The sequence below is a fragment of the Oryctolagus cuniculus genome, chromosome 20, assembly GCF_051225735.1.
Source record: "Oryctolagus cuniculus isolate XC-2025 breed Fujian yellow rabbit chromosome 20, ASM5122573v1, whole genome shotgun sequence".
NCBI classification, from domain to species: Eukaryota; Metazoa; Chordata; class Mammalia; order Lagomorpha; family Leporidae; genus Oryctolagus; species Oryctolagus cuniculus.
Genome location: NC_142886.1, coordinates 17,835,547 through 17,976,116, shown reverse-complemented (window position 1 = coordinate 17,976,116; position 140,570 = coordinate 17,835,547). Strand labels below are relative to the sequence as shown.

The 140,570-nt window shown below is 49.4% G+C and overlaps 4 protein-coding genes and 1 long non-coding RNA gene across 13 annotated transcripts; 3 read left to right on the top strand and 2 right to left on the bottom strand.

Annotated features, from left to right (window-relative positions):
* Positions 1–5,476: 5,476 nt before the first annotated feature.
* Positions 5,477–19,788, bottom strand: RDH12 (retinol dehydrogenase 12). 2 transcript variants are annotated; one of them, XM_002719510.6, is made up of 7 exons: positions 19,550–19,778; positions 17,339–17,457; positions 16,203–16,358; positions 14,691–14,795; positions 13,417–13,626; positions 9,725–9,914; positions 5,477–6,150 (listed from the first exon to the last, which is right to left on the bottom strand). In XM_002719510.6, exons 1-7 carry the CDS (start codon positions 19,615–19,617, stop codon positions 6,048–6,050), a joined length of 951 nt encoding a protein of 316 aa, XP_002719556.1. In that variant the 5' UTR covers positions 19,618–19,778; the 3' UTR covers positions 5,477–6,047. The 2 variants fall into 2 exon arrangements, with proteins under 2 accessions (XP_002719556.1, XP_089178267.1); XM_089322141.1 differs by lacking the exon at positions 17,339–17,457 and having other exon boundaries at positions 19,550–19,788.
* A 19,200-nt stretch (positions 19,789–38,988) lies between these two features.
* On the top strand, positions 38,989–59,322 carry RDH11 (retinol dehydrogenase 11). Of its 6 annotated transcripts, XM_008271832.5 has the most exons (8): positions 39,392–39,549; positions 43,633–43,751; positions 44,447–44,602; positions 46,395–46,499; positions 47,361–47,570; positions 51,223–51,412; positions 57,381–57,486; positions 57,561–59,322. In XM_008271832.5, the coding sequence occupies exons 1-7, from the start codon at positions 39,482–39,484 to the stop codon at positions 57,481–57,483; spliced, it is 951 nt and encodes a 316-aa protein (XP_008270054.3). In that variant the 5' UTR covers positions 39,392–39,481; the 3' UTR covers positions 57,484–57,486; positions 57,561–59,322. The 6 variants fall into 6 exon arrangements, with proteins under 6 accessions (XP_008270055.1, XP_089178265.1, XP_008270054.3 ...); XM_008271833.5 differs by lacking the exon at positions 39,392–39,549 and adding an exon at positions 38,989–39,130 and having other exon boundaries at positions 57,381–59,322; XM_002719562.6 differs by having other exon boundaries at positions 57,381–59,322.
* A 1,228-nt stretch (positions 59,323–60,550) lies between these two features.
* Positions 60,551–81,998, top strand: VTI1B (vesicle transport through interaction with t-SNAREs 1B). Of its 3 annotated transcripts, XM_002719563.6 has the most exons (6): positions 60,551–60,789; positions 69,985–70,043; positions 73,254–73,445; positions 78,504–78,677; positions 80,296–80,357; positions 81,738–81,998. In XM_002719563.6, the coding sequence occupies exons 1-6, from the start codon at positions 60,675–60,677 to the stop codon at positions 81,832–81,834; spliced, it is 699 nt and encodes a 232-aa protein (XP_002719609.1). In that variant the 5' UTR covers positions 60,551–60,674; the 3' UTR covers positions 81,835–81,998. The 3 variants fall into 3 exon arrangements, with proteins under 3 accessions (XP_002719609.1, XP_089178266.1, XP_051682311.1); XM_089322140.1 differs by lacking the exon at positions 69,985–70,043; XM_051826351.3 differs by lacking the exon at positions 80,296–80,357.
* A 162-nt stretch (positions 81,999–82,160) lies between these two features.
* ARG2 (arginase 2) lies at positions 82,161–126,348 on the bottom strand. Its single transcript, NM_001082181.1, is given in 10 exon segments — positions 82,161–82,425; positions 86,309–86,339; positions 86,341–86,368; positions 86,371–86,445; positions 87,389–87,493; positions 88,003–88,097; positions 88,856–89,015; positions 95,061–95,238; positions 125,493–125,565; positions 126,238–126,348. Coding segments are annotated over 10 exon segments (1,062 nt in total). The 3' UTR covers positions 82,161–82,219.
* On the top strand, positions 100,097–100,862 carry LOC149120075 (uncharacterized). The gene is made up of 2 exons (XR_016226488.1): positions 100,097–100,360; positions 100,637–100,862. It is a non-coding gene; the product is annotated as an uncharacterized LOC149120075 (long non-coding RNA).
* Positions 126,349–140,570: the final 14,222 nt, after the last annotated feature.

Genomic DNA, 140,570 nt, shown 5'->3' with positions numbered 1-140,570 from the left:
ACATGCACATAAATTCTTTTTAAGATTCATTCATTTATTTGAAATGCAGATTTGAGAGAGGGAGAGAGAGAGACCTTCCACCTACTTGTTCATTTCCCAAATGGCCACAACTGCCAGGGCTTGGCCAGGCTGAAGCTAGGAGCCAGGAGATTCTTATGGGTCTCCCACACAGGTGCAGGGGTCCAAGCACTTGGGTCATCTTCCACTGCTTTCCCAGGTGCATTAGCAGGGAGCTGTATCGAAAGTGGAGCAGCCATGACTTGAACCAGCACCCATATGGGATGCCAGCATTGCAGGTATTGGCTTAACCCACTGCACCACAACACTGGTCCCTCACATAAATTCTATTGCAGTACATTATTATAATTGTTCTATTTATAAGGATTTATCTGAAAAGCAGAGCAAGAGAGAGAGAAAGAGAGAGAGGAAGAGACAGAAATCTTCTATCCACTGGTTCACTCCACAAATATCCTCAACAGCCAGGTCTGGGCCAACCCGAAGCCAGGAGCCTGGAACTCTGTTGGGGTCTCCCATGTGTGTAGTAGGTGACCAAGCACTCGTTCCTTCTTCTGTTGCCTTCCCAGGTGCAATGGAAGGAAGTTGAAGTCAGGAGCCCAAACTGGGAATCAAACTTAGGCACTCTGATATGGAATGGGGGTTCTCAACTGGCATTGTATTCAGTAGGCCAAATGCCTGCCCCTTGTTATTATTATTATTGACAGAGTGTGTGTGTGTGTTTATGTGTGTGTTCCTATCCATTGGTTCACTCCCCAAATGCCTGCAATGGCCAAAGCAGAGATGAGATAAAGCTGGGAGCCAGAAACTCAATCCAGGTCTCCCACATGTGTGGCAGGAACCTAGACTTGAAATGTCACCTGCTACCTCGAAGGGTCTGCAACAGCAGGAAGCAGGCGTCAGGAACGGAGCTGGGAATTGAAGCCAGACCCTGCAGTACACGACCTATGTGTCTAACCAGCATCTTAAATGCTGGGTCAAATTCCCAGCACTTACTAAGTTTTTTTTTTTCTTTTTTTTTTTAATAAAGGAGTGATCTGATGGTGGCCCCCAGGAAATCTACAATTTTTAAAAGATTTATTCATTTATTTGAAAGGCAGAGTTTATAGAGAGGCAGAGGCAGTGAGAGAGAGGTCTTCCATCTGCTGGTTCACTCCCTAAATTGTTGCAATGGCTGGAGCTGCGCTGATCCGAAGCCAGGAGCTTCATCCGGGTCTCCCATGTGGGTGCAGGGGCTCAAGCATTTGGACCATCTTCTACTGCTTTCCCAGGCCACAGTAGAGAGCTGGATAAGAAGTGGAGCAGCCAGGACACGAATGGTGCCCATATGGGATGCCAGCACTGCAGGTGCTGGCCCCAAAATCTACAATTTAAGAGACAGGCAGAGGAAGAAGAACCTGAAGGGAGGTCCCAGGGGGAGGAGGAGAATCAGGAGAACAGAGGCCCTGGAAGCCAACTGAGAAAGTGTTGACTGGTTTCCATACGGCTCCTTTCACTCTTAAAAACCAGCGAGGCCAACAAATATCAACAGAAACAGAAAGTCCATCTTTGCTGACAGCAGGAGACAATTGGTAAGGAAGATTCACAATAGAAGACTAAAAAGTGGATGGTGGCCGGCGCCGCGGCTCACTAGGCTAATCCTCCGCCTTGCGGCGCCGGCACACCAGGTTCTAGTCCCGGTCGGGGCGCTGGATTCTCTCCCGGTTGCCCCTCTTCCAGGCCAGCTCTCTGCTGTGGCCAGGGAGTGCAGTGGAGGATGGTCCAAGTGCTTGGGCCCTGCACCCCATGGGAGACCAGGAGAAGCACCTGGCTCCTGGCTTCGGATCAGCGTGGTGCGCCGGCCACGGCGGCCATTGGAGGGTGAACCAACGGCAAAAGGAAGACCTTTCTCTCTGTCTCTCTCTCTCACTGTCCACTCTGGATGGTGTGGCCCTTCTGCTGTGAGATATGGAAAGGAGGACGTGATGAGTGGACCCAGCTAACTGTGTGGGTTTGGTGATAAAAGGTTGAAGGAGTTTACATCTGCTGACTTCTATGAAGGTACTTCCAAACATTTATGGAAAACCAGTATTCAAGGATAAGTTTAGGGGTGAGCATTTGGCCCGGTGGCTAAGTCACCACTTGGGAATCTTGCATTTCATATCAGAGTGCCTGGGTTTGAGTCCAAGCTCTTTTTTCAAGTCCGACCTCCTGCTGATGCACACCCTGGGTGGCAGCAGATGATGGCTCAAGTACTTGGGTTCTTGCCACCCATATGGGATGGAGTTCTGGGTTCTTGTTTTCTGCCTGGCCCATCCCTGGCTTTTGCAGACATTTGGAGAGTGAACTGGTATATGGAAGAACTCTGTCTCTGTCTCTCTGTTCCTCTCTTTCTCTCTCTCTGTTTCTCTCTCTCTCTCTCTCTCTGCCTTTCAAATAAAATAAAAATAAATAATTTTTAATAAGTCTTTTAAGTTAATTTTGGTTCAAAAATTATAAATTCATGCATATGAGGGGTCTTTAAGAAATTCATAGAGAAATGCTTCTCATGGGAAAACTATGCATGGATTTCAAAGTTTTGGCATCAAAATAAGCTTATCTTTTTATTCCAGTTTCCCACAGACTTTCTGACATACTCTCATGTATTCCTCATGAAGTCAGAGAAGAAACCACCTGCTAGCAGTTTAAGGGGAACTGGTGAGCTGAGTGGCCTGAGCAGATGAAGAGGCTATGAACAAGGAGACCTGGAAGAAGCTCCTGGCTCCTGGCTTCAGATCAGCCAAGCTCTGGCCAATGTGGCCTTCTGGGGAGTGAACCAGCAGATGGAGGACCCCCCACCTCTGCCTCTGCCTCTGCCTCTCTGTAACCGTGCCTTTAAAATAAATAAATCTTTAAAAATTTCTTAAAAGATTATCTGTACTGGGATATAAGGGCAGTTATTCCAGTGGATGCTGAAATCAAGTGAAGACGAAAGGTCTTGTGGGTGGAGGAAAAACAAAACAAAGCAGATGTCAACATTTCTCTGGGCAGAGGAGGAAATGAGGGTGATGAAAGTAGGCCAGGACAAAATCTGCCTTAGACAAGCATTAAAGGTGAATAAAATGGGTCCAAAGTGGTTGAGAGCAGTGTTAGATGATCGCACTGTATAAAGGGTCCACATAATGCTATTGTATCAGTTAGGGCATAGCTATAAGCACCAGAGGACAATTTATTATGTCATTTAACGTGATGGCTCAAGGGAAGGTAGCTCCAGTCTTGGTTAATGCAGCGACTCACTCTTGCATCATCAGTAGGCCAGGTTCCTGCTAACTTTCCCTCCACCATCCTCAGCATGTGAGCTTAGTCTCTGGGCTAGTTCAGCTTCCTGCTTGTGGATGCAAGATGATTGTGCCAGCGTAGGGTGTCACATTCAACCTTGACAGCTTCCAACAGAAGGCAAAAATTTCCTCCTATGCATCATTTTTTAATCAATGAAGAAACCTCTTCTGGAAACTACCAGGGACACTTTCCACATCCATTGACTGTGCCTCCATCCCATCTCTTCTGTGACCAGTCACTTGCAAGGGCAATACGATCATTCAGGTTACCTTGGACCCAGCAGCATGTCAGAATCTCCTGACCTTCAAAAACACTGTTCCAGGACCAGCACTGAAGCACAGCAGGTTAAAGCCCTGGCCTGGGCTGGCGCTGTGGCGTAGCAAGTTAAGCCCCCACTGCAGGGCTGGCATCCCATATGGGCCCTGGGTTGAGTCCCGGCTGCTCCTCTTCCAATCCATCTCCCTGCTTTGGCCTGGAAAAGCAAGTTCTTAGGTCCCTGCTCCCACGTGGGAGACCCAGAAGAAGCTCCTGGCTCCTGGCTTCAGATCGGCCCAGCTACAGACATTGTGGCCATTTAGGGAGTGAACCAGCGGATAGAAGACCTATCTCTCTGCCTCTCTGTAACTCTGCCTTTAAAATAAAATAAATAAGGCCGGCGCCGTGGCTCATTAGACTAATCCTCTGCCTGTGGCGCCGGCACCCCAGGTTCTAGTCTCGGTCAGGGTGCCGGATTCTGTCCCGGTTGCCCCTCTTCCAGGCCAGCTCTCTGCTGTGGCCCAAGTCCTTGGGCCCTGCACCCCATGGGAGACCAGGAGAAGCACCTGGCTCCTGGCTTCAGATCAGCGCGGTGCGCCGGCCACAGGGGCCATTGGAGGATGAACCAACGGCAAAGGAGGACCTTTCTCTCTGTCTCTCTCTCTCACTGTCCACTCTGCCTGTCAAAAAATAAAATAAAATAAATCTTTTTTAAAAATATTAAAGTCCTAGCCTGAAGCACCAGCATCCAATATGGGCGCTGGTTCAAGTCCCAGCTGCTCCACTTCTGATCCACCTCCCTGCTGATGCGCCTGGGAAAGCAGCGGAGGATGGTCCAAGTGCACGGACCCCTGCACCCACATGGGAAATCTGGAGAAATCTCCTGGCTCCTGGCTTTGGGAGAGCTCAGCTCAAACCATTGTTGGCCATTTGGGAAGTGAATCAGTGAATTGAAGACTTCTCTCTGTCTCTTTCTCTGTAATTGTGTCTTTCAAATAAATAAAATAATCTTTGTTTTTAAAAAATAAGTTAATATATTAAGTTGGTAAAGTAACCTCCAATATTTAAAAAAAAAAACTTTCCCAAGACGAACCATTAAATATGAGTCTGTGGTAAGGCCTGGGACTACCATTGTAAATATTTTAAAATAAGCAGAAGGCAGGCACTCGGTGCAGGGGTTAAGATACTGCTGGGATGACCGCATCCTGTACGGGAGCGCAGGAGTTCTAGTTCTGGCTCCACTTCTGACTCCAGCTTTCAAATATATATTTATGAAATAATAATGTTGAAGCCGGATGATGAGTACATGGGGATTCATGACACTATTTGCTCCGGGTTTATCTATTTGAAAATTTCCAAAATAAAAGAGTTTTTTTTTAGTCTGTTTACTGTTGAAGAAAGGAGCACAGGAGCATTTTAGTCACCTTTGCCCGCTGAGTGGCTTAGCACTGGGTCGGTTCACTTGGTTGAAAGGTTAGGCGTCCTCCCCACCTCTTTCTGGTGCCCTTCCCGCTTGTGGCAAGAAGCAGGTTGCCTGGGCCACAGCCTCGGAGGTCAGGGAGGCCAGAAGGGAGAAGAGTGATGAATTTCTGCAGAGAGATGATCAGGATCTGAATTTTCTGCCTTTATGTATCAAATCAAAGTCATACCTCTGGCCTTAATCCATGGTGGAGCTCAGAGTCTCTGTAAGTTGAGCCCCTCCTGTCACTTCTCTGACAACAAAAGGCTAGCACTAGAAGAAATTTGAAAAAGTAGGCAACCAGACAATGTATTTTGTACCCAGTTGCTGTGTTCCAAGAAGGCCATGGGTGGGTAGGATGAGATACTACTCACTAAACCAGGAGGCTGGCTTCTCCTCTTTGCTTCATTGTCCCTTTGCTTCCCAAAGAAAACAAATAAGGCAAGGAGATGAATGCAAATCTTTATCTTAACAGCCGAGTTAGAGGGAACTAGAGAAAGAAACCATTTGCATGACCAGATCCAGCTTCACACAGTGGCTCCAAGAACCACTTGTGGCCAGGGCTAGCCAAGATCTTCCCGCCTTGGTCCAGACTCCAGGGTTGTGTCTGGCATTCAAAAGGAAGCGATCCATCGAGAGCTGGGGTCCATGGTCCCTAAAATATTAATACTGATGCTCCTGTTGCCTCGGCTGAACATTCAGGCTGGTCTGATGTGTGATAGGAAGTCGACCCCATCTCCCGGGTTCTTCTGCCACCCCCGTGCCCAGCCTGGACTCTTCCCAGTCCTGCTGCCCACAGAGGGTTGCCAACTCTCCAAGTCCTGGCAAAGAATGCTCTGTAAGTGTGAACATCTCATGCCGTAAGTCAGCCTCATGAGAGCATTGGGCGCACAAAGGTTTCCAGAAAGGTGAGGAGGATCAGAGCGGGCAGGACCCACAGCAGCAGCCGGCCAGTTGGCCCTCTCGGCCCCTCTCGTTAGGACGCAGATTGGGCCTGATAGAGACGTGGCCCTTCCACCAGCTACTCCCACTGGATCCCTAGGAGCTCGCAGCTGACATTCCACAGGCGCTGGGCTGTTTTGTTATTTCGAGCCCTCGGAGACACCCAGGTCCTCTTGCAGTCACTGCAGGGCAGAGAAAGAGGTGAGTACCAGAGTGAGAATCGGCAGCCTAGAGACATGTATGGTCTCTTTTGTTCATATGTTTCTAAATGTACATATAATATGCTGCATTTAAAGAAATGAAATATCTTGAAATTCAGTTTAAAAAAAATTTTTTTTTATTTACTAGAAAGGCAGAGCAACAGAGGGGGGAAAAGTGGGATAGATGATAAACAGGTAGATGATAGAATTTCTATCTGCTGGTTCACATCCCAGTGCCTACAACAGCCAGGGCTGCTGGCCCAGGCCTAAGTCAGGATCCTGGAACGCATTCCGGGTCTCCCATGCTCAAGTAATGGAGCCTTCATTGGCTGCCTCCCAGCATGCAAATTAGCAGGAAGCTGGATTGGAAGCAGAACAGCTGGCTCTCTGATGTGGGATGCAGGCTTCCCAAGCAGCAGTGCAGCGCCACCACACTCACCTAGTTTATAAATATTTTAAGGGTAGGAGATGACGCGTGGCATAGTAGGCTAAGCCTCTGCCTGTGTATGGCACCAACATCCCATATAGGCGCCGGCTTGTGTCCTGGCTTTTTTTGCTCCTCTTATGATCCAGCTCTCTGCGTATGGCCTGGGAGAGCAGCAGAAGATGGCCCAAGTCCTTGGGCACCTGCACCCATGTGGGAGACTCAGAAGAGGCTCCTGGCTCCTGGCTTCAAATCGCCTACCTCTGGCCATTGCAGACATTTGGGGAGGGAACCAGCAGATAGAAGATATTTTTCTCTGTCTCTCTGTCTGTAACTCTCTCAAATAAATAAATGAAATATTTTTAAAAATAAGGAGCTGGTATTGTGGAGTAGCGGGTAAAGGTAAAGTGGCTGCATTAGCAGGGAAAGCGCCTGATACAGCCGCAGAGGAAGGCCCAAGTATGTGGGCCCCTGCACCCCAGAAGCTCTTGGCTCCTGGCTTCAGCCTGGCACAGCCCTAGCCATCACAGCCATTTGAAGAGTGAACCAGCAGACAGAAGATCTCTCTCCCTTTCTGCCTCTCCCTCTCTCTCTGAAACTCTGCCTTTCAAATAAATAAAATAAACCTTAAAAATATTTTAAGAACAGATTTGTGAAACAGCAATACATAGACTTATTTATGAATATATTCTGTAATAAGATCCACCACCAGGACTAACCATATTCAAAGTAGTGGCGAGTAGAAGATGCAGTTTGAAATGTCTGCAACAACAGCGGTGTGATACGAAAACATTTAAATTTTACTGTGACAAAGTTACAGGAATCACTACTACTACTGCAGTTCATTGCCTACATTCATAAGTGAAGAAAATGCTTTCAGTTGGACATGTGAGAAACTAAAGGCGGTATTATTTTCCCATCCAAGTTCACAGACCCCTTGAATATTCTATGCACAGAGCTGCTTGTGTGCCATGAACCTCAGACCAAGTACCCCTGCCTTGTTTTGCAATGAGCACAGGGATGGGGGGGAACTGGGGACTGGGGGGGTAATGCAGTGGAGAGAGAACACAGTTCTAATGGCGGGGCTTGTTAATCATATTTTTAAAAATTATTGAAATCCTGTATAACATTTGGAGAATGCCAGTAAGAGAAGATGAGCCTGTGATTCAGCTGCTTTCTTAACAGTCTTTTTCTTTTAAAGACTTATTTCTATTTATTTTAAAAACAGAGGTACCAAGCAAGGGGGAGAGACAGGGAAGGGGAGAGAGAGAAACACCTTCCATCCGCTGGTTCACTCCCTAAAGGACTGGCAGAACTGGGCTTGGCCAGGCCAAAGCCAAGAGCCCAGAACTTCATCTGGGTCTCCCACAGCGTGGCAAGGGTCCAAGCAGTTGGCTCATTCTCTGCTGCATTCCCAGGCACATTATCAGAGAGATCACAAGTGGAGCAGCCAGGACTCAAACTGGTACTCAGGGGATGCCAGCGCTGCAAGCTGCCGCAAATGCCGGCCCCTCCTTGTAGTCTTGTTTGCTTATATACTAATAGATATGTAGTCTGTCCTTTATATAAAATTGGCATCATACTGTCTCTAGTAGGGTGAGGATATCTTTCTCTTTTTAAAAATATTTGGGGTGGCAGACATTTAGCCTACTGGCAGACGTCCTCGCTTCCCCTATCAGATTTCCTGGATTCAATGCCTGGCTCTGGCTCCTGACTCCAGCTTCCTGCTAATGCACACCCTGGGTCGCAGTGCCAATGGCTCAAGGAGTTGGGTCTCTGCCACCCACATGGGACACCTGGAATGAGTTTCCAGTTCTTGGCTTCAGCCTTGGCCCGGACCTGGCTGTATGGCCATTTGGAGAGGAAATCAGTGGATGGGAGCTCTCTCTCTCTGCCTCTCAAATAGACAAATAATTTTAAAATATTTTAATAAGTATATATATATATATTCAGCACTGAAATTTCTATTCCTGTATTCTAACAGACAATAGCAATCTTTTTTTTTTTTTTTTTTTTTTTTTTTGCCAGGCAGAGTGGACAGTGAGAGAGACAGAGAGAAAGGTCTTCCTTTGCCATTGGTTCACCCTCCAATGGCCGCTGTGGCCAGCGTGCTGCAGCCGGTGCACTGCACCAATCCAAAGATAGGAGCCAGGTGCTTCTCCTGGTCTCCCATGGGGTGCAGGGCCCAAGCACTTGCGCCATCCTCCACTGCACTCTCTGGCCACAGCAGAGAGCTGGCCTGGAAGAGGGGCAACCGGGATAGAATCCGGCGCCCTGACTGGGACTAGAACCCGGTATGCCAGCACCGCAAGGCGGGGGATTAACCTATTGAGCCGAGGCACCGGCTGACAATGGCAATCTTGACAGCACTGGGAGACAGTGCACACTGGGAGACCTCCCACAGCACTTTGTGCTAGGTGGTATTAAAGAATTCATGACTTGGGACTGGTGCTATGGCTCAGCAGGTTATTGCCATGGTCTGCAGCACCGGCATTCCATATGGGCACCAGCTCAAATCCTGGCTGCTCCACTTCTGATCCAGTTCCCTGTTTATGTGCCTGGGAGAGCAGCAGAGGATGGCCCACATGCTTGGGGCCCTGAACCCACATGGTAGACCTGGAGGAAGTTCCTGGCTCCTGCAGACATTTGGGGAGTGAACAAGTGGATAGACGATTCTCTCTCTCTCTCTCTCTCTCTCTCTCTCTCTCTCCCCTCCCCTCTCTCTGTTTCTCCTGTTTCTCTCTGTAACTCTACCTCTCAAAAAGATAAATCTTTTTTTTTTTTTTTAATTCATGGCTCAAGTCAGCCAGAAGCTTGAAGAAGGAGAAAACATATCCAGAGGGCGTGCTGATGATCTTTGCACACAGCATGCTGCCGCCGGCGGTCTGAACAGCTCTCAGAAAACTGTCAGTTATAGGGAAACCGGCACACGAACATGAAACAACCATAAAACCACTCTTTCTAACATGAGTTGCCAACGTAAGTTTACTTGGAAAAGTAACCGCATTTGGATTATGGGCCCAGGCCAAACCTGAATTCCGCCAGCAGGCACAGAGTTGCTGGGGATTGAGGCCCCGTGTGTCCCGTGGAAGTGCACAGGTGGTGCAGAGAACGCGCGCTGCCCCCACGCACCTGAAGTACTTGCCGCTCAGGGGCTCCAGGCCCTCAGCCAGGGCGCAGTGCAGGCTGGTCTGCGCCCCCTCCCGCGCCGACTTGACGAAGACGGAGAAGAGCCGCCAGAGCAGGCACAGCAGGAAGGAGTGGCGCACCAGCTCAGAGCTGACGATGCCTGGGTGCACCGCGTACGTGGTGACCCCCGTGCCTAGGGCAAAGAGGGCACAGTGAGACCAGGAATCCACTTGGAGCCTGGGAAAACAGCTCTGCGGCAAACACACGAGGGAGAAGAAGGGAGCCAGGAAAGCTAACCCCGGGGCGTAGGAGGTCCCAGAACCTGCCTTTCTAGGCTCCTATGCTCCAGAAAGAGTGTCATGTTCAAGGTCCTTCTACTTCAATGTCATCTTTGGACTGTGGCTTAAGTACTAATAAAGCAACAGGTCCAAGGCCGGTGCTGTGGCATGGTGGGTTAAGCCGCAGACTGCAATGTTGATGTCCCATACAGATGCTGGTTTGAGTCCTGGCTGCTCCACTTCCCATCTAGCTGCCTGCAGATGGAAGACCTCTCTCTCTGTCTCCGTAACCAGGCTATAGGTAGCATTATCAAGTGCTGACAGTGATGTCGCTGCTTTTTCTATAGAAGAGGCTTAGAGGTAGCAACCTGGTTGGAAAGTGCAGGTCTAGGACTTGGTTTTGAGCTGCATTTGCCTTGCAGGCACATCTAATGAAGTAGATTGAGGGGCATTGACGGAGACTTTGAGAGGTTAATGTGCCGCCCCACCACCCCACCCCACCCCAAGACACCTGTTTTCAGTTCTTATTCTGTGCAAGGGCTATGCTACCTCTTTGACAGGCACTGTCTCATTTAATTCTTAAAGAAGTTTGTGATGTAGGTGAGGAACCTGGGTCACAAAGAGGTTAAATAGGGGCTGGTGCTGTGGCGTAGCTGATAAAGCTTCTGCCTGCAGTGCCAGCATCCCATATGGGGGCCGGTTCAAGCCTCGGCTGCTCCACTTCTGATCCAGCTCGCTGCTATGGCCTGGGAAAGCAGCAGAATGTGGCCCAAGTTCTTGGGCCTTGCACCCGCATGGGAGACCCGGAAGAAGCTCCTGGCTCCCGCCTTTGGATTGGCACAGCTCCGGCCATTGCAGCCATCTGGGGAATGAACCAGCGGAAGGAAGACTTCTCTCTCTCTCTCTCTGCCTCTGCTTATTGGTAACTCTGCTTTTAAAATAAATAAATAAAGCTTTAAAAAACAAAACAGAGAGGTTAAATAAATTGCCTAGGGTCAGACCTAGCAGGCTGCAGGGCCAACCCTGATATAGAGTAAAGGGAACAGATTCCTGAAGCAGGCATTGGGCCTAGTTGAGAAGACATGGGCCAAAACACTCACATCCTACATTACACTGCCTGGGTTCAATTCCCGGCTCCAGCTCCTGATTCCAGCTTCCTCCCAGTGCAGACACTGGGATGTGATGGCTCAAGGAATTGGGTTCCTGCCATCCATGTAGGAGACCCAAATTGATTTCCGAGCTTCTGGCTCCAGCCCCTGGCCCAGCCCCAGTCACAGGAGCTGTGTGTGTGTGTGTCAAATTAAAAAAAAAAAATTAGAAAAAAGTCTGAATACTCTGGAGCTGGATGGTCTAGATTTGAATCCTGGCCCAGGTAGGAAATTACTTGAACTTATTTCTTTATATCTGGGCCTGTATCTTCATTATAAAGTGTGGGAAAATAATAGCTCCTACCACACAGCAATGCTACGAGCATTAAATGAGTGAAGATGCATATTTCATGGCACGCACAAAACTCCTGGTTATTGTTACAAGTATTATTTCTTTTTATGATTACCTTATTCTTCTAACTTTGGCATTCTGATAGTAAAAATCACTATTCCCAAACTCTGGCTTATTTATGGTAGCAAATGATCCCCCAGATTTGGAGTTATCACAGAGCCAGTCGCTCCCCCAAAACCGCAGAGGACCACAGAATCATAAAAGATTAAGAGTCGGCCTCATGGAGCGAGCATTTGGTACAGCAGTTAAGACACCTGGTGGGGGATGTGTGGGATGCCTGCATTCCATATCAAAATGTCAGAGGTTCAAGTCCTGGGTCTACTTCTTATTTATTTTTTTTTAAGATGTATTCATGGGGCCAGCGCTGTGGTGTAGCAGGTAAAGCTGCCGCCTGCAGTGCCAGCATCCCATATGGGTGCTGGTTCAAGTCTTGGCTGCTTCACTTCCAGTCTAGCTCTCTGCTATGACCTGGAAAAGCAGTGGAAGATGGCCCAAGTCCTTGGGCCCCTGCACCCATGTGGGAGACCTGGATGAAGCTCCTGGCTCCTGGCTTCACATCAGCACAGCTCTGATCGTTGCGGTCAATTGGAGAGTGAACCAGTGGATGGAAGATCTCTCTCTCTCTCTCTCTCTCTCTCTCTCTCTCTCTCTGCCTCTCCTTCTCTCTCTGTGTAACTCTGACTTCTAAATAAGTAAATAAATCTTTAAAAAAAAGAGTGATGGGGAGGAGCAAGGGAGAAGGGAGAGAGAACACACACACACTCAGAGAGAGAGAGAGAGAGATCTTCTATCTGCTGTTTGACTTCCCAAATGGCTGCAACATCTGAGGCTGGTCCAGGCTGAAGCCAGGAGCCCAGAACTTCTACATGGGTGGCAGGGGCCCACGTACCTAGGCCATACTCTGCTGCTTTCCCAGGTGCATTAGCAAGACACTAGATTGGAAACAGAGCCTCTGGGACTCAAACCAGCACTCCAATATGGGATGCCAACGTCGCAAGTAGTAGTTTAATCTGCTGTGCCGTCACACCAGCCCCGTGGTTCCACTTCTGACTCCAGCTTCCTGCTAATGTGCACCCTGGGAGGTGGCAGGTGATGGTCCAGGTATTAGGAATTGAAGTCAGGCACTGGCGGTTCTGTAGCTCAGCTCACTACGTGGAGCTCAGCATAGGGAACAGAGAAGGCTGCATGCGCCATGACTGGAAGCAGAGCACCCACATTTCAGTTCTTGCCGTATAACCCGGAGCTATTTCCATGCACCTCAGTACTGACCTACTATACAGGAATAAAAATACCCACTTTAGGGGCAGCATTTGGCATAGCAGTTAAGCCACTGCTTGGGACATCCATATCCCACACCAGAGTGCCTGAGTTCAAGTCCCAGCTCTGCTTCCAATCCCAGCTTCCTGCTAATGTGCACTCTGAGAGGCAGCAGGCGATGGCTCCAGTAGTTGGGTCCCTGCCGCCCACGTGGGAGACCTGGATCAAGTTCCAGGATCCTGGTTTCAGCTCTAGCTGTTGTGAGCATTTAGGGAATGAAACAGTGGCTAGAAAATCTCTGTTTCTTTCCCTCCTCTCTCTCTCTCTCTCCTCCTTTCAAATAAATAAATAGCAATTTAAAAATAATACCCTCTCTACTCATTGCTAAGACTGTGAAAATTAAATGAGGTAAAAGTTATGAGATAAGATGTGCCATAAATCCGTAAATGTAAGGTAACAATGAGATTGCTAACTCCCATTCAGTATCAGGTTTCCTAGAAAGCAAGGACTCCATTGTTTTATTCTGTTTATAACCTCATTCTCCATAGAGTGCACAGGGATGAGTGTTTGACAGTGTGTTCAGAAGTGTCTATGAACCTTTCGTGCAGTCAGGGAACCCAGTTTTTACTACTTTAACCCTGGCCCTTTCCTCAAGCTTACCTTGGAGCCTCTTGGCCAGCTCACGAGTGAAAAGCACATTGGCCAGCTTGCTTTGGCAATAGGCAAAACTGCTGCAATAATACTTCTCACCCTGAAGGTCATGGAATCGAATCTTGCCAACATAGTGGGCCACCGATGCCAGGTTCACCACCCGTGCGGGAGCAGACTCCTTCAGCCGCTCCAGGAGCAGGTATGTGAGAAGGAAGTGGCCTACAAGGAGAAGCAGAGGGGGAGATGGCAGCCTGGGCTCAGGGTGTGGGAGCTCACGACAGGACTTCAGTGTTAGCTCACTATCTTCTGGGTGTGAACAAATTTTGCTGCCACAAGTAACAGAGTGCTAACGGTCAGTTAGTGTTAGATTCCCCAAGATGAGGGACAGATCTAGACTACAAGGAAGGCAACAATACCTAATCTAGGCTGGCGCCGTGGCTCAATAGGCTAATCCTCCGCCTGCGGCACCGGCATACCGGGTTCTAGTCCCAGTCAGGGTGCCGGATTCTGTCCCGGTTGCCCCTCTTCCAGGCCAGCTCTCTGATGTGGCCCGGGTGTGCAGTGGAGGATGGCCCAAGTGCTTGGGCCCTGCACCCCATGGGAGACCAGGAGAAGCACCTGGCTCCTGCCTTCGGATCAACGCAGTGCGCCGGCTGCAGCACGCCGGCCACGGCGGCCATTGGAAGGTGAACCAACGGCAAAGGAAGACCTTTCTCTCTGTCTCTCTCTCTCTCATTGTCCACTCTGCCTGTCAAAAAAAAAAATACCTAATCTATACTTATTTGCCCTTGTCCCAGTCAGGAGAAACACCCACCTGCTGGCTTCCAGCTCCCCCGTAGGGCCATGATCGCGCAACCGTGGGACCAGGCACACTCACACCCAGGGAGTGGAACATGTGCCGTGCTCTCCTCTCTGAACCCTAGCATGTTCTCAAGGTTTGTCTACCTTTACAGACCAACCCTGGGCTTCTTTGGCCCTCATCTGGATGTGACCCCATCCAGCCAAGCCCAGATTCCTGCATGCCCCTGGGTCTGGCCCAGAATATAACATGTTGCACTGCCGCTGCCCCAAGCAAGAACAACACTCTCCTCCCTGGCATCCCCTGAGATTTGGGATTTCTTAATGGCATGGGTAGGCTGTCATTATTTTTGACTGCTCATGGGAGGGACAGTGAATGCCAAGCCCTCTGAGGACCCCTGGAGATTCTCCACACGGATACGGGGATCTCCTCCAAAGACTGAGGTGGGGTCTGTCTCACATTTCAGTCACCCAGAGCTACTTACCCAGGTGGTTGACGCCCAGGTGGGTTTCGAAGCCATCGGCCGTCTTGGACTGCGGACACAGCATCACCCCCGCATTGTTGATTAGAATATGGAGCTGCTTTTCCTCTATGGAGCACAACCAAGGAGACCCCGTGGTCAGCAAGGAGCCTGCCAGCTGCCTGTCACAGTGCTGAGTGTCTACCCCTTGCCTTTGTGGGTGAGCTCTCTGTTGGGGTGATAGGTATCACCACTGTCGGTCCCCCTCTTCGCAGAGGAACGACACAGGACCCCGCGCTGTTCTTTTGTTTGCTCAGCCCTCCCCGGGTTTGCTGCTGGTTCTTCCCGGGTTGGCTACCGACCCTTCCACCTCCGTGGAAGGGCGGTTCCCCCTGCCACATTCCCCACTTCCGCGGGGGAGCGGCACACCGCCGGCCGGCTCTCTCGGGGGCTGCACAGGTGTTCCCTTTAGATGTTCCTGGTGCATGTTGTCTCTCTCCTTCTTTATAGTCCTCTTCCACCAATCCCAACTCTGCTACCCACACGCCGAGTATGCTGCTCTCCTCCAATCAGGAGCAGGTCCTGCTGTTTATTGATTGAACTGGAGGCAGCTGTGTAGAAGCTGTTTCCTCCTCTCCCAGCGCCATATTGTGGAAGAGCAGATGCATAGAATAAGTCTTAATTCGAGTAACAGTCTAGTCTGAGTTGCTCCCCACAGATAGTGAGAGAGAGAGACAGAGAGAAAGGTCTTCCTTTGCCGTTGGTTCACCCTCCAACGGCCGCCACGGCTGGTGTGCTGCGGCCAGAGCACCACGCTGATCCGATGGCAGGAGCCAGGTGCTTCTCCTGGTCTCCCATGCGGGTGCAGGGCCCAAGCATTTGGGCCATCCTCCACTGCACTCCCGGGCCACAGCAGAGAGCTGGCCTGGAAGAGGGGCAACCGGGACAGAATCCGGCGCCCCTACCGGGACTAGAACCTGGTGTGCTGGCGCCGCAGGCGGAGGATTAGCCTATTGAGCCACGGCACTGGCCCAGCAAATACATTCTTATTACTGACTCTGGACCAGACCACGCTGTTGGGGCACTGGGAACCCCGTGCTAAAGCAAGGCAGACATGGTCCCTGTGCTGTATGGATTTCATAGTTCCTGGTAGAAGCTGGTCATTTTCTAAGAGCCAGAAAATTCTTGGGAGCAGCACAACCTCGTCTAGTGCCTGTGGCCGCAGAAGGTTGATTCTGAGAATGAAAATAAAAGTGAGTGGCACCAGGGCCACACCTTGATGCCAAGGAGGCAAGCCCAGACAGGGAGCTGACACCTCCGACATTCCCACTGCAGAGGCAAAAAGAGGCGATAAGGATCCTGCCCAGCTCGTCTACCCACCCTGCCCTTGCCAGTCCTCTGTCCTGAGGGTTCATGTGGCAGAACCTGTCCAGTGGGATCCACAGCGGTTCTGATGATGGCTGCAGATAGTCCAGGGTGGGGTGGCCACTCCCCTGCCCAGTTTCCTGCTTTTCCAGCTATCCACCAGGGCCTCACCTGCCAAGAAGCCCTCAGCAAAGGCTCTGATGGATTTGGTGTCAGAGAGGTCCAATTTCCGCACCAGCACCTGGGAGTTCTTGGTATCCGCTCGGATTTCACTGGCAGCAGACTCCCCCTTCAGTATGTCTCGACAGGCGATGTACACTCGAGCTCCTGCGGCCAAACAAAGAGAGGACAATGCGCTCGGATCCTAGGCTAAGAAAGACTGGGTGCGTGTGAGTCAGCTTGGGACTGGCGCTCAGCGCATTCTAACAGCCATCCCTAGAGCTGTGGAGTAGCCAAATTCTCAGTGCAGGATTCTCATGGAAGGACTGCTCAGTATTCTAGGTTTTTAAGAATGTTTATCTATTTTCGACTACTTGAAAGGCAGAGAGAGAGAGAGAGATCTTCTACCCACTGGTCCACTCTGCCCAAATGCCTACAACAGCCAGGGATGGGCTAGGCCAAAGCCAAAAACCCAGAACCCCATCTGGGTCTCCCATAGGGGTGGCAGGACACCAAGCACTTGAGTCATTACCAGCTGCCTCCCAGAGTGCAATAGCATAAAGCTGGATTGGAAACAGAGAAGCCGGGACTCAAACCAGCGCTCGGCTATGGGATGTGGGCAGTGCAGGCAGCAGCTTAACCTGCTGTGCCCCCACGCCTGCCCGGCTCAGTATTCTTGCTGGCAGCTTAATGTCATGCTGGCAACCTAGTTTTATACTCCAATATCTCACATTGCTTAGTGTCTCCTTTTAGAATAACTGACTTGACCAATATTACAAGGGATCTTCAAAAGTTTATGGAAAATGCACATGGGAAATAAAACTCTGATATGCATGGATTTCAAAATCTTTTTGCTCCAAAAATAAATTTGCCTTTAATTCCGATTTCTACAAACTTTTTGAAATGTCACTGCATACGCACGCGTCCCTGGTTTCCTGACTTTATCGAGTAGTGAAGGAGCAAGGAAGAAGGAAGCTCTGTTGAAGGCCACAGAGTGAACTGGTGTCAGCTTCGAGCCTGAATTCCCAGGGTCCTTGAATTCCTGATCAGAACCTCCAAGTCCAGGAGGGAAGACAGGGAGATGTGGTAGAGGCCGCAGGGAGAAGGGTGAGAGGCACCACCCCACAGAGACGGGAGAGGAGACTTGCCTCGGCGAGCGAGCTCCCTGGCTGTCTCCTTGCCGATGCCTGTGTTAGCGCCAGTGATCACCACCACCTTCCCGGGAAGCTGTATGTTTGTTTGGCAGACTCCACCGGCAAAGAACTTCCTAGCAGCAAGGGAAACAAGAGCATCACGTATCTCCCTTCCCAGCGGCACACTGAGACACATAAAATAAAGCCATCCAGGCTCAAAGAGTGATATCTTCAAGGTAGATCAAGGAGGCCCAAAAAAGCTAATCTTCATGGGACAAAGGCTTTTTTTATGTATGTGTTTATTTTCACTTTATTTGAAAGGCAACAAGAAGGGGAAGGGGAGAGGAAAGAGAGAGAGAGACAGACAGACAGACAGAGATATCTTTGATCCACTGGTTCACTTCCCAAATGCCCACAACAGCCAGACATGGGCCAGGCCAAAACTAGAAGCCAGGACCTTATTCCAGCTCTCCCACATGGGTGTCAAGGACCCAACCACCTAAGCTGCCATCCGCTGCCTCCCAGGAAGCAGGAAGCTGGACTGGAAGTGGAGGAACTGGGACTGGAACCAGGTACTCCAAAAAGATGTAGACGTCTCATAAGCGACAACTTGACCACTGGACCAAACACCAGCCCCTGGGACAAGGATTTCCACTGGACAAGGTTGTCACTAGCTCTTCAGCACAAGTTAGACGGTCATGTGCCCAGAAGCTACAAACAACCATCTAGGCAAATTAGTAAGTGCTCTTGAGCCAAGGCCAACAGAGACCTCCCTTGTTAGGTGCCCGACATATCGAGCCCTTCTCTCCAGAGGTCTTTGGAGGTCAGCCTCCTCCTCCAGCCGACATCCAGGACATATGTGTGACCAACATTGGTGGCTTCAATGGTCTGGAGTCCTAGGTCTTTTATTTTATTTTATTTTATTTGACAGATAGAGTTAGACAGTGAGAGAGAGAGAAAGGTCTTCCTTCCATTGGTTCACCCCCGAGATGGCCACCATGGCTGGAGCTATGCCAATCTGAAACCAGGAGCCAGGCGCTTTTTCCTGGTCTCCCACACGGGTGCAGGAGCCCAAGCACCTGGGCTATCCTCCACTGCCTTCCTGGGTCACAGCAGAGAGCTGGACTGGAAGAGGAGCAACTGGGACTAGAACCCGGCACCCATATGGGATGCTGGCACTGCAGGCAGAGGATTAACCAAGTGAGCACGGCACTGGCCCCCCCAGTCCTAAGTCTTCAAAAAGCATCCTTGGGAGTACCTGATCAACAGCACTTGGGGGATTGGAGGGGGTCGACATCCACCCTGGGCTGCCTCTCCAGTTTTAGACGATGGGGCATCCTCTGAGACCCTGTGCCATCATACCAGAGATTTTATTCTGGCCATCAGCACACAGAGAAAAACCTCCCTCGTTTAGACCTCTGTGCATGCGGCATTCCTTTACATGAGGTTGGCATCACAGGTTCCAAAAAAGAAGACCAGAGGGGAGCAGAACTGACATTTCTGAACCGTCTGCCAAGCACTGGGCTAGGCACCTGCCAGTATTGTCTCCACATGAGAGTGGAGAAGACCGAAAAGAAGTTCGAGTCACTTCTATTAGTGATAGAACTGGGATTTGAACCTAGGTCTCTATGCCAGGACCTAGGGAACCCCCTGCCCCTCATGTGTCCCTTTAGCTTCCTTTATCATCAGCCATTTTTAAAAATTCTCCATGCAGAATACATGTGGTTTCAGCACCTCCACAAATCCCACAGGAAAAGAGCCATCTCAGGACATCAGTTGAGGGTCGTCACAAGGGGAACACAGTGTGTCTGTTTCCTTCCCAAAGTGCCTGGTACTGTGGTTCAAGCTGAGTCCCTCAACAAAGGCCACCCATGACAACCCAACAGAGTCACCTCCTCGGTCAGGGACAGAAGAGAGCTCATCAGAGAACCCAAGGCAAAGGAGTGAAAGAGCCAGGGCTCCACCTAAGTTGCCTGGTGAGTTACTTTGAGCAAAGCCAACCACTCAGCCAGCCGCCAGCACCAGAATTCAAATCAGCCTCACCCCTCTCAGCCCCAGGTGCCTCCTTCTTATCTTCCCCCACGGTGTCCATTACCCCTCCTTCCTTCCTGTTCTCCTCTCCCTGACTTTCTCTCCCTTCCCTTTCTCCTCCCACAGCAGCCGAGAACAGGCTCCCTGCGCAGGACTCTGCAAGCAATGGTTAGGAGCTGTTGAATTAAGACAAACCTGATGGACGGAGCTGTCACGTACAAAACAGAAAGGAAGCAGGTGAGCAGTCCCAAGACAACCAACATCTTTTCAACTTCTTCAGTTGCTGCTGCTCCAGCCTCCACCCCAACTCCGGCTCAGGCTCCTGGTCTGGCTCCAACTCTTGGCTGCTTCTTCGTCCTCTCGCTGCCTGCCTGCCTGCCTGGTGCTGAGCAACAGCCTGGCCCCACGCAGCGCCCAGAATCCTATTTAAATCCGAAGGCTGTCAGAGCACAGCCTCCTGGGAGATGTAGTCCTGGCGGGAAGGGGCTGAAGGCAAGATTAGAACCTGACACTCGCGGACCGAGAGAAGGTGGGGGAAACCGGAATGCCTGCCTCCTAATTCTCACACCATCAACGATTTCCCCGCCTCTACTCCTGCAGGTAGAACATTTTTAACTTTAGCAACAGACTCCGTGATGCTTGAAATACAAGCGTGATTCAAGCAGGATGAGGAAGAATGTCGCAGAGGAATGGTGGGAGAAGTCAGGAGAGAGGTCTGCCTTAGGGAAGCTGGCAGAGTGATTAGGCGGGGGCGTGGCTGGAGCGCCTGGGGCACAGGCCATGTCCTGATCCTTAAGCTGGGTGCTAGCATACCCTCCTGTACTTATTTTGGGGGGAAAAAATCTGTTGAGTCACAAATCTGTCGGTTTGTGCACTTTTCTGCATTTTTATCTTGCACTTCGGTGAAACTAACACACACTTGCACGTGCCAAGGAAAGAGTTCAGAGTGCAGGTACCCTGGCCTCTAGAGCCAGACTTGCTGGTTCAAATTCCAGGTCATCTACTTGTAGCTCTGTGACCCCGGGCAACTTACTAAAGCGCATTTCCCTCCCTTGTACAATGGGCATGATAGGAAAAAACATATGCCCACTTGTTTCAAGCATACCGTAATTAAACAGGAGATCTGAGACAGATACTAGCGTGTACTGAGCATGTAAGACAGCTGTTCGGGTCAGCCGTACTGACGTCTGTTTCCCTGCCGTCCCACTTGCTTTCCCCAACAGTGTGGTGTAGAAAGAGGAGAGGTGATGAAGGAGGGTGAGGTTTCAGTTGAATGTTGTGAAAGATGAGGGGAAACACAAGAAAAAAGTCGCAGAAGCTCTGAGCCTCTGGCTGCCTGTTAGGGGATGGGAGAAGGAGAAGTGGGGTTCGTTGCTCTCCGGGAAAGGAGCTGGGAAATGGGCCCAGGAATCCTGCCCCATTCGTGTGCTCTGCTGTGAAGCCAGAGGAGCCTGCAGACGACTCACGCATGACAGAAGGCTCCCGGGGCAGCAGGTGTTCCCTCCTGTGCTCACCGATCCACCCGTCCAGCAACATGTGAGCACGTCTCAGCGCCAGGCATCGCACCAAGTCCGAGGAAGGCACAGTGCCTGTCCCTTGCACCCGATCAACTGAACAAGGAGCCATCAGATAATTCCCAGGGGGAACTTCTCCTGACTCAGATCCAAGATGCCCTGCCCTCAACTTGTCTTGAGTTTGTCTGGGAGGCAGAGAGCTCTAAAGAGTCTCATGCAGCCCTTTGAAGAGAAGATATTAGAAGGAACATAAGGCATCTAGAATTATAGAAATACACAAATAGTTTTCTAGAAACAAATGTTAAATATTATAATCCCAAAGATCAGCATCAGATCATTGACTAAAGCTACCAAAATGTTAATCTATGAGTATTACGAAGTTTTACTAATTTGTTTTTAATTTACTTATTTTATTGATTTGAAAAAGAAGAAAGAGGGGGAGAGGGAGAACGAGAGAGCGTTCCTATTCTCTGGATTACTTCCCAAGTGCCCGCAACAGCTGGGGCTTGGCCAGACTGAATCCAGGAGCTGGAAACTCAATCCAGGCCTCCCAGGTAGGTACTAGGGACACAGCTACCTAATCCATCACCTGCTGCCTTCCAGGGTGTGCGTTAGCAGAAGCAGGAATGGAGAGTGAAACCAAGACTTGAGCCCAGGCACTCCAATATAGGATGCAGGCATCCCAGGCAGTACCTTAACCACCACACCAAATCTGCCTAAGGCTGTAATGACTTGAAACAATGAGGTGCAGGTAGGTGAATAGATATACAAGTCAGCAGAACAGAATGGAAAGGCAAGAAATAGATCCTCATATATAAGGGCATTTAGATATGAAAAATGTCATTTCAGATCAGTGGGGAAAAGATGGATTATTTAATAAAGTATTCTAACACCTTGGTGTCCAGTTAGGAAAAAACAAACTTATACTTACTGTACTCTTTTCATCAAAATTCCAACAGATCAAAGTTATAAATATGAAAAATGAAACCATTAAATGACCATTGGACAAATTTTAAAATAATTTTAGAATGGTAAGAACTTGCTAGTAAGATGGAAAACCCAGAAACCAAGAAAAAAAAACTCTTCCTGAAAAAGCCTACCATCTACAGCAAGGCAAGGAACAAGAAACTGGGGGAACATTCAGAACACATATCACAAACAAGAGTCTAATTTACTTGGTATGCAAGCAACTCTTAGAAATCAAAAAGAAAAGGAACAACCCTACTGAAGTAATGATTTTCAGAAAAGGAAATATAGTATCTCTGGGACCGGCACGGTGGCGTAGTGGGTAAAGCCATATGGGCGCTGGTTCGAGTCCCGGATGCTCTACTTCTGATCCAGCTCTCTGCTTTGGCTTGGGAAGGCAGCGAAAGATGGCCCAAGTGCTTGGGCCCCTGCATCCGCGTGGGAGACCCAGAAGAAGCTCCTGATTCTTGGCTTCAGATCGGCACAGCTCCAGCTGTTTTGGCCAATTGGGGCGTGAACCAGCGGATGAAAGACCTCTCTTTCTCTCTCTCTGCCTCTCCTTCTCTCTGTGTAAATCTGACTTTCAAATAAATAAATCTTAAGAAATACGGTGGCTCTGCAACCTCACTTGCAGGTAGGGCCTGGAGTCTCCTTGCTCCTTATTGGTTTGGAGCTGGGGGAGGGGGCACATGGTGCTACTCAGTCTGGTAGGGAGGTGCTTGATTTTGTGAGTGCTGTTTCTATCCTGTCTCGAAGTACACACATCACCTTTCTGAAAATGCAACAAGCTGGCTGCCAGTGTGTCACTCGCATTGATCTTTTTCCCCCCAGAGGTCAGCGACCCTCACCTTTAACCTACAGGAGCACTACTGACCTTCTGGGCCAGATGGTTCTTAGTTGTGTGTTGGAGGATGGCTGGCAGCCTCCCTGGCCTCCACCCACTGAGATGCCTGTAGCAATCCTACCTCGGATTGTCCTACTTTCAGACAACCCAAGATAGCTCCAGACATTGCCACTCTCCACTGTGGGACCACGTCATCCCCATTTGGAAACCACTGCCCACCAGGAATGCGGCCTGCAGGGTAAGTCAGGCGTGTGTGGTGTTGAAAAGGATTACTACACAGCAATGTTTCACTCGGTGCTCCACGCCTTTGACACAGCTCCAGCCAAGCTAATCTGCTTACTGTCCACAGTAAATTGTGAGTACCTTCTCAGGGCCTCTGGCCATCTGTTAACCTTCTTGACCTTCAAAATCTCACCTTCCTTATCTAAGCTTAATTCTTTTTTCCTCTGGTGACTCTGTTAGTTTACTATGGCTGGGATCTGTGCACATATATACTTCAGAAACATAGCTCACATGAGTGACTTCCTGGGGTGTGGGAATGCTCCATGTCTTGGTGAGGGTCTGGGTTACATGGGGCTACGCATTTGTCAAAACAGCAATTACACTCATAATACCCGTGCATTTCCCTGTGTGTACTTTTACACCAAAAGGAAACCACTGTAAATAAATATTAAATTCTAGTTAATGATTTATATGCTGAAGTTTTTAGAGGGAAAGTGTACTGATGGCAACGATGTACTTTGAAGGATATTAATAAGATGGAATTACAGAGAAAATGCAATGGGCATTATATGTGAAATAAAACAAATATAGCAAAATGTACAGTTCTAGAATCTAAGTGATGGATATATGGATGTTTACTGTCAAATTCTTCGAAGTTTCATGAAAGTTTGAAAATTTTTGGATTAACACAATGGAAATATGTATGCATACACACAAACCCACGTGCACATCTCTGTCATGGACAAGCAAGATCATTACATTTCAGAATGAAAAGCTGGGGTGGGGTGTTGGCACAATGGTTAATGTACCACTTGAAATGCCTGCATCCCGAATTGGAGTGCCTGGATTCCAGTCCTGGCTCTGCTTCTGAGTCCAGCTTCCTCCCGCTGCTCACCCTGGGAGACAGCTGAGATGGCTCAAGTAGTCGGTCCCTGCCATCCTCGCTGGGGACCTGGCTTCAGTCTGAGCTCTTCTCGGAAGCTGTCACCCATCCAAATCAACCGTCGCCTTCTCTTGCTCCCATGTGCTGTATGTCCCTCTTGTAAGAAAGTCACCACAGTTTGACTTGCAGCTTATTTATGCAAATTATTACCTCGACCACTCAGGGGGAGAAGCTGGAGCTGCATGTTGGTGTACTCGTGGTGCTGAGAGGATGTACAGCTGACGTGCAGTAGACAGTGACCAGCATGGCTCAGTTCGCAGTAAGCACCCTGTGATCATGACACTCTGGAATACTGTAATTTCATTTTTGCAGTTGTAAAAGTTGTTGGAATCAGAATGGGATCACCTGTGTCAACCCCAACAAAAAACATTTTTTTAAGAATTATTTTGGCCGGCGCCGTGGCTCACTAGGCTAATCCTCCGCCTGCAGCACCTGCACACCGGGTTCTAGTCCCGGTCAGGGCGCCGGATTCTGTCCCGATTGTTCCTTTTCCAGTCCAGCTCTCTGCTGTGGCCTGGGAATGCAGTGGAGGATGGCCCAAGTGCTTGGACCCTGCACCCCATGGGAGACCAGGGGAAGCACCTGGCTCCTGCCTTCGGATCAGCGCGATGCGCTGGCCACAGCACACCGGCCGCAGCGGCCATTGGAGGGTGAACCAAGGGCAAAGGAAGACCTTTCTCTCTGTCTCTCTCTCTCACTGTCCACTCTGAAAAAAAAAAAAGAATTATTTTATTTATTTTGAAAGACAGAGGAGTTACAGAGAGAAGCAGAGCCAGAGAGAGAGAGAGAGAGAGAGAGGTCTTCTGTTCCACTGGTTCACTCCCTGAATGACCGAAGGGCCAGAGCTGAGCTGATCTGAAGCCAGGAGCCAGGAGCTTCTTCCAGGTCTCCCACGTGGGTGCAGGGGCCCAAAGAGTTGGGCCATCTTCTACTGCTTTCCCAGGCCATAGCAGAGAGCTGGATCAGAAGAGGAGCAGCCGGGACTAGAACCAGCGCCCATATGGGATGCTGGCACTGCAGGCTGGGGCCTTAAGCTGCTGCGCCACAGTGCCGCCACCCCCACCCCCAACAAAAACATTAACAAAATGGAAGGCTATGAAGGAGAGGAACTCACGCACGTGTGTCTGATAACAAGAGCTATTCACAAAGGCCACTGCCACTTGACAAAAATACTCTGCAAGGATATCTGGCCAGCAACTGTCTGTTCAGCCTCAGACTGGCATCAGCCGTGTACTGAATCCTGTAGCCAAGGATTACTGTTTCAAAATATCTTTTGTAATCCTCTTTATCTCCCCTTTAAAAACTTTCCCTTGCCTTAACCTCCTTGAACAGTTCACAGTTCACTATGGCAAGTGTATTCCCATTACAATGCAATTCTATTCTCGAATAAACTTAATTCCTCTTTGGAGAAAATCTTTCTGATTGTTATTTCAGTTGACACAGTTTAGTGAGCACTGCAAAATCTTGGTTCCAATAGAAATGAATTATGACTCACTCCTACAGAGGATAATTAAAAAAAAAAAAAGAACAGACTAGGTACTAGGAGTTTTTGCTATGAATGTTGGGATTTTTTTTTTTTTTTTTAAAAAGAGCCAATAAGCCCATAGCTTAGACCTACACTGAAATGAAGTATCAAGTTTAAATGGGCAAAACCGCCCAAAGCTTCTGTCGACCTGGGTGCCCATGGGAATCAACAAAGTCAAGGAAATAGATGTAAGGATGAGGACTGATAAAGAAAACAAATGCTTCCTGGACTACTTAAAAATGTCTGGGGCCAGTGCTGTGGTATAGCCAGTAAAGTGACCATGTGCAGTGCCGGCATCCCATATGGGTGCTGGTTCAAGTCCCAGCTGTTCCACTTTTGATCCAGCTCTTTGCTATGGCCTGGGAAAGCAGTAGAAGATGGCCCAAGGCCTTGGGCCCCTGCACCCACATGAAGACCCAGAAGAAGCTCCTGGCTCCTGGCTTCGGATCAGCGCAGCTCCAGCCATTGCAGCCATCTGGGGAGTGAACCAGCGGATGGAAGACCTCTCTCTCTGCCTTTGCCTCTCTGTAACTCTACTTTTCAAATAAATAAATAAAATATTAAAAAAAAGAAGTTGATTTAGATATTGTGCAGCCCAAAGTCTATTAAATTTAAGGGACTATTTTAAAGAAAAAGTAAATATAAATATAAATCAATTACAAGTAAAAAAAGCCAATACATTCTACACATTTGAAATATCTAACAATTGCCACAAATACCAGAAAATGACATTATAGTTTTTATTAATCAAGTACTAGGTGCTCTTTTTTTTTTTTAAGATTTGTTTATTTATTTGAAAAGTAGAATTACAGAGAGGCAAAGGCAGAGAGAGAGGTCTTCCATCCGCTGGTTCACTCCCCAAATGACCGTAATGGCCAGAGTTGTGCCCATCTGAAGCTAGGAGCCAGGAACTTCTTCCAGGTCTCCCACATGGGTGCAGGGTCCCACGCACTTGGGCCATCTTCACTGCTTTCCCAGGCCATAGCAGAGAGCTAGTTGGGAAGAGAAGCAGCCAGGGCTCAAATTGGCACCCATGTGGCAGGCAGTGGCTTTACCCACTATGACTATGCCACAGCGCCAGCCCCTAGGCATTCTTATTGATATCTGTTTCTTGTATTTTGGTTGCATAATTTTAAAAATCCATTTTATTTGAAAGGCCAAGAGTCAGGGAGATAGATCTTCCATTCCCAAATATCTGCTGGACTAAGCTGAAGCTAAGAGCCAGGAGCTAGGAACTCACACTGGGTCTCCCACATGGGTGGCAGGGACCCGAGTACTTGAGCTACCACCTGCTGCCTCCCAGGGTGTGCATCAGCAGGAAACTGGGTGGGAAGCAGAGCTGGGACTGGAGCCAAGCACTCTGATAGCAGATGTGGGCATCCCAAGTGGTGACCCATTAGCTTGTTGAGTACCCTTACATGTATCTGCAGCTCAGAGAAGTCTGGGCAGTCAGATTGCTTTATTCATCACTTTGATTTGATTGGGAGATGAAGCAGGGCATAAAGCTGTCTCATTCTGCTTTAGAACTTTCCACTGGCTTGATGTGGACTCCAGCTTTTCATAATCCAAACACTGTGTTTCTTTTTATTAATTAATTAATTTATTTATTTATTTTGAGAGGCGGAGAGACAAAATGCCCATCAGCCTGATGACTCCCCCAAATGACTGCGATGGCTGGGGCTGGGCCAGGCTGAAGCTGGGAGGTGGGAACTCAATCCAGGTGCAGGAACCCAACTACTTGGGCCATCACCTCCTGCCTCCAGGGATCTACAGGGGCTGGAAGTCTGAGTCAGGGGCCAGAGTTGGGGTTGAACCCAGGCATCCAATGTGGCACAAAGGCGTCTTTGCTCGTTTCTTCACCACTGAGCTTGAACGCCCGCCCTGGCCTGTGCCTCTGACCTTGTCTACCGACCCTCACCCATTCCTACCCGCGTCCAAGTTCTCAGTCGGAGTCCTGCCCCTCGCCATGCCTTGCGTCTGTGCCTGAAATGCTTGGGTTCCCCCTCCACCTCATCTGCCGGCTAACTGGGGTCAACTCTCCCTCCTCCTGACTCCTTGCCTGGCCCTTTCCTGCGTCACTTGGAGCCGTGTGCCCCTCCCCAGGGGTGCTCAGCTTCTCTCTGGCCCCCAAATGCCCTGTGCTGTCTGAACTGTAGCCGCTACCACAATGCATTAACACCGCCAGTCAGAGCAAACACACCACTGCTCTCAGGGCTGCTATGTGAACCAGCGGATGCCTGTTTGTCTTCTCTCCAACTAAGCCTACAGTCCTCTCCCAGACTTCTCACTGGAATCCCCATTGTGTGAATAGTAAATTCCAGCACATCTTCACCTTTGTGTCTAACATCCCGGGCACTTCCTGGCCTCGGCTGAAACTTACTTAGATCTGAGGACACCGCTTTGTTTGCAGCTTCTGAAATGGGGGCTGCTTGTTGCCACGCCCGGCACGCCTCAGCCTCCAGCAGCTGGCTCCCTGTTCTCTCCACAGCGCGCTTCTGCTTCTGGGCCCTGACTCCAACCTTGTATGAAACCACTGCTTCTTTTCAAAATAGTGTTTTAGGGGCCAGGGCTGTGGCATAGTGGGTAAAGCAACCACCTGCAGCGCCGGCATCCCATATGGGTGTTGGTTCAAGTCCCGGCTGCTCTACTTCTGATCCAGCTCTCTGCTATGGCCTGGGAAAGCAGCACAGATGACCCAAGTGCTTGGGCCCCTGCACCCACATGGGAGACCCAGAGGAGGCTCCTGGCTCCTGGCTTCAGATAGGTGCAACTTTGGCCGTTGCAGCCAAGTGGACAGTGAACCAGCAGATGAATGCCCTCTCTCTCTCTCTCTCTCTCTCTCTCTGCCTCTCTTTCTCTCTGTGTATAACTCTGACTTTCAAATAAATAAATAAATAAAATTTAAAAAGAGAGAGAAAGATCATCCATCTGTTAATTCAGTCCCCAAATTTCCTAGGTGGCCAGAGCTGGGCACCTGAAGCCAGGAGACAGAAATTCCATCCACGTTTCCCAGGTAAGTGGCAGGGACCCCAGTTCCTGAGCCGTCACCTGCTGCTGTCTCCCAGATGCAGGTCTTCTAGGCAGCATCTTCAACCCCAGTGCAAGAGTCCACCCCACCCCGCTCCTTGGAGGCCCAAGTCCTGCGGCCAGCGCTCCCCTGCCCAGCTCCTGTGTTCACTTCCCTCTCACGTTCTTTGACTGCAGGTTCTGGTGCCCAGCTCAGTCTTCTCATCCAAGACCTGCAGCAACAGGTGACTTTATTGCCTTCATGAACAAGCCAGAAGCTCACTGGAGCCCCAGGTCCAGGAACATTCTCCTCTAAGTCCTGCCCTCATCCCTGCCCCCCAGTCTGTCGGCGTCTGGAGCCAGCATCCCACACTGGGACCACACACCCTGCTCTTGGGATGAGAATCCAACACGGCACTACCTTAGCCGCAGGGGCACTCAGAACCACTTTAAGCCCCTCTTACCATCACTTCCTTTTCTTTTTTGAATGATTATATTTTTTGTATTCACTAAGTTGCTGTGGGTTATTTTCCATTTTATTTGAAAGGCAGAGAGAGAGAAAGAGAGAGAGAGAGAGACCAAGAGATCTGTCATCCACTGGTTCCCTCCCCAGATACCTGCAACAGCTGAGGCTAGGCCAAGCTAAAGCCAGGAGCCCAATAATCGATCCAGGTCTCCCATGTCGGTGGCAGGAACCATTACCTGCTGCCTCCCAGAGTGTGCATCCGCAGGAAGCCGGAATTGGAATCAGAGCTGGGACTGGAAGCCAGGCACTTGGATATGGACTGTGGGCATTCCAATCAGTACCCTAACCCCTGTGCTGGCTGCCAGCCTGCCCTACCTTCACCAGTTTTGCAAATTTATTTTTTCACGACAACAATTAATATTAGATGTTTAAGAGCTTTATTGAAGTATAGAATTGATGTGTAATATTTTTCACGTTTAAAGAGCACAATGGTATAAGCTTTGACATTTATATACACTAATGAAAATATCACCACAGGCAAGACAATAAACAAATTCATTACTTCCAGGAGTTTCCTCATTCTCCTTGGTAATCCCCACCATCTCAACTCTCTTCACTTCTGTCCTGGAGAAGATTCTGATCTGCTTTCTGTCACCACAATCTACACCCTACAATTTGCACTTTTAAAAGTGTATTTAAATGGAATCATACACTATGTGCTCCCTTTTGTCTGTCTGCTTGCACTCAGCATAACGGTGGTGACTGGGAATTCATTCAGGCTGTTACGTATTTACAGACACCCCCTTCCTGTAAGGGTGTTGCTTGAGACGCATGCCTGGGTTGGAGGCTCAGGGCTGCTCCTGACTCTGGCTTCCTGTTAGCTTATGTACATCTTGGAAGGCAGCTGCTGATGGCTCAAGACATGGGTTCCTGCCAGCCACGTGGGAGACTTGGATGGAGTTCCCTGGTTTAGCCTGGCACAGCCCTGCCTGTTGTAGGCATTCAGGGAGTGAAACAGTTGGGTGGAAGATATCTAGTTCCTTCTATTTCTCTGCCTTTCAAATAAAACTTTTTAAAACATCTACTCCTTTTTTTTTTAAAGGATTTTGTTGTTGTTTGCATTTTTATTTGAGAGGCATAGAGACAGGGAGAGACAGACAGACAGACAGCAAAGAGCTGCCGTTCGATCTACTGGCTCACTTCCCCAAATACCTGCAATGGCCAGAGCTAGGAGCTGGAAACCCAGTCCAGGCCTCCTACATGGATGCAGGGACGCAGCCACTCGAGCTATCACCACTGTCTCCCAGGATGTGTATCAGCAGGAAGCCAGAACTGGAGTTGGAGCCAGGACTCACACAAGAGGAACTCTGACATGGTATGCAGTTATCGAAACTGCTAGGCCAAATGCTAACCCCACAACTGCTAAGTAGCATTTAATTGTATGTATATATCATGATTTGTTTATTTGCTGGTGATGGACATTAGGGTTTTTTGTTTATTTGTTTGTTTGTTTGACAAGCAGAGTGGACAGTGAGAGAGAGAGGGACAGAGAGAAAGGTCTTCCGTTGCCGTTGGTTCACCCTCCAATGGTTGCCACGGCCGGTGTGCTGCGGCCGGCGCATCGCGCTGATCCGAAGGCAGGAGCCAGGTGCTTCTCCTGGTCTCCCATGGGGTGCAGGGCCCAAGCACCTGGGCCATCCTCTACTGCACTCTTGGGCCAGAGCAGAGAGCTGGACTGGAAGAGGAGCAACTGGGACAGAATCCGGTGCCCCAACCAGGACTAGAACCCGCGGTGCCGGCACCACAGGTGGAGGATTAGCCTATTGAGCCGCGGCGCCGGCATTAGGGTTGTTTTTTTGTTTGTTTGGTTGGTTGGTTTTTTTTTTTTTTTTTTTTTGACAGGCAGAGTGGACAGTGAGAGAGTGAGAGAGACAGAGAGAAAGGTCTTCCTTTTGCCGTTGGTTCACCCCCCAATGGCCGCCACGGCCGGCGCACTGCGCTGATCCGATGGCAGGAGCCAGGTGCTTCTCCTGGTCTCCCATGGGGTGCAGGGCCCAAGCACTTGGGCCATCCTCCACTGCACTCCCTGGTCACAGCAGAGAGCTGGCCTGGAAGAGAGGCAACCGGGAAAATACCTGGAATCATATTATAGGTGTATATTTAATTTAGGCTTAACTTTTCAAGAAATTGCTAGACTGCTTTCCACACTGGTTGTACCATCTACTCGCTCAGAAGCAGTGCTGGCAGTTCCAGTTGCTCTACACCTGGGCGGGGAACATCCAGTCCAGGGGCTGAATAAGGCCAGTGAAATCATTTGGTCTGGTCCTGCCAAGGCAACCGTAGATGAGACTTGAAACCCAATACATCTATAGCAGGCTAATTTTTGAAAGATTTATTTGAGGCCGGCCCCGTGGCTCAATAAGCTAATCTTCCGCCTGCAGCGCCGGCACACCAGGTTCTAGTCCCGATTGGGGCACCGGATTCTGTCCCAGTTGCCCCTCTTCCAGCCCAGCTCTCTGCTGTGGCCCGGGAGTGCAGTGGAGGATGGCCCAAGTGCTTGGGCCCTGCACCCCATGGGAGACCAGGAGAAGCACCTGATTCCTGACTTTGGATCAGTGCAGTGCGCCTGCCGCAGCGGCCATTGCGGGGTGAACCAACTGCAAAGGAAGACCTTTCTCTCTGTCTCTCTCACTGTCCACTCTGCCTGTCAAAAAATAAAATAAAAAAAAAATAAAAGATTTATTTGAGAGTCAGAGTTAGAGAGAGAGAGAGAGAGATCTTCCATCCATGGGATCATTCCCCTGATGGCTCGCAAGGAGCTTCAGCCAGGTCTCCCACGTGGGTAGCAGGAGCCCAGGCACTTGGGCCATCTTCTGCTGTTTTTCCCAGGCCATTTGCTGAGAGCTGGATTAGAATTGGAGCAGACAGGATATGAACCAGTGCCCACAGGGGATGCAGGCATTGCAGGTGGTGGTTTAACCTTGCTACACCACAATGCCAGCAAGCTAATTGTTAAGTTGATGGTTTTGTTTGGCCTGCAAATTACATTATAAACATCCAAATGGCCCTTGGCAGAAAAAATGTTGCCCAACCTTGCCATTCTTGTCAATCAATACATGATGTGGTCAGTCTTTTTCATTTTGGCAGTTCTTGTGGGTGTGCAGGGATATCTTCCTGTGGTTTTAATTTGAATTTTTCTAATGACTGATGGTATTGATCATAATTGTTTTCATATACCTATTCATCATCCATCTAGCATGCGCAAGACATCCGTTCAAATCACTTGACCAATTAAAAAATTGGGTTGTTTAAATCTCAGTGATGACTGGGGCTGGCACTGTGGCGTAGTGGGCTAAGTCACTACCTGCAGTGTGTCAGCATTCCACGTGGGCACCTGTTTGAGTTCCAGCTGCTCTACTTCCAATCCAGCTTCCCGCTAATGTGCCTGGGAAAGCAGCAGAAGATGGCCCAAGGCCATGGGCCCCTGCACCCATATGGGAGACCCGGAAGAAGCTCCTGGCTCCTGGCTTCGGATCCGTGCAGCTCCAGCCATTGTGACCATCTGGGGAGTGAACCATCGGATGGAAAACCTCTGTCTCTACCTCTCTTCTCTCTGTGTAACTCTTTCAAATAAATAAATAAATATTTTTAAAAAATAAAACCAGATTATTTATTTTCTTAACCCCAAGTTTGGAGAGTTTTTAACATATATTTTGAGTACAAGCTCTTCTCAGATACATGATTTTCAAATATTTTCTACTAGTCCGGTTTCTTTCCACTACATTCTGAAGAGCAGAACTTACTAATTTTACACTCTAGCTTATTGATATTCTCCTCTGCAGGCTCTTATTTTTGCATTGTAAGTACCTACTTTCTTGAGATAGTTTTTAAATGCACTGTATTGCATCACATTCTCCAGTTTGCCTAATGTGCCTCTCAATTCCAAGTCGTCTTTCTTGTCCGTAGATGGACACCTGGCGCAATGCTAAACTTTGTCAATAGATGGCGCTGGAGAGACACGACAGGAGAGTCTGCTCCATTCGGTTCTATTCCGGATTCTGCTCACCAGCGGAGCAGGCTACCGCGGATCCTCAGCTTCCGCTGCAAGCTGGGCTTCCCCACCACTAGGTTCCTGCAGTGCACAGAGCTTCTCCAATGCCTGGCTCCGTTCGCGAGCAGCTTCCCCGATACTGATTTTCAAAGGCAGGGTCTCTAGTGAGACGGCCTCTCCCTGTAGCAGCCTCCTCTGCCACCCTAACCATGGGTTTCCAGCAAGTTCCACCGAGGCAGGTCACAACTACTTCACAACTGACGCTGAGGGCCTCATCCTTGTGCCCTCTCCAGCAAGAGCTGGGCCTCAGCAAGACGTGCAAGGAGTCTTCCTTGGGAGCTCTGCCAAGTTCCAGATGGAGGTTCATATATATATATATATACACACATATACATATATAATTCTATTCTGTTCTGTTCTATTCTATTCTATTAATAGGCTATTGTGTTGTTCTTTTGTTTGTTTTTTTTTTTTTTTTACAGGCAGAGTGGATAGTGAGAGAGAGAGACAGAGAGAAAGGTCTTCCTTTGCCGTTGGTTCACCTTCCAATGGCCGCCTTGGCTGGTGTGCCGCGCTGATCCGATGGCAGGAGCCAGGTGCTTCTCCTGGTCTCCCATGGGGTGCAGGGCCCAAGCACTTGGGCCATCCTCCACTGCACTCCCTGGCCACAGCAGAGAGCTGGACTGGAAGAGGGGCAACCGGGACAGAATCCGGCGCCCCGACCGGGACTAGAACCTGGTGTGCCAGCGCCGCAAGGCGGAGGATTAGCCTAGTGAGCTGCGGCGCCAGCTGGTTGTTCTTTTTAAAAACCTGTTGCTGTCATCTTTCCTTATTTGTTTTTATTTGAAAAGCAGAGAGAGAGAGAGAGAGAGAGAGAGAGAGATCTTCCATCTCCTAGTTCATTCCCCAAATGGCCACAACAACAACCCAGGTTGGGCTAGGCCAAATCTGGAAGTGAGGAACCCCATCTGGGTCTCCCACATGGGTACAGGGAGCCAGGTACTTGAACTGTCACTGCTACCTCCCAGGATGTGCATAAACAGGAAGCTGGAACAGCCAGGACTTGAACCAGGCACTCTGATATAGGATCAGGCGTCTCGAGAGGCATGTTAATCATACCCCAAGCACTCCACCTCTGTCTGCTCCTTTATCTTCTTTAGCGTTCTCTTTTCTCTTTCCTAGCCCACAGGTTGATAAACCGTGGCCCACGGGCCAGATCCTGCCCTCTGCCTGTTTTCCTAAATAAAGTTTTATTGGAACCCAACCACACTCATTTGCTTATATTTCACCTCTGGAGGCTTCCATGCTATGAGCGCAGAGCTGAGTCATTGTAACAGAAGCATATGACCCCCACAGCCAAAGATACTTATTATTCTTTACAGAAGAAGTTTAGCAATTCCTGTGTGAGCGGCCCCTCATGAGGACAACACCCCGTGTTAATTAGTAGTTCTTTATATTAAATCTTCCCTATTCAGATTACTGTGAGGTCTCTCTCCTGAGGTGAACAGAGTCAGGTTCATCCCAACCCCCTATGGCCCCTTTTTCGCAGTCCATTTTCAGGTCCTCCTTCTTCTATTTTTTTTTTTTTTTTTTTTTGACAGGCAGAGTGGACAGTGAGAGAGAGAGAGAGAGAGAGAGAAAGGTCTTCCTTTGCCGTTGGTTCACCCTCCAATGGCCCCTGCAGCTGGCGCACTGTGGCCGGCGCACCGCGCTGATCCGAAGGCAGGAGCCAGGTGCTTCTCCTGGTCTCCCATGGGGTGCAGGGCCCAAGCACTTGGGCCATCCTCCACTGCACTCCCGGGCCACATCAGAGAGCTGGCCTGGAAGAGGGGCAACCGGGACAGAATCCGGTGCCCCGACCGGGACTAGAACCTGGTGTGCTGGCGCCGCTAGGCGGAGGATTAGCCTAGTGAGCCACAGCGCCGGCCTCTTCTGCCTATTTTACAGCATCAGTCCTCCTCAGACTCTTCCCTTTGCTTTCTGGAATGGTCTCTCTAAGCATCTACTTATCAGTGTTCAACTACTGGGCTTAACCAATGGCTTTTTGTTCTGTGGATAACTCCAATGTGTCAATAAACCACCTGAAGTTACATACAAAGTTCCTGTAGAGAAGCAAATGTGCATGTTTTGGAATAAGGTATTTTGCTTCATTGTTTTAACGATTTTTATTTATTTGAAAGTCAGAGTTACAAAGAGAGAGACAGAGATCTTCCATCCACTGGTTCACACTCCCCAAATGGCTGCAACAGTCTGGGCGGGAAACCAGGAGCCAAGAGTTTCATCTGGGTCTCCCCCACAGGTGCAGAGGCCCAAGCACTTGGGTCATCTTCAGCTGCTTTCCCAGGCACATTAGCAGGGAGCTGGATTGGAAATGGAAAAATTGGGGGCTGGCACCGCGGCTCACAAGGCTAATCCCCCCGCCTTGCAGCGCCAGCATACCTTCTGCATACCCTAACCCTAACCCTAACCCTAACCCTAACCCTAACCCTAATCCTAACCCTAACCCTAACCCTAGGGACAGCATCGGGGCGCCGGATGCTGTCCCGGTTGCCCCTCTTCCAGGCCAGCTCTCTGCTGTGGCCCGGGAGTGCAGTGGAGGATGGCCCAGGTGCTTGGGCCCTGCACCCCATGGGAGACCAGGATAAGTACCTGGCTCCTGCCATCGGATCAGCGCGGTGCACCAGCCGCAGCACGCCAGCCGTGGCAGCCATTGGAGGGTGAACCAACGGCAAAGGAAGACCTTTCTCTCTGTCTCTCTCTCTCACTGTCCACTCTGCCTGTCAAAAATAAAAATAAAAATAAAAAAAAAATTGGGATTTGAAGCAACGCCCATATGGGATGCCACGTCAGAGGTGGGTCCCTGCTTCATCTCTCTCTCTCTCTCTCTCTCTCTCTCTCTCTTTTTTAAGAATCATTTTTTATTTATTTGAAAGGCAGAGAGAGGTCTTCCATCTACTGGTTCACTCTCCAAATGGCCACAAGGGCCAGGTCTGGGCCTGATCAAAGTCAGGAGCCTGGAGCTTCTTCCAGGTCTCCCCCATGGGTGCAGGAGCCCAAGGACTTGGGTCATCTTCTGCTGCTTTCCCAGGTGCATTAACAGGGAACTGGATCGGAAGTAGCAGCTGGGTCTTGAATCAATGCCCATATGAAATGCTGGTGTCGCAGATGGAGGCTTAACCTACTACACCACAAAGCCAGCCCCTACTACATCTTTCTTTTTTTTTTTTTCTAGGATTTATTTATTTATTTGAAAGTCATAGTTACACAGAGAGAAAAGGAGAGGCAAAGAGGGAGAGAGAGAGAGAATGAGAGAGGCCTTTCATCCATTGGTTCCCTCCCCAATTGGCTGCAATGGCTGGAGCTGTGCCGATCCGAAGCTAGGAGCCCTGGGACTTGAGCCATCCTCCACTGCTTTCTCAGGCCATAGCAGAGAGCTGGATCAAAAGTGGAGCAGCCAGGACTCGAACCAGTGTCCATATGGGATGTCAGCACTGCAGGTGGCAGCTTTACTTGCTACGCCACAGTGCCAGCACCTACTTCATCTAAAAAAAAAAAAAAAAAATATATATATATATATATTGTATTAGAAAGCCAGAAAGAGGGGCCGGCGCCGTGGCTCACTTTGTTAATCCTCCACCTGCTGCACCAGCATCCCATATGGGTGCTGGGTTCTAGTCCCAGTTGCTCCTCTTCCAGTCCAGCCCTCTGCTGTGGCCCGGGAAGGCAGTGGAGGTTGGCCCAAGTGCTTGGGCCCCTGTACCCGCTTGGGAGACCGGGAAGAAACACCTGGCTCCTGGCTTTGGATTGGCGAAGCGCCAGCCGTGGTGGTCATTTCGGGGGTGAACCAACGGAAGGAAGACCTCTCTCTCTGTCTCTCTCTCACACTGTGTGTAACTCTGTCAAATAAATAAACAACATCAAAAAAATCTTTAAAAAAAAAAAGTCAGAAAGAGAGGGAGAGAGAGAAACCGATTGACAAACACCCAGCTCCCCGTGTGTTGGTTTACTCCCTAAATGCCTACAATGGCCAGGACTGGGTAAAGGCTGAGACTAGGAGCCAGGAATGCACTGCAGGTCTCCTACAGGGCTGCAGGAACCCACTTGGGCCATCACTGCTGCCTCCCAGGGTCCACATTAGCAGTTAGGAATCAAACAAGGCACTCTGATGTGGGACATGGGTGTCCCAATCACTAGGTTAAATGCCTTCTCCCTACGGCTTCATCCTTTGGCAATATGGCTTAGTAGTTAGGGCACAGACCCTGGTGACAGACAACCTGCCTAAGTCTGCCATTGTGACTGGACTAACTTGCTTAAGCTCACTGTGCCTAATAAAACAAGGGAAAAGCAGAATGCCTTCTTCACCCCACTGTCATGGTGATAAAGCGAGTTAAAATATGTAAAGCACTTGGACAGGATCTGGCACATAAAAAGCATTATACAGGGGTTGGTATCGTTACCATCTCTGGCTCTCACTCTTGCCCTTAGATCCCAGCTGTTGCTCTACCAAACCTGCCTTCTCTGCGCCCTCAAGGGGCTCTTTGCTCGGAGCACTCTTGCCTTGTGCGTTCCTTGTCCACTAATTTCTGAGCTTGCCCCTGGCCTCAGCTCAAATGCTGTTTTCTCTAAGAAGCCTATCCTGAACTCTGGACCGGGAGAGCCCTGCTGTAACTGCCAAAGCTTTCTGTTGCCCCTTTTTTTTTTTTTTTTTTTTTTTTGACAGACAGAGTTAGACAGTGAGAGAGAGAAAGAGAGTCAGAAAGGTCTTCTTTTCTGTTGGTTCACCCCCCAAATGGCTGCTACGGCCGGCGCGCTGCACCGATCTGAAGCCAGGAGCCAGGTGCTTTCTCCTGGTCTCCCATGCAGGTGCAGGGCCCAACCACCTGGGCCATCCTCCATTGCCTTCCTGGGCCACAGCAGAGAGCTGGACTGGAAGAGAAGCAACCCAGACAGAATCCGGCGCCCCAACCGGAACTAGAACCCTGGGTGCCGGTGCCGCAGGTGGAGGATTAGCCAAGTGCGCTGGCCTCTGTTGCCCCTCTTCATCATGATTACAGTGGTCTCTCATCTAAGATTTTCCCTGAGAGTCCAGAAGCTCTGGGGGGTGCAGAGGTAGTGTCCGCCTGGCTCCATACTGGACCCCAGAACTAGCACAGAGCCCAGTATACCATAGTAAAAGCAGAAACACTAGTCACACAACTAAGGAGAAAAACAGATGAAAGATGCTTATAAAGTTGTAAAATCCTGGAGCTGGTGCCATGGGGTAGCAGGTAAAGCCGCCGCCTACAGCACAGCCGTTCCATGTGGGCATCGGCTCGAGTCCCAGCTGCTCCACTTCCAATCCAGCTCCCTGATAATGTGCCTGGGAAAGCAGTGGAAGATGAAAACCCCTGCACCCACGTGGGAGACCCAGGAGAAGCTCCTGGCTTCTGGCTTCGGATCAGCCCAGCTCCAGCCATTGCAGCCATCTGGGGAGCGAACCAGTGGATGAAGACTTCTGTCTCTGCTTCTCCTTCTTTGTAACTCTGCCTTTCAAATAAATAAGTAAATCTTAAAAAAAAAAAAAAAGTTGTAAAATCCTATACAAAGTTCAAGTAACAATAATAAGAGTGTGACAAAATCTGATGGTTACCAGACAACCTAATGTTCAAACAGTAGGAAATTTTATTGTAAGAAGGAAACCCTAATTGCTGTAAAATATACTGGAACACGTGTCATTCAATCAAATGGAAAAGAGGTAGGCAAAAATAACCCCAACTCTTACAGTATATTTTCAGGGAATCACAGACAATATTTTGATAATACAGCCTCCACATTCACCCCCAGGTAAGAGGCCTCAGATGGGCAGGGGTCTGCTTGTTCCCAGAGAACATGTTCGTGGCTCTCGTTCAAGACAGGATTAAATACTTTGGCGAGCTGACAAAACCAACGGTGCCGATCTGAGCAAGGCATTGTTATCCTGGCACTTAGCATACAAGTGAGCCAAGCCATGAGGAAAACTGTAGTCGACCATCAATCAATCAGACACCAGCAACACGATGGCAGTGGCCATCGCAACTCAAAACAGCACAAAGTGAGTCCTGGGAATGTCTTCAGGGACCAAAGGTTGCTTCCTCTCTATTGGACCGAGGAATTCCTGCGGAGGAAAGGTCACCAACCGTCAGATTCCAACGGCTCCGCTGCGGTGCCATCGACCTTAGAACATTCCCCAAGATGCCAGTATTTCCAGCAGAAACGATGCGGTAACTGCCTGGTCACCATGGGGGAAACTGACCCGGGGACTGGACATGGGCCCCGGGGAGAGAGAGAACAGGGAAGATTTCACAAGACCCGCTGGTGGCCTGGGGCTGTGGGAGAGTTGGCTGGATGACTCCACAGCCCCCAGACCCTGGTCCGGAGCTTGGTCGGGCGCCATTCGCTTCTCACGAGGCTCTCCCCGGAGGCTGGCGGTCGCCGGCCAAGCCCGGGACTACATTTCCCAGAGGGCATCGCTCGGGGCCGTGGCTATTTGCATAGGGGCGTGGCCGGGCTGGGAAGCCATAGTCCGCGGCGCTCGCCAGGGCTTCAGCTTGCTGCAGCCGCTGCCGGCAGAGATGGTCGCGCTCCTGTTGCTGCTCCTCCTTGTCCCCTTGCTCCTGTTCTTGGCGGCGCCCCATATCAGGTCTGTGCGAATGCATCGCCTTCTCTTGCAAGATCTCGGAGGCACACGAATCTTCACAGACGCGCTTTCGTGTTTCAAAAGCAGGGAAAGGGAAAACTCCCCTGGGGGGCTCCAAGATGGCGAGGCCGGGAGTTGGGTGGGTTTGAGGCCAAGTGTAGCGATCCTGGATGCGAGGAAGGCGAGTCCAGGGACCCCAGGCCGTGGGAAGGGGCTGCAGCCCGAGGCATCCTGCTTTTGCTTCTCCCTGACCCCCCCCCCCTTTCTCCTTTAAATTCTTTTTTTTTCTAAAAATATATGTACCTGAGAGGCAGAGCTCTCCCATCCGCAGCTTCACTCCCCACCCAGATGCCGGCAGCAGCCAGGGCTGGGCCGAGCCGGAGCCAGGAGCTCCCTCGGGACTGGCACGTGGGTGGCAGGGACCCAAGCACACGAGCCATCGCCTGCTGCCTCCTGGCATCGGGTGGGAGCTGGACTCGGACCCAGGCACTCTGGCACAGGATGCGAGCGTCCTAACCGCGAGTTCAGGGTCCCACCCCCGTAGCCCCCTTTTGACATGTGAGCGCCCTCTACTTATAGCTCCCGGGAACCCCGTAGCAAGACTGCTTCAAATGCTGGGGTCTGCAGCTTTGCGAGTTTCAGACCCTGGAGTGGGTGGGATGCGGCTCCCGACACTGTGTTCCCCGCAACCCCCTGCGCCTTGACCCAGCCTCTTCTGGCTTCCGGCCTTTGGGGTTTCGAAGGGGCGGTCCCACTTCGTGCTGATGGATTTGCTTAGGCGCCGAGAAGGGGAGAAGTAAAGAGGGCAAGTGTGTGATGGTGAGCCGGGTCTGCCTTCCGCACTGGAGCCGGCGGGATCTGAGCTGCGCGCTGCACCGGGGAGGGGAACCGCGTGGGAGAGCCGGGGCTGGGGTGGGGTCTGCGGAGCAGGCGATAGATCAGCCCGAGGCTGCCCCCTGCTCGGCAGGCAATCAGCGGCCGCCTGCACAGCGGGCCGCCTGCTGGTTGGTGCTGAGTGAGTCACCAGGAGTGACGGTGCACCGGGAGGTGGGGTCACGGTTCACGTGGAGCCTGTAGCCAGGGTGGATCGTGGCTGGATCACGCTCTGTACTCCCTGGTACCCCCCCCCCCTTGAAGACTCACTACTTCCCTCCCTGGTACCCCCCCCCTTCCCAACTCCAGGCACACGCCGGTGCTCACCCTCAGATGAAAACCCCAACTTTTCTCTTTTCACCACGAAGCAAGCCCTCTTACCACGTGAGCTGAAGCTGAACCGAAAAGAACCGCAAAGAGTGCTCCTAACCCTGGGAGCCTTTTCGGAGAAAGATCCTATGCCAAGGGCTGTATCGTGGGAGCTGGGTCATGGGAGCTGGCCCCAGCTGGACTGTGCAGTTGAGTGTCTCCCTCTCCTTCCTGCTGGTCAAGGAGGAGGAGCCAAGCACAGGTCCCTCTATGTGGCCGTGGGTCCGGGAGCTCAAGCTGAGGGAAGTGAGACAGCCCTGGGAAGAGGGGTGTCGGTTTAGTTGATGGGCCCTGTGAGTTTGTTTGCGTCCTTGTGAGCCTGTTTGCATTAAGCAGATGGCTTCAGTGGCTAGCTGTGTGTACCATGAAATTTCAAGTTCGGTGAAAAAGACCTAAATGCCTTTTAAAAAGGCGTCTGGGGGCCAGCGCTGTGGCGTAGTGGATAAAGCCGCTGCCTGCAGTGCCGGCATCCCATATGGTCACTGGTTCAAATCTTGGCTGCTCCACTTCCGATCCAGCTCTCTGCTATGGCCTGAGAAAGCGATAGAAGAAGGCCCAATTCCTTGGGCCCTTGCACCCATGTGGGAGACCTGAAGAAGCTCCTGGCTTTGGATCGGCACAGATCCGGCCGTCGTGGCCATGTGGGGAGTGAACCAACAGATGGAAGACCTCTCTTGCTCTCTCTGCCTCTGCCTCTCTGCTTTTCAAATAAATAAAAAAAAATTTTTAAAGCATCTCCTGGTTAACAGCTTCTGGCCCAAATTTGCAGAGAAGAGAAAGGACAGTCTGTGGGCAGCTAATATGTTTGTGAGAATGTGTGTTAAGACTGCACAGGTTTCAAAACATGTTTGCACCAATAAATAAACCTTTTACTTCCACTTTCTCATGAAGTTTTTTAAACTTAGATTTTAAAACACGATTTTTTTTTTTTTTTAATTTTTGACAGGCAGAGTGGACAGTGAGAGAGAGAGACAGAGAGAAAGGTCTTCCTTTGCTGTTGGTTCACCCTCCAATGGCCGCCGCGGCTGGCGCGCTGTGACCGGTGCATCGGGCTGATCCAAAGCCAGGAGCCAGGTGCTTCCTCCTGGTCTCCCATGCAGGACTTGGGCCATCCTCCTCTGCACTCCCTGGCCACAGCAGAGAGCTGGCCTGGAAGAGGAGCAACCGGGACAGAATCCGGTGCCCCGACCGGGAATAGAACCTGGTGTGCCGGTGCCGCAAGGCGGAGGATTAGCCTATTGAGCTGCGGCGCCAGCCGATTCTTTTTTTTTTTTTTTTTTTTTAAGTTTTATTTGAAAGGCAGTGACAGGGCAAGACAGAGGGAGAGATCTTCCATCCTCTGGTTCCTTCCCAAACAGCCTCAACAGTCAGGGTTGTGCCAGGCTAAAGCCAGGAGCCAGGAGTTCCATCTGGGTCTCCCACGTGGGTGACAGGGGCCCGAGTACTTGGGCCATCAGCTGCTGCTTTGCCATGTGCATTAGCAGGGAGCTGGATCAGAAGCAGAGCGGCCGGGACTTGAACCAGCGCTGGGATGTGGGATTTTGACATCACAAGCGGCTGCTGACCTCGCTGCTCCCCGACACCAGCCCTCATGAAGTGTTAAGTCCCCACATATCTGCGTTCATTCGCTTGGAAAGGCAGTGTGGTAACTGGAGTGCTGAGGAACAAGGGCTAATTAGACGAACCAGGACTTGGATTCCAGTTCCCCTTATTTAACTCTTGTCTTCTTTTTAGAATATTTATTTGAGAGGCAGGGAGAAAGCTAGGCGCTTGGTTCACTCCCCAAATGCCTGCAGTGACAGAGGGGCCGAGGGTTAAGCTGGGAACCGGAACTCAGTGTAGGTCTCCCACATAGGTGGTGGGAGCCCAGTTTCCTAAGCTGTTACCGCTGTCTCCCAGGTGCACCTCAGCAGGAAGCTGGGCCCAGGAGCCAGACGCAGGCATCAGACCCAGGCACTCTGTTGTGGATGCTGACATCCTAACCGCTGGGCTAAACACTTGCTTCCCCTTTATCTATTTTTTAAGTGTGTGTGCATGAGTGTGTTGGGGAGAGGTGGTTCTGTATGTTTTGTCACAGATTTACAAACTTTCATAATTTCTTTTTTTAAGATTATTTATTTGAAAGGCAGAGTTAGAGAGGGGGAGAGACAGAGTGAGATCTCACATCTGCTGGGTCACTCCCCAAATGGCCGCAATGGCCGGAGCTGGGCTGATCAGATCCAAGAGCCAGGAGCTTCTTCCAAGTGTCCACCATGGGTGCAGGGGCCCAAGTACTGCTTTCCCAGGCCATAGCAGAGAGCTGGATTGGAAGAGGGGCAGCCAGGACCAGAACCAGCGCCCACATGGGATGGCAGCGCTGTAGGCGGCAGCTTCTCCTGCTACGCCACGGCGCTGGCCCCAAACTTTCATAATTTCACTCCGTGTGTTACGTTAGCATTTCTCAAGGCTCCTCATGCCGGTTGTGGGCAGATTGACTTTGCACAGGCCAGTTCTTTCTTGTTCTCAGCTGAGTCTTATGATTTCCTAAGCCAAAGTACCTTATGGGGAGCTCACACCGAAGTCAGGTGCCTGGATAATGAAATAGTCATCCAGTTTTGGTACAGCAAGGAGGGCCTCTAGGCATTGCCTTTGTAACAGAATATCAGTTTTGTCTTTGAGCAAGAGCAGAAAACTCTCCTCTCCTTTTAAAACTACTCTTTTTCAACTTGCATCCACTTAAACAAAGGACGACAGTGGGAGGAACTAAAGCAAACCCGGGCCTTGGGATCTGAAGACACAGGGAGTTACAGAAGGGCCCGGCTGAGCTGAGCAATGAAGAACTGATGAGCTCTCCTTTGTCTGCAGAAAAATGCTATCCAGTGGGGTGTGTACGTCAACTGTCCAGCTTCCCGGGAAGGTGGTGGTGGTCACCGGAGCTAACACAGGCATCGGCAAGGAGACAGCCAAGGAGCTGGCTCAAAGAGGCAAGTCGTGTGCTTCTGCCCCCCTCCTGCTACTGCCATTGTACCCCTCACAGGGACTGTTCTGTGTCTTCCCAGGCTTGGAATTCAAGAACGCTCCAAATGTCCCATTGATTTGCTAGTCTGAGCCCAGTCCAATGCTCTACATAACACTGTCACTTCACAGAGACGATTGATTTCTTTTTCTTCCCTGATTTGTCCATTTAGATCCCTCTAGTATAAAAGTAGGGGTTAAAAATTCTTCTTTTTTTTTTTTTTTTTTTTTTTTTTTTGACAGGCAGAGTGGACAGAGAGAGAGAGACAGAGAGAAAGGTCTTCCTTTGCCGTTGGTTCACCCTCCAATGGCCGCAGCCAGTACACCGCGCTGATCCGATGGCAGGAGCCAGGAGCCCAGGTGCTTTTCCTGGTCTCCCATGGGGTGCAGGGCCCAAGCACCTGGGCCATCCTCCACTGCACTCCCTGGCCACAGCAGAGAGCTGGCCTGGAAGAGGGGCAACAGGGACAGAATCCGGCGCCCCAACCGGGACTAGAACCCGGTGTGCTGGCGCCGCTAGGCGGAGGATTAGCCTAGTGAGCCGCGGCGCCGGCCAAAAATTCTTGTCTTTTAAGAAATCAGTAGAAAATAACGTTCACCACGAGCCTACGAGGAAAATCAAAAGCGGAGCTGACAGTGTTCTTTCTCGAATGTCGGTTGTCAGGAGCCCGCGTGTACATAGCTTGCCGGGATGTGCAGAAGGGGGAATTGGTGGCCAGAGAAATCCAGAGCAGCACAGGGAACCAACAGGTGCTGGTGCGGAAACTGGACCTGGCCGACACCAAGTCTATCCGGGCCTTTGCTGAGGACTTCTCGGCAGGTAAGTGTCGAGCCGGGGACTGTGCTGTGAGCCGTGATCGGCGTGGCAGGCCCACCTAAGAGGAAAACCCTGCTCTCCTACTACCAATACATACGGATGGTGAAAAAAATCCACCTGAGCACTTGGGAGACCTAGCTGAACCCACTGTGACCACGCGGGATGTGACTTTTGTCAAAGGCACACCCTCCGGAGGCAGAAGCAGAAAGGGAATTTGAAAAGCCCTTGCAGCGAGCAAAAGCCGACGCTGAAAATCTCGCGGGACAATCAGAACTCACTGTGGACATTTTCAGGTCCAGGGTCTTAAACGCCCATACAGGGATAGGAGGCGAGGCCACTGGGCCCTTGAGAGCTGGGTCTGTTTGTATCTGAGGCTCCTTGTGAGCTTGAGATTCACAAGGAACCCTCTGGTCCATGGTATAGTGGCCAAAAAATAAACCCTGGCTACCAGCTGAGGGACATGACATAGAAGCTTACAGGACACAGAGAGAGAAATAGTCATCGGCAAGAAATGAGACTTGTTTGTGCGTGTGCAAGAAGCTGGAATTGAAGTTGACACAAAAACCTGTAAAAGCACATTCATGCACACTCTGTAGGCACATCCCCTCAACAACCCGAGGATCTAGGCTTCCCAGGGCAAACAGCGTCCGCTGATGGGAACTTAATAAACCACAAGCCACATAAGGAAATGAACCATGAGAGAGAGTGCAACAGAGATGAAACCGGTATTTCTTTTGGGATCTGAATCCCAGTGGCGGGGGCCCACATAATACAGCCTTTTTGCTTTTTTTTTTTTTTTTTCCCCCTCTCTTGCCTTGGAATCTTTTTCTTGCAGCTTGGGAAGCCTTTCTGCTGGGAGAGGTAAACAAAACACTTCCCCAAAGCAGTCTGTAAGTAGCGCCAGGACTGGAAGGATTGCAAAGGCCACTCGGTAGTCGACAATGAGCTTTTGTAGTAAAAGTAGATGGGATTCAGCTTAAGTCTTACAGTGAGAAACACCACAGAATAAGGGTGAGGGAGAAGTGGAGGAAAGATGAAAGCCCAGCCTCTGCACTTTTTTAAAGATTTATTTTTTTTTATTTGAAAGGCAGAGTTACAGAGAGAGGAGGAGAGGCAGAGAGAGAGAGAGAGAGAGGGGTCTTCCATCTGCTGGTTCACTCCCCAGTTGGCCGCAATGGCCAGAGCTGAGCTGATCCAAAGACAGGAGCCAGGAGCTTTTTCCGGGTCTCCCATGCAGGTGCAGAGACCCAAGGACTTGGGCCATCTTCCACTGCCTTCTCAGGCCATAGCAGAGAGCTGGATCGGAAGTGGAGCAGCAGGTCTTGAACCAGTGCCCATATGGGATGCCATTGCTTCAGGCCAGGGTGTTAACCTGCTGTGCCACAGTGCTAGCCCCTGCACTTTTTAAAAAAAAAAGAATTATTTATTTGAAAGGCAAAGTTAGAGAGGAGGAAAGAAAGAGAATCTTTCATCTGCTGGTTCACTCCCCAACTGGCTGCAATGGCTGGGGCTGGGCCAGGCTGAAGCTAGGAGTCTGGAGCTTCTTCCAGAGCTCCAACATGGGTACAGGGGCCCAAGCACTTGGGCCATCATCCACTGCTTTCCCAGGCACATTAGCAGGGAGCTGGATTGGAAGTGGAGCAGCCGGGTTTCAAATCGTTGCCCATAGGGGATGCTGGCCTCACGGGCGGAGGCTTTACCTGCTATGCCACGGTGCTGACCTGGGTGAGGCAGGTTTCTAAGATGGGACAGCTGTGGCTGGCCATCTCCACGCTCTGTCTTCTCTTCCCTGCAGAAGAGAAGCACCTCCACATTTTGATCAACAATGCAGGAGTGATGATGTGTCCCTACTCCAAGACAGCAGACGGCTTTGAGATGCACATGGGCGTCAACCACTTGGGTAAGAAATCTGGCCCCATCACAAAGCTAGAGGGGCCTAAAGTTCTCCTTGGAAAAGTTAGAGTCACACTGGGACTTCTTTATGGTGTGATTGGACAGCAGGCCCCTAACAGACCATGGATGAATAGTAAGTAGTTTGGTTTTGCTGGAAAGCTAAGAAATAAATGAGGGCTGCCCCAGATTCTGCCCACTTTTTAACAGTGATTAGGTTCAGTTTACCTGGCAGCATGTTTTAAAAAAAACTATTTAAGAGGCAGAGAGAGAGAGAGAGAGACAGATTCCATTCACTGGTTCACTCTGCAAATGCCTGCATCAGCCAGGACTGTGCTGAGCCAAAGCCAAGAATTGGGAACTGAGTCCTATCTCTAATGTGGGTAGAGACCTGCCTAGTTGAACAGTCTCCTGCTGCTTCCCGTGATCTGTATTAACAGGAAGCTAGGATTGGAGACTGGAGTCTGGCATTGAACCGAAGCACTCTGATACGGGGTGCAGGCACCTGAACCAGCCAAATGCATTCTTGGGACATTTTGAACAGTCTTATTGGATTTGGCGCTGGCTTGCTTTTCTTAGTAATGATCCTGTGGCCAGTGAGAGGCCACGTGATGTTGACCAAAGCTGGAATAAGATAGGACTTCATACTCACACAGTCCAGAGCTGCCGCATATTACGGTGTCTCTCATGTCTTTGGCTGTTCCCATTTCCCCAAACCATCCCTGAACTTACTCCCAAGTCAACAATGAAAAGCTGAGTTCCTAGATGTTACTCCTGGTTCTCTGCCTCCCGGAGCCTAGCCCCGCTCATCAGTACTCCTGACACCCCCACACTGACCCCGAACTCTGTTAATTCTGGCTTTTCTCAACAGGTCACTTCCTCCTGACCCATCTGCTGTTAGCAAAGCTAAAGGAATCAGCCCCATCAAGGGTCATAAATGTGTCTTCCCTGGCACATCACCTGGGAAGGATCTACTTCCATAACCTGCAGGGCGAGAAGTTCTACAACGCGGGTCTGGCCTACTGCCACAGCAAGTTGGCCAACATTCTCTTCACCCGGGAGCTGGCCCGGAGGCTGAAAGGTGGGATTGCAGGGCACGAGCGTGGAGACTGGGGGGGGGGGGGGGGCGCTGAAAGCCGCGGGAGTGGAGGCAGGACCTGCCCCCGTGACTGTTAGTGGGTATGGTTTTAGTGAGGTGGTTTTAGGAGGTGGCCAACTGGGGACAGGCACTGGTGGCTGCGTGACCTGCAGCAGGTTGCTTAGCTTTCAAGGCTTACATCCTCCTACTAGGGTGCTTCAAAGGTTCACAGAGAATGGAGTGAGAAGATGTGTTGCTTTGGTGATATCTGTAATGCAGGGTTTTCTTAATGCACATTTCCCAAGGTCTTTTTGAAGATCCCCTCATAGATACAAATCCCCCCCTTTTTTGAAACAGTAAACTTTTACTTTTCCATGAATTCTTATATATAAAACTAGACTATCTGAAGGGTTATTGTCATAATTAATTTAGGCCTTGCATGCAACACAGGGTTGTTTTTTTGTTTTTTAGGTTTTTTTTGTTTGTTTTTTTTTTTTACTCCTAGTAAGACTGAGTGGAAGGGAGGAGGGAGACCCTGGAATGGCACCATCACAGGCATTAGCCTAAAACTCCGGACCCACGTGGGTGGCTAAGCAGTAGCAAAGGGCTGAATAGAGGGAAATGTATGCTTGAGAAGGGAGTCTCCTGTCAGAAATGGAGGGCCTTAGCACGGCCTCCTCTGGATTTCCAATTAAGAGAAAGGAAATCAAGGCTGGGCAGTGCTTAGGACGGGAGCCAAGCAAAATTCATGGTTAAGGAATCAGGCACAGGAGAGCCACTGTTGGAAAAAGGCCTCCGGGCCACACAGGCAGCTGCAAGATGAGGAAGGAAGGAAGCTGGTGGTCCGGGCCATGGCATCTTGTGTCTGGCCGGAGCAGACAGCCGTCGCTGAGGGATGAAGCCCATCCCGCAGGTGATCAGGGAACGAGGGCCATCTGGAGGTGGAAAGGTGGGCCCAGCTGTGAGAAGCAGATCCAAGCAGGCTGTACACGAGGGAGGTAGCTCACTTGGTTGTGAGGACCAGGTGCGAGATAGCCATGGTGCCGGGAAAGAACCCAGGCATGGTGGAGACTCGTGCAGTTCCCCAGCAGGCCACGTGGTCAGCGCCCATGCCATTCCGTGCACCAGATGGCGAGCAGGACAGGTACGCTCGGTCCCTGGACTTGTTCACTCTAACTAGCAAGTCATGTTTTTAAGTGTCACATGTAAAACCAGTCCAGTAATACATGAACAAGTCTCACTGTAGAAAGCACGAATAGTGTGGAAGCAGAGTGAAAGGTGAACCTCCCCCCCTTCATTTCTTCCTGTTTCTCCCTTTCTTCTTCTTTCCGCACCATCAGCAACTTCTTGTGCCCCTTTCCACTCGTTTCATGCATTTCCATGTGTGCATCACACAGAGGAACTGAAATTCCAGCTTTTCCATGTAGCACAAACAGAATCAGCCTTTCGGTACTGCACAGTAAGGGGTTGCTTAGTGTATGTATCCGTTTCCTTAGCAACTCTAGATTGTCTCCTGTCTGTTGTTGCTGGCTAACTGGAAGTGTGATAAGTGCTATCAAGGAGAAGGACAAGGAACTATAATGGATGTTCTGCAGAGAGAGGGAGGGCTTTCCACGTGGACCCTGGGTCTGCATTACTGTGGGTCATCCAGGGCAGGGGTCAAGTAGATGGCCCGACACCATTCAAGCCCCCAGTTCTTTTTGGTTGTGAAATCCACAAAGACCTGGGAGTTTTGGTTTTTCACAAGCTCCGCACCACAACTAAGGCAGCATAACCTTCCCTTAGCTGGGGGATTAGATGATGGAGGCTCTAGGTGTATGTTTCCTGTTAGCTTTCTGAGATCAGAAACAGTTTGAAACATTTCTGGCACCAAGGTTTCAGTAAAGGGTGGCCTACCTGAAATAGCGGGTCTCAAAGCGGCACCTCGCATTCACCACACACCTCTTGCCATTCTAAGTTCTTTTACAAAAGTGAGCCCATTTAACCCTCAGAACAACTCTTATGATTATCCTCATTTTATTTTTTTAATTTAGTTTTTATTTACTTGAAAGGCAGAGACAGACAGAAGACTTCCATTTGTTGTTCACTGCCCAGATGCCTACAGTAGCTGGGGTTAGACTGGGCTGAAGCCAGGAGCCCAGATCTCAGTCTGGGTCTCCTGTGTGTGTTAGGCACCCAAATACTTCAGCCATCACTTGCTGCCTCCCAGGGTACTCCTTAGCAGAAGGTTGGAATTGGGGGCGTAGTCGGGATTTGAACTCAGGCATTGCAGCAGGGGGTGCTGGCATCCCCACTGATGGCTTCATTGCTGTGTCAAACGTCCACTCTTGACTGTCCTCATCTTTGAGCTGAGTCACAAAAACAGGAGCTTGTCCAGGCTTACACAGCTGACAAGTGAAACTGGGACTTGACAGAGTGTATATAGTGCGCCATGAGAGCCCAGCATTTAAAGTTTGGGTAGAGAGGCAGGCGTTTGGTGCAGCCCTTAAATCTCTGGTTGACAGCACCCCATATCTGAGAGCCTGGTTTGAGCCCTGGCTGTAGGACCCCAAAAGCGGTGTCCTCTTGTGACGACCCCAGAAACACAGACTCCAGACCAGACGATGCAATAGAGCAGGAGGTAATTTTATTTCATTTGCGCAAATGGGCCCCCTACTGCTGCAAGCAGCAAGCAAGTGAGAGGAGCCCCGAGCAGCTATCTCACACAGCTTTTAAAGGGCAAAACCACAAAATTAACATATTATAGGCTGGCGTAAGTTCATTGGATAATTTTCAGTAGCGGGCCTTGTATGGCAGTCTAAAAGTGGTAATGTCGGTGGAAAAGTACTAGGTCAAAGGGATACATTAGGGGAGGGGGTCTCCAGGAGAGAGGAATAGGTTGCTACGTGCCTTGCAGCTTTCTTTGTTAACCTTGAGCAAGCGTAGGGAAGGGGCTTATCTACAAGGCAGGTGTTCTGTGTATCTCTGGTTAGTAGCTGACTGCTTTCTCTGTGAACCGGTTTACTCCCCATTTCCCAAGGCCGTCTCTGGAACGGTTTGTCTCAGGAGCCCCATTTTTTTTTTTTTTTTATGGTGGCTCTTGGCTCCTTTCACTGGCTACCCCAGTTCCAGTCCGGCTTCCTGTGATGCACACCCTGGATAAACAGCTGGTGATGGTCCAAGTACTTGGGTTCCTGCAGCCCATGTGGGAGACCCAGATGGAGTTCTGGGCTCCTGGCCTTGGCCTGGCCCAGACCTGGCTGCTGCAGGCATGTGAACCAGCGAATGGAAGACCTCTGTCTGTCCGACTGCCTTTCAAATTAGATGAAAATAAATAAAATTTTTTTAATTTAAAACTTGGGTAAATAATAATGGACTGTCTGGGAAATAGACAAAGCAGCCAGAAAGGTTAGGAAAACCAGGAGAGGGGTGGGGTCCTGGAAGCCAGTAGAAAAGAAGCCTCTAAAGCGACAGCGGCCAGCTGTGTAACGTGCCCCTGAGAGGCTGGCCCCCGGCTCTGCTGCTTTGTAACAGCCCCTGAGAGCAGTGCTGCCACGGGCAGGGGTCCACATGTGGGGTCACCGCTCTATTCACATCGTTGTTCTGATTGGCTGTTCAGCAAAACATCAAGGCATGTCCTCCCCTCTCCCTGCCCCCCCACCCCATCCCACCCCAGGCTCTGGCGTGACGGCGTATTCTGTGCACCCTGGCACGGTCAACTCGGAGCTGATTCGGCACTCGGCTCTCATGAGATGGATGTGGCGGCTTTTCTCCTTCTTCATCAAGACTCCCCAGCAGGGGGCGCAGACCAGCCTGTACTGCGCCTTGACCGAAGGGCTGGAGAGTCTCAGTGGGAACCATTTCAGGTAGGGGCGTTTTTGTTTCCGAAGAGGGGATGTTGTGGCCCGGGGGAAATCATCTGGATCTGTCTGGTATAAGAGTACCTTGCCTACTAGAGCTTTGTCTCTGACGCTAGGATTTTTATTTTTGCATTGATGTGGAAGAATTGTGCCTGTTTGTGGGGTGCAGGGTGATATTTTGCAACATACACACAATGTGTAATGGACAAATCAGGGCCATTAGCTCAGCCATCTCCCCAGGCGCGTGTAGGCTTGTTGTTGGGAGCAAAGCCCTCTCTCGTAGCTATTTTGAAACATACAGTAAGTTGTAATTCACTATACTGACCCTATGGTGCTGTTGGAGACTAGAATTTATTCCTCCCATCCAAATGCAGTTGTGTGCCTTGTGATACGGCCTCTGCCTGTCTCCCTCCTCACCGACCTCAGCCTCTGCATGCGTGAGGTCAACATCTTTACCTTCGAGAAAGGAGTGAGGACACGCAGTGCTGTCTTTCTGTGCCTTGAGTATTTCACTTAGCATTATGTCCCCCAGGTTTCCCTGTGTTGCCACGAATGGCTGACTAGGGCTCCATTGTGTATATTATGCAATGTTTTCTCTGTCCACTCACCCATTTAAGGACACTGAGGTTAGCTCCTTATCTTGGCTGCTATGAATAATACTGCAGAAACATGAGGGTGCAGGTGTCTCCAACATGCTTCCTTCCCCTTGGACGTGAGCCCAGTGGTGGAATCACTGGGAGCGGAACTGATCCACTCACCCATTCACGTTTTTGTGATAACTAAGGTTGGATTCTCTCATGTCATCTTTTTTTTTTTTTTTTTTTTTAGATTTATTTATTTATTTCAGAGGTAGAGTTACAGAGAGAGAGGGAGAGAGGTCTTCCATCCGCTGGTTCACTCCCCTCAATGGTCAGAGCTGGGCTGATCAGGAGCCAGGAGCTTCTTTCTGGTTTCCCACGTGGGTGCAGGGACCCAAGTGCTTGAGCCATCCTCTGCTGCTTTCCCAGGCCATAGCAGGGAGCTGGATTGGTAGTGGAACAGCCAGGACACAAACTGGAGCCCAAATGGGGTGCCAGTGCTGCAGGCGGAGGCTTAACCTCCTACACACAGAACCAGCCCCTCATGTCGTCTTTTTATACTGATAATTTCACTTCCTGGTGTTTTTTTTTTTTGTCAGTCTAGCTTTCTTTATTCCTTTCTGGATTCTTAGCTCTATTTTTTTTATATTAAAAAGAGTTTGAATCTCTATTTTTTTCTTGTCTTCAAGATTGAAATGTTACATATGCATTTCATGTTTTGTATAAGTAAAGACTTAAAATCATTTTATTAAGATTTATTTATTTGAGGGGCCGGCGCTGTGGCACAGCAGGTTAAAGCCCTGGCCTGAAGCGCCGGCATCCCATATGGGCGCCGGTTCTAGTCCCGGCTGCTCTACTTCCCATCCAGTCTGCTGTGGCCTGGAAAAGCAGCAGAGGATGGTCCAAGTCCTTGGGCCTCTGCACCTGCATTGGAGACCTGGAGGAAGCTCCTGGCTCCTGGCTTCAGATCGGCACAGCTCCGGCTGTTGAGGCCATCTGGGGAGTGAACCAGCGGATGGAAGACTTCTCTCTCTCTCTCTCTGCCTCTCTGTAACTCTGTCTTTCAAATAAATAAAATAAATCTTAAAAAAAAAAGATTTATTTATTTGAAAGGCAGAGTTGCACAGAGAAAGAGTGAAATCTCCCATCTACTGGTTCACTTCCCAGATGGCAGCAATGGCTGAGGCTTCACCAGGCTGAAGCCAAGAGCCTGGAACTCCATCTGGGTCTCCCACATGGGTGCAGGGGCCCAGGGACTTGGGCCATCCCCTGCTGCTTTCCCAGGCGCATTAGCAGGGAGCTGGATTGGAAGCAGAGTGGCTGAGACTCAAACCAGCACTCACTTGGGATGTTGATGTTGCAGGTGGCAGCCTAACCCACTACACCACAGCACCAGCCCCTTAAAACGTTTTTAAATGTTTATTTTCCTGTACTTGAAAAGCAGATTGACGGGTGGGGTGGCAGGGGTAGGAAGGGAAAGATCATCCATCCACTGGTTCACTACCCAAATGCCCACAACAGCTAGGGCTGGGCCAAGCCAAAGCCAGGAGCCAGAAGCTCCACCTGTGTCTCCCACATGAGTAGCAGGGATCCAAGCACTTGAGCTGTCACCTGCTGCTCCCCAGGAGGCATTAGTTTCCTTTTTTCTTTTTTCTTTTTGACAGGCAGAGTGGACAGTGAGAGAGAGACAGAGAGAAAGGTCTTCCTTTTGCCGTTGGTTCACCCTCCAATGGCCGCCGCGGCCGGCGTCTGCGGCCGGCGCACCACGCTGATCCGATGGCAGGAGCCAGGTGCTTATCCTGGTCTCCCATGGGGTGCAGGGCCCAAGCACTTGGGCCATCCTCCACTGTACTCTGGGCCACAGCAGAGAGCTGGCCTGGAAGAGGGGCAACCGGGACAGAATCCAGCACCCCGATCGGGACTAGAACCCGGTGTGCCGGTGCCGCAAGGCGGAGGATTAGATTATTGAGCCGCGGCGCCAGCTGCATTAGTTTCCTAAAGCTGGATCAGAAGTAGAGCAGCAGCCAGGGGGCTGGCATTGTGGTCCAGCAAGTCAAGCCATTGCCTGTGATGCCGGCATCCCATATGAGCGCTGGTTTAAGTCCCAGCTGCTCCATTTCTGATCCAGCTTCCCGATACTGTGCCTGGGAAGGCAGTGGATGATGGCCCAAGTGCCATCTCACCACATGGGAGACCCAGATGAAGCTTCTGGCTCCTGGCTTTGGCCTGGTCCAGCCCTGGCCATTGCGGCCATTTCGGGGGGTAAACCAACAGACAACAGATGGAAGATCTCTATCTGTCCTTCTCTCTCTGTTACTCTGCCTTTCCAATAAATAAATTAGTATCTTTCAAAAAAAAAAAAAAAAGGAAGAAGTGGAACAGCAGGCCTCAAACTGCCACTCCGATGTGAGATGCAGGTGTCACAAACAGTAGCTTGACCCACTGTACCACCCACAAGACTTCAAACCTCTTATTGTGAAGAAAATGTCAAATGATCCAACCTCAGCCACCGTGTCCAGTCCTGCCCCATCCCTATACCCCACACCCTCTCATATTTTTCTTGTATTTCAAAGCAAAGCCCATACGTCACATAAAATCAAAATTTTACCATGTTTTGACTTCTACCTTGAAGATGTTATTGAAATGACCTGAAGTCTTGGAGGAAGGGCTGTAACTGCCTTGGGATTGGCAAGTCTGGTGTGGAAGACCTATCCTGGCAGACTTACGGCGAAGCCACAGTTGTTTAGATAAAAATCATGGTTTGAGAGAGGCCCTGAAGAGGCAGACATTGTATCCCTGGCTCATCACTCATTGAGGGGAGGGGAGGAATTTGGTAACCTGGGTTTCAGGCCTGAGTCACCAGGAGGTTGATGATGACCTCAACTGAGACAGCAGACGCAGGAAAATAATGTGGCTTAGGTGATTCCAAAGTAGTGGGGATGGCTTCTGGGTAACCTAAGAAGAAAATGTACCAAAATTTGGTTAGAAGGGTGCCTGCAGGTCCAAAGGGATGTTAGATTGGATTGGCCAGTCGGCTGACTCTGGCACTTTTCCTGGAGTGAGTGCCAGCTGTCTTTGGTCTTTTTTTGCTGCTTCACTCCCCAAATACCTGCAACCACCAGGGCTGGACCAGGCCAAACCAGGAGCCTGGAACCCAACCTGGATGTCCCATGTGGGTGGAAGGAACCCACGTACTTGAGCCCTTACATGCTGTCTCCCAGCGTGTTCATGGGCAGGAAGCTGGAGCAGAAGTCGAGGAGCTGGGACTTGAACCCAGGCATTCCCGGATGGCATGTGGGCATCTCAAGTGGCATCTCCACCGTATGGCAAACATCTGCCCGGTTTAGTTTGGTTTTCTTGCTTACTGTCCACTCTCCAAGGGCGATGCGTTGGCTCCCCTTCCTTCCTATCCCTTTGCCTCCCCTCTCTTGGCCAAGGGAAGACACACACCTGATTAACAGTCTCATGAAACTACATCCAGGGAGAAAACACAATTCTGCAGGACACCAAGGGTAACAGTGTCTTAATGGACATAGTGTTAGGAGTTTGCTTTATATGGTTAATTAAGACTTGTCCAGTCTCCTTTTGCCTTCAGAATTTGCTTAAAATATCCAGGGCACAGCTTCCTTGAAATAGTGTATTTTTGTTTGTTTGTTTGTTTGTTTTGACAGGCAGAGTGGACAGTGAGAGAGAGAGACAGAGAGAAAGGTCTTCCTTTGCCGTTGGTTTACCCTCCAATGGCCGCCGCGGCTGGCGCACCGTGCTGATCCGAAGGCAGGAGCCAGGTGCTTCTCCTGGTCTCCCATGCGGGTGCAGGGCCCAAGTACTTGGGCCATCCTCCACTGTACTCCCGGGCCACAGCAGAGAGCTGGCCTGGAAGAGGGGCAACCGGGACAGAATCCAGTGCCCCGACCGGGACTAGAACCCAGTATGCCGGCGCCACAAGGCAGAGGATTAGCCTAGTGAGCCGCAGCGCCGGCCAAAATAGTGTATGTTTAAAAATGGCTTCTCACATGACTTTCAAAGACTGTGATCCACTCAATTATTAAAAAAAGAAAAAGTCTTCATTGAATACCTACTGTGTGCTAGATACAGAAAAGTAAAGCATGAGTCAGAGAATTTCTGAGTGGTGTGGAGTTAGGATAGCCCTCCCACATTTAGTATTTGAATTACAACAATGAAGCAGGGGCACATGAAACACCTTGCTATGGTTTGGCTGCATCTCCCAAGGTTCATGTGTTGGAAACTTAATGCCCACACAGTGTTGCAGCTGAGACAGGTGAGTAGGTGACGAGGGCAGCCTCATAAATGGATTCATGCCGTTATTTCAGGAGGGGGTTCCTTATACAAGAATGAGTTGGGGCTGCCAGTATTGTGGCCTAGTGGATTGAGCTGCCCCTTGTGATGCTGGTATCCCCATCAGAAAGCTGGTTTGAGTCCCAGCCTCTCCACTTCTGATCCAACTCCCTGCTAATGCACCTGGGAAAGCAGCAGAAGCTGGCCCAGGTACTTGAGTGCCTGCTACCATGTGGGAGACCAGAATGGAGTTCCTGGCTCCTGGCTTTGCCCTGGCCCAGCCCTGGCTGTTGTGGCCATTTGGGGAGAGAACCAGCAAATGCACGATTTCTCTGTCTCTTGCTCTTTCTCTGTTGTTCTGCCTTTCAAATAAATAAATAGAGGGTATTGGGGAACGAATTGGGCCCTTCTCTCTCTTTCTGTGGCCCACGTGATGCCTTCTGCCGTGTGATGATGAAGCAAGAAGGCCCTCACCAGATGCTGGCCCCTGTATCTCGGGCTTCCCGGCCTCCATAAGCGTGGACCAGTAAATTCCTTCTGTTCCTTATAAATTGCCCAGTCTGTGGTACTGTTACGGTAGCACAAAAGGGACTAAGACACATGTGGTACCTTGTTACCACATCTTTTCTATTACATTTAGCGCCTTTGGCTTATGACGCCAGCTTATCAATATGAGTTTAAACTGTTATGAGTGCAGATAGTCCAGAACTAATTGGTGTTTTCTTTCTACTCCAAGCATTTGTGTGGCCAATGCAGAATCTCAGTTAACATGACACTCTCCAAGGCTAAGCAGAATGGACCTTTTGGACTTGCACAGGTGTCGGCAGATGTTGACATTGGAGTTCAGTACATACAGGCACATCTCAGACACACTGCAGGTCTAAGGAGGCGTCTGTTTTCTCTGGGGTAAAGATAGGAGAAGGAAGGCCCAAGACAAGCAGTGGCCCTGTGCAGCCCTGGAGGCCCTGGGACCCCGGGGTTTCTGTTTTTTTTTGTTTGTTTGTTTGTTTGTTTTGTTTTTCTGTCGTATCTCTTATTCCCAGCTGAGAGCAGACTCTCTTCTTCACCCTCTGCTTCACGCCTCTCTGTTTCCCTTGCAGCGACTGCCATCTGGCATGGGTCTCTGCCCAGGCTCGAAACGAGACGATAGGAAGGCGGCTGTGGGATGTCAGCTGTGACCTGCTGGGCCTCCCCACGGACTGACAGGTAGGGCATTTGGACCCAAAAGAAGACTGCGGGCGACTGTGCAGTACTCCCTGCCAAAATGATTCTCCTTCAAGGTGACCAAGGGCTTGAACACGGAGAGAACAAAGCTTTTCCAGCCTTCCCTGCTTGGTGTCCGGTTACACCCCATCCACTGCCGCATTTGCCTAAACACCTTTCATGGCCTGGACTGGCTCGACTAGCAGAGTTGCTGGCTGTATCACAGGACGTGAGGACCCTTACGTGACCTGCACTGGAGCTGCTCCTACCCCGGGGAAGCTAAGCTACTTGTTTTTTTACCCTGCTCACTCACAACGTCCTTCCTCCCATTCCAACCAATCCCCGCGCAGAGAGGGCCACGCCAAAGCCTCTGCCCAACACCATGGCCGCAGTGCCGTGTGCAGAGTGCGGCTTGTCCCTCCTCTTGTCACCTGTCAGGGCGCCAGCATCTGGATTCTTGGAGGACTGTGGCACGACCTTGTCTGTGACAGCCCAAAGCCTGTGCCATTAGAGGACCCTTCCCCGTCTGGACTGCAGAGGGGCTTCCTCTGCTAAGACGTGTATGGGGCTTGGGACGGCAGAAATAAAAAAAAAAAAAAATCCAGCTCAAGCTCATTTTCCTGCTGTTTCTCAAATCAGTTCAGAGGCAATGAACTCTGAGAAGGCAGGCCACTTCCAAGGCTGCTGCAGGCCCACAGAGGCCTCCCTTTCGTGCCGTAGTTTCTCTTAGAAGACCAGACAAAGAAAGGACAGGCTTTTCTGGGCACTGTCATTGTGTGTATCTTTTGCATGTTTCCTTGTGTTTTTACCTAATTGGTAGTGTTTGCAGGAAATTCAAACTGCCACAAAGGAATAGCATGAAAGCAGGTAAATGATCAGGGATGGAGCAAACCAGTCTTTGATGTCAGTGGATGGAGCCGCAGAGGGAGGCAGACTCCGTGCTCACAGATGTTGGTGACCACTCACCAAGAAGCGCATGCCCTGTGGGGAGGACATCCCCAAACCCGCATCTAGGGAATAATGCATGAAATGCAGGGGTCGGGTAAGGACTGAAATGAATGGAAGGCAGACAGAATTGAGGTGAGCACCGGAGCTGGCAGGACTGATGAGGCACTGTGTTAAAGACACCAGTCCATCAGTGTGGTATCTTAAAGCCTCCAACTGGTAATTCCAGCCGGTCTAACAGCCTTCCAGGGCATTTCCTTATGGTATCTGGACAAGATTTAAATGATTATGTGCTTACATCCTGTGGGTACCAGTTCACGTCCCAGCTGCTCCACTTCCAATCCAGCTCCCTGCTATGGCCCGGGAGAGCAGCGGAGGATGGTCCTAGTGCTTGGACCTCTGTACCCATGTGGGAAACCTGGAGGAGGCTGCTGGCTCCTAGCTTTGGCCTGGCTCAGCCCTGGCCATTGGGGCCATTTGGGGAGTGAACCAGTGGATGGAAGACCTCTCTCTCTTTCTCTCTCTCTGTATCTCTGCCTTTCAAATAAATAAATATTTTTTAGAATAATACTGCTCAAGGAAGTCTAAAGAATTGGTGACATTGCCATCTCCTGTTTGCAGTATGTTATTCTAACAGAGTTTGTGATTTTCTTGGACTGAGAATTTTAACTTTGGTAGGGCAGAGTCCTAAGACTACCGTCTTCACTTCTGTCTGTAAGTAAATATAAATCTTCGGTTGCACTTGTTTTGACCGCTAAACTTGTAAATATTTAGAAATGGTCATTTTATAGGAAAATTGGCAAACTTTTGATAATACGGTAGAACAGATGAATTAATATTTTACTTAATTTATATTGAACATGCAATAACAAATAAAAATCTTTTTCAGTTGTTTGTCATGTTTTTACTTATGAGAATAAAAACCGTAAGAATTAAGCACAAGCTCACTTATAGTCGAAAGAAGACAACACTTCGTCGTTACAGCTTGGCAGTTATTTCTCACGTTAAGGGCCGTTTAGCCCGGAGTTGAGCTGTAATGCTACAATCTGCAGATGACAGTAACCTGGATTGTGTGCTGACTTGACGCCTCGCGCCCATTGCCTGCTTTGCCGACACAGCTGGAGGTCACTTTGTCCTCGTGTTCTGACCGCGGCATGCTGTTGATCTCTGCGCTGTAGCACAGTGCGCTGCCACCGCCACCCTCAGCTCTTGTCATCTCCGTGCTGGGTGTCACCTCCACGCACTGAGAGCTCAGCACTGTTAAAATCAAGCCTCAAATCTACTAGAAATAAGGGCCCGGGAGACACAAGTCACCAACATTATCCTCTCAGCATTCGCGGGCATTAAAATGTGCGTGCGTTTAAACTGGGCTCCCAGGCAAGCGAGAGCGAAGCGTGAAATCAGCGCCAAGGGGCACCTGTGCGCATGCAGTGCAGGAGAGGGCTTTGTCCACCTAGTGGTGGACCAGCTGAGGAAGCCCCGCCATCGGTGGCCCCTAGTTCATGTGCCCAATGAACTAGGCGAGCCCAGCCTAGAGACCAAGAACGCACACTTTGGGGTCCACTGCCCGGGGTTTCATGACCCTAGCCACCTGACATCCCAGTCCGAGGGCAGGCAGGACCCCGGCCCCGCTGTCTTTCCCAGGCTGAAAGCTAACACCTGATGAGGACACTAATTGTGGAAGCCGGGGTAGCACAGCAACGTGCAGACCCCATATCCAATAGATACCAAACCGCTGCGCAACTGGGCAGGAGGAGACGCCAGCTGAAGCAACACGTGACGCCCGAGCCTGCGCGTCCACTGCGCCGAACTACAACTCCCGGCATGCGCTGCGGCGCCGCCCTCACGGGCAGGGCCGTCAAGGAGGCGGCCGAGCTGCCCGACCCGCGGGCCCGTCGGGCCCTTCCGCTGTGACAACTTCCCCCAACAGCGAACCGGATATTCTAAGCGCTCCGGGAATATCGCTCTAACGTGCGGTGCCGCTGTCCCTCAGGACCCGCTCGGCAGCGAAACCCTTCCGACTTTCCATCAGGCTTTCGCGCACGGCGCTCCCATAGCGTTAGGCTGGAGGGCGTGGACGTTCCGGCGCGGGAGGACCCCGCCGCGGCCCCGGAAGCGCCTCGTCCGCGGCGGCGGGGGCGCGGCGGTCGCCGTGATGGCCGTGGGGCTGGGCGGCTGACCGCCGGGCCGGGAGCAAACTCAGAGCCCAGAACCTCGGCGGCCGCGGCCGTAGCTCGGCCTTCGTGATGGCTACCTCCGCCGCCTCCTCGGAGCATTTCGAAAAGTTGCACGAGATCTTCCGGGGCCTCCATGAAGACCTCTTAGGGGTGCCCGGGCGGCTGCTGGGGACGGCAGGGACCGGTGAGGCAGGGGCGGGACAGACCGTGGGCAGTGCAACCCCGTGCGGCCGGGCGCCAGTCTCGCCGCCCCTCATCAGACACGCCTCCCGGGGACCCCCCCCCCCCCCGTGGCTTCTTAAAATTCGCATTTTGGGTGGGGAGGAGAGGTCTTTAAATCTGTGATCCTGTGTTCTGGGGAATGGGCTTCTTTCGTAGCTCCCTGTGTATTGTTTTACGCATTTAAAGGCCTTATTCTTGGGGGAGGCCCGTCGTTTCTATCAGTCTGGCAGTAGAGGGGGTGGAACGGGCGTTTGCAAAGAGAAGGGGAAAAAGGGGGAAGAAGCTGCGAGGGAGCGCGGAATCTCACGCTCTCAGCTGTGGAGTCGGGGGTACGTGGGGGAGAGCGCGTCAGCCAGGACGTGGAGGGGTCTGATTGTCCACGCCAGACACTTGGACTTGAGGTGGCGAGTCGGGCGAAGCGTTTCGGGCGGCTGGTTAATGCGGATTTTACTTTCGAGAGAGGGTGCTGGTGGCTGGATAGAGGAGCCGCACAAGAGTGAGGGGCCCGGGCTGAGAGCCCTAGTGGCGGGCGTCCGGGTGCGTGGGTTTCTGGGGAGTTCTGCATCCAAGAGCTGGCTCGGAGGCAGGAGCTGACCGGCCGGAGCGGCTGTGGGGAGCGAGGAGCAGCCGCGCAGGGGCCGGCGCGCTCACCTGCAGGCAGCGGAAGCCCACTTGCCCCGGTGTGTGTGTGAGGGCGGCGGGGGCGCCTGTGGAGCGGACATCACGGGGTCGCGTCCGTTGTAGCCTGACGAAATACGTGGTCTGCCGCGGGGAAGAACAGACCGGGGAACTGGGAGGCAGCGGTGAAGCAGGAATCCTAGGGCCGGGGTTCAGATCCACTTCAGCAGTGTGACCGCGGACACGTTTCTTTAACCAAACTAGTGTCCCCTGCAAAATGGGAATAAACTGAACTGTCTGCTTCTAGGGTTTTTGTGAGGAATAAATGCGTGAATCAGGATAACGCCCCTGACGATAGTAGGCAATTTCTTGTCATTAATATGTGGGGAACTGAGTGTTTCGGGCGAGACTACCAGCTCTGTATACTACCTCTCTTAGCTTGCTCTGCGTTTCCCCCAGATCGCTTAGTCTCTAACAGCGTACTAGACACTCCGCATATTTGTGATAGTTACAGTTGTTTGTCTTCTTTCCCCAGAGTAGTTTTTTTTTTTTTTTTTTTTTTTTTTTTTTTTTAATTTATTTGAAAGGCAGAGTTAGAGAGAGAGACAGAGAAAAGTCTTCCATCCGCTGGTTCACTCCCCAATGGCCGCAACAGCCAGAGCTGAGCTGATCCAAAGCCAGGAGTCTCCGGGTCTCTCATGTGGGTGCGGGGGCCCAAGGACTTGGGCCATCTTCTACTGCTTTCCCAGGCCACAGCAGGGAGCTGAATCAGAAGTGGAGCAGCCGGGACTCAAACCCATGCTCATCTGGGATGCGTGGCAGGTGGTGGCTTACTTCACAGTGCTGGTCCCCAGAAACTGTTTTTTGTTTGTTTGTTTGTTTTTTAATATTTATTTATTTGAAAAAGTTACACAGAGAGGAGAGGCAGAGAGAGAGAGAGATGTCTTCCATCCAATGGTTCACTCCCCACTGGCCACGACGGAGCTGCGCTGATCCGAAGCCAGGAGCCAGGAGTTTCTTCCGGGTCTCCCATGTGGGTACAGGGGCCCAAGGACTTGGGCCATCTTCTGCTTTCCCAGGCCATAGCAGAGAGCTGGATTGGAAGTAGAGCAGCCAGGTCTGGAACCGGTGCCCATATGGGATGCTGATGCTTCAGGCCGGGGCATTACCCCACTGTACCACAGCGCTGGCCCCCAGAAACTGTTTTAACAAGCAGTTTGGTTTAACCACCCACCTGGGGATATTTTTTAAATTTACAAAAGAAAAATTGTGTAGTACCCCCCAAGTAGTTACCATATTCTCACTGCATTTCCATTTCCCTATGAACATGTCTTATTACTATATTTGTCAGAATTAAAGAGCTCACACCCAGTTTCCCTTGTTTTTAAACCCAAACTCTTTTTATCCCTTCCAGCACGCCCAGCCTCTAGTAATCAACATTCAGTGTTCAGATTGAGAGGTTTGGTTTGGTTTTGTTGGTTTTTTAAATTTTAGCTCCCACATACAAGGGAGAACAATGCAGTATGTGTCTGTCTGTGTCTGGCCTTACTTCACACAACATGATGTCCTCCGATTCCAACCATTTTGCTACAAATGACAAGATTTCATTCTTTTTTAAAAGTAACACTTCAGTGTATATACATTCCACATTCTCTTCATCCATTCCTCCCATGGTGGACACCTTGGCTGAGTCGTTACTTTGTCTGTTGTGATGAGCACGGTGGAGCAGGCCCGCTGGGTGAGCTCTGAGTCACTATTGAAGTCAGTGCTGTGTTCGTGTGTTATGTATCCTAAGCACTTAGAGTGTCTGGTGCCTCCTGGATGCTCCATAAATAGCTGTTGAACGATTGATTATATAATTGCTGCGAAGAAGGTACTCATTTATGACTGTTGAGACTCAGTGACTGACTTCTGTTCACGTTTTCATTACTTTTAAGATGGACATCTAGACCCATTAGAACCACAGGAGAGATTTTTTTCCCCATAGTGTACATTCAGTTTCTGCCTTTGAAGGATAACTAAGACTGGGGAATGAAGCCCAGATTCAAACCCTCTGCCCGGGCAGGCTCAACCCCACTCTCTCTTTAACCTCCCCCTCTTCCCATTCTGTCTCCCTTAAAATAAAGTTGTCTTCACTTAAAAGACACAGTGTGGCAGTGCTGGTCCATTAACGTGATAATTATCAATCCATTTACTATTACAGTAAGCACCCACAGCTGTCATTTCTAGTGTTTTGCAACATCTGAAGAAATCCCTCCATATATTTAAGTGCTATTATTTTTTTTTTTATTTTGTTTGTGGTTTTTTTTTGTTTTTCTTCCTGCACTTTTTTGGTTTTTTAAAATTTCATTTAGTTAATTATTTGAGAGGTGGAGTTACAGACAGAGGGAAAGACAGAAAGGTCTTCCATCCGCTGGTTAATTCCTCAGATGGCTGCAATGGCTAGAGCTGGGCCAGTCCAAAGCCAGGAGCTTCTTCGGGGTCTCCCATGCTGGTGCAGGGGCCCAAGCACTTGAACCATCTTTCACTCCTTTCCAGGCCATAAACAGAGAGCTGGATCAGAAGTGAAGCAGCCAGGACACGAACCAAAACCCACATGGGATGCCAGTGCTGCAGGCAGAGGCTTAGCCTACTGCACCACAGCTCCGGCCCCAGTGCTGTAATTCCCTAATCTAATTAATAGGTTAAGTGCCTATAGTCATGGTTTCTAGTTTTGGTTTTGCAGTTTCTGAAGACTTCTCTCTGCCCGTCTTTATGAATATGGTGATATCCTTACACGTTTTACATTTTAATTCAATTATATTTCAGTATCTCTACCCAGGACCCCATTATTTTGGGAGCCAGAAAAAATAATCATTAATTTCTTATAGCCTACCAAATTTTAATTACTCTCTTCATATTCTTTGGTGAATTTTTTTTAGATTTATTTATTGAAAGAGTTATGGCCGGCGCTGCAGCTCACTAGGCTAATCCTCCGCCTTGCAGCGCCGGCACACAGGGTTCTAGTCCCGGTTGGGGTGCCGGATTCTTTCCCGGTTGCTCCTCTTCCAGGCCAGCTCTCTGCTGTGGCCAGGGAGTGCAGTGGAGGATGGCCCAAGTCCTTGGGCCCTGCACCCCATGGGAGACCAGGAGAAGCGCCTGGCTCCTGCCATTGGATCAGCGCGGTGTGCTGGCCGCAGCGCACCGGCTGCAGCAGCCATTGGAGGGTGAACCAACGGCAAAGGAAGACCTTTCTCTCTGTCTCTCTCTCTCACTGTCCACTCTGCCTGTCAAAAAAATAAAAAAATAAAAAAAAATAAAATAAAGAGTTACAGAGAGAAGGAGAGGCAGAGAGAGAGAAGTCTTCCATCTGCTGGGTTTGCTCCCCAATTGGCTGCAATGGCTGAAGCTGAGCTGATCCAAAGCTGGGAGCCAAGAGCTTCTTCTGGGTCTCCTGCACGGGTGCAGGGACCCTAGGACTTGGGCCATCCTCCACTGCTTTCCCAGGCCATAGCAGAGAGCTGGATTGGAAGTGGAGCAGTCGGGACTTGAACCGGTGCCCATATGGGATGCTGGCACTGCAGGTGGCAGCTTTACCCATTATGCCACAGTGCTGGCCCCTCTTTGGTGAATTTTTTTTTTTTGCTCTTGGGTCTTGCTGCCTAGGATTCACTTTCTTTTTTTAATTTTTATTTATTTATTTATTTTGACAGGCAGAGTTAGAGAGACGGACAGAGAGAAAGGTCTTCCTTCCGTTGGTTCACCCCCCAAATGGCTGCTATGGCTAGCAAGCTGTGCCGATCCAAAGCCAGGAGCCAGGTGCTTCCTCCTGGTCTCCCATGCGGGTGCAAGGCCCAAGCACTTGGGCCATCCTCCACTGCACTCCCAGGCCACAGCAGAAAGCTGGACTAGAAGAGGAGCAACCAGGACAGAATCTGGTGCCCCAACCGGGACTAGAACCCCAGGGTGCCAGCGCCACAGGCAGAGGATTAGCCAAGTGAGCCGGCCTCTTTTTTTTTTTTTTTTTTTTTTAATTGAGGTAGAGTTAGAAAGGTCTTCCATCCGCTGGTTCACTCCCCAAAGGCTGCAACAGCTGGAGTGGGGCCGATCTGAAGCCAGGAACCAGGGACTTCTTCTAGGTCTCCCATGTGGGTGCAGAGGCCCAAGCACTTGGGCCATCTTCTGCTTTCCCAGGCCATGAACAAGGAACTTGATCGGAAGGGGAGCAGCCGGGTCTCAAACTGGCGCCCATATGGGATGCTGGCACTACAGGCAGTGGCTTTACCTGCTACGCCACAGCGCCCGCCCCTCAAGATTTACTTTCAAAATCAGTGGTTCCTATTTATCAAACCCTTCTCATGCCTGGCCCTTGATAAGTGCTTGCTATGTGTGTTCTCTCTTTTAACCCTTTCAAACTACCCTGTAAGGTCAGGGTTATATAACCTTGTTATATTCCCTTTTTACTGATTGAGGAAACAGGTTAAGAAAGACCTGATGGTTTTAACTCCTGTGTAGTGGGAGAGATCAAGTAACCTCTTGTGGTCTGCAGAGAGGATGTTGGCCCTAGAAATGTCCAGTGAGGCACCAACAGCAAAAAATCACGTATGTTTGAGATCCTTGTGGAACTGAAGTTATTTCCACGAGTCTAAAGGGACGAGAGCATTTCTGAGCTGGTAATTCGAATCTCCACAAGGAAGACACGCTGCTTACGTGGCCAAGCCTTTAGGTAGGCTTTCTGTAGCTCTGTTTTTCAGAGCTGGCTGTATTCCTTTATCCCAGGTCCAGGAGATGGTGCCACCATGCACCCAGTTTACCAAACAAGACAGTTATTCCCAGGGTGAGTCCCTCACACATAATTGGTTTGGCAGGCCTATGGGGCAGGAGACCACGCTGTTTGGAGTGGCCCGTGCTACCCAGCATGGAGTCTTGCTGTTTAGAAGTTGATTGCAGCCTTAATTCTCATTCTCTTAAAAAAAAAGTAAAAGGTTCTTCAATGTTATTTTTTAATAAATTATACCAGTTTCTAAAAGCTGTATCCCAGGAGCACAGACGTGCCTGTCAGTTGTGTGCCGTAGCATGGAGAAACATGGGCGTGGGTGTCAGGAGAGTCTCCTTTGAGGGCCAGTGCTGCTGTAGACTCACTCCTGTGGCCGCGACACTCTGTTTCTCCAGCTCGAGTCTCCTTGGCACAGAACTCAAGATGGTTTGCCATCATCTGTTTTTTCTTTTAGATCTTAGGCGCCCATAAAGGATCTCATAAATGTGACGTTCTTTGTGTTGTTTTCAGAGGAGGAAGTGTGTGTTCTGTAAGATCTGAAAGTGGAATATTTCCAACTTTCAGAAGATGGCACAGGGCGGCTAGTCAAGGAGAGTTTCTAGAATTTGCCTTGTGGAATGCCGATTTTCTTATCCATTAACAAAGGAGATAAAGGAGACTTTCGCAGGAACACTTGTAGGAGACTGAGCCTGGGAGAGTGTGTGTGCAGCACTGCTTCGTGCTGATCGGCTTGGGTCGGGAGAGCAACTGCTGGAGTTCGGAGGTGTGCCGATTCAGAGTGCTGGCAGTCAGCTTCGCTGCCGCGGCAGCTTATTACAGAACGCCAGGGTGCTGCCGCCTGGAAGTCGCCACTCGGGACTGCAGGGATCACTGTTTCGTTGCTGGTGGCTGAGGACTTAGCCCCGTCAGGAGCGGTAATGGCCACGTTGCTGATACGTACCACTTTCCTTGGCTGAACATTCTTCTGTTTTCTTAAAAAAAAAAAAAAAAAAAAAAAAAAAGGAAGTGATGGGTTTGTAAGCAGTGTGAAGGTGTGAAGAGATAGCACACCTGGAGCGCCCCGTGTGTGTGCAGGCAGCGTCACGTGAGAATGAGTGGGTCAGAGAACAGGGGGAAAGGCTCTCAGAGCAGCAGCATCTAAAGAGGTTTAAAGTTCCAGAACTATGGACACAGTAAATGTCCCTGTTCTGGAGGAGTCTGATGTCAAGTTGAGAATATAAAACAAATATACCCAAAATAATTTATGATCATTTGAAAACCAGACAGCTGGCCTGTTAGTTGCTGTTGTGACTAACAAAATGTAAACTCGTATGAAGCATTACTTCTTATGTAGGGTTGGGTTCAAAAGTCAGGGCCTAAGATGAAGATCAGGATAGGCAAAATTATCCAAGAAAAGTCTCAGGACAGCAGAACAGTTACCCACATGCCATCTCTCCATAAGCCCAGCTCATCTGTTTTCTTTAGTATTGGAAAAGGTTGCTCCTCAGCTGGTGACTGTACTGGCATGTGTTTAGGAATCACACTGGAAGAAAAATCCATAACTTAAAAGACTATAACCCTGATCTGCTACAGCATGGGTAACCTTCCAGGCATGCTAAATGAAATGAGTCAGACACTTAGGACAAGTCTCAATGACTCCACTAATATGTTGGACCTAGGGTTACTCTTTCATAGAATGCATAGTTAGTGTTTAATGGGTGTAGCATTTTAGTTTGAGATGGTGAAAAAGTTCTAGAGATAGATATAATTGGGGATGGTTGCACTGAGTTATGTACTTAATGGTCATAGTGGTCAGTCTTACTACCATTAAGAAAATAAAAGCTGTGAAGGTAATTCCAAAGGATGAGTTCAAAAAACATTGTAAGCAAAGGTGACTTTGCGGTAATAAGTAGATTGTGGGTAGATTTCCAGGGAGAACTTTGATTTGAATGTATACATTTAAAAAAGAACATACACAGCTGTTTCTAAATGGGGCTGCTTTTATTATTGTTATTTGGGAGGCAGAGGAGGTGAGAGTGAGCTCCCATTTGCTGTTTGGTTCCCAGATATCCACAGTGATGCTGGGCTGGATCAGACACAAGCCAGGAGCCAGCACCACAAGCCAGGTGTCCCACACGGTGTCAGGAAGCCAGTCCCTTGAGTCATTATGGCTGCCTCTCAGGGTTTGCATTTCCAGGAAGCTGGAGTCAGGAGTTGAACCCAGATGCTCCAGTGTGGGAAATGGGCTTCTGGACTACTAGGCTAAACACCTGTCACAATGGGGTTGATTTTTGTTAATATGAGGGTACATCAGTAATTAAATGGGAAAATGGAATTAAAAGATAAGTTTAGGGGCCGGTGCTGTGGCACAGCAGGATAAAGCCCTGGCCTGAAGCGTCAGCATCCCATATGGGCGCCGGTTTGAGACCCGGCTGCTCTACTTCTGATCCACCTCCCTGCTGTGGCCTGGGAAAGCAGTAGAAGATGGCCCAGGTCCTTGGGCTCCTGCACCCGCATGGGAGACCCAGAAGAAACTCCTGGCTCCTGGCTTTGGATCAGCGCAGCTCTGGCTGTTGCGGCCGTCTGGGGAGTGAACCAGTAGATGGAAGACCTCTCTCTCTGTCTCTACCTCTGTAACTTTCAAATAAAGTTTGGTGCAAAAAATATTTGAAATCCATGAATAGTTTTTTTTATAACACGTATTTTCCATGAACTTTTTGAAGTGCCCATGAATAAAGAGATGGCCCACCTCTCATTTTATAGCCAAGAAAAGAGGTCAGGTTCCAAAGTGCTGAAGAAAACTATCCAAGCCTACATGTTGAGGCAGACCCAAAGCTAGTACCAGAACCTAAGCCCACGACTGATCGCTCTCCCCAGATGTTTCCTGGGTAACAGCATTCCAGTATCCTCTTAGTATTTTTGCCATGTCCAAGTACCATTTTTACTTTTAATTGTTTTCTTTACATAAACTTATTTCACGTAAAACACATCTATTTAACATGTAAAGTTAGAAGGAAACGGTATCATATTTTAAATGGAAAATCTATATAATCTTATTGGAAAAATTACAGTGAAAGCAAAAGAACACTGTTTTACTTAGTTACTGCTCTGGAGCTAGAACCTATATTTGTTAAAGGAGGAGTTTAGTAATTTTACATATAAAGACATACCAGCACCAAAATAACGTGTAGGGTTGAAAAAGGGAATGACACTCATGGTGCATGTCATTACCCATGCCACCACCAGGGGGAGACAAGCACCACACCCTGCAGCCTCCCAAAGGAGCAGACTTGCAGAAAAGCAGTAACTAAGAGTTGTTTTTTTTTTTTTTTTTTTTAATATTTTATTTATTTGAAAGAGTTACACAGAAAGAGAAGGAGAAGCAGAGAGAGAGAGGTCTTCCACCTGCTGGTTCACTCCCTGAATGGCCACAATTGCCAGGGCTATGCCGGCCAAAGCCAGGAGGCTGGAACTTCTTCCTTGTCTCACGTGGGTACAGGGGCCCGAGCACTTGGGCCGTCTCCTGCTGCTTTCTCAGGTGCAATAGCAGGGAGCTGGATTAGAGCTGGAGCAGCTGTGTTTCAAACTGGCACCCATAAGGGATGCTGGCATCGCAGAGGGTGGTTTTACCTCTACGCCACAACACCAGCCCCAATCATAGGTTTTTAAATGCCTTTGGGGTGAATAAATACTGCTACCCCCACCAGGCCAGGAATGGGAAGTTTATTCTAAGCTAAAGGAATGGCCTATATACAAATGTATGGAAGCAGTAATGAGACTTAGAAACTTACCTGTCTTTTCTAGAAGAGAAGAAGAAGTTGATCAGAGATTTTGATGAAAAGCAGCAAGAAGCAAATGAAACCGTAAGAGCAAGTCTTTGTTTCTTTTTCTACCTGGTATTTCCAGAAGTAATGCTATGACCTGATTGCAGATTAACTGTCACTGTCTATTGATTTTGATTTTTACCATTTCTCACTAAATTAGTGAGGCAACTAAAGGGGGTGGGTGTTGAGGGAGTTGACAAACACAAATGGGTGAAGCTTGAATACTCTCCTGAAGTAGAGTTTTGATAACATCTTCCTGATGTGAGTAGTAAGAGTATTCTCAAGCTTTTAACTGCGTGGTCTCTAAATCTCTAGCCATTAAGATGGTGATTTTTTTTTTTTTTTTTTTTTTTTTTTAAGATTTATTTCTTTGAAAGAGTTACAGAGAGGCAGAGAGAGAAAGAGAGAGAGAGGTCTTCCATATGCTGGTTCACTCCACAGATGGCTGCAGTGGCTGGAGCTGCACCAATCCAAAGCCAGGAGCCTCCTCTGGGTCTCTCACGTGGGTGCAGAGGCCTGAAGATTTGGGCCATCTTCTGCTTTCCAAGGCCATAGCAGAGAGCTTGGTCGGAAGTGGAGCAACCAGGACTTGAACTGGCACCCATATGGGATGCTAGCACTGTAGGCAGTGACTTTACCCAATATGCCACAGTGCCAGCCCCTTAACATTGTTTTTCTGCCTTTTTTTTTTTTTTAAATTGATTTATTGGAAAGGCAGAGAAATCTTTCATCTTCTGGTTCACCAAATGGCTGTAATAAACAGAGCTAGACTGGGCCAGGCCAAAGCCAGAACCAGGAACTCCATCTGAGTCTCCCATGTGAGTGGCATGGGAGCATAAGCAGAAAGCTGGATTGGAAGCAGCAGAGTAGCTGAAACTCAGACCAGCATTCCAGTATGGAATCCTGGCATCGCAAGTGGTAGCTTGACCCAGTGTACCACAGTTACTGTTCTTTGTTAAACTTTTACTGTCACAGAAGCTGTGGCCCACAGGTGGATCTAGCCATGTTCCGTCCTGTCCTGAAAGACAAAATAGTAGCCAGATGTGGTTCTAAAGCTTGTCATAGTACAGCTTATTAAGGGCAGAGGTCCTAAATGTGGAGCCAGTGCACAGCATTATTAATTTAACAATTAACACTTTATTTATGACATCAGTGATCACCCAAGGCTTTTATCATGAGCTGCCAAGGCTATGGAAGCCTTTTGAGTCCACAAACTCCATCAGTATTTAGACAGGGCCATAAGCAAAGTGGACGTTCTCTCCTCCCTTCAGAGAAAGGTACCTCCTTTGATGGCCCCTTCTTTCCACTGGGATCTCACAAAGATCCTTCATGTAGATTATTTGTTACCACAGTGTCTTGGCTTTCCATGCCTGAAATGCTCTCATGGGCTTTTCAGCCAGATCCAAATGCCTTACAGGCTGATCCTGAGGTCAGAGTGCTAATTAGAGCATTTGTCATTCTGTAAGTCTGCTGTGTGGCCTGCTTCCCATGTTGGATCACTGAATCAGTTTTAAAAAGGACCAGGCCACCAGGCTGTGGAGACCATCTCCTTTATAATGGGAGTACTAGAATCTCTTAATACCTTCTTAGTACAGGTGAATATACCCGTAATACCCGTTTTGTGACCAGTCGTCTTGGTAGCATAAAAAAAAAAAAATCTTTTCCCTACCACCGTTCTGTTTGGTGCTTAGATGCTTTATTTCTCAGAACTTAGAAAAATTAACAAAGCTACTCTGGTCACCCAGGCTGATGAGTAATATAGGCCCTCTTGTGAACCTAGCTAGGTGTTTTATCTATCCCACAAAGGGGAAAGCAGTCTGCTCTGTGGTCCCTGGTTATCTTCTGCATGAAGACAAACATAACTTTTTCAGAAACAGGAGGAAGTGAATAATGCAAGTGCCAAACCCTGTCATTTTTACTGTAGACCGCAAAGTGCTCCTCTTTTTAATATTTTTTTAAAAGGCAGAGCAAGAGGGAGAGATCGATCTTCTATCTGCTGGTTCATGATTCTCTCCCACCCCCCAAAATGGCCAAAACAGGTTAGGCTAGTCCAAAGCCAAGAGCTAGGAACTCCATCCTGGTCTCTCATATCGGGGCCGGTCCCAAGCACTTGGGCCATCTTTGGCTGTCTTCACAGGCACCTTAACAGGGAGCTGGATCAGAAGCAGAGCAGCCAAGACTTGAGCTGGCACTCTGGTACGGTATGCCGGCATTGCGAGCATCACCTTAACCCACTGTGCCACAAGGCTAGTCCTCACAGGACTTCTTGGCCGCACTGTTGAGCCAACCAGGCTGAAAACTAGTATATTGAGGAGAGCTAAGAAGTTGATTTTTGATTCCTGACTCCTCTTATTATGTAATCTTGAGCAGTTTTTTTTTTTAAGTCTTATATGTAAGATGGAGAGAGTATTTCCTATTGAATCGATTTATTAAGGATAAAATGACAAAATGTAAATACTTAGTAAGCTATAGGAGGGCCAGCGTTGTGGCACAGTGGTTGAGCTGCCACTTAAGATGCTGTCATCCCATATCGAAGTGCCAGTTCAAATCCCAGCCAGTCCGCCTCCCACCCAGCTCGCTGCTAATGTGCCTGGAAGCACAATAGAAAATGGCACAAATACTTGGATCACTGCCACCCTTGTGGGAGACCAGATGGAGTTCTGGGCACCTGGCTTCGGCCTGGCCCAGCCCAACATTTTGGTCATTTGAGGTGCTTCTGTTTTGTTTTCTCATCAGATTTTTTTTTTTTTTTTTAAAGATTTATTCACTTGAAAGGCACAGTTAGAGGGAGCAACAGAGAGAGAAAGATCTTCCATCGGTTGGTTCACTCCTCAAGCAGCCACAACCACTAAGGCTAGACCAGGCAGAAGCCAGGAGCCTGGAACGCCATCTGCATCTCCCATGTGGGTGGCAGGGATCCAGGCACTTGGACCATCTCGTCTGTCTTCTCAGGTGCATTAGCAGGGAGCTGGATGGGAACTGGAGCAGCCAGGACTGGAATCGGTATCCATGTGGGATGCCGATGTTGCAGGTGGCTTAACCTGCTGCGCCACAACACCAGTTCCCATCAGATTTTTTTTAATGCTTGTGAGATACTCAGATGAGTTAAGCATGCCAGGTGCAGTTCTGCCTCATGAAGCATTTGGCTGAGGACGTACGTGGGGCACTCTGTGGTTTGATTACTCTAAACCAGGCCCATCCCCCGAGGAACCAGGCCATCTACTCATGACTGACTTTCTGCCTTCCCAGCTGGCAGAGATGGAAGAGGAATTACGTTACGCACCCTTGTCTTTCCGCAACCCGATGATGTCTAAGCTTCGAAATTACCGGAAAGACCTTGCCAAACTCCACCGGGAAGTGAAAAGCACACCTTTGACAGCCACGCCTGGGGGCCGAGGAGACATGAAGTACGGAACATATGCCATGGAGAATGAGCACATGGTAAGCTCCAGCTGTTCTTTATCAGGGCCTGGGAGACAAGAATGAACCACGTTGTAGAGCATAGCCTACATTCTATGTCCTAGATTGTTGTCTTGTGTATACCCTTCTCCTTTTTCCTGTATCCAGTCTCCTCCTCCCCGGGTCCCCACCTAAACAAATCTTTCTAAACCATACACATACCTATTTATCTCCATGCTTCATGTATGAGGGGATCTCCAACAAGTTCATGAACAATGGAGTTGTGCAGTGAAGTCCTCGCGTCCCGTGTCTGAGTGCCTGGTTTGAGTCCCTGCTACTCTGCTTCTGACCCAGCTTCCTGCACGCCCTGGGAAGCAGCAGATGATGGCAGAAGTGTTTGGGTCCCTACCATGGATGTCAGAGACCTGGATAAAGTTCCTGGCTTCTGGCTTTGGCCTATCTGAACTCCAGCTGATGTGGACATTTAGGGATTGAACCAGCAGGTGGAAGATTTAATTCTGCCTTTCAAAGGAATAAAAGTTTTCCCTTTTTTTAATATAATAGATTTATTTATTTTTTATTTATTTGACAGATAGAGTTAGTGTGAGAGAGACAAAGATCTTCCTTCCATTGGTTCACTCCCCAAATGGCCACTACGGCCGGAGCTACACTGATCCGAAGCCAGGAGCCAGGTGCTTCCCCCGGGTCTCCCACGTGGGTGCAGGGCCCAAGCACTTGGGCCATCCTCCATTGCCCTCCTGGGACACAGCAGAAAGCTGGACTGTAAGAGGAGCAACCAGGACTAGAACCCGGCGCCCATTTGGGATGCCAGTGCCACAGGCAGAGGATTAGCTAAGTGAGCCACGGTGCCGGCCCCCAATGAATAAGTTTTCTTAGTTTTTTCGCAGTACGTGCTTTCCATGAACTTTTTGAAGACATATATATAAAACAATGCTTTGTGTGTAGCAGCATGTAAGTGAAACCTGTTATTATATCCGGACTCTGTATCCCTGACCCATTAACGTAATTTCTTATCTTCTTGAGCTTTTATGTTTTCAAATGAGTTTTAGAGTCACTGTCTCAAATATGCCAAAAAAAATTCAGTTTGACTTTTTGTCTTATGTTAATGATTGAGTGGCAGAGAGACAGAGACAGAGATCTCCCATGCTGGCAACATCTGGGGCTGGGCCATGCTAAAGCCAGGAGCCAGAAACTGAATCCATGTCTCCCATGTGGGTGGCAGGAACCCAAGCACACGACCCATTTCATGCATTAGCCTTCATTTCATGTGTACATTAGCAGAAAGTTGGAATTGGGAGTCGGGACTCAAATCCAGCACTTGGATATAGGATATGGGTATTCCAAACAACATTTTAACCACTGTACCAAACACCTGTCTTCATTTAGGTTTTTATCAGAGCATTGTTACAAAACCAATCCAAGCCTTCCTTCACATTAATATCAAGATGACACATAGAGTGGAGAATGCAGGATGCTTCCTAAGAAGGGACTAATACTTTGTTTTGTTGTAATGGGAAGTGAACCAGATTGCCTTTCTTGCCTTCAAGATTCTTATAAAATTGGACTCATTGAAAAATCTGTATTCTGAAACCATCCAGAGATGCTGAACAGTTGGATTCTTTTCTACAAATGCAGTACAAGATAGAAATTGGCAAGTAGCATGGAGTAGAAATGGAAAAGGGGGTCCACCAGTGCAGACTGAACATGTGTAGAAAGGCTGGTAATGTAATTATAAACAAGTTACATTTCATAATGCATCTGGATTATAGTTTGAGACATTCAGAATGATACTGTCTTGACACTGCTATTGTTAAAACTAGACATTGTGGAGCCAGCATTGTGACATAGCGGGTAAAGCCTCTGCCTGCAATGCCAGCATCCCATATGGGCACTAGTTCATGTCCTATCTGCTCCACTTCTGATCTAACTCCCTGTCAATGTGCTTGGGAAAAGCAGTGGAATATAGCCCAAGTACTTGGGCCCCTGCCACCCACGTGGGAGACCTGAAAGAACCTCTTGGCTTCAGTCTGGCCCAGTACTAGCCGCTGTGGCCATCTGGGGAGTGAACCAGCAGATAGAAGTCTCAGTCTCTCTCTCTCTCTCTCTAAATCTGACTTTCAAAATACATACATTATTTTTTTTTTTTTTTTTTTTTTGACAGGAGAGTTGGAGAGAGAGACAGAAAGGTTTTCCTTCCGTTGGTTCACCCCCTAAATGGCCACTACGGCCAGCGTGCTGATCCAAAGCCAGGAGCCAGATGCTTTCTCCTGGTCTCCCATGCAGGTGCAGGGCCCAAGCACTTGGGCCATCCTCCACTGCCTTCCTGGGCCACAGCAGAGAGCTGGCCTGGAAGAGGGGCAACTGGGACTAGAACCCGGGGTACCGGCGCCGCAGGCAGAGGATTAGCCAAGTGAGCCACGGCCCCGGCCACAAAATATATACACTTCTTAAGACATTATGAGAATGATGTAAAAATTTTAAGTGGATGCACAAGGCATCACACGCTGACACTAAAGGGATGAGCATTATGGTGCAATGGATTAAGCTGTCAGTGTTGGATGTCTGGGTTTGAGTCCTGCTTCTGCTTCCAATCCAGTTTCCTACTAATTCACACCCCGGGAGGCAAGAAGTGATGACCCAGTACTTGGGTCCCTGCCACCCACACAGGAGGTCAGGATAGAGTTCCTGGCTTCTGGCTTCAACCCAGCCCTTATTTGAAAGATACAGAGATCTTCCATCTGTTAGTTTAATCCCAAAATGGCTGCAACAGCCCTGGCTGAAGCCAGGAGCCCAGAACCGTGTGGCCATCATCATCTGCCTTCCCAGATGCATTAGCGGGGAGCTGGAGGAAAGCAGAGCAGCTGGGACTGGAGCTGGCGCTCTGATACAGGATGCCAGCACTGCAGGTGGTGCTTACCCTGCTGTGCCACAGTGCAACCCCTCAAAGTAAACATTTTTTAAAAAGCAGCAGCAGCTGACCTAGGAGACTGGGAAGAGGTGGGCAGGTACAACTTGTTAAAGTGACTTTGGTAATTTGTTACCCAAAAAAGGGGAGAATAAGTCCAAACAATAACTTTTCTTTAAAATTAGCTTCAGAAATTTTGTAAAGACATAATTTAGGTAGACACAGGTTTAGTAGTAGGGGTACTGTTTTATTTGAAAGGCAGAGTTAGAGAGGCAGAGAGAAGTTGGTCTTCTATCCACTGGTTCACTCCCCAGATAGCCACAACGGCCAGAGCTGCACTGATCCGAAGCCAGGAGCCAGGAGCTTCTGGGTCTCCCACATGAGTGCAGGAGCCCAAGGGCGCGGGCCATCTTCCACTTTTTTCCTAGGCCATAGCAGAGAGTCAGACCTGAAGAGGTGCAGCTGAGTTTCAAACTGCCACCCATATGGGCTGTCAGCACTGCAGGCAGCGGCTTTACCCACTATGCTGCGGTGCCGGCCCCAAAACTGTTCCAAATCTGTCTCTTTCACTAAAATTTTTTCTTCCTCTGAGCTAATGTAACGTGGCTTATTTGGACCCGATTCAGTGGTTTCCTCGTCCACTGGTCTGTGTACTTTCCTGTGTGAAAATGTCTTGTCCCTTCTGCTCTGGGAGCTTATCTTTTGGCTTCTAGATGGTTTTCAGCTGGTGTTCACCTGCTCTGTAACAGGCCTGTGAGCTGGGCCCATTTTGACTGCACTTTGAGTAGCTAAAGACTTAGAGCTGCACCCTTTTTGGTCAGTGGTTAATTCTGGCTGACAAAGGCTACTTTTGTCTTCTTGCTGCCCGTGTTTTGGATTATAGGTAGAGAAAATCTTCATTGAGGGCACTGGAGAAATTAGGGCAGCTGGGGAAACTTATGTGAGATGAAATCCACTGTTTGGCAGCTTTGAAAAAAATTTTTTTTTTTTTTTTTTAAGATTTGAGGGGCCAGCACTGTGGTATAGCAAGTAAAGCTGCTGCCTGCAGTGCCAGCATCCCATATAGGTGCCAGTTCAAGACCCTGCTGCTCCACTCCTGATCCAGCTCTCTGTTATGGCCTGGGAAAACAGTGGAAGATGGCTCAAGTGGTTGGGCCCCTGCACCCACATGGGAGACCCAGAACTAGCTCCTGGCTTTGGATCAGCCCAGCTCCGGCAGTTCTGGCCATTTGGGGAGTGGACCAGTGGATGGAGGATCTCTCTCTGCCTCTGTAACTCTTTTTTTTTTTTTTTTTTAAGATTTATTTGTATGAAAGGCAGAGTTACAGAGAGGTCTTCCATCCTCTGGTTCACTCCTCAAATGGCCACAATGCCTAGGGCTGGGCCAGGCCAGAGCCAGAAGCTTCTTCCAGGGCTCCCATGTGAGTGCAAGCCAAGCACTTGGGCCATCCTCCACTGCTTTCCCAGGCGCACTGGCAGGGAGCTGAATTGGAAGTGGAGCAGCTGGGACTTGAACTAGCTCCCATATGGGATGCTGGCTCTGCAGACAGTAGCTTAAGCCACTACACCACAGTGGCGGCCCCAAGTTTTACCTCAGGCCAAAACAACAACAAAAACTTTTGAGCACACCAAGAGTGTAGCCACATAATTTTCTAGAATGTGGGAGTGTCCCAGACTTCTGAATGATTTCTTTATGTGCAAGAGAATAATTCACTCATGGCCATGGGATCCTCAGTGAATTATTTTTCTAGAGCTGCAGAATTTAGTTGGTTTGTTTATGGCACCATTAAAGTTAACAGGCTCCATGCGTTCTCAGGTAGCTCCTGTACCTCTGTGATCTGGGCTGCTCTCTCTCAGAAGGTGCTGGTGAACCAGTTCAGACTCGTCACAGACAGAGCTGTGTTTTGTTTAATCCACCTTTCCTTCCCAAGTGTAACAAGCAGTGGAGTGGCGGGTAACTGTGATCCTGTGGATTGGATTCCAGGTTCTGCTTTAGCTGTGACCTTGAACAGGATCTTATAGTTCATTAGAAGCAGCATCTTGAATTCCATCGTCAGGGTAATGAAAATTATTGTTCACTGTATCCTTTCTTACACAAGGAAGGTCATAAGGAATGTGCTGGCATTAATTTATAATGGAAAAAGTATAACTTTTCTTTCCCATACTCCCGTCAGAATCGGCTTCAGTCTCAAAGGGCATTGCTTCTGCAAGGCACTGAAAGTCTGAACCGAGCCACCCAAAGTATTGAGCGTTCTCATCGGATTGCCACAGAGACTGACCAGATTGGCTCAGAAATCATAGAAGAGCTGGGGGAGCAACGAGAGCAGTTGGAACGTACCAAAGGCAGAGTAAGTCTGGGCAATGGGAATGTAGGGTGGGCGCAGTACACCTGGATGCCATGCTGAGGCCTGCAGCTACAGTATTTTTAGATTTAGGGAGTAATTTTTAGGTACTGATTTTTCAACTTGGCTTTGTTTAGTTGAGGAGTAATTTTACCCCTAATATTTAGATGTCATTGGAAATCATTTTATACAAGGGGAAAAGGACGGAAGGAACCCGATTCTGCATTTATAAAAATCTTAGCCACTCCATTTATATCTATAGTTTCTGTATTGTCTGTCTTTGACAAGAATGTCAAAAAGTACTTAAAAATCTCAGATTGGTAGCTTTGAATCCTTATTTTCTTATACATCTGATGGTATAATCTGCTATTATGAAGACATCTACTTTACAAGGGTGCTTCAAAAAGTTCATAGAAAATGGAATTAAAAGGGGACTAGCATTGTGGAATAGCAGATAAAGCCACCACATGTAACACCAGCATCCCATATGGACACTGGTTGGTGTCCCAACTGCTCCACTCCTGATCCAGTTCCTGCTTAATGGCCTGGGAAAAGCAGCAGAAGACAGCACAGGTGTTTGGCCCCTGCCACCCACACCAGAGTCCTAGATGAAGCCCCTGGCTTTGGCCTGGCCTGTGTGGCCTTCTGGGGAGTGACCAGCGGATGGAGAATCTTTAACTCTGACTTTCAAATAAGTAAAATCTTTAACAAAAAGGGAGTTCAAAGTATGAATTTATTTTGGTGCAAAAACTTTCAGGGACTTCTAATCTGTTACTCTAAGAAGCTCTGAAACATAACTTGTTTCTTCCTTTCCGTGAATGAGTTAATCCATACAGAATTTTAACTAGTGCCTTTGGAATGCTATAATTTTTAATAGCATGAGGAAAATTCAAACAAACATAATTGTAGCCAAGATTTGGACAGGAAAATATCTGCGTACTACCTACAATTCTCCATTCTTAGAGCAGTGAAAATTCACAAACAAGCTTTGGAGAACGCAGCTTGCTTACAGGTTGTGTGGACTGGTTGAATTTAGAAGCTAAGAGATCAGCTTACCAAAGCTACTGGGAATGGGAACAGGTGGCAAATGGCATCCATTTAAATACCCTCTTGCTCTCTAGGTTAGAAACGGTAGCTGAAAGGGAAAGGTTCTTGGAGCCAGTTCCTTTTATAGTTCAATGCACCTTTATCTTAAAGGGGCAAAGAAAAAAAAAAAAAGGAAAACCAGATTCTAAAAGTGGTAGCCCACCAACTTATAAAAACAAACATCACTCAGTAGGCTTTCCTGGAATTTGGCTGATGAAATTCAAATCTTAAATTGCTCACAGGTTGCATCAGTCACTGGCTGGGGACATTCAAAGCCTTCCTCTTCTGAAGAGCCAAGGCACGGGGTTAGCTTAGTCCATCCCCCAGCAACACTGGGATCTCCTTGATGAGCGCTAGAGCAGCTTGTCCTTTCCAGGTTTTCCTGCCAGTATCCAGAGGCAGTCATGCTGTGTATTTACTTTTGTTTTGGGGGGTGGGATTTTTCAACATAAACCCTGTAGTGCCTACCCTTAGTTGAATATTCAGTTCTACAGCATGCACTTTTGAAAAGGAAGTAATTGCTATTTTCTCTTCTCAGCTGGTAAACACAAGTGAAAACCTGAGCAAAAGTCGAAAGATTCTCCGTTCAATGTCCAGAAAGTAAGTTTTAAAATAAGGAGTAACAATTTAACTCTTACCTTCCAAGCAAGAAAGCTTAAAACAGTAACTTACTTGAAAGGGTCCCAAATAAAGCATCTCAGGACTTGATGCCATGTAGTCCCCCTCTGCTCAGTACCTCCCAGCACTTCATGAGAAAGTAGGGGCTGTGGTCTTGGGTAGTCTGCTATCCCAGTATAAGATCCCGTGTTAAAAGTAATCCACTCTCACTTGGAGCAGTGTACATGTTGACTGCTGACGGGACTCAAGTCCCAGTTTATGTTCCTTACAGAAGATGACACCTGGGAATAACAGCTCTGTATGTTTGACAGCTTCATTAGAAAAGCATTTGTTGCTATTGTTAAGTCCTTGTTTTTGGCTCTGCTTGCCCTTCATGAGAGTTGGCCCCTTTTCTCAAAGTTTTGCCTTATGAGCAAGAACTAGACTTTAAAACAGAACCCTACAGGAAAGCAATTTTTTTAAAAAAGATTTTGAGAGGGAGAGACAGATTCTCCATCCGCTGGTTCACCCCCCCACAAATGGCAAGGGCTGGGCCAGGAGCTTCTTCCCAGTCTCCAGTGTGGGTGCAGGAGCCCAACACTTGGACCATCTTCCACTGCTCTCCCAGGCCAGGAGCTGGATCAGAAGTGGAGTAGCACCGGGCACCCATATGGGATTCTGGCATTGCAGGTGGTGGCTTAATCCATTATGCCATAATGCTAGTGCCAGAAAAGGAATTTTTAAGTTAAAGTTCCTAGAATTTTTTTTTTTTTTTTTTTTTTTTTTTTTTGGACAGGCAGAGTGGACAGTGAGAGAGAGAGACAGAGAGAAAGGTCTTCCTTTGCCGTTGGTTCACCCTCCAATGGCCGCCGCGGCCAGCGCGCTGCGGCCGGCACACCGCGCTGATCCGATGGCAGGAGCCAGGAGCCAGGTGCTTTTCCTGGTCTCCCATGAGGTGCAGGGCCCAAGCACCTGGGCCATCCTCCACTGCACTCCCGGGCCACAGCAGAGAGCTGGCCTGGAAGAGGGGCAACCGGGACAGAATCCGGCGCCCCGACCGGGACTAGAACCCGGTGTGCCGGCGCCGCTAGGCGGAGGATTAGCCTAGTGAGCCGCGGCGCCGGCAAGTTCCTAGAATTTTTATATAAAAAAAGACATTCTTGTATTTTGTTAACGCTGTCTACCTCATGACCACAAGTTATCCCTAGGTTATGGCTAACAAGCCTCATGAGGTGTTGCCTACTCATTAAAGAACCTTCGAAGTACTTAGTGCTAAGTGACTGCATGATGAAACTCGATGGGCCTTACAACCCCAAAATACTCAGATAGGAAGAAATAAGGTTATGAGGATTCTGACTACTCCACTCTGGCTTCTCTTCTTAGAGTGATAACCAACAAGCTGCTACTTTCCATTGTCATCCTGCTGGAGCTGGTGATCCTGGGAATCCTGATCTATTACAAATTCTTTCACAAGCATTGAACTTTCTGAGTGGAGGAGTGTGGACCAGAACTTTGACCCTGTGAATGAAGCATGTTACTGCTGTGAACATGCTGTGTAGCCGGAGTGTGGGAGGAGGGGGGGAAGAACAGCGACAAGACGAGTGATATACCAAGGTAATAAATGCTGTTTATGACCCCTTTAAATGTACATAGTACCATAACATGTTCATACCTGTGGACTGGGAAAAATACATTTGCAGTAGGATTATTGGTCACCAAAATGCAGAGGGGCACCTGTACCGTTGTGAGAATGCGCAGATGTGCCCATTAAGGCAGTGCTGACCCAGACAACCCCGTCAGTCTGTCCCCTCAAGTGCCTGCGGTTCTGGAATGCCCGTTGTGAAAGACCGTCAGTGCAGTGTCTCCTAAATTCTCACGCGCTCTGCATTTTCCGATTCGTGTGGTGAGCTGGGTGGAGGAAGTTGCTCATAGACGGTGTGTCCTCCTTCCCTTGTCTGACCAAAACTTGAAGCAATCACATCCACCGCCAGGCTAGCTGTGGCCTTCGCCTCTTCGTCTGAAGCAGCTAACCGAGGATTGACTTCAACCAGGTCCAGTGCTGACAGCAACCCTGGGAGAGCAGAGTGCGACAGAACCTCAGAAAGTCCCCTAGCTGCCACTCATGAGGGTCATCGCGCCTGGGCAGGAAGAAAAGCCCGGGAAGACGAGAAGCATTTTCTACTATAAGGTCACCTCTTGGGCCTCATCCTCTTGGCCATGACTTTAAAATAAGGAAATAAATCATTCTTTTTCTGCTAACGTAGTAGTGCAGCCGTTAGGCTTTCTGAATAAGGAAAGGGAGGGGACAGAATGGTGTTTCACCTGCTTGTTGGGAAAATGTGTGCTGTTTCCAGCATGACCAAAAACCTTCCAGATGCCCTCGAAGTATCAAGGCAGAGGAATCTCATTCTGGGAACTCAGTGGTGTGTTTGTCTCTTACAGCACCAGGCCATGTGCCCTGAAACACGGTCACTACCACAAACCTTACTCTCACCCCTGCAGGCCTGAGCTCTAAGTGCAGGCTCTCCTAGCAGACTGATCCAGTATCTTGCACTTGGTTGGGATTCAGCCATGTGTTCAATTTGGACTCCAGTTACCTTCTGTGAGGTTTTGCAGACTGGTGCCAAAGTTCCCAGCACTATTCCTTTGGCCTGAGGTACGCCGAGGGGAAGGAAAGGTTCGATCAGAACCTAACTAGACCTGTCCTCTGTCCCCTACGTGTTCTACTTCCTACGTTTAGTTGGTTTTCTGGGTAAAGCTAATCTACCTCTAGAGTAATTTGAAGAAGTACTGTATCAGAGTATTTAGGGTAGCATCAAAGTCTAGAACCATGGCTAAGTGTCCCTAATGGTTTATTGACATCACATTATTACAGGGGTGAGGAACCTTTTTTCTGCCAAGGACCATTGGGTATTTATAACATCATTCGCAAGCCATACAAAATTATCAGCCTAAAATTTAACCTGCTATATAGTTGTTGACTTTTGAGTTCCATCTGTTGCTGCCTCGGCAGGGAAAGACCAGATGGGCCAGACATTCCCCACTGCTTAGTGCCGTTGCATTCATTCAGTGTCAGAATGTCTTCCCTTATTAGCAGTGCATACTCGAGTGTACTGTGTGAACTTAGAATGAGCAGGCTTCTATCATTTCTTGCACATGGACCTGTGTCCCTGATGATTTGTCACTCTGGATTTCCACTGGCTAAACCGAACATATCTTAAAACTAATCAGAATGTTTGTACTATTAATGTATTACCTGGTTCCAGATTACTGCTACCCTTTAAATTAGTTTAAGCAAACTGCTGTGTGTATCTAGCCTACAGTGTTGCGACAGTCTTCTGGAATAAAATATTGTAGCAAGGGAAGGGAAGGCCAAGGCCTGACCCCTCTCTGAGTGGTTATTGGAAGCAAAGTGTAACACTGAACTCTTGGAATCTGTTCCCTAAACATAGGATCACTGGCAACACTTTAAGATTGTGACTCAGAATTAGACTGTCTGGCCACTATCCCATCTGATGGACCAACACTGTCTCCTTTTCTGTGTTGCTTTTTCGGTTCTAGTAGGCTCCAGAGTCAGGGAGACCATTTCTCACATGGCAAGGGCTCCTTGTAGCCCTAAACCTTTAAATATGCGCATTATCCTTCTGTGTTTACCCTAGAATTACCTTTATCCTTTCTGTGCCTACCCTAGAAATACCCTAGACTGGCTCTGTCTCAGCCCGTCACCTAATGTTGTTAGTTGAGAGAGAAACAGCTCCCCTCTGCTGGTTCACTCCCCCAAATTCCCGGGGGTCAGGAGGCACATTCTAGGTCTCCTGTGTAGATGGCAAGGACACAACTACTCAAGTCATCACCTGCTGCCTCCCAGGGTATGTATTAGCAGGAAGCTGGAATCAGGAGTGGGATTCTGGGTGCCAAATGCTCACCTATCTGCCTTTATTAAAGCTCCTATCAAATAAGCATAGGTCAAGGGTACTTCAGAATATTTAGGGGAAAAAATGGAAAAGATTTTGGTATAAAATATTATGAAATCATGTATTGTTTTTTCCTAACATACATTTTTGAAGACCTCTCCTGTATACATAGATTTTAAAAGCTTTTGGCACAAAATAAATACCTTTTAATTCCAATTTCCACAAAACTTTTTGAAGTACCCTCATAGGATTTTAATCCTACATGAAAGATCCAAGATACAGTCCACCTTGCAAATTTTTAGACCAGCTTTAATTCTAAATCCCCAACTCCCAATAAACCAAGCTCTTGGCTGTTGATTAAAAAAAAAAATACAGCTACTTGGTCTTACGTTTTTTATTTTGATTTTTGAGAGAGGGAGCACCTATCGGCTGTTTCACTCACCAAAGGCCCATGTAGGAGCCAAAGCATCCAGGAATGCTATCCACGTCTTCCATGTGGGTGGCAAGGACCTCACCGCTGGGTTTAAGAAGTGTTTAGAGGCCAGTGCTGCGGCTCACTTGGCTGATCCCCTGCCTGCAGCGCCGGCACCCCGGTTCTAGTCCCGGTCGGGGCGCCGGATTCTGTCCCGGTTGCTCCTCTTCCAGGCCAGCTCTCTGCTGTGGCCTGGGAAGGCAGTGGAGGATGGCCCAAGTACTTGGGCCCTGCACCTGCATGGGAAACCAGGAGGAAGCACCTGGCTCCTGGCTTCGGATCAGTGCAGCGCACCAGCTGTAGTGGCCATTTGAGGGTGAACTAGTGGAAAAGGAAGACCTTTCTCTCTGTCTCTAACTCTGCCTGTCAAAAAAAATTTTAAAGAAAGAAGTGTTTAGAGGGTTTTTGCTGTGGTGTAGCAAGTTAAACTGCCACCTGCATGCACCACTTGGCAGCCCACGTGGGTGCCAATTCAAGTTCCAGCTCCTCCACTTCTGATCCAGCTCCCTGCTAATGTGCTGGGAAAGCAGCAGAAGATGGCCCAAATACTTGGGCCCCTGCACCCAATGGGAGACCTGGATGGAATTCTAGACTTCTGGCCTAGTCCTGGCTGTTGCAGCCATTTGGGGAGTACACTAGCAGATGGAAAACTTCTCAGTCTCTCCCTAACTCTGCCTTTAAAATAAATCTTTTTTAAAAGAAGTGTTTAGGGGTGTCCTTGAGACCATTGGGAGAGTGAAGCAGTGGCTGTAAGATCTCTCCCTGTGTGCCTTCAAGTAAATCAATATATTTTTAAAAAAATATTTGGGGCTGGTGCTGTGGTGTAGCAGGTTAAGCCACTGTCTGCAGCGCTGGCATCCCGCAGTAGAGTGCCTTTTCAAGTCCCAGCTGCTCCACTCCCCATCTAGCCCCTTGCTAATGCAGCTGGGAAAGCAGCAGAGGATGGCCCAAGTGCTTGGGGCCCTGCAGCCATTTGGGGAATGAATCAGCAAATGGAAAGTCTCTCTCTACCATTCAAATAAAATAAATCTTTAAAAATAAAGTGTTTAAGTAGGGATGGGTGCTGTGGCACAGTGGGTTAAGCTGCTGCTTAGAACACCTGCATCACATATCAAAGTGCTAGTATGAATCCTGGTTTCTCTGCTTCTGATCCAGCTTCCTGCTAATGTGCCAGAGAAGTCAGCAGATGATGGCCCATCCACCTGGGTCCCTGCCTCCCATGTTGGGGACCCAGATGGAATTCTATTCCTGGTTTAGGCCTGGCCAAGTCCCAACTGTTGTGACCATTTGGGGAGTGAACCAGCAGCTGGAAGATATCTGTCACTCACCTTTCAAATCAGTAATCTTAAAGTGTTCAAGTAGACATAGGAGTTTTTGGTATAGCTCAGATTCAAACACGACTCTAAATATGTCCTTTATTAGGCTGGCCTTAGGATTTTTATCTATAAAAGCTCAAGAAAAACGAAAGTCTGCAGTGGCACGGAGTGTTAGAAAAGATCGCCTGCAGCTGGGAGACTTCAGCACATTTACATCACAGTTACTAGGCTTCAGACTTAGTTGCTACATACCTGTATTATGTATTTCCTCAGAAATGTACATGCCTTCTCGATAGGTCAGCCCCCCCACAACAGGGGTTCCTGTGGCCGGCGCCAGTGTAGGGTCAAATGCATCAATATCAAAACTCAGGTGGATTGGCCTTTGTCTTCTGGAAAAGAGGAGGATATGAGAATACTTCAGTTGTGCTTGGATGCATATTCTTCCCATGGCTTCAGCGCCTTACGTTTGTTGCTGTTGGTCCTGGTACTTTGCTGCTATTACAGCTTATTTCCAGGTTTCCTATTAATTATGGCCATTATTAATTATTAATATTCCTATTACTGTCATATTTGCTTCTGTATACCACTTTGTGATGCTGTTTCACATGCCTCAAACTGTATATTTCTGGCTTACCCTGGGCATTGGAACCTTTTACATTAATAACTGTCAGGAGAAAGAATTCCTCACTTCCATGTTTCACTGGGGCCTGACACATTCTAATTTAAGTTGGCTTGATCTAGGTTCTAGTTGCAGTTATTCTCTAATATAACAGGAGCTGGACTTAATTCTGATTTTATGTCTGCATCTTATCTTCCGAGTTAAGTTTAACCCAGGTTTCCAGTGGCTGAAACTAGCATCTCCATGCCAAGTAACTTGATTTGTTAACAGCTTAATTAAGAAATGACATACTAACAGATGACAGTTCTGACATTGATCACCCAGAAGCAGAGACTGAAGCTTTTTTTTTAGCATTCATTTGCCATCTTTCTATGCTACCAGGATTTACTTGATATAAAAACTCAAATGAAGCAATAGCAAGACTATAGGAATGGGACAGCTGGACCGACATCAAAAGATAAGCTTTACAGTGGAGATAAAAAGAAACGCCTGAGAGACAGAGGATCCCGTCAGCAGCTGAAAGGAAACCACTCCCCATAGCCCAGGAGGAAGAATGACCCGAGTTTCACATTCTGCCTTTCTGAACTACCTGAAGTTTTTCTATATACATGTTCAGAGCTGTTCTCGAGGACAGGCTAAAGTGTACTGCCTATTGGGAGTTTGCCCCATTGCCCTTTGGGATGGAGAAGTAGACATCCACTGTAGTTACTTACTTGCCAATCAGGAGATCAAACGTCTGTTCCATGACCTTCTGGATACCAAGCCGATCGATGTCCCTCATGGAAAAATACTGGATATCATACTTCTTTAAAATAAAACTGTGGTGAGAGATGAAGGAAGAGTCCTTAGCTTAAATAGCACTTCTTTTTTAAAAAATTTATTTATTTAAAGGCAGAATGACAGAGAGGGAGAGGCAGAAATGTCTTCCATTCACTCTCTAGATGCTCACAACAGCCAGAAGTAGGCCAGGCTAAAGCCAGGACCTCTGAGTCTCCCAGTAGATGGCAGAACCCGAGTACTTGGGCCATCATCTACTGCTTCGCAGGCACGTTAGCAGAAAGCTGGATCAGAGGCCTGTGCAAGTAGCTGGGAAGGGAACTAGGCCCTCCAGTATGCAACGCAGAGTCCCAAGCAGCAGCCCAACCTGCTGCGCCCCAGCACTTGGCCCCCTTAAAAAGCATTTGTGACAAATGTATATTCAGGAGAAATTTACCTTTATAGTGACTTACAGCCATTAAGTTAGGCATTAAAGTATGTTCCTTTCAAACAGGAGCGTAAGTAGCTAGTATAGACAGACCCAAGGCTCAATCCTAAGGCAGCAACTTACTGTTCAGGCGGATCCACGTCTCTTAAACCGATATACACAATACTTGGAGAAGAGATACAAGGTTTGATCCAGGAAAATCCTGGGAGTTGTGGTACCTATGAAGAGGGGAATGAGTAAGATTAATCAAGAATCCTTAGGTGTGAATTCTTCCCAGGGTATACAGTCTGCACTCATCTCATCCACAGGATGTGTCCAAGGAAAACACTTGATTTGGGAATGACAGGAGTGGAAATATTCCCAAAGGGCAGCTTTCTCTAGAAGAATAAAACTCTGTCCTGAGGTTGTCTCGCTTTCCCATTAAGTAACCTAAATAGCATGAGTACTGCTGCATACCCCTTCTCCATCCTTGTGAACGTTATTGAGTTGTCTAATTCAGTTGCCACCTCAAACTGCCAACTCCCAAATCACAAATTTGTATGGTCCTAGTGCAGATTTTAGTCTGTGCCTAGCATGGATTTCCAGTATATTCCAAACAGCTCAGGAAAACACTACCCACAGGCAGTCCTGATCTTACTTGTCTTTTAGACCCAGCTGTCTGACATGGTGGCCCGGAGCTCTAGCCAGGAAGTCCTGTGGATGTACCTATCACTACAGCTACTATCAGCTACTATCTTCTACTGCCTTACTTTCTTACAGGATACTGAGTCCCCTAAGAACAGGGGCCCTGTCCTCGTTATCTTATGCCCCTAGCATCTAGCAGACTGCCTGGCCCTTAATAGCATTTAATGACCAATGAAGGAACGGTGAGCAACACTCAACCCACCCTTCACCAAAGTCTCCCTGAACTAGACCCCCAGAGGCCCAGGACAACCCTGTACGTCATTCACCTTGCTTTTTATTTCAGCCCACTCACCTTGTCCTGTAGTTCTCGTAGGAGAAATGACACTGGCTGGCCATGGAGGTTTCCCGACGAGGTGGTGAGGGGTGTATTGATGTCAGCATGGGCATCAACCCAGACAACACAAAGGTCTGGGCAGTGCCGGGCGTGGCCACTAATGGTGCCAATTGCCAGGCTGTAAAGAACAAATACAGTCTTCAAGGTCCTCCACTTGGCAAACATCAGCAGTACACAGCTTACACTCTGTCCTTAGGGCAAAGTCGGGGTCTGCACTGAGGCTGGGTTTGGGTGAGACAAAAGTCCTGGGGGTGTAGTTCCCAAAGGTTAACCCTGAGCAAGTTTGAGGGCACAAGATGTACAGCTCTTAAGATTCAGAGCTGACTGATGCTTGCCCTGCAGTGCGCCTGACACATGCGAGTGCTGCCTCTAGATCTTTCTACTGTCATCCATTAGCCCTGTCCTAGAAAAGGAACCAAGCATTTGTTCAGTGAATGAAGTCCAGTTAAATGATGTGGTCTAGAAGTAGCAACTCAACAACAGCAAAAATGAGTGCTTAAAGCATGTTGGAGGGTGGGGTGGGGAGGCAGCATTGTAGCACAGTGGGTCAGGCTGGTGCGTGGACAGCGGCATCCCAGATCAGAGAGCTGGTTGAGTCCTGGTTGCTTCCAATCCAGCTCCCTGCTAATGTGCCTGGGAAAGCAGTGGAAGATGTTCCGACTACCCAGACCCCTGCCACCCACATTGGAGACCAGATGGAGTTCTTGGCTCCTGGCTTCAAAAGCCTGGCTCAGCTCCAACGCATGTGGCCAACTGGGGAGTGAACCAGCAGATCGAAGTTCTGTCTCCCTGTCACTCTGCCTTTCAAATAAAATGAGGCTTTAAAACAAAATTATTTGAAAGTTACAGAGAGAGGGAGAGACAGATACTTTCTTTCTGCTGGTGTACTCCCAAAATGGCTGCAATGGCCAGGGCTGAACCAGGCTGAAGCCAGTAGCCAGGAGCTACTCCCACATGGGTGGCAGGGGCTCAGGAACTTGGGCCCTCTTCTGCTGCTTTCCCAGGCACAGTAGCAGGGAGCTGGATCAGAAGTAAAGCAGCCAAGACACGAACTGGCACCCATTTGGATGCTGGCACCATGGACCACAGCTGAACCCACTGCACCACATTGCTGGCCCCTAAAAATGAGGAGTCTTACAACATATTAAGGGAGACCTGGAAGACCTACCTTACTAACAATGAATTATATTCACTTTTTAAGGATAAAAATAGAAAGCATTACAGGTTTTAGGGAAGCTTCTATGTGATACTTCTTAAACCTGAAATGGCTTGTAAAGATATGAAAGCAACAGGACAACTCAATTAAAGATTACTTAGACCACTGAATAACAAGTTTATTTGGTTGCGTATTAGCATTAACATTCAAACATCTTTTAAGTGTCTGTTTTTGCCTTTCTTTGTCCTTGAATTCCGGTCTACATTAGCAAGCTGTCCATCTTCCTAGTAACCAAGGAATTAGATTGCTGTGATTTGGTTCCTGAAGTCTTACAGATATTTGAACCCCAAAGTCCTAAAATAATGGGAGGAAGGTAGTGATGTTGAACCCTATTGTGCTGTTTAGGAGGTACGCCTAGTAGCGGGGTCCTTCAGTCATGGGGGTTTGCCCTCAGAAGATAATTCACACAAGAAGGTTATTATCGGAGCCTGAGCTTGGCTCCGCCTCCTTGCTTCCTGGGTCACCATTGTGACGCTTCCTCTGTGCGAGCTCTGCCATCACTGTCTGCTGCCGGGTACCCGACCAATGGGGCCACCTTATCTTGCACTTCAAGCTCCCAAAATTGTGAGATAAATAAATCTTCTCTTTATAGTTAGTTGCCTGAGGTATTGTAACAGAAGCTAATACATGGGACGTGGGTAAGAAATGTAGCTTAAGCAACTTAGGAACTAACTGCAACCATCCGTCTTGGTCCATAGAGCATGAGGTAGCACTTTAGGATCCATGCCCCCCACACTGGGCCTTTTTCAGGGGTACTACCATCTAACACTAAAGGCAGTGGATTGGAGTTTTGGTCCAGGAAGAGCTGTGTGATAAAAGACGCTGAATTCCTCTGGATTTCAGTTTCCCCTTCTGTAAGGTAGGGAAATAAAACTTTTAGCCTGATAAAGTCAGAGCTCGTTTGATGATTAAGGTGACAGTATATACTTACTACGTTAAAGAAGCAGTAACCTACAAATGTCTTCCTTTAAAATGTTTAACAGTTGTTCAAGTTATATACTTACCCCTTTCTCTTTAGAATCTTCAATTGCCTAATTTTTAGCATTGAATAGGAAATAAGCAAATAGTAACATAGTGTATTGGTCAGCTTAATTAAATCCCTGACACAGACAGGCTACTTATGAAGGAAGGAGGTTTGTTTTGGTTCATAGTTTGAGGTTGACAGTCCAAGATTGAGTATCCCATTGGGCATCCCATTGGGCTGACACCTGTTGAGGGTAGTAACTGGCAGAATGTATGCAGAGTAAGGAATACATGATCAACCAGGAAGTAGAGAGGGACCAAGTGTCTTCTTGCTGTGTCTGTGTGTGTGATCTCCTTGAAAAGCACCATGACTCGATCCACTGGGGCTGTGCTCGGTTTATCCTAGTTCAATCTAGTCACTTCCCAAAGGCCCTACCCTTATTTGAATTTAAGTTTCCACCCCAGTACCAGTACCATAAGATGTCGGGGGCCTGGCCTTTAACACATGGGCCTTTGAGGCACACTCAGTTATCCAATCTAGAGCACATGGCTACAGTACAGATAGCTGCAGGCAAAAAAAGAACCAAGGCCTGGGAATCACATTGCTGAGAGAAGCCCAGGTGACGAGACTGGATCAGAAGAAAGACTGTGTAAACTTCCAGAGACAGTAATACTGCAGCCGGGTCTGAGCGCTCTTAGTGTGCCTGATTTGTATTCCTGATGAGGAATCCACCTGCCTCTCCAGTTCTAACAAGGATTTGACTTCTATTTAGAGATCTGGAAACCTCTGAGAACTTCAGTGGAAACTGCTAAATTGGATCTGGAAAAGGAAGCTAATTGCCATGGGGGACACTTTGGATTTGAATTCCCCACTTTGCTACTTCCTGGCTGTAGGCCCTGGATAAGTTATCTAACGAACGTATTAAATAAAACCACATCGGCCGGCGCCGCGGCTCACTAGGCTAATCCTCCGCCTAGCGGCGCCGGCACACCGGGTTCTAGTCCCGGTCGGGGCGCTGGATTCTGTCCCGGTTGCCCCTCTTCCAGGCCAGCTCTCTGCTGTGGCCAGGGAGTGCAGTGGAGGATGGCCCAGGTGCTTGGGCCCTGTACCCCATGGGAGACCAGGAAAAGCACCTGGCTCCTGGCTCCTGCCATCGGACCAGCGCGGTGCGCCGGCCGCAGCGCGCCGGCCGCGGTGGCCATTGGAGGGTGAACCAACAGTAAAGGAAGACCTTTCTCTCTGTCTCTCTCTCTCACTGTCCACTCTGCCTGTCAAAAAAAAAAAAAAAAAAAACCACATCTACCTCGTGGCATTGTTAGGATGATAATAAAATATGTAAGAAGTACTCATTACTTCAGTGCCTCTTCTACCAGAAATCTTCACCACGTGGCTCAGATCACACTCCCCTGTGAAGTCTTACTGATCCCTTCTCAAATTCTGTAGAACTCGGTATTAGGGATTTTTTTCCCCCTCATTGCATATGGACTTATTTCATCTAGTTCTAACAGATCATAGTTTCCCACATCCCTAGTACTGTTGAGAAAACAGAACAGTGCTTGATAAAGTACACACTGATCGACTAAGAGACCAGGAGCGCAGGATTGCATTAGGCACCTAGGAGACACTGTGGAGGTAGAAATTCCTTTTACACGCCAAGAGGGAATCTTTAACAGACTAATCTGCAGAAATGCCAACAAAATGCCTGCACTCAGCCTGCTGATGGCTACTGCCAAGCTTTCAGAGTGCTGGGTGAAAGTCCTAAGAAACCTTTCCACTAGGTAAGCACCAAGACAGCACCTACAAACCTTGCTCAGCCACCCCTGCACTTAGTATGTGCAGACATACACATCTTGCTGTGGATACAACATGTTGTATAGGGAAAACCACTGTGTCTCAGTAGCGCATCACCTTGGGCATAAAAATACTATTACTGGGGGTCATTGTGGTACAGCAGGTTAAGATGCTACTTGGAACACTGGCATCCAATATCATTGTATGTGGTTTGAGTCCCAGTTAATTCTGTGCTTCTGGTACAGGTTCCTGCTAATGTGCCCGAGAGGCACCGGATGATGGCCTAAGCATATGGGTTCCTGCCACCCACATGGGAGACTCTGATGGAATTCCTGGCTCCCTGGCTTTTGCCTGTCCTGTCCCTGGCTATTACAGGCATTTGGGGGGTAAAGCAGCAGATACAAGATATGTTTGTCTCCTTCCCTCTCTCTGCCACTCTGCCTTTCAAATAAAAATTGTTTTAAAAACAAATGCTGGGCGGCGCCGCGGCTCAATAGGCTAATCCTCCACCTTGCGGCGCCAGCACAACGGCTTCCAGTCCCGGTCGGGGCGCCGGATTCTGTCCCGGTTGCCCCTCTTTCAGGCCAGCTCTCTGCTGTGGCCAGGGAGTGCAGTGGAGGATGGCCCAAGTGCTTGGGCCCTGCACCCCATGGGAGACCAGGAGAAGCACCTGGCTTCTGCCTTCGGATCAGTGCGGTGTGCCGGTAGCCATGCGCCGGCCATTGGAGGGTGAACCAATGGCAAAAGGAAGACCTTTCTCTCTGTCTCTCTCTCTCTCACTGTCCACTCTGCCTGTCAAAAAAAAAAAAAAAAAAAAAGCTACTATAGGGGTAAGCATTTGGCCTAGTGGTTAAGACCAGTAAGGATGCCCACCCCCATATCAGAGTTCCTGGATTTGCTAACTGTCTCTGATCCAGACTCCACTTCCTGCTAATGCAGACTGAGAGGTGGCCATAATGGCTGAAGTAGTTGAGCACCTGTCACCTCCATGAGACACCGGATTAAATTCACGGGCCCAGCCTCATCCCAGCCAAGCCCCAGAGCAGTTGTAGGTACTTAGAGTGATTCAGCAGATCAGAGCTCCCCATTTGTCTCTCTTTCAAAGCAGATTTTTTTTTTTTAAGATTTAATCATTTGAAAGGCAGAGTTACAGAGAGACAGAGGCAGAGAGAAAGGTCTTCCATCCACTGATTCACTCCCCAAAAGGCTGCAATGGTTGGAGCTGGGCCAATCTGAAGCCAGGAGCCTGGAGCTTCCCCCAGGTCTCTCACTCCGGTGCAGGGGCCGAAACACTTGGGCCATCTTCTGCTGCCTTCCCAGGCCATAGCAGAGAGCTGGATCAGAAGTGGAGCAGCCGGGACTTGAACTGGTGGCCATATGGGATGCCAGCACTGCAAGCAGCAGCTTTACCTGCTACACCACAATGCCAGCTCCTCAAAGTAGTTTTAAAAAAATGCTATCACGGGCCGGTGCCGTGGCTCACTAGGCTAATCCTCCGCCTGCGGCGCCGGCACACCAGGTTCTAGTCCCGGTCAGGGCGCCGGATTCTGTCCCAATTGCCCCTCTTCCAGGCCAGCTCTCTGCTGTGGCCCGGGAGTGTAGTGGAGGATGGCCCAAGTGCTTGGGCCTTGCACCCACATGGGAGACCAGGATAAGCGCCTGGCTCCTGCCATCGGATCAGTGCAGTGCGCCAGCCGCAGTGCGCTGGCCACGGCAGCCATTGGAGGGTGAACCAACGGCAAAGGAAGACCTTTCTCTCTGTCTTTCTCTCTCTCACTGTCCACTCTGCCTGTCAAAAAAAAAAAAAAAAAATGCTATCACACGGGTTAAGCCACTGCTTGTGGTCACTAATGTTTCTGGAAAAGCAGTGGAAGATGGTCCAAGTAGTTGAAACCCCTGCCACCCATGTGGGAGACCTGGATGGAGTTCCTGGCTCCTGGCTGCAGCCTGATCCAGGCATGGTATTACAGCCATCTGGGGAGTGAGCTAGTGGATGGAAGGTCTGCTTCTTCTCCCCTCCCTTGCTCTGCCTTTCAAACAAATTTTTTTCAAAATGCTATTATATACTTGTACATCATACCCTAAGCTTTCTACGGGGTATTTCCTCCACGTGAAGAAACAGCTAAAGGATCTGAGGGACAGTCAAAGCATCTTGTGAGCCAGCCCTCCACTAGCCCAGGCTCCCAGCTTACCTGTGATCGCCTCCCACAGTGACACAGCTGTAGCCACCAGACACCGCTCTGTTAACCACCTCAGCCAGCTCCTGGTTGGCAAGGCCCACCGAGCGTGGATTCACTATCAGGTTGTTATAGAGATCATCTTTGGGGACTGGAGTGAAACTCAAATCTCCATAGTCTTTTAGACGGCAGCCTGAAAACAAACGAGGAAAGATGAATTGTATGTGCTATTCCAACTGTGACAGGCCTGGGCCATGAGTAGTCACTTGTGGCAAAGCGTAGGACAGACTTGTTTTGTAATGAATGTCCCTGACGGCGGCAGGATCATCTGGATCCTCCCAGTGATCCCTAGAGGTAGATCCTGTTGTGAACACATTTTGCAAAAGAACCTAGGCTTTCGAAAGTGAATCCAGAGATTTTAATTGACTTAGCCAACAGTCATGAAATCAGTAGCAGTTGGACTTCAAATACCCCAGAGTTATACAGTGGAAGTAAAATACCAAGAGGAAACAGGACTTGAAGAATTTACTATGGACTTACTATGAAAACACAAATTCTTATACACTGTTTCTTAAATAAAAAGTAAATCTGAGAACCTAAAGCATTGTAGAAGAGAACTACATAATCCAAAGCACTATTCTATTCAACAGATTTTTTTTTTAAAGATTATTTATTTGAAAGGTAGAGTTACACAGAGGCAGAGAGAGAGAAAAAGGTCTTCCATCTGCTGGTTCACTCCTCAGATGGCCTCACAGCTGGAGCTTCTTCCAGGTCTCCCATGCGGGTTCAGGGGCCAAGCACTTGGGCCACCTTCTGCTGCTTTCCTAGGCCATAGCAGAGAGCTGGATCGGAAGTGGAACAGCCAGGACTCGAACCGATACCCATAAGGGATGCCCGCACTGCAGGTGGTGGCTTTACCCACTATGCCACAGCACCAGCCCTCCAACAAACTCTTATTCATCTTATGGACAGTTGTATAAGGCACTAAAATATGCCTATTCGTAAATGAGAAAATTGAAGGTCACACAGAGCTGCTAGGTGCCAGAACAGGGATCTAAACCTAGGCCAGCTGGCTTCAGAGTTTGTATTTACTATATTTTGTCTCCCAAAGAATCCCTCCTGATTCCAGCACATTATGAACTAATAAGTATTCTGAGAGCTTTGAATATTTTCCTACCCAGTTTGGCTGCTACTTTTAGGTATAAGTATAAATAACTCAGCTGTATCAAAAAGGGATTTGAATTATCAGGAAATGTTATCATTGATTATATCCCTAGCTTTTGCAGTATAGCTTATGCCACTGCACAATGAGTTTTAAATTTCAAATGCTATAATCATTCACTTTTCTCAAAAGAATAAAATTCTAAAAACAATACTTCAGAGTAGTAGGTGGTATATTTATTGCTCAGTTAAAATTTTTATGGGTGTCCTTATATAGATATAGGAAGGATGGGACATAATGGGTTAAAACCAGCATGGGACTCATCATGAATTTAAATCAGACTGACCTAACTCTTGAACCCAAACTGAGTCCAGAACCAAACTTCTAAAGGAATGTGACAAATTGAGAAGCAATAATAAGGAACATAAACCCAAGCAGGTGACTGCTACCAAAAGGAATTTTAGAAGCAAAATAGAAACGCTTATCCTGTTCTTGACTGAAGGAAGGACGCACCTATAGCTACAGTCTTTGTCAGTGCATTGTAAGAAATAATCATATGGAAGGAAGGCCCCAAACCAGAAAAGATCCCGAGAACTAAAATAAGAAGGGGGGTGGGAGGGAAGAGGTGGGAGAATATGACAACAGGCCAAAGACATGGGGTACCAAGAGAAAAATGACCAAATAAAACATCTATAAAATATTCTTAAGACATTAAAAAAGGTGTAAGTCATTATAGACTTCACCAGTCTTAAAATCTGGGAGGATGCCGGCGCCGCGGCTCACTAGGCTAATCCTCCGCCTTGCGACACCGACACACCGGGTCCTAGTCCCGGTCCGGGCGCCGGATTCTGTCCCCGTTGCCCCTCTTCCAGGCCAGCCCTCTGCTGTGGCCAGGGAGTGCAGTGGAGGATGGCCCAAGTGCTTGGGCCCTGCACCCCATGGGAGACCAGGATAAGTACCTGGCTCCTGCCATCGGATCAGCGTGGTGCGCTGCCCACAGCGCACCGGCCGTGGCGGCCATTGGAGGGTGAACCAACGGCAAAAGGAAGACCTTTCTCTCTGTCTCTCTCTCTCACTGTCCACTCTGCCTGTCAAAAAAAAAAAAAAAAAAAAAAAAAAAAAAAAAAAATCTGGGAGGATACTTTGGACTTCAGAGAAAAGAAGCTTTAACTTCAAGTCACTATCATGTCTTGCTTCTGTTGACGGCACGCTCCTGGACTGGACAGTCTTGCCCAGTGGAGCTCATCCCAGGGCGTTCCTGCTTCCACAGTTATCAGCAGTCTCCTTAGACCAGATCCAGCCTGAGTCTTACTAGATAGAAGACACCAGAGCATGTCTGCGGTGTTGTCACATTTTTAGATCTACAGTCATAAAAGATTTTATAATCTAATAATGTTAATATTAACTTTTCAGAACCACTTTCCAGGTACTTGAACTTGCCAAACCACACATGACCAATAAGAAATGCAGGGAAATTAAAGTGATAAGATAAGTACTAGAACTTGGGGAACACTGAAGTCCAATCACAGATACTAAGATATAAACTCTGATAAGTAAAAAACAAGTTAGCAGAGTACCATCTTCCGTCACACTTATCAGAAGAAAACTGCACAAAGCCTAAAAAGGAGTCTCCAGAGATTTGGTCGTCTCATGGTCAAAGGATTTTGGTCAGTAAATGTGCAACCCTTCCTTGCGGTTGTTCACCAAATGAATCACAGCTTGGACGGTGATTCCCCCAAGATTATCCAACCCCATTTGCTCTGGTTCCTTCTCACCATCACCACACAGCCTCTGGTTATTCGCTTTATTTCCCAGATGCCTTCATACCAACCAGAGCTTCCAGCCCATGGGTGCTAGAAGAACTATTTGCTGCACATAGCTATGCACGGGCACTTGGGTTTATGCAGCATGGTCAGCGTGAGCCTCGGGCTCTGCACACCTGGCGACCCCTGCACACAGCAAGCCTTGTGTTTCTGGATCTGCAGAGCTGAGGGATTATCTTGACAGGCCTGGCCGAGCAGCCCACCCTACAGGACTCCATCTGTCCTGCAACTGCCATAATTTTAAATGTCAGGTGACGACTCCTACAGCAAGCTAAGTTTATTATCAGGGCTGTTTTGCTGTTTCCCACCCTCGTTACTGGCAACAGGAATTATTTGTGAAACTGAATATGTAATGGTGGAAAGCCCTGTCCTGCTCCCCATACACTACTCTCTCAGACTTTTATGTGTAAACACGACACATGACGAACGGCACCCCCACCCCAAAGTCGACTCAAACACTGTTTCCTGTTCATCGAACACCCAGGGCAGGGATTCCAGCTCAGCAGGGAGCTTTGGTGATTAGGGCTTTGTGGCTAAGGCCAGGTCTTCCCAGGTGCTAAGCAGCAGAGGGGAAGAAAGCATTGGTGGCCTGAGGTGGCACATTGCCCCTGCTCATGTGGCACTGGCCAGCAAATGCAAATCTAGCTTATGTCCAGAAGAGGCAGAATGTGGATTTTGGTGGATAGGCAAAAACTCTGGCCCATCGAGGACTGTTTAATTCTAATGCTGTAACCCTTTAAGTAATTAACAACTCAAAACACTGAGACCTTGGTTGCTCCAGGATTACCAGTGTTTACTATTTTTTAACTGTTCTAGTTCATTACAGAGCTGAATTGCCAAATACATTATACCATCATGATGTAGCTCTCAGGAGTTTGCTCCACCAGTGCTAACTGTGCCAACAGCATTGAGATACCCATAAGACTAGAGTTGGCCAACTTAATAGGAATGAAAAGTTTGAGTATTGGAGGAGTGGGCCTTTGCCAGAGCTGTCACAACGCCACTTGGGAAGCCCACACCTCATAGCAGAGTGCCTGGGTCTGAGCTCCAGTTCTGCTCCCAATTCCAGTTTCCTATCAGTACAAACCCTGGGAGGCAACAAGTGATGGTTCAAGTGGTTGGGTCCCTGCCACCCACACAGGAGACCTGGATTGAGTTCCCGGCTTCTGGCCCAGCCCCACTCTGAGCATTTGAGGAGTAAGCTCACTCCTTTCTCTCTCTCTCCCTCTTAGATAAGATTTTTTTTAATTATTTATTTATTTATTTTTGACAGAGTGGACAGCGAGAGAGACAGACAGAGAGAAAGGTCTTCCTTTTTCCATTGGTTCACCCCCCAATGGCCGCTGTGGCCGGCACTCTGCGCTGATCCGAATCCAGGAGCCAGGTGCTTCTCCTGGTCTCCCATGCGAGTGCAGGGCCCAAGCACTTGGGCCATCCTCCACTGTGCTCCCGGGCCACAGCAGAGAGCTGGACTGGAAGAGGAGCAACTTGGACAGAATCTGGCACCCCAACCAGGACTAGAACCCAGGTTGCCGGTGCTGCAGGCGGAGGACTAGCCTATTGAGCCGGCCAATAAAATGTTTTAATATTAGAACAATGTGATATAAGGTTGCTGAGAACACGAGTTGTAACCAATAGGCTAGTTTTTTGAGTAAGGAGGTTGATGGGAGGTTAATTTTTTCTAAGAGTAGGATGAACTGAGTAATGTTAAAGGTAGTGATTTGGGGCCAGTGCTGTGGCATCGCGGGTAAAGCTGTTGCCTGCAGTGCTGGCATCTCATATGGGCGCTGGTTGGAGTCCCAGCTGCTCCACTTCCAATCCAGCTCTCTGCTGTGGCCTGGAAAAGCAGTAGAAGATGGCCCAAGCACATGGGCCCCTGCACCCGCGTCAGAGACCAAGAAGAAGCTCCTGGCTCCTGGCTTCGGATCGGCACAGCTCCAGCTGTAGTGGCCCACTGGGGAGTGAACCAGCAGATGGACCTCTTTGTCTCTGCCTTTGCTTCTCTCTGTGTATCTCTGACTTTCAAATAAATAAATAAATCTTTTCTTAAAAAAAAAAAAAAAAAGGTATTGGTTTATCAGAGTGCTGGTGATGTGGGCAGGCAAGGAGCAGAGAGCAGAGGAGCTGGGAGACGGCAGCAGGCTCTGTGCTGCAGCCCAGCACTGCACCCACGCCACCCACTTCATGCTGATGCAACACAGCTGCAGGCTCAGCACACCCATTCCCCATCACGCCCAAGGTGCCGGGATGACTGACGTGTATGCTGCAGCCCCATCTGAAAACACCAAGAAACTTCCGAGATTCCCCTCCTCCCAAAAAGGGGGACAGAGGTGAGTGGAATTCACGCCCCTCAAACTCTGCCCCATTTGAATATTCAATTAGGGTACCACCTCCTACCCTATAAAGGGGTGGCCCTAGCTTGGTGGGGGCAGCCATCTTTCCTTCCTCATGAAGAGGTTGTCCACCCTCACATCTGAGTGCTATCCCTTTAAAAATAAATCCTGTTGGGGCCAGTCCTGTGGCGTAGCGGGTAAAGCTGCTGCCTGCAGTGCCGGCATCCCATTTGGATGCCGGTTCTAGTCCCAGCTGCTCCTCTTCCGATCCAGCTCTCTGCTATGGCCTGGGAAAGCAGTAGAAGATGGCCTGAGTCCTTGGGCCCCTGTACCCACGTGGGAGATCCGGAAGAAGCTCCTGACTCCTAGCTTTGGATTGGCACAGCTCCGGCCATTGTGGCCATCTGGAGAGTGAACCAGCAGATGGAAGACCTCTCTCTCTCTCTCTCTAATAAAATAAATCTTTAAAAAAAAAAAAAATAAATCCTGCTTTCCTGTACACCTTACATGTACTTCAATTCTTTCATATATGTAAACAAGAGCCTAGAATAAGCCCACCTGGGGGCCCTGTTGGCCACAACACTAGGGCAAATTCTGGTCCATGGGGCATAAGCAGTGGGCTCACTGATGTAGACTCTTGGAGCCATAATGACAGTCAGCACTAAGAGGGAGGGAACCCTGGTGTCTGCCTGTCACGCCTGAGGAAGCTGCGCCTTCCAGTTCTGCTTCAGCCCAATGCATCTGCAAATACAGGACAGGTGGGACCTGGTATTCCATAGCTGTTCTTTCCTCTAAGACCAGATGAGCCTGAAACCAAGGAAGCTCTCGTGTCAGATCTGGCACCAATCTGAAAGGACTCTTGTTTTTCACTTGCTGTTTATACACTGGCACAGCTTCACTAGTCCTGTCTCATGTGCTGGTAATGAAATACACCAGTTACTACTGTGCTCTTTCCGGCCCAGACATTGCCTTTGGCCTTGATAAACCTCTCCGGGCTCCAGTGGAGTGGAAAGAGAACACAGGTACATGACACAATGATGCAACCAGGCGGTGGGGAAGGAATCAAAACAGCCCTGCCCGACCTTAGCAGTATCTATGACTGGCACTTCTATTTTGGGGCCAGCGAGTGAGTCCCAGAAAGACGCCAGGGACAGGAAAGAAAGGGGACGTCATAGGGGTCCACTGCCACGCATCACACCACGCCATGCTGGGCACCTTACAGACGCCTGGCAGCCCCCACATCCTCCACTGGCTCCACTGTCCACGTTACAGAGCAAACTCCGCAAGGCCAAATCGCTCCAGCTACTTGGGGCAAGCTTGAATGACCCTTTGTTAGAGACCCACACGAGACAGTGTTAAGAGCAGGAGTTTCCCACAGCATCAATGTACCCCATTCTTACTACCACGCTGACTTTCACAGGTGGCTCCGGTTGCTAGAGACTCAGCAAGTTAAGAAAGCTGGGCGTGAAAGTGGCCGTCTTGAGAGCGAGCCACGGGCAGAGTAACAGATTAGGAGAAAAGCAAGGTGCCTCTTAGTGTGCAGCTGGTTCAGGATGGAAATGTTTACGAGTTACAAATTCAGCTGCCATATGTGGAACTAGGGCCCTAGGTAAAGAGAATTCCTAGTCATTTAAAGGGATGCATTGCTAATTCTTAGAATGTCAAAGTTGAGCCTGTAATACCAGCTTATTGAGAACAGTTGCAGTGTTACCGGAAAAACGCAGGATTAATTCAGACCAGAATTTCTGTCTCATCTCTAACACTTCTGTTAATAACTGTCACTTAGGTGCACTCATTGGGATACCACCACCAAAATGCAGAGATCTAGACTTAGGGCATTTAATGTCCAGAGGCTGTACACCCCAAGAACCAGGTGTTCTGAACGATCCACAAGCCAGCGCTTTGCTTCCCTAGCCCTGTCTCCAGAGTAAACGGGGTGCATTGGGGCAGTAAAGCATAGCCAGGAAGCAGACACACTTGCTCCAGCGCACTTCTTCAGAGTCCCAGAGGAGATGGGCCGGCTCAGTAACTCCTGCCTCCCTACTCTGCTCTCCTGTCTCCGCACCAGGCAGGTGCTCCTGGAGGCAGCGAAGACCATGACGAGGAAGAGAGGCAAAGATATTGGCACTGGGGGCTCCAGGATGGATGGGGACCTGAGGATCCAGGCCAGTCACTTAGGATCTGTCTGTGTAACATCCACCAAAGTTAATCTCAGGAGCGGATATAAACATGGTGTCAATAGATGCTTTAGCATGACTCTGATCCTTGAGTGTAACCAAACCATACTTGAGGATTTAGCTGAAGACAGTAACAGAGGACCTGGAACATCAGTTACATTTTCTACTGATTGGTTCTCCAGCTACATCTGTCCTGGCCTCAGGCGATCAGGTGGTGCCGTCTTCTAAGATGAGCTCTGGAACGGGTGGCCCTCTGACCCACACCTGTGCCAGCCCTCTGGACCACTTACTTGAGCCAGGGCAGAGTTTCTTCGACTGGCCGCTGAGCAGCTTGCTTCTGGCACAGGCAGGATGGAGGCAAGAGGAGGATTTTGCTGGCTTTCTAAGTCAGTAGGACAAGACTGCTGAGCGGCTCTGAGAACCGAAGGCCTACTAGTGTCAGCACTAGTATGTAACCAGAGAGAGAGCAGCAACTTGGGGGTAAAGTACTACTCTAAGCCCACTGATCTCACTGAAACGGCTCATCAGGAGCCGAGCCGTCAGGGGCTGGCATTGTGGCATGGCAGGTTAAACTGTCGCCTGTGACACTGGCATCCCATAGTCAGAGTGCCATTCAAGTCCTGCCTGTCCACTTCTGCTCCAGCTCCCTGCTGGTGCGCCTGGGAAAGAAGCAGAGAACGGCCCAGGTGCTTGGGCCCCTGCAATCACATGGGGACCCGGATGGAGTTCCTGGTTCCTGGCTTTGGCCTGGCCCAGCTCTGGCCCTGGCAGCCATTCGGGGAGTGAACCAGCAGATGGAAGACATCTGTGGCTCTGCCTTGCAAATAAGTAAAAATAAATCTTAGAGTCCAGCTGTCACTCACGACTTGAGTCTGCAGCAGTCCCTAAGGACAGTTTTCCCTTAGCACAGCCACAAGGCCACTCACTCCCTGCTGGGACTCAACCCAGGTCACAGAGGAAGGGGTTTCCACCTCTTTCCTATTCTCTTATCTCTGCAAGAGAGAGGGAGCCAGGAAGATAACACTTTTCTCCACATCTGAGCATTCCCATACACACTTCACATACCCTCAGACACCATGAGAGTTTGGTCATTAATAGAATTAATAGAGAGGGACAGGTAAATATATTCAAAGGCTGAATTATTTAAACCAAGCACTCAGGTTCTGTCTCGGAAGGGTGCTAGCTTGAGTACTAAAGGGATGACACAGCATCTGTGGGAAGTGACTAGAAGTCAGCCTTAGTCCTGCCCTGGCTTTAAAACATGTTTCAAAAAGGGGCAATAACTGGCCATTATTATCCCACTAGCATCTAGCCTGGATCTGCCAGCTGGTAGCCAGTCGCCTTGCAAGAGTTAAAGTTGGAAATGAGACAGTTACCCTAGGAGGCATTCATTCTTAAATATCTGGGAAACCACGTGGCTTCCAAGTAGCAAATCACTTTGAGAGAAAAGAACTCATAATGGGGGGGGGGGTGTCGCTCCCCGTCTTCGTGGAGGAACGACACAGGACCCTGCGCTGTTCTTTCGTCTGCTCGGCCTTCCCCGGGTTTGCTGCTGGTTCTTCCCGGGTTGGCTACTATCCCTTCCACCTCCGTGGAAGGGCAGTTCCCCCTGGCCGCATTCCCCACTTCCGCAGGGGAGCGGCACACCGCCGGCCGGCTCTCTGGGGGGCTGCACAGGTGTTCCCCTTAGATGTTCCCCATAGATGTTCCTGGTGCATGCCGTCTCTCTCCTCCTTTATAGTCCTCCTCCGCCAATCCCAACTCGGCTGCCCACACGCCGAGTACGCTGCTCTCCAATCAAGAGCAAGTCCTACAGTTAATTGGTTGAACTGGAGGCAGCTGTGCGGAAGCTGTTTTCTCCTCTCCCAGCGCCATATTGTGGGAGAGCAGATGCATAGAATAAGTCTTAATTCCAGTAACAGTCTAGTCCGGTTTGCTCCCCACAGATCCCCCTTTCTTTTTATTTTTTAGCGTTGATACGCGCCTGTCTTCGGTGTCCCGCGGCACACACTCTGCTCTACTTGCTAGAGTTGCCACAGGCTCTTACAAGTCCTATCAGGCAAACCGAATCCGGGTCCTCTCTTCGCCATGTTGTGAGGAGGTTTTTAGGCGCTGATGCGTGCCTGTGTTCGGTGCCCTGCAGCGCATGCTCTGCTCTGCCTGCAGGGGCTTACAAAACCTATCAGGCAAACCGAATCCAAGCCTTCTCATTGCCTTATTGTGGGGGAGACTTATTAGTGTTGGTTCGTGCCTATCTTCGGTGACCTGCAGCTCATACTCTGGTCGAGCTTTGCTGGCGCTTACCGCCTTAAATCAGGCAGACCGAATCCAAGCCTCCTAATTGTTGCATTGTGGGGAAGCTTTACTGATGTTAATTCGTGCCTGTCTTCGGTGACCTGCGGCTAGCCGCCCAGGTGCTCATCGCCTCACTAATCGGGCAGACCGAATCCAAGCCTTCTAATTGGCATGTTGAGGGGAGGCCTTATTTTTCTCTATTTCTCTATCTCCGGGCATTCCTACCTCTCCCATTTCACTTCTATCTTCCAGCATTCCCATTTCTCTTTTACTTCACTTCCAAACTTCTGTTTCTCTTATCCCCGCAGCTTCCCGGCACCTCGCCGCTTCAGCCCGTGCGCCTCTCTCATCTGCGCAGCTTCCCGGCTTTGCGCGGCTCGGCTTCGCGCGCTCCGCGGTCTCCACGCTTAACCCTTTCGCGTCTGAACCACGGCCTACGCCAGCGTTCCCTATCTATTCACGCCCCGTGCTCTCTCTGCACGCGGCGGCTTCCGCGAGTAACACAGCGTAGCTTGCGTCTCCACCACTAGCATTCAATCCAAGTTCCCCGGGCTAGCCTGGCGAATTCAACCCAGCGTACGTCTCCGCCCCACGGTTTGGCTTCCCGTCCTTTGCTCCCCGGGCTAATCAGACGGATCCCAACCAGGCTCACGTTTCAGCTTCTAGTTTCAACTTTTCGCCCCCTATTCCCGGGCTAACTTGAGAACCCCAAAGTGGCTTTCGTTTCCGCCTTGGCCTGCCCCCCGCGGCTTCAATTTCCCTAACATTTTTCTCTACCCGGTATGTTTCCCCAAGCTTTCCTCCAACGATATTCCTCCCTCATTTCTCCTGGCCTCTCCCCACAGTCCGCATCCGAGTCTGTTTGTTCTAGCTTTCACTTTCGCTTTCGACCTTAGAGATTTCTCCCAGCTTCCCCCCGTAGTCCGTATCTGAGTCTATGCCTAGGCTTTCAACAGCTTCCTCTGGCACCTCTTTCGTCCGGCTTTTCCCTAGGCTGTTTGCTAGTCTCTCTTTCCGATATTTTCCCTAGGTTGTTTGCTAGTCTCTCTCTCCGATATTTTCCCAGTTCTTCCCGTTTCTTCCCTCCTAAGTTTCATATCCGTCCTAGGTTTCCTAATCCGAGTCACGGCACCATTATGTCGCTCCCCGTCTTCGTGGAGGAACGACACAGGACCCTGCGCTGTTCTTTCATCTGCTCGGCCTTCCCCGGGTTTGCTGCTGGTTCTTCCCGGGTTGGCTACTATCCCTTCCACCTCCGTGGAAGGGCAGTTCCCCCTGGCCGCATTCCCCACTTCCGCAGGGGAGCGGCACACCGCCGGCCGGCTCTCTGGGGGGCTGCACAGGTGTTCCCCTTAGATGTTCCCCATAGATGTTCCTGGTGCATGCCGTCTCTCTCCTCCTTTATAGTCCTCCTCCGCCAATCCCAACTCGGCTGCCCACACGCCGAGTACGCTGCTCTCCAATCAAGAGCAAGTCCTACAGTTAATTGGTTGAACTGGAGGCAGCTGTGCGGAAGCTGTTTTCTCCTCTCCCAGCGCCATATTGTGGGAGAGCAGATGCATAGAATAAGTCTTAATTCCAGTAACAGTCTAGTCCGGTTTGCTCCCCACAGATCCCCCTTTCTTTTTATTTTTTAGCGTTGATACGCGCCTGTCTTCGGTGTCCCGCGGCACACACTCTGCTCTACTTGCTAGAGTTGCCACAGGCTCTTACAAGTCCTATCAGGCAAACCGAATCCGGGTCCTCTCTTCGCCATGTTGTGAGGAGGTTTTTAGGCGCTGATGCGTGCCTGTGTTCGGTGCCCTGCAGCGCATGCTCTGCTCTGCCTGCAGGGGCTTACAAAACCTATCAGGCAAACCGAATCCAAGCCTTCTCATTGCCTTATTGTGGGGGAGACTTATTAGTGTTGGTTCGTGCCTATCTTCGGTGACCTGCAGCTCATACTCTGGTCGAGCTTTGCTGGCGCTTACCGCCTTAAATCAGGCAGACCGAATCCAAGCCTCCTAATTGTTGCATTGTGGGGAAGCTTTACTGATGTTAATTCGTGCCTGTCTTCGGTGACCTGCGGCTAGCCGCCCAGGTGCTCATCGCCTCACTAATCGGGCAGACCGAATCCAAGCCTTCTAATTGGCATGTTGAGGGGAGGCCTTATTTTTCTCTATTTCTCTATCTCCGGGCATTCCTACCTCTCCCATTTCACTTCTATCTTCCAGCATTCCCATTTCTCTTTTACTTCACTTCCAAACTTCTGTTTCTCTTATCCCCGCAGCTTCCCGGCACCTCGCCGCTTCAGCCCGTGCGCCTCTCTCATCTGCGCAGCTTCCCGGCTTTGCGCGGCTCGGCTTCGCGCGCTCCGCGGTCTCCACGCTTAACCCTTTCGCGTCTGAACCACGGCCTACGCCAGCGTTCCCTATCTATTCACGCCCCGTGCTCTCTCTGCACGCGGCGGCTTCCGCGAGTAACACAGCGTAGCTTGCGTCTCCACCACTAGCATTCAATCCAAGTTCCCCGGGCTAGCCTGGCGAATTCAACCCAGCGTACGTCTCCGCCCCACGGTTTGGCTTCCCGTCCTTTGCTCCCCGGGCTAATCAGACGGATCCCAACCAGGCTCACGTTTCAGCTTCTAGTTTCAACTTTTCGCCCCCTATTCCCGGGCTAACTTGAGAACCCCAAAGTGGCTTTCGTTTCCGCCTTGGCCTGCCCCCCGCGGCTTCAATTTCCCTAACATTTTTCTCTACCCGGTATGTTTCCCCAAGCTTTCCTCCAACGATATTCCTCCCTCATTTCTCCTGGCCTCTCCCCACAGTCCGCATCCGAGTCTGTTTGTTCTAGCTTTCACTTTCGCTTTCGACCTTAGAGATTTCTCCCAGCTTCCCCCCGTAGTCCGTATCTGAGTCTATGCCTAGGCTTTCAACAGCTTCCTCTGGCACCTCTTTCGTCCGGCTTTTCCCTAGGCTGTTTGCTAGTCTCTCTTTCCGATATTTTCCCTAGGTTGTTTGCTAGTCTCTCTCTCCGATATTTTCCCAGTTCTTCCCGTTTCTTCCCTCCTAAGTTTCATATCCGTCCTAGGTTTCCTAATCCGAGTCACGGCACCATTATGTCGCTCCCCGTCTTCGTGGAGGAACGACACAGGACCCTGCGCTGTTCTTTCATCTGCTCGGCCTTCCCCGGGTTTGCTGCTGGTTCTTCCCGGGTTGGCTACTATCCCTTCCACCTCCGTGGAAGGGCAGTTCCCCCTGGCCGCATTCCCCACTTCCGCAGGGGAGCGGCACACCGCCGGCCGGCTCTCTGGGGGGCTGCACAGGTGTTCCCCTTAGATGTTCCCCATAGATGTTCCTGGTGCATGCCGTCTCTCTCCTCCTTTATAGTCCTCCTCCGCCAATCCCAACTCGGCTGCCCACACGCCGAGTACGCTGCTCTCCAATCAAGAGCAAGTCCTACAGTTAATTGGTTGAACTGGAGGCAGCTGTGCGGAAGCTGTTTTCTCCTCTCCCAGCGCCATATTGTGGGAGAGCAGATGCATAGAATAAGTCTTAATTCCAGTAACAGTCTAGTCCGGTTTGCTCCCCACAGATCCCCCTTTCTTTTTATTTTTTAGCGTTGATACGCGCCTGTCTTCGGTGTCCCGCGGCACACACTCTGCTCTACTTGCTAGAGTTGCCACAGGCTCTTACAAGTCCTATCAGGCAAACCGAATCCGGGTCCTCTCTTCGCCATGTTGTGAGGAGGTTTTTAGGCGCTGATGCGTGCCTGTGTTCGGTGCCCTGCAGCGCATGCTCTGCTCTGCCTGCAGGGGCTTACAAAACCTATCAGGCAAACCGAATCCAAGCCTTCTCATTGCCTTATTGTGGGGGAGACTTATTAGTGTTGGTTCGTGCCTATCTTCGGTGACCTGCAGCTCATACTCTGGTCGAGCTTTGCTGGCGCTTACCGCCTTAAATCAGGCAGACCGAATCCAAGCCTCCTAATTGTTGCATTGTGGGGAAGCTTTACTGATGTTAATTCGTGCCTGTCTTCGGTGACCTGCGGCTAGCCGCCCAGGTGCTCATCGCCTCACTAATCGGGCAGACCGAATCCAAGCCTTCTAATTGGCATGTTGAGGGGAGGCCTTATTTTTCTCTATTTCTCTATCTCCGGGCATTCCTACCTCTCCCATTTCACTTCTATCTTCCAGCATTCCCATTTCTCTTTTACTTCACTTCCAAACTTCTGTTTCTCTTATCCCCGCAGCTTCCCGGCACCTCGCCGCTTCAGCCCGTGCGCCTCTCTCATCTGCGCAGCTTCCCGGCTTTGCGCGGCTCGGCTTCGCGCGCTCCGCGGTCTCCACGCTTAACCCTTTCGCGTCTGAACCACGGCCTACGCCAGCGTTCCCTATCTATTCACGCCCCGTGCTCTCTCTGCACGCGGCGGCTTCCGCGAGTAACACAGCGTAGCTTGCGTCTCCACCACTAGCATTCAATCCAAGTTCCCCGGGCTAGCCTGGCGAATTCAACCCAGCGTACGTCTCCGCCCCACGGTTTGGCTTCCCGTCCTTTGCTCCCCGGGCTAATCAGACGGATCCCAACCAGGCTCACGTTTCAGCTTCTAGTTTCAACTTTTCGCCCCCTATTCCCGGGCTAACTTGAGAACCCCAAAGTGGCTTTCGTTTCCGCCTTGGCCTGCCCCCTGCGGCTTCAATTTCCCTAACATTTTTCTCTACCCGGTATGTTTCCCCAAGCTTTCCTCCAACGATATTCCTCCCTCATTTCTCCTGGCCTCTCCCCACAGTCCGCATCCGAGTCTGTTTGTTCTAGCTTTCACTTTCGCTTTCGACCTTAGAGATTTCTCCCAGCTTCCCCCCGTAGTCCGTATCTGAGTCTATGCCTAGGCTTTCAACAGCTTCCTCTGGCACCTCTTTCGTCCGGCTTTTCCCTAGGCTGTTTGCTAGTCTCTCTTTCCGATATTTTCCCTAGGTTGTTTGCTAGTCTCTCTCTCCGATATTTTCCCAGTTCTTCCCGTTTCTTCCCTCCTAAGTTTCATATCCGTCCTAGGTTTCCTAATCCGAGTCACGGCACCATTATGTCGCTCCCCGTCTTCGTGGAGGAACGACACAGGACCCTGCGCTGTTCTTTCATCTGCTCGGCCTTCCCCGGGTTTGCTGCTGGTTCTTCCCGGGTTGGCTACTATCCCTTCCACCTCCGTGGAAGGGCAGTTCCCCCTGGCCGCATTCCCCACTTCCGCAGGGGAGCGGCACACCGCCGGCCGGCTCTCTGGGGGGCTGCACAGGTGTTCCCCTTAGATGTTCCCCATAGATGTTCCTGGTGCATGCCGTCTCTCTCCTCCTTTATAGTCCTCCTCCGCCAATCCCAACTCGGCTGCCCACACGCCGAGTACGCTGCTCTCCAATCAAGAGCAAGTCCTACAGTTAATTGGTTGAACTGGAGGCAGCTGTGCGGAAGCTGTTTTCTCCTCTCCCAGCGCCATATTGTGGGAGAGCAGATGCATAGAATAAGTCTTAATTCCAGTAACAGTCTAGTCCGGTTTGCTCCCCACAGATCCCCCTTTCTTTTTATTTTTTAGCGTTGATACGCGCCTGTCTTCGGTGTCCCGCGGCACACACTCTGCTCTACTTGCTAGAGTTGCCACAGGCTCTTACAAGTCCTATCAGGCAAACCGAATCCGGGTCCTCTCTTCGCCATGTTGTGAGGAGGTTTTTAGGCGCTGATGCGTGCCTGTGTTCGGTGCCCTGCAGCGCATGCTCTGCTCTGCCTGCAGGGGCTTACAAAACCTATCAGGCAAACCGAATCCAAGCCTTCTCATTGCCTTATTGTGGGGGAGACTTATTAGTGTTGGTTCGTGCCTATCTTCGGTGACCTGCAGCTCATACTCTGGTCGAGCTTTGCTGGCGCTTACCGCCTTAAATCAGGCAGACCGAATCCAAGCCTCCTAATTGTTGCATTGTGGGGAAGCTTTACTGATGTTAATTCGTGCCTGTCTTCGGTGACCTGCGGCTAGCCGCCCAGGTGCTCATCGCCTCACTAATCGGGCAGACCGAATCCAAGCCTTCTAATTGGCATGTTGAGGGGAGGCCTTATTTTTCTCTATTTCTCTATCTCCGGGCATTCCTACCTCTCCCATTTCACTTCTATCTTCCAGCATTCCCATTTCTCTTTTACTTCACTTCCAAACTTCTGTTTCTCTTATCCCCGCAGCTTCCCGGCACCTCGCCGCTTCAGCCCGTGCGCCTCTCTCATCTGCGCAGCTTCCCGGCTTTGCGCGGCTCGGCTTCGCGCGCTCCGCGGTCTCCACGCTTAACCCTTTCGCGTCTGAACCACGGCCTACGCCAGCGTTCCCTATCTATTCACGCCCCGTGCTCTCTCTGCACGCGGCGGCTTCCGCGAGTAACACAGCGTAGCTTGCGTCTCCACCACTAGCATTCAATCCAAGTTCCCCGGGCTAGCCTGGCGAATTCAACCCAGCGTACGTCTCCGCCCCACGGTTTGGCTTCCCGTCCTTTGCTCCCCGGGCTAATCAGACGGATCCCAACCAGGCTCACGTTTCAGCTTCTAGTTTCAACTTTTCGCCCCCTATTCCCGGGCTAACTTGAGAACCCCAAAGTGGCTTTCGTTTCCGCCTTGGCCTGCCCCCTGCGGCTTCAATTTCCCTAACATTTTTCTCTACCCGGTATGTTTCCCCAAGCTTTCCTCCAACGATATTCCTCCCTCATTTCTCCTGGCCTCTCCCCACAGTCCGCATCCGAGTCTGTTTGTTCTAGCTTTCACTTTCGCTTTCGACCTTAGAGATTTCTCCCAGCTTCCCCCCGTAGTCCGTATCTGAGTCTATGCCTAGGCTTTCAACAGCTTCCTCTGGCACCTCTTTCGTCCGGCTTTTCCCTAGGCTGTTTGCTAGTCTCTCTTTCCGATATTTTCCCTAGGTTGTTTGCTAGTCTCTCTCTCCGATATTTTCCCAGTTCTTCCCGTTTCTTCCCTCCTAAGTTTCATATCCGTCCTAGGTTTCCTAATCCGAGTCACGGCACCATTATGTCGCTCCCCGTCTTCGTGGAGGAACGACACAGGACCCTGCGCTGTTCTTTCATCTGCTCGGCCTTCCCCGGGTTTGCTGCTGGTTCTTCCCGGGTTGGCTACTATCCCTTCCACCTCCGTGGAAGGGCAGTTCCCCCTGGCCGCATTCCCCACTTCCGCAGGGGAGCGGCACACCGCCGGCCGGCTCTCTGGGGGGCTGCACAGGTGTTCCCCTTAGATGTTCCCCATAGATGTTCCTGGTGCATGCCGTCTCTCTCCTCCTTTATAGTCCTCCTCCGCCAATCCCAACTCGGCTGCCCACACGCCGAGTACGCTGCTCTCCAATCAAGAGCAAGTCCTACAGTTAATTGGTTGAACTGGAGGCAGCTGTGCGGAAGCTGTTTTCTCCTCTCCCAGCGCCATATTGTGGGAGAGCAGATGCATAGAATAAGTCTTAATTCCAGTAACAGTCTAGTCCGGTTTGCTCCCCACAGGGGGGGATCCCAGGAGCCAGGAAATGACTGAGGTTTCAGGAGTGAGCTCTGCCCACTCTGTCCCTCAACAGCTCCCGTGTGCTGCCCAGCACCCCGCTCAGTCCGAGGGACCCAGAGACAAGGTCTGGTGGCAGCCTCACGGAGCAGACGGGTGGGAGAAGCCAGGTGGGAAACCAGTAGTCCAGTGCCGACTGTTCTGCCACCGTTGGCACAGGGTGTGGTGGGAACGGGTGTGGTGGGAACGGACCAGGAAAGGAAGCGCTAGGACTTCTCAGAAGAGGCACTCTCTGAGCCAAGGAGGAAAGGGGGAAGGAGGAGTGCTTGCCAGAGAGGCACAGGGTAGCTTCAGCCCTGCAGAGCAAAGCCCAGCGTGCTTGCAGAGGGCTGGAGAGATGAGGCAGGACACAGGCAGGGCCCAGATGCACTGGGGAGCTGCTCAGGTGGTCAGGTCAGGAAGTGGTGGATCATCTGCATCTCAGACGGACCACCCAGGGAACAGTGCAGGAATGGACAGGCCTGGAGCTCCCGGGCGCTAGATCAAACAGTAGAGCAGGCAGCAGCAGGGAGGGGCATGGGGGAAAGACACGAGGCCTGCCCTTCTGCTCTCTGGCTTGGCTAGAGATCGGGAAGGGAGTGGAAGAGATGCTAAGTTCACATTTGGCTACGCTGGCATTGAGGCGTTAGGTCGATCCCACTGAAAACATGGAGACCGTGAACGGGTCAACTCTAGGTGATACTTGGTGGCCGATAAGATCACGGATGGAAGCGTACATTGCCACCTTCTGATGCAGAATTGCCAACACAACAGCCAACCCGCAAACCTGAACCTGATCAGGGGTCTGGATCTCATGCCCAGCTTACAGGAAATAGAGAAGACAAACATCCCAGGGCATATGGGGATGCAAACGCAAAACCCAAACAGAAACCCTATCGACAGGTGAGATCAATTCCTTTACAAATGAACCGCACGGAAGGAAAACCACAACAGCCAGGGGCTCCAGCCAGGTATCCCACAGGGGAAGCAAGGGTTCAAGACTTGGGCTGCTCTCCTGATAACATTAGCAGGGAACTGGATTAGAAGTGGAGCAACCAAGACTCTGGTTGGCACTCTGTCGGTGTCACGGGCAGTGACTTAACCCACTGTGCCACAATATAGCCCTCGCAAAAATATTTTGAGGGAGCAATCATTTAGCTTAGTAGCTAGGACATGGGCATCCCTTAACGGAGTGCTTGGGTTCGAATCCCAGCTCTAGCTCCTGATCCCAGCTTCCCGCTAATGGAGACCCTGGGAGGCAGCAGTGATGGCTCAAGTACTTGGGTCCCTGCCACCCACATAGGAGACCTGCACTGAGTTGCCAGCTCCAGGCTTTGTCCCAGGGGGTCATCGAGGGTATTTAGGGAATGAGCCAGCAAACAGAAGCTCCCTTGCTCTGTCATATAAAAAATTAAAAAGTTTTCAAAGCCATGTGTAATTTTGTTTTTTTTCACAGGCAGAGTTAGACAGTGAGAGAGAAGAGACAGAGAGAAAGGTCTTCCTTCTGTTGGTTCACCCTGCAAATGGCTGCTACGGCCGGTGCGCTGCACCAATCCCAAGTCAGGAATCAAGTGCTTCCTCCTGGTCTCCCATGCAGGTGCAGGGCCCAAGCACTTGGGCCATCCTCCACTGCCTTCCAGGGCCACAGCAGAGAGCTGGACTGGAAGAGGAGCAACCGGGACAGAATTAGGTGCCCCAACCAGGACTAGAACTCGGGGTGCCGGCACCGCAGGCGGAGGATCAGCCAAGTGAGCTGCGGCGCCAGCCATGTGTAATTTTTAATACTCATTTTTCAAGAACTTTTTGGCGAACCCTTGTCAGCGTAGATTTCAACTTTTCTTGCACCAAAATCAGCTTATCTTTAAATTCTATTCTTCCACGAAATTTTTAAAATACCCTCAGGTGGCTGAAAGTTAATTATTCACTATCTGTTCTTCTGCAGAGACAAGATGTTTAAGTGGAACATGATGTAAAATAAACTAAATTCAAGCAGAAGTGGCATATGACCAGTTCTGGCCATCAGGATAAGCACAGGTGCCCTGCAGCAACTTGGGAAGGGAACTTTGCCAGCAAGCCGGAGGCCTTGCAGTAGACAAGAATCTAGACCTGAACTTCAAGGAACAGAGCCACCCAAACAGCTCTGGATCCCTCTACCACCGTCTACCTGAGAGGGAGATGATCCGTTTTCCATAACCCATCATCACTTTGGACTCCAATTTGCAATCTTAAAAGTAGACTGGAGGAGGGTATGCTTTGTTGACACAACTAATTCAGGAGACAACAGGAAGGGAGTTCACACTGGAGTGGGAAAAAAATGCAGACTGGGGGTGGGCATCGTGGTGCATCAGGTTAAGCTGCTGCTTGTGATGCTAGCATCCCATGAGTGCTGGTTCGAGTCCTGGCCCATCCACATTGGATCCAGCCCCTCCACCTGACCCAGCATCCCTGCTGACGTGCCTTGGAAGGCATCAGAAAGGGCCCAGGGACTTGGAACCGCTACCTACATGAGAGACCTGGATGCAGTTCCAGGCTCCTGACTTTGGCCTGGCCTAATCCTGGCTGTTGTGGCCATTTAGGATTTAGGGAGTGAACCAGAGGATCGGAGATATGTGGATATGTGTGTGTGTGTGTGTGTCTTTCCCCCTTTAACTCTGCCTTTCAAGTAAACAAATCTTTAAAAAAAAAAAAAAGAAAAAAGAAAAACAGACTTGAAGATTATGGGAAAATATCTCTAAGGGCCAGCATGAGGAAGGTGAAGATGAAGACACTAAGCAGATGCTTGGACTTCCAAAGCAGGGGGAGTTCAGGACCACGTATTTTGGGGCTGACGTGGTGCAGCGGGCTAGGCCACCTCTTGGGATGCCAGTATCCCGTATCAGAGCACCAGTTCAAGTCTTGGTTGTTCTGCTTCTAATCCAGCTCCTTGCTAACGTGACTGAAAAGGCAGATGATGGCCCAAGTGCTTGGGCCCCTGCCACCAACGTGTGAGAATTTCCTGGCTCCTGGCCTCAGCCCAGCCCAGCCCCAGCCGTTGGGCATTCGGGGACTGAGCTAATGGATGGAATATCTGTGCTTCCCTCTCACTGCATCTTTCAAAAAATTGACAAGAAACTGCTCACAGTCAGGCAGCGCTGCTCCGAGTAGCCGCAGTCCTGGTCAGAGCGGAGAACCCAGCCGTCTGGGCCGAGCCAGCGTGCAGGTTCTAAACGGCAGGAAGCGGGGCTGTCCACCACCTCCACGACTTTGGAACGCGTCTTAGGCTACCTTTCTTACGTCTCACTTTTATTTACAGTTCAAAACAACATGCCAAAACAGGGTAGAAGGAACTTTCCAAATCCATAGTGCTGTCACGTCCCCAAGGAGCTCAATCATCGAGTGACCACCTATCCTTGTTCTTAATATGAGGGGACTTCAAGAAGTTTCTGGAAAGAGAGACTCAAAAGAGCACATGCATTGCCCATGATCTTTCTGAAGCCCCCTTGTAAATTCCTGTTTTAATTTCTTAGCCAACCTGTCCCCATGAAGCAGTAACTCCTCACTGTCCCTCCTGCCAGCCCCCCCGGCAACCACCACTCTACCGTCTCTAGAGACCTCAAGTGAATGGAATCGTGAAGTGTCTGTCATTTTGAGACTGGTTTATATTCCACTCAGCACAATGTCCAAGGTTCACCCTTATCGAGCACATTTTAGAATTTCCTGTCTTTCTAGCACTGGGTAATACTCCCTTGAACGTGCCACAGTGTGTGTACACATTCACGCATCAATGGACACTGCTTCCACCTTTTGGCTGTTGTGAGTCGTGCTGCTTTGAACCTGGGTGTACAAGTCTCTAAGGCTCTGCATTCAGCTCCTTGGATAGAGACCCGGAAGTGGGATCGCCGTGTGGTAGTTCTGTGTTTAATGTTCTGGGAACCACCACACTGTGGTCTGTAGCAGCTGCCCCACTTTACGTTCCTACCACAGTACCTGGCGTTCTACTTTCTCCACATCCTCACCAACACTTCAACAATGACTTGTTTTGTTCTGAAGGTAGCCATCCTAATGCCTGTGAGGTAGGCATAATTGGTTTTTGCAAATTATACAATGGGATAATGGCCAGTGGCTAGCACAGCATCTGGAGCATGGTGAATGTCAGATATCAAGTAACTTTTTTTTTTTTTTTTGGACAGGCAGAGTGGACAGTGAGAGAGACAGAGAGAAATGTCTTCCTTTGCCATTGGTTCACCCTCCAGTGGCTGCCACGGCAGGCGCACCGCGCTGATCCGAAGGCAGGAGCCAGGTACTTCTCCTGGTCTCCCATGGGGTGCAGGGCCCAAGCACTTGGACCATCCTCCACTGCACTCCCTGGCCACAGCAGAGAGCTGGCCTGGAAGAGGGGCAACTGGGGCAGAATCCGGCGCCCCGACTGGGACTAGAACCCAGTGTGCCAGCACCGCAAGGCAGAGGATTAGCCTAGTGAGCCGCGGCACCAGCCTATATATCAAGTAACTTTTAAGAGGGGTAAGGTAACTGCTTTGCTGCCTTTACAAACAAAGACACTGAAATTTGCCAAATCCCAACAGAGCCTGATATGGATCCAGCATGGTACCAGGTACATCATCAGTGATGGAAGCTTTTTCTACGGCACTGGGAAATTACTGAACATTCTTCTAAAAAGAATCTGCAATATAAAGGAGGCCTGGAACACAAAGCAAGTCCAATGCAACTGGTCACTGTTACGGACCTTCCAGGTGGGACTAAGGATGGAGGCCTAAAGACACACCACTTGTAGTGGGTAAAACTGCCGCCTACAGTGCCAGCATCCCATATGGGCGCCAGATCCAGTCCCGGCTGCTCTACTTCCCATCCAGCTCTCTGCTGTGGCCTGGGAAAGCAGTAGAAAATGGCCCAAGTCCCTGGGCCCCTGCACCCTCGTGGGAGACCCGGAAGAAGCTCCTGGCTCCTGGCTTCAGATCGGCTGATCTCCAGCCGTTGCAGCCATTTGGGGAGTGAACCAGTGATGGAAGACTTCTACTACGCTCCCTGCCTCTCCTTCTCAAACTCTGACTTTCAAATAAATCTTAAAAAAAAAAAAAAAAAAAAAAAGATGCCACTTCTCAGCTCAGGCCTCAGCTCCTGTTCCTCCCCAACAGGTGCCCATCCCCCAAAGACAGTGTAGCACAGACAAGGCCCAAAGCAGTGGAGTGCTTGGTCATTCTTTGGATCCCTGCTGTAATTTGAATGTCCCCTCAAAGAGCACCTGTTGGAAACTTAATCCCCAACTCCACAGTGTTAACAGGTGGGGCTGACAGCATTAAACCTTTCATGAAGGCTCTCCTAACAGAATAACCTGTCTCCTCCTCACCCTCACAGTATGATCCCTCGTGCATATTAAGAATATGGCAGTCATCTGGGAAGTAAACCAGCAGATGGAAGGTTGTGCTTTCTCTCTCCTCTGTGCTACTCTTTCAAATAATTTTTTTTAAGGAAAGTTTACTTTTGGTATAAAAGTTTTGAAATTCAGGCATAAGAGATTTTAGTAAGTTCACGGAAGATACCATTAAAAAAAAAAAAAAAACTGCGTAGACTTCAAAACTTTTTGTACCAAAATAGGCTTCCCTTTTAATTCTATTTGCATGAACTTTGTGGAGTTCCTTCATGTTTTCAGTTCTGTTAAGTACAAACATAGGAGTAGAATTGCTGGATCACGTGGTAACCGTATTTCAGGCCCTGCCAGACGGTTTCCCAAGATGGCCACAGTTTTCCATTGCCACCAGCAGTGCTAGCCTCTGTATTCTCACCAGCACACAGCATTGTGTACCTCACAGCCTTCTGCTGACTGTGAAGTATCCCACTGTGCTTTTTATCTGCGATTCTCTAATGATTGCTTACCAGTCACCTGTATCACTTTAGGGAAATGTCTATTAAAATCTACTGCTGATTTTTAAATTCAGATTATTACAATTACTTAAGTATTCAAGACACTGGAACCTTAGCAGATATGATTTGCAAATATTTTCTGCACTCTATGGGCTATCCATTTTCTTGATAGTGTCCTTTGAATTTCAGAAGTTGGAAATTTTGACAAAGTACAATTTTTCTTTGGTCACTTGTGATTTTGGTGGGTTATCTAAGAGACTGCTGCATAACCCGAGGTCCCAGAGATTCATTCCTACTTTTTAAAAACAGTTTTATGGTTATTAGCATCATATTTAGGACTTTGATCCATTTTAAATTAATTTTTATATTGGTACGAGGCAAGTATCCCATTCAGTTGTTCTAAGTGGATCTCCAATCGTCCCAGAACCATTCCCTTGAGAGTATTCTTTTCCTGTTGACTTGAATTGGCCAAATAAAGACAGCCTTGCAAGTGGGGCCTGCTAGAGGCACGCCACACCGGCCAAGTGACATTCCGTGGGGATCATCTTCCTCTTCGAAGGCACACACCCGCCCCTCCTGGTTTGCCCTGTGCCTACCGGCTGTTGGGCTTTCTAGGCTGCAGCCGAGCTGGGCAGGGGACGTACGGGGAGAGCAAGTTCAGATGCCACAAAGCTTGCTGTTCTCTCTAGATTCAGCTGTGTCTCTGTGATAAACGCTCCCTGGGTTGCTGCAAACCTTTCATTGTTTTCCAGAGTCCTGAAAAAGCTGATTCTCTCTCTCATTCCTTTTATGAAAGAGAATTTAGGCAATCTTACTCCATCATTTTCACGGACATTGCTATTTGATTTAAAGCAACTCGGATTTACCATGAACTTGCAGGTTTCTGGTTTTCCTTGAAACAGCAGAGATGAGAAGGCTCACCCCTTCCCAGAGGGCAGCGACTGACTAAAGCTCAGTACTGGTTTTTAGTCCCAATCCAGGCACATTTCTGCCTCACGGCCCTTAGGCCCTTACACGTACTGTTCCCTGTTTGAAATGCCTTTCTTTCAGATACACAAGGCTCCTCCCCTCCCCTCCCCAAGGTCTACTCACAAAGCAGTCACCAGGACTCCTGTCTACATCTGCAATGCTCCTACCGTCCAACACTTGTCACTGCCCACCCCTGGCTTTCACTCTTCATTACCATCTGACATACTTGTATGTTTCACTTCTGTCTCCTTAGAATCGGAGTTCTACGACAACAAGAATTTGTTTTGTTCTCCTAGAACTTAATAGTGTTCAAACACAAGAACTTCAAAAGTTCATGATGGCCAGCACTGTGGAGCAGTGGGTTAAAGCCCTGGCCTGAAGCGCCGGTGTCCCATATGGGCGCTGGTTCTAGTCCTGGCTGTGCCTCTTCTGATCCAGCTCTCTGCTATGGCCTGGGAGAGCAGAAGATGGCCCAAGTCCTTGGGCCCTGTACCCACACAGGAGACCTGGAAGAAGCACCTGGCTCCTGACTTTGGATAGGCTCAGCTCCAGCCATTGCAGCCATCTGGGGAGTGAACCAGCGGATGGAAGACCTCTCTCTCTCTCTCTGTCTCTACTTCTCTCTGTAACTGTCTCTCAAATAAATAAAATAAAGCTTTAAAAAAGAAAGTTCATGAAAATGGGGGCCAAGGTTGTGGCATAGTGGGTTAGGCCACCGCTCACCACACTGGTCTCCAATATCAGAATGCCGGTTTTGACTCCCAGCTGCTCCGCTTCTGATCCAGCTCCCTGCTAATGTGCCTGGGAAGGCAGCAAAGGTGTTCCAAGGGATTTGGCCCCTGACACCCACATGGGAGACCTGTATGCTTCATGGCTTCAGCCTAACCCAGATGTGGCTGCTGTGGCTATTTGGGAAGTAGACCAGTAAATGAAGATATTTCTCTTTCTTTCTCCCCCCTCACCCCCTTGTCATTCTGCTTTTCAAATAAATCTTTCAAAAATTTTTTTGAAAAGATTTTAAGTAATAGAAAAATATCGTCATATTAACATTTTAGAAAGATCACTGTGGTGGTAATGAAAGTGAATTAGGGGCCAGCGCTGTAGCATAGCCTGCGGTGTCAAATCCCATATGGGCACATGTTCAAGTCCCAGCGGGCGCCTGTTCAAGTCCCAGCTGCTCCACTTCCCATCCAGCTCTCTGCTGTGGCCTGGGAAAGCAGTAAAGGATGGTCCAAGTGCTTGGGCCCCTGCACTTGCATGGGAGACCCAGAAGAAGCTCCAGGCTCCTGACTTCAGATTGGTCCAGCTCTGGCAGTTATGACCATTTGGGGAGTGAACCATCAAATGGAAGACCTCTCTCTCTCTGCCTCTTTAACTCTGCCTTTCAAATAAAATAAAATCTTTTTTAAAAAAGTGAATTAAGGGAAAGGATATCATTTGAAAGTCATCACTGGATATGAGAAGACAAACAAAACTAAGCAGTACCATTATCGAAAAAACTCAAATCATTTAGGAGGTAAAACCAACATGCCTTCCCAGGCAACAGATGTAAGGGACGAAAGGGAAGAGGCTGAGGGTCTGAATTCAACTAAGAGTAACTAGATCATGGGCAACAGTGTTAGCAACACGGGAGAGAGCAGGAGGAAGATCGGAGGAAGTTAAAATGATCTTTGTTTTGCGCATAAGTTTGAAGTGGGAGAATGAGATCAGGCTACTTAGGGCACAGGTGGAGGAACACGCATGGCATCCTAATTGAAGGTCAGAGCAAAGCTGTGCAAGTGGAGAGTGGATGACTCCATCCCCTAGGGCATCTGTGAGACGATGCCAGTGACGGGACACTGGAGACGTTAACCTTTGAGGGTCAGGAAGAGAAGGATCCCACAAAGGCGTCCAGGAAGGAGGCCCAGGAAGGAGTGGAGTCTTGGCTCACCAAGGAGCACGTTTCAGGAACACAGCTGTGTGATGAAGACCAGCCAGCCGAAGGCTGCAAATCGGTGAACCCGCCCAAGGTAATGTCCGTGGGATGACAGGACGGAAGCCAGGCTAAAGCATCACTGTCCATCCAACTGGACTCACGACTTGGAAAAGCCAATACAGATCCCTGAATCCACGCCCCGATCTAGTCACCAGAGATCCTAAGTTTAAACAACTTCCTCAGGCCCTCCATCAGCAGTCCTTGGGGCAGTCAAGCAGATGCTTGGATCTCAACCAAGGGGATTCCTGCTCTATAAGAGCACCCAATGGAAGAATCCATGTGCTCAGTGTAGTTGAGAGGAACTAGAACAGCTCCCAGTGGCTTCCTGGCCCGGTCCTAGTCACTGGGGCTTCCTCAGTACCACGGCTGAGTCAAGTGACCGCAGTCAAAGATGGAGACCTCAAAGTGCGAATCTCAGGTAAGGGCTGATCGTCACCCAAAGAGCACGCACTCTAGAAAGGGCCAGTGGCCGTGGCTGTCAGGGCGGACCACCCAGCAGATGCCTCTTCTTCTCTCCTAGGCCCTCTTCACATAACGAAAACAAACAGTTACCTGAGAGAACCACGGAATGTCCTCACCAAGGACAGGGAGATGGAAAAAAACAAGCCCAGTCACAAATTAAAAACATTCATGCAGGAGAACAGGAAGCTTAACTGATGCCATGGCAACACCTCAGCCTCTGTAGCAGGGCAAAGAATAAAGGCAAAGATTTGCAAGAGTTCCCTTCCTGTGGGCTTTCTCTCCCTTGAAATCCGACCCATGCTACTTATTTGAAAGTGCTCGAAGGACTCATTTTGGTACTGTTTGGGAAGAGAGCGATGGAAACTTCTCTTGGTACCTTTCTCCAACATATTCCAGGAGATTTGGCCAAAACCTCATGCTAGAAATCGGCTGAGTGCTGTGATCTCATTAATATGCAATGAGATTCTATTTCAAACAGCTGTGGACACTGGGCGACCAATCAGCTCCAGGGTGAGGATATAAATGCACAACTAGAAATATTTGGAAAAAAAAAAAAAAAAAGAAAGGGACAATGGGATAAGCTGAAGCTTCACCATCACGCTAGGCTGGGGGTTTAAAGAGGAAGACGGATAGTTTGTAAGGGAGCGTGGCTACCCCCAGGTTAGAGTGGAAAATTACCAAGAGCTGTGACAGGACAGCATGAGTAAGAGAAGCTGTTGGGAACGCGCCCCCACCCCCCCACCACATTCCTCGGCCTCAGCTGCACGGTATAAAAGCCCCCTCTGTAAAAGCCTGAAGCTGCTTCAGGCAGAAGCCAGAGACAACCTGAGCAGTGCCTGGCCCAGCTCATCAGTGGGCCGCAGTCGTTTGTCCAGTATTTAAAAATAGTGATTACAGAGATTGTTGTCTTCAGTGTCAAATGATTCTTTCAGATAGGCAGAACGTACAAGCTATTTTAAGGGACCATAGTCCTATTTTCTTTACTAAGCACGAACAAAAGTTCCATTAGGTAACTTGTGACACACTCACAGATGACGGAATCCTAGCCGTTCATCTTTGATCTCTGCTGGCGAATTTGAAGAGGCACTAAAATGACTGAGAAACGCCCTGTTGAAGGAGTTAATTTATCAGAGACAAGAGGTTTGAGTATTTAATCCAAGGCACCATACCCACATGTAAGCGGACAAACGTGAACTACACCTCAAGCTGGGGCCAGTGTTGCAAGATGGGTTAGGCTGCCATGCGAGACAGCAGCATTTCATGCGAGTGCCATTTTGACTCCTGGCTGCTCCACTTGGGATCTAGCTCCCTGCTCATGCACTCCCACTGGGAAAGCAGAGGAAGATGGCCCAAGTGCTGGGGCCTCTGCCACCCACGTGGGAGACCCAGATGAAGCTCTTGGCTCCACCTGGCCCAGCCCTGGCTGTTGCAGCCATGTGGGTGAAGTAGGCAAGCATATAGGTTAAAGTTGATTAGGTTTGTGAGCTGGGAGACCACGCCTTCGCCACGCCCCTGTGTGACTTCACGCCCTACCCAATACCTCACCACACCCCCACGTGACATCAGGCTCTACCTGACCATACCTAAGCGCCCACCTGCCCACAAGCTCCGCCCCTGTAGAAAATATATAAAAAGGCAAGGAGTGTCGCAAAAGGCTCTCTTCCTCTGCTTGGCTGCCTGTGATAAGCGGTGGATAGCAGCTCAAGGCGCTGGCTGCACGTGGCTTTTGGCCTGCTCTCTGCTTGGTATGGATGCTACCCTAGTTTCCAGACTTTACCCTCTCTCCAAGCTGAACTAAAGCCCTCACTTTCCTAGATACCTTTCGCACTAAATAAAAGCTTAAAATGTACCATGCTGCCTCGTTTATCTGTGCCGGTATTTAGAATTCTCTAAATATTAGGCAAGAACCCTCTTGGGCTTATTGATATTGGGGATTTATTAATAAGCATATGTGAAATTGTATGGCCACCCAATTGCCGGTAGTGTTACGCCGTCACAAAACACACCAAACACCGGAGTAAGGGAAAGGGTTTATTGGGGAAAATCCAGCAGACCGGAGGGAAGGGGCGAAAAAGGAAAAAGGGAGAGGAGAGTACAAGAGACAGAGGAGAGGAGCCAAGAGAGCCACGTGTTCAGGTACAGACCCTTTTAAAACTTTGCCGGAGGGCGGGCAAGGAAGCAGGAATAGCCAACCCCATTAGGTTCGGGGTGGAGCTTAGCACCGGCGGCTGAGCCATGTGGCTACCTGGCTTTCAGCAATGGCGGCCGGGGCTAGGGCCTAGGATGTAGATCAGGGTGTAGATCGCGCCATAGATAAAACTGCACCAGTTTCCTAACAGGTAGCACATGTGGCACCCCAGATGGTGCTTCTGGGGAACTTTAAAGGGCCACATGTTTGTGTAGATTTTAAGGGGTCATGCCCGATTTCACGGGGAGTGTACCAGCAGATGGAAGCACTCCCAGGCACGTGCTCTAACTCTGCCTTTCAATTAAATAAGCCTTAAAACACAAAAAGCCTCAACTCAAGGTGATTTCAATCACTTCCTTACTCCTGTGGTGTTTGGAAGGAGATAACTTCTTATTAGGATGGAGGAGATTCCAGAGCCAGTAGGAAGGGAGCTTGCCATTCACCTTGAATCTCTGCCTCCACAGGTGCTGTACTTACAGTGCCAAAAAAATACATGGACGAGTGGAGCGTTGTGCTGCAGCCAGAAACATGTGGGTTAGATACAAGGAAGAGCCTTCCTCCTATCAACGTACTGAGAAGTGGTGCCCTGTTACTAAGAAGGGTTCCCTGGGGTCGGAAGCCCATGGTTAAGACCTGCATCCCACACTGGAGTGCCTGGGTGTAACGCCCCACTCCAGCCGCTGACTCCAGCTCGCTGCTAATGCAGTCCCGGGGAGGCAGTGGTGATGGCTCCAGTAATGGGATTCCTGCCACCCCCGTGAGCGACCTGGATTGAGTTCCTGGATTGAGTCTCTGACTAGCCAGCCATGGCAGTAAACCAGGGATGGCGGCACTCTCTTGAGTGTTCTCACACTCTCTCAAGTAATTAAAAGGGGTCTCAGCTTTACTTTTTTTAAATAAAATATTTTATTTGAGAGGCAGAGTGAGGTCCTCCTTTCACTAATTTGTGGCCACAACAGCTGGAGCTGCGTTGATCCGAAGCCAGGTGCTTCTTCCGGGTCTCCCACGTGGGTGCAGGGGCCCAAGAGCCTGGGCCATCCTCTACTGCTTTTCCCAGGCCACAGCAGAGAGCTGGATTGGAGGAGCAGCAGCCAGGACTAGAACCGGCACCCATATGGGATGCCGGTGCCACAGACAGAGGATTAACCTACTGCGCCACAGCGCCAGCCCCCTCTGTTATTTTAGAAATGGCATTTATCTACTTCTAGTTCTGAAAACTTAGTGTAGGATCCTAATTACAAGAATGCAACTTTGATTCTGGCTAACCTGGGATGCCTGTAAAAACACACGTTACTGGGTTCTACCTCAGACCCAATGAAGGAGCCCAGGAATCCTGTGTTTTTAGGTTTGAAAGCCACCGATGGAAGCCCAGCGAGATCAAGCTGTCAACCCTGTCGGGGAAATGAATGCTGTCACGAGCGGAAACCACCGAGGCTGATGAGTCACAAGCACCTCAGGAGTGAGCCAGGAATGCAAGACTGGGGGGGGGGGGGGGGGTTGCGCCCAGGTTGCACGCTGCGTTCCACCGCCCGGCCTGCCACTCTCTCCACGGCAAGACTTCCCCGAAGCCTCCGGGGGGTCTTAGGCTGCAGCTGGAACCCAGAGGAGAAGGGGAGACGTGGCAGCCTGTTCCCGATCCCCGGCCCTGCACCGCGCCTGCAGCGCGACCACTTACCCAAATCCGACAGCCTTTTCACCAAGCCGGCGTCTCGAATGGCAGCTGGACCACATTCCACTCCTTTCCGTTTCTGCCACACAAATGACACAGTCAGGGGCGAGGGACGACCTCGGGGGGCCGGGGGAGTTCAGTGTCCCCCCATACACACACACCATAAAGCAATCGGCGGCGCTCAGCTCGCAGCCCGTGCAAACGTGCGGCAGCATCAGCCCTCGCGTTCCCTCCCCGCGGAGGCCCGGCCGTTCCAGCTAACCCTTGCGGGAGAGGAGAGGGAACGGAACAAAGCCTGCGTGCCGGGGACTCCAGCTTCAGCGCCCCTCTTTGTGAGAAGAGCGGGCAGAGGCCCCACGCGGGGAGCGCCGGGGCTGGCGAGCGCCTCCTGCGCCGCCGCGGGCTCCTCTGCTTAAGGAGAGAACAAAACGGGTGCTCCCAGTCCCTGCTCCCGCAGCCCGTGGGTTTCCGCTCCGAGCACTGCGGCCAGCTCGGCCTCCTTCTCCTCCTCCTCGGCTCCATCACGCACGGTCCTCCCCGGCCCGCTCCCGCCCGCACCGCGCACCGCGCACCGCGCCCTCCCTGCCCGTCTTCCACCCCGGGAACCCCACCTGCTCCCCGGTGCCCAGTCGTGGAGCCGACCGGCTCCCTTCCCGCGCCGCTTCTCGCCATCCTCTCCCCTCGGCCCCGGTCCCCCGCACACCACCGCCCTTTTCTCCCGCGTCGGGGCTGGGCTGGGGGTGCCTCTCACCTGTCCCTGAGAAAACGGGGCTCCGATCACTGCCACAGAGTGGACGGATTTCTTCAGGACCGACTGCACTCGCGTCCGCAGCAGACGCGAGACGCAGCTCCCGTAGGACATGGTCTAGCAGCGCGCGGGGACGCCGAAGCGCGACCAGATCCGTGCGGCTCGCAGCCCCGAGTGCGAGCGCGGACCCCTGCCGCGGCGCTCACCTACAGGCGCGAGCGGCAGCCCCGCCCCGTGACGTCACCGCCAGGTCCCGCCCCCCGCGCCCCCAGCCGGCCCCCGCCATACCTTCCGCAGGCCCCGCCCCCTGGCCGCGGGCCCGGGACACGCCCCGCCGGCGTCACCGTCGGGTCTGGGCGCTCGGTGCAGTAGCTGCAGCTGGCTGAGGCCAGGAGGCGGGTGGCGAGGTCTGGCCAATGGGAGCGCCGTGACGGACAGGTGTGTCTCCACGCCGTACCGAGTCCGCGAGCTCTCGGAACGCGAGAGCCCTCAGTCTTTCCGATCGTGCGCCCCGGGAGGTGCTAGCTCCACCGCCTGGCTGCTGGGCGGGCCAGCCCCCGGTGCGCGCTCGGCGCAGACAAGGCCAGGACCATCTATCTGCTCCGTTCCATCTCAAAGCTCAAAGTCCAGAAAACACTGTGGCCTTAACTTTGGGCGTGGACATCTGGGAGGTCAGATGCAGATCAGAACCCTCTGCACTGGCAAGTTAATGAAGATCCACCTGCCTTAGGTTTGCTGGCCGGGAGACGAGATGTTTTCAATTATATACCTGTAAAACGGGAGTATTGGCCACTAAAAAACAAATACAGTGACATTGGGACTATTGCAAAATTACAGGGAGGCTCCAGGGCTAAACACTAAGTAACTAGTTAGGTTTTTTTTTTTTTAAATAATATGTATTTATTTATTTATTTGAAAGTCAGAGTTGCACAGAGGAAGAGACAAGAGAGAAATCTTCCATCTTCTGGTTCACTCCCCAAACGGCCACAACAGACAGGGCTGGGCCAGCCAGGAGCCAGGAGCTTCCGCCTGGTTTCCCACGCAGGTGCAGAGGCCAAGCACTTGGGCCATCCTCTGCAGCTTTCCCAGGTGCATTAGCAGGGAGCTGGATTGGAAGTGGAACAACCAGGACTAAAATTGGCGCCCATATGGGATGTCGGACATCGCAGGCAGTGGCTTTACCCACTGTGCCACAATGCAGGCCCCACTAATCAGTTTTAATAATAATGTTTATCTCTTAAAATTCCTTTTTAAAAAAATTTGATGGGGGCATGCGCTGCGGCTTATCGCGTAAAGCTGCTACCTGCGATGCTGGCATCCCATATGGACGCCCATTCGAGTCCCAGCTGCTCCTCTTCCGATCCAGCTCTCTGCTGTGGCCTGGGAAAGCAGTAGAAGATGGCCCAAGTCCTTGGGCCCCTGCACCCGTGTGGGAGACCCGGAGGAAACTCCTGGCTCCTGGGTTCGGATCGACTCAGCTCCAGCCATTGCGGCCATTTGGGGAGTGAACCATTAGATGGAAAACCTCTCTCTCTCTCTCTCACTTTGCCTTTCAAGTAAATAAATCTTTTTAAAAAAAGTGATTACCATACAATATTTGTCCATTTTTATGGGCTACAGTGGAATATTTCAGCACATATACAGCATAAATTGACCAAACCAGGAAACCAGCCTTTAACAACACTTTAATAATAACCAATTAAAGTTCTAAGAACTTATCCCTCCAATAATTCTGTAAAGTAGGGCCATCTTGCAGGGTCTTAGTCCACCCGAATGAGGATGGACTGGGTCCGAAGAAAGGTAAGCTCGCCCATTCCCCAGCCCCTCCCCCCATCCTGGGGACAGTCAGACGCAGCGGAGAGTCAAGTCAAGTAAGCAAGAACTCATTTATTGCATGCATAGCAAAGCCTTTTAAAGCACAAGACTGCAGGATTGCTGGGGCAGGGCATAAGGACCAACCAATTACTTAAAAGGTCATTTTACGGGGCGACTTTTTACAGGACCAGCCATATGTCTGTACACTCATCATCAGTTGTCACTTCCCCTGATGCTGCTTGGCCAATCAGCTTTGGTGGTAAACGCCTTTGGGCACCGCCCACCTTACTTCCTTTGGGCGCCATCTTTGAATTGCCTCGTGTGCCTGATTTCCCCACACCATCTATTATTTAACAATAGATAGTGTGTGTGTGGGGGGAGCCAATGTAATCCATAAGCTGTACTTTGGAAATCTATGTTCATTAAATAAAAGTTAAAAAAAAATTCACACTATTCAAAGACACGCTTTTTTTGGGAAATCTTGAGAACTTTTTTTAAGGATCAACAATAAAAATATCCTTTAAATCTGCCAAAAAAAAAAAAAAAACAATAGATAGTGTATTAAAATAGTTGGCTTAAAAAATATTTAAGTAGTTGGCTTAGGCGTCTGCAACCTGGACTTCTGGAAGTAATCTGCTTATCAGTCTCACCTGGAACCCATCCCCCGTCTAAGAGCCTTCACCACAACGTTCTTTTCTCCGGTGATTTTCACAAAGTCTCGGTAGACATCTGAACTGCTCCTTTCATGCTGAGATTTTTTCCTTTCCTCTGATGGAGCTAGCACACACCTGCTTCAGGGATTTGACGTTGTGGCTACTCAGGGTGGTCCTAATTGGGTAAACCTGGGTCCATGGGTGTCTTTCTGGTACGTTGAAAAGTACATGGCTGTGGCTGGTGCTGCGGCTCACTAGGCTAATCCTCCACCTGCGGCGCCGGCACACTGGGTTCTAGTCCCAGTTGGGGCGCCGGATTCTGTCCCGGTTGCCCCTCTTCCAGGCCAGCTCTCTGCTGTGGCCCAGGACTGCAGTGGAGGATGGCCCAAGTGCTTGGGCCCTGCACCCCATGGGAGACCAGGAGAAGTACCTGGCTCCTGGATTTTGATCAGCACAATGCGCCAGCCGCGGCGGACATTGGAGGGTAAACCAACGGCAAAAGGAAGGCCTGTCTCTCTCTCTCACTGTCCACTCTGCCTGTCAAAAAATTAAAAAATAAAAGCCATGGCCATGGCCCAGCTTCCTGATCTACTTGTTCTGAAGTAACACCTTGACAGTTGGGACTCCATTTTGGAGAACCTGAGACTCCATTCTGGGAAGGTGCCCTCCCTCCCCCCCCACACACACACCAGAGACTCTGGTCTTGAAATCGGAAAAGACCCCCTAAAGTTTACCCTGAAATGTGGCCCCTTAAAGTTCCCTAGAAATGCTATCAGGGGTGCCACATGCGCTACCGGAATTTGGGGTCCCTTACGATTTCACCACAGGCTTATTACCAAATCCCCGATATTAATAAGCCCGAGAGGGTTCTTGCCTAGTATTTAGAGAAGAATTCTAAATACTGGCACAGATAAACGAGGCAGCATGGTACGTTTTAAGCTTTTATTGAGTAAGAAAGATGCATAGGAGAGTGAGAGCTTTATTTAGGGGAGAGAGGTGAATAGGGGTTCATACCGAGCACCAGGAACCAGCCACGTGGATGAGCATCTAGGCCAGGAAGCCTAGAGCACACGGCCTGAAGGCCATGCACCCTGGAGGCGCAGGGCTACAGCAAGCCCTGTCCTGGCAAGAGGCCAGGGAAGAAGAGCAGGCCGGGGGAACACTATGCGTTAGGCTTTTAACCCACTCCAAAGGGGAGTGGTTAATTAACCTGATTGGCTGGTGGGCACCCCAGTGTGTCCAGGTAGGGGAATGAGGCCACACAGGGGCATGGCAAAGGCATCAGGTAGGAGCATGAGGTCACATAGGGGCGTGGTCTTCCAGTTCACAAATCTGATCAATTTTAACCTGTATGCCTGCCTACTTCAGTCTGAAACCATGATCTAAAACAGTTGAACAGTAGCAGTACACTACACCACACTTGGCAGAGCATAGAAACCCCCTAGCATGATCACTCAAGCTTGGAAGTGGATAGGCTACACCTGGTTAATGATAAAAATGTAATTTGTCGCCGGCGCCGCGGCTCACTAGGCTAATCCTCTGCCTAGCGGCGCCGGCACACCGGGTTCTAGTCCCGGTTGGGGCGCCGGATTCTGTCCGGGTTGCCCCTCTTCCAGGCCAGCTCTCTGCTGTGGCCCAAGAGTGCAGTGGAGGATGGCCCAGGTGCTTGGGCCCTGCACCCCATGGGAGACCAGGAAAAGCACCTGGCTCCTGGCTCCTGCCATCGGATCAGCTCGGTGCGCCGGCTGAAGCGCACCGGCCGCGGCGGCCATTGGAGGGTGAACCAACGGCAAAGGAAGACCTTTCTCTCTGTCTCTCTCTCTCACTGTCCACTCTGCCTGTCAAAAAATAAAATAAAATAAAATAAAAATAAAAATGTAATTTGTCTATGCCCTACATGTGATTAAAACCAATACCTGGATTAATGTCAAGATTATAATTGAAATTGTTAAGATTATAACTGGTATTGTCAAGATTATAATTGATACTAGTTTCCCATAGGTTTTAGGTCAGCTTGACCCTAGTAACCATGTATTCCCCCCGATCCTAGCAACCATGAATTCCCCTCCCAATTTTGTGGTTTTTGTCTTTATAAACCCTGTTGCTTTGGGCTTCAGGGTCGAGAGTTCTTTAGGGCATGAGCCCACTCTCCACTGCTGGCAATAAAGGACTGTCAAATTGTATCAACGTGTGGTGCTCCTTTGTTTACACTTGCTCGGGTACAACAGATCCTGGTGGGAATAGCAGACAGTTGGTGAGGCAGGGCCACCTGTTTTAAAGCAGGAGACAACAAGACCAGAGAAGATGAGCAACCTTCCCACAGTCACATAGCTTGTGAGTGGCAGGGCTGTCTGTCTTCATGTTCCAGTTTCCTAACCGTATGCGGGCATGGAGATGCAGGCATGGAGATGCTATTCCTCCCAAAAGAAATCTGCATTTAAACAACTGAGATTGAATTCACCTGATGCCAGTTTTCAGGCTGCTCTCCAACATAGCTCAGATGTCTCCATGGCAATACCGTATCTCCAAGGAGCACTGGCATTCTAAGGCAGTTTATTTTTAGTGAGTGTGTTGTATACTTCTTTCCTCCTACTGCTTTAACAAAGATGTTTTTGTTAGCAAAATAAGCATAGCACTGCTGTGAGGCAGCTGTGCTCCCCGAACAGCAGCAGCAACATTACCTGGATACTTGTTAGAAATATAAATTCTCTGGGGCTGGCGCCATGGCGCAGTAGGTTAATCCTCTGCCTGCGGCGCCAGCATCCCATATGGGCACTGGTTCGAGTCCTGGATGCTCCTCTTCCAAGCCGGCTATCTGCTGGGAATGCAGTAGAAGATGGCCCAGGTGCTTGGGCCCCTGTACCCATGTGGGAGACCAGGAAGAAGCACCTGGCTCCTGGCTTCGGATCAGCACAGCTCCGGCCGTTGTGGCCATTTGGGGAGTGAACCAACGGAAGGAAGACCTTTCTCTCTGTCTCTCCCTCTCACTGTCTGTGACTCTACCTCTCAAATAAATAAAATCTTTTTTTTAAAAAAAAAAAAAAGGAAATACAAATTCTCGTTTTCCACCCCCAAATATGCTGAATTGGTACCAGAGCAGGATGGGTGAGGGTGTGGTCCAAGACTGTCACTGATACAGTCACACTTGTTCAGTACACTAGAGTTATTTTGGGACTTTTCTCGTTCTTGTCTGTTACCACTTCCGATTTTCCCCCCTTTTACTATATGTACTGTGTTTTCTAAAGCTGATACTGATTGTCTCAGGCCCTCCTCATTTACTGCAAAAATTTTTTCTATTCATTCATTCAGTAGAGAGAGAGAGAGAGAGAGAGAGAGAGAGAGAGAAATGCATGGGTGCTCCTATCTGCTGGTTCATTCCCCAAATGCCTGCAGTGACCTGGGCTGGGCCAGGGCAAAACCAGGAGCCAGGAAGTCTATCTCCCATGTGGGTGGCAGGGACCCAGTTATTTGAGCCATGACCACTGCCTCCCACAGTCTGCAACAGCAGGAAGTTGGAGTAAGGAACCAGAGCCAGGTATTGAACACAGGTACTTTGATGTAGGAGGTGTGTCTTAACTGCTAGGCCAAACGCCCACCTCCTTCTTGCTTTTTGAGCACCTACTATGGGTCCTCACACCGGCCTTTCCAAAACACTATATTATATTAATCATGCATATCACTTTCCGTGGTCCCCACAATGTGTAGTTTAGTTAGTGGAAAGCAGCTAGTTCCATATACTGTGCCCAGGAGCCGTGAACAGCAGATTGCATTGTTAACTATTGCAAGAACAGAGAGGTGTGATACCTTTCCTCACTCAGTGAAGGGTCATAGCTGACATTCCTAAAGCAAAATACAGGTTAATAAAATAAAATTGGGGTCAGCGCTCTAGTGCAGTGGGTTCAGCCTCTGCCTGCAGTGCCAGCATCCCATATGGGTGCCGGTTCGAGTCCTGGCTGCTTTACTTCCAATCCAGCTCCCTGTTAATGCACCTGGGAAAGCAACAAAAGATGGCGCAAGTGCTTGGGCTCCTGCACCCACATAGAAGATGAGGAAAAGGCTCCTGGCTCCTGGCTTTGGATCATCCCAGCTCTGGCCAGTGCGCCCATTTGGGGAGTGAACCAGCAGTTGGAAGACTTCTCTCTGTCTCTGCCTCTCACTGTGACTCTGCCACACAAATAAATAAATATTTTTAAAAAGAGAAAAAATCATAGCAAATTTATTTAATCAAAGTTCTATATGACATGAGAGCCTTCAGAAATGGAGACATCCCCTCACCCACCACCAAAAAAAAGGCACAAGGAAAACCACCTGTTTTTCTGCTTAGATTCAATGAAGAATGGACAGCTGTGCAGACCGTGCCTGCACAAAAGGGTCTGCTCTATGGCACAGGTGGAGGGGGAGCTCAGCGAGGCCTGTCCAGATTCTTCTCAACTTCTCTGCATGTGGGGCAGAGCGGAGGGTTCATGGGAGAAGGGAGAGAGTGAGATTTCTGGTTTGTTTTGTTTTTAGCATTTTATTTATTTTTTGAAATAACGTATTTTCATTTACACTATCGTCTATTTTTAATTTACATTATAGTCAAAGGTTTAATGGCTCAACTAAATAAATAGAGTTCAACAAATAAAAATACTATAGTCCAACAGGAAAATAGGTGCAGACTACAAATAATAACCAAATGAAAATATATTCAGCAGGGGCTGGTGCTGTGGCATGGACTTGGGCCATCTGCCACTGTTTTCCCAGGCCATAGCAGAGAGCTGGATCTGTTGTACCCAAGCAAGTGTAAACAAAGGAGCACCACACATTGGTAAAATTTGATGGTCCTTTATTGCCGGCGGTGGAGAGTGGGCTCATGCCCTAAAGAACTCTCGACCCTGAAGCCCAAAGCAACAGGGTTTATAAAGACAAAAACCACAAAATTGGGAGGGAAATTCATGGTTACTAGAGTCAAGCTGACCTAAAACCTATGGGAAACTAGTATCAGTTATAATCTTGACAATACCAGTTACAATCTTAACAATTTCAATTATAATCTTGACATTAATCCAGGTATTGGTTTTAATCACATGTAGGACATAGACAAATTACATTTTTATCATTAACCAGGGCAGCCTATCCACTTCCAAGCTTGAGCGATCATGCTAGGGGGTTTCTATGCCAAGTGTGGTGTAGTGGACTGCTACTGTTCAACTGTTTTAGATCATAGTTTCAGACCAGAGTCTCATGGTGTGTGTGTGGGGGGGGCACCTTCCCAGAATGGAGTTTCAGGTTCTCCAAAATGGAGTCCCGACTGTCAAGGTGTTACTTCAGATTGAAAGTGGAGCAGCCAGGACTCGAATGGGTTCCCATATGGGATGCTAGCACTGCAGGCAGTGGCTTTACCCACTACACCACAGCACCGGCCCCCATATAAAATAAATTCTAAAATACAAAATCGTTAATACTACAGTAGTATATATTTCTTATCAATTTGTTTGCTAAATATTTTAAATGAAGTTTGACAAAACACTGTATTTGCAGCAAAACTGATACAAAGCTTTTCTCTGTGTGAGTTTTTTTGCTTTTCTTTTTATTTTTAAGCTCCCACATATAAGGGAGCTCAGGTGGTATTTGTCTTTCCATATCTGGCTTATTTCACTCAACATGATGTCCTCCAGTTCTAATCATTTTACTGCAAATGACAGAATTTTAGCCTTTTGTTTAACTGAATAATATTCTATTTTATAGCTGAATAATATTCCACACATACACTACACTTTCTTTTTTTTTTTTTTAAATGTGCCAGTTTTCTCAAGATTAAGATTTACTTATTTGAGATGCAGACAGAGAAAGAGAGAGAGACAAAGATCTTCCATCCTCTTGTTCACTCCATAATGGCTGCAACAGCCCAGCCTGGACTGGGCCAGGCCAAAGCCAGGAGTTTCCTTGGGGTCTCCCACATGGGTAGCAGGGTCTCAAGTGCCTGGCCATCCTTTGCTGCTTTCCCAGGCTACCAGCAGGAAGCAAAGCTGGGAAGTAGAGTAGCCAGTGCCCCTATGGGATGCCAGCAAGGGCTCCCACATTTTCCTTATTCATCTGATGGCAAACACCTTGGTTGATTCCATATTTTGGCTATTGCGAACAGTGCTATTATAAACATGGTGGTACAGATATGTCTTTGATACAATGAGTTCATGTCTTTTGGGTCTATACCAAGTAGTGGGATTGCTGAGTTACTTGGCAGGTCCACTTCTAGTTATTTAAGAAATCTCTATACTGTTTTCTTTATTTCTTTCTTTTTTAAGATTTAGTTATTTATATGAAAGGCAGAATTACAAAGAGGCAGAGGCAGAGAGAGAGAAAGTCTTCCAACCGCTTGTTCACTCTCCAGATGGCCGCAACGGCCAGCGCTAAGTCAATCCCAAGCCAGGAGCCAGGAGCTTCTTCCGGGTCTCCCATGCAGGTGCAGGGGCCCAAGGACTTGGGCCATCTTCCACTGCTTTCTCAGGCCATAGCAGAGAGCTGGATCAGAAGTGGAGCAGCCGGGACTTGACCCGGTGCCCATCACTGCAGGTGGCCACTTGACTCGCTATGCCATAGTGCCGGCCCCATATACTGTTTTCCACAGTGGCTGCACTAACTTACATTCCCAGCAACAGTGCATAGTAATTATCCTTTCTCTACATCATCAGCAGTTGTAGCTGTCTTTTGCGTAACGGCCATTCTGACAAGGATCAGGTGACATCTCATTGTGGTTTTGACTTGCATTTCCCTGATGGGAATTGAATTCCCTGATGATATTGAGTATTTTTTCATATATTTATTGGATTTCTTAACGGGAGTGGTTGCTTTGGTTTCTGGGTTGTATGGCTTGCTTGGAGATGGAGTTCTAGTTTTTTGTTTTCTTTATTATTTATTTGAAAGTCAGAGTTACACAGAGAGAGGAGAGAGGAGAGAGAGAGAGAAAGGTCTTCCATCCAATGGTTCACTCCCCAGTTGGCCACAATGGCCAGAGCTGCACCAATCCGAAACCAGGAGCCAGGAGCTCCTTCTAGGTCTCCCACATGGGTGCAGGGGCCCCAGGACTCAGGCCATCTTCTACTGCTTTCCCAGGGCATAGCAGAGAGCTGGATCAGAAGTGGAGCAGCCGGGTCTTGAACCTGCACCCATATGGGATGCCAGCACTTCAGGCCAGGGCATTAGCCCTCTGCGCCACAGCGCCAGCCCCGGATCTCTAGTTTCTATGACTCACCTTGAGGAGTAGGAATTCCGGTTTCCATGATTTGCTTCAGGGGAGAATGAAAGGCAGAAGATGGTCAGAGAGAAAGTTTGCTTCAAAGGCCCTCCCCAAGTCCTTCAGTTCAAATTACTCAGCCTACCAAGGTGCTATGCTCCTGAGTTTCAGGTACTGAGTCCCAACAGTAGTATTCTTTAAAATTCAAATTAGGGGTGGGAGTTTGGTGCAGCCGATAACACGCTGCTTTGGGACACCGTATCCCATGTTGGAGTGCCTGGGTTCCAATCCTCTGAGGCTGGAAACACCTCCCCCTTCCTCATCCCTTGATACGTTGCCGGGAATGGTGGTAGGGAGGCTGTGAAGGAATGAGAGTGGGTAAAATCTCCATGTAGAGTTTTTCTATGTAAATCCACCCCCAGGGCTGACTCCAGCTTCCATCACGATGGCGTTGAACATGAAGCTGGGGAGAGGTGCTCATGATGGACTACTTCCACTGTATAAATCCAGTCACCATAGATAGCTCCCGAGGGCATACATAATAGTAAGCACAGTAAAATATTTAGGCAGTGCTAAGTTTTGAGTATGCTATCTTTGTTTTTAATATAATTTAGTTGTAAGGTTATATAATTTGATTTTTAAAAATTTTTTAATTAATTAATTTATTTGAGAGGTAGAGTTACAGACAGTGAGACAGGAAGACAGAGAGAAAGGTCTTCCATCCGCTGGTTCACTCCCCAAATGGCCGCAACAACCAGAGATGAGCTGATCCAAAGCCAGGAGCCAGGAGCTTCTTCTGGTCTCCCACGCGGGTGCAGGGGCCCAAGGACTTGGGCCATCTTCTACTGCGTTCCCATGCCATCAGAGCAGAGAGTTAGATCAGAAGAGGGGCAGCCAGGACTAGAACCCTTGCCCACATGAGATGCCAGCGGAGGATTATTCTGTGCCACAGCGCCGGCCCCTATAATCTGATTTTTAATGAAAGCTGGCAAAATTCCTAAAAATGCAAAGTGCTAAGAACAGACATCAGTAGTACATCACTGTTTACTGCAAATTCAAAGGAACCCAGAAAAGTCTACATAGCAAAATTTCAAAGGCAGGGACCATGACTCTTTCTCTCTTTCTGAGCTCTGCTTTTTTTTTTTTTTTTTTTTTTTTTTTGGACAGGCAAGTTAGTCAGAGAGAGAGAGACGGAGAGAAAGGTAAGGTCTTCCTTCCGTTGGTTCACCCCCCAAATGGCCACCATGGCTGGCGCTATGCCAATCCAAAGCCAGGAGCCAGGTGCTTCTCCTGGTCACCAACGCAGGTACAGGCACCCAAGCACTTGGGCCATCCTCCACTGCCCTCCCGGGCCACAGCAGAGAGCTGGACTGGAAGAGGAGCAGCCGGGACTAGGACCCGGAGCCCATATGGGATGCCAGCGCCACAGGCAGATGATTAACCAAGTGAGCCACAGCGCCGGCCCCCTAAGCTCTGCTTTACCAAGTCCTAAGGACAGTGGTCCTAAGGACAGTGCATGGAACATAGCAGGAACTTTTTTTTTTTTTTTTTTTTTTGATAGGCAGAGTGGACAGTGAGAGAGAGAGACAGAGAGAGAAAGGTCTTCCCTTGCCGTTGGTTCACCCTCCAATGGCCGCCGCTGCAGCCGGCGCACCGCGCTGATCCGATGGCAGGAGCCAGGATCCAGGTGCTTTTTCCTGGTCTCCCATGGGGTGCAGGGCCCAAGCACCTGGGCCATCCTCCACTGCACTCCCTGGCCATAGCAGAGAGCTGGCCTGGAAGAGGGGCAACCGGGACAGAATCCGGCGCCCCGACCGGGACTAGAACCCGGTGTGCCGGCGCCGCAAGGTGGAGGATTAGCCTATTGAGCCACGGCGCCGGCTATATAGCAGGAACTTGATCAATACTACACAAGGCTTCCAGTCTTAGAAGACGCACGATCTTTGTTCTGCGGCTCTGATATCAATCCCAACTTCAGTTCTAAAGTTGAAAGCCTCTCTTTCATTTTAAAAACATATTCATGGCGCCAGTGCTGTGGTGTAGCAAGTTAAGCCACCGCCTGCAGCAGTGGCGTCCCATATAGGTGCTGGTTTGATTCCTGGCTGTTCCACTTGAGATCCAGCTCCCTGCTATTGTGCCTGGGAAAGCAGCAGAAGATGGCCCAGGTACTTGGGCCCCTGCATTCACATGGGAGACCTGAATGAAGCTCCTGGCTCCTGGCTTTGGTCTGGTTCAGTTCTGGCCGTTGCTGCCATTTGGGGAGTGAACAAGTGGATAGAAACATTCTCTCTCTCTCTCTCAGATGGATGCAGCTCCAGCCATAGCAGCCATTTGGGGGCTGAACCAATGGAAGAAAGACCTTTCTCTCTGTCTCTCTCTCACTGTCTATAACTCTACCTGTTAAATAAATAAATAAATAAATAAATAAAAAAGAAACCAGAATTCTTCTTCTTGAAAGTGAGTCACAGAAAGTAGTCTCTTCACCACAGCAAGCCATAAAACTTCTCCATAGAAGACTTTATGTGGAAGCCAGTGCTGCGGCTCACTAGACTAATCCTCCTCCTGCGGTGCTAGCACACCGGGTTCTAGTCCCGGTCGGGGCGCCGGATTCTGTCCCGGTTGCCCCTCTTCCAGGCCAGCTCTCTGCTGTGGCCCGGGAGTGCAGTGGAGGATGGCCCAAGTGCTTGGGCCCTGCACCCCATAGGGAGACCAGGTGAAGCACCTGACTCCTGCCTTCGGATCAGCGTGGTGCGCCGGCCGCAGCACACTGGCCACGGCGGTCATTGGAGGGTGAACCAACGGCAAAGGAAGACCTTTCTCTCTGTCTGTCTCTCTCTCACTGTTCACTCTGCCTATCAAAAAAATACAAAAAAAAAAAAAAAAAAAAAAAAAGACTTTATGTGACCAATGTTCTGTTCCATACAAACAGGAAAGGAATCCCTCAGGGAGAGGCCTTGCTGGTTTCCACCCTCAGTATCTCGCCATCACATCGTATTGCTTTGGTGCAGTCACATTTCTGCACAGCCGTGCATCCTTCTTTGATGCTGAACATAAAAATATATGGTCTGTGGGTACTTATTTCTTTTCTTTTTTTTTCCCAAATGGAAACTTTTATTAACATGACACATTTAAAAAAAAAAAACAGTAGGGGTTTGACCTCAAATACTTATGTCTTCTGAAATAAACTTAGACAACATATGAACCTTAAGGATATCTCCTCCCTGTCCAGTTTAGGGTCCACTGCAACAGTTCTATCCTTTCCTTCCCGGCCTCTTAAGGACCTTGCAAATATCTGATCATCTGATGCCCAGGAGCCCCTGAAATGCATTAGAGTCACGACATCAACTTGTAGAGAATGCAAAGACCTAAATCTTATTCTAGGTTAAGTGTCCAAACAAATTCACCAGACAGTTTACATCAGATAGAGTACCATGCAGAATTTAAATTTGGAACAAAATACTTCTCTTTAACTCTGCCCTCACACAGAAATGAAAGTTCCCAACTACAAACACCACCTACCCCCACCCTGTATTCTGATGCACCAATCCCAGCCAGATTGGCCCATCCACAGCGCCCAGCTGCAGTCCAGCCCCGGCCTCAGCAGTTGCTTCACAGGGCTGTCCTTCTAGAATGATGCATATCAGGGGCCTCGCTCTGGTGCAGCAGGTTAAGCAGCCACCTGTGACACTGGCATCCCATGAGTGCTGGTTCCCAGCTGCTTCACTTCCAATCCAGTTCCCTTATAATGGGGCTGGGAAGTAGCAGAAAATGGCCCAAGTGCTTGGGCCCCTGCCACCTGTATGGAAGACCCAGATGGAGTTCCAGGCTCCTGGCTTTGTCCTGGCCATCACAGTCATTTGGGAAGTGAACCAGCAGATGGAAAATCTGTGTGTGTGTGTGTCCCTCTGCCTTTCAAATAAATAAATCTTCTATTAAAAAAAATTGAATGCACCTCCTACCACACCTCCAGAGCTGCAGACTCCAATTCCAGGGCTCACGTCTCTCCCCAAAGTACCAGAGAGCAATCAGGTCTTGCGAGAAAGAGCAAAGCACCTCAAAATTCAAAAATTATTTTTTCAAACTTAAAATCAAAATATTTATTTAGATTTTTTGAAATATAAATAATAAAATAATCAGCGGAACAAAAACAAAAAGCTGACACATCATACGATTGACCATCGCCAAGCACAACATTTATTAGTGACTATAAAAAATAAACATCACTTTTATTTGCTTTTCCTAGCTTTCAGTACATGAATGTTTTTGGAAGCTTGAGTTCCTCAGGAAATTCCACAGCTAAACTGGCTCCTATAATGTGACTGAGTGAGGTTTAGGGCCCACTCCCACGGGGAAACACATTTCTATCCTTGGGGATTCTGAATAACAACCCCTAGGAATTTCATCAGGATCCTTCTAACATGGGGCCAATAGAGCCACACACTTGCAAACACACTCCAATTTAGGTACAGGTCCTCTTCAGGTTTCCTAAGTTCTCCAGATGACTACAGAGACCAGGGCACCATCATTTCTGGCAGCTCAGCCTGCAGCCCAGGGACAAATATGACTGCTACCAAAGTGACAATAACTAAGACAGGTTGCTAACAACAGAAGGAAAGACAGAACAGGTCGTATACAGGGTCTGGACACAGACTGAC

What these genes read in the sequence shown, in the direction of transcription:
- RDH12 (XM_002719510.6), bottom strand. Translation starts at nt 19,617, where the DNA reads ATGTTGGTTGTCTTGGGACTGCTCACCTGCTTCCTTTCTGTTTTGTAC. An exon ending in CCTGGGCGTCAACCACCTGG is followed by an intron (nt 13,627 to 14,690) that starts GTAAGTAGCTCT and finishes TTCTCCTTGTAG; the next exon opens with GCCACTTCCTTCTCACATAC. An exon ending in CTGAGCGGCAAGTACTTCAG is followed by an intron (nt 6,151 to 9,724) that starts GTGCGTGGGGGC and finishes TCTGCCCTGCAG; the next exon opens with TGACTGCAAGAGGACCTGGG.
- RDH11 (XM_008271832.5), top strand. Translation starts at nt 39,482, where the DNA reads ATGGTCGCGCTCCTGTTGCTGCTCCTCCTTGTCCCCTTGCTCCTGTTC. An exon ending in CATGGGCGTCAACCACTTGG is followed by an intron (nt 46,500 to 47,360) that starts GTAAGAAATCTG and finishes TTTTCTCAACAG; the next exon opens with GTCACTTCCTCCTGACCCAT. An exon ending in GCTGGCCCGGAGGCTGAAAG is followed by an intron (nt 47,571 to 51,222) that starts GTGGGATTGCAG and finishes ATCCCACCCCAG; the next exon opens with GCTCTGGCGTGACGGCGTAT.
- VTI1B (XM_002719563.6), top strand. Translation starts at nt 60,675, where the DNA reads ATGGCTACCTCCGCCGCCTCCTCGGAGCATTTCGAAAAGTTGCACGAG. An exon ending in TGGAACGTACCAAAGGCAGA is followed by an intron (nt 78,678 to 80,295) that starts GTAAGTCTGGGC and finishes TTCTCTTCTCAG; the next exon opens with CTGGTAAACACAAGTGAAAA. An exon ending in CTCCGTTCAATGTCCAGAAA is followed by an intron (nt 80,358 to 81,737) that starts GTAAGTTTTAAA and finishes TTCTCTTCTTAG; the next exon opens with AGTGATAACCAACAAGCTGC.